The sequence below is a fragment of the Parambassis ranga genome, chromosome 5, assembly GCF_900634625.1.
Source record: "Parambassis ranga chromosome 5, fParRan2.1, whole genome shotgun sequence".
Lineage (NCBI taxonomy): Eukaryota > Metazoa > Chordata > Actinopteri > Ambassidae > Parambassis > Parambassis ranga.
The window spans coordinates 31,326,460-31,445,130 of NC_041026.1; the positions used below are offsets into that span (position 1 = coordinate 31,326,460).

Sequence of the window (118,671 nt, forward strand, 5' to 3'; positions counted from 1 at the left end):
ACCTGTCCTGTCGTCTGTTTGCCATGCTCACACATTCTGTGTGTGTCTATTTATAGCGGTAGGGACCATCAGTCCACAACATCTACACCCCCTCCTTCCTAGCTAGTAGGGGGTGTGGTATTTCTGTGTTACTGAACCCATATATCAGTTTGTATTCTTCTTCTTCTTCTTCTTATTATTATTATTATTATTATTATTAATAATAATAATAATAATAGTTTAAGACATTAACATACAAAGAAAAGGAAATAAAACCTTTTATTTCTACAATTTATTTTTACATTATTAAGTAAAAATGTGCATACGTTTTCACTCTGTAAAACCTGTAAAACCTTACAACCAATGACAGAATGACCTTATGTATTTGTGCTTTAACAGATTTTGAACTGTTGTCTAAGTTTTAATTTAAAGGAATGTAGTATGTCAAACCACAATCATAAACGATAGGCGAGAATTTAATCTAACCTTAACTGATGGTATGAAAGACAAAAAAAAGCAGGACAGGTTTGTTTTGTTGATCAGGTTCTCAGGAAAGCAGCGGAGGAGGAAGAGGAGGGCAGGAGGTGTGGCCTCTTCCATGTGGAATTCCCCTCAATTCACCTGAACCCATCCCACAGTCCTTCTCATAAGTATAAAGCTCCACAGGTGGCTAAACACAGCAGCAGGTGCATATTTTCCTCAAGACAGACATTACACAGAGAACAGAGCAGGCGTGGGATTATACCACATACATCCATTCCAGTTGATTGTCTTGGAGCATCTTTTATTTACATCATACCGTGGCTTGACTAATCAGGTAAAATACATTGATGTCTGTGCACAATGTTATATACACCTTGACTGTATTACTAATGCAAAACAAACTATTTCATTTGATACATTTTAAAAAAGATATGTTATGTTTCTAGGTCTCCATGTCATCAACGTGCCTCAGCAGTGTCCTGACTCGTGCCAACCTCACCATGTATCAGACTGGCCTGCCGGATGTTCTGCCATCGCAGCCCAATGTGCTGCCCAGCATCAACACCATGCAGCTCAGCAACCCTGCATACAGCTCCGGTCTAACAGGTCAGAGGAATATCATCTGCTGCCGTGGCATCTCTGACTACTGTAAAATTCTGCTATATGTGTAATCTGTGTTACACAAACAAATGAACAATGTTTAATGCCTGGCCTGGTAACCATTATAGACCAGTTTTGATTATCTGGTAGTTTCAGCTAAATATTAATCCCACAGTAAATATGATCCTTTATTTTGAAACTTAAGACTGCCCAACTTTACTTTGACCTCATTTAGACACTTTTAGCTCAATGATTTACCAGGCAGCCAATCTTTAACTCACAATGAATGCTGTGATCTCATAGCTGAAACTGCTTTGTTTGCTCATTTTGTTTGACCCTAGAGTAGATCCCTAGAGTGGAACAGTCCACAACACCGAAAGTGAACTGTGAATTTAACAAGTGAAATGTTAAGTGTTTTTTCAGTGTGGTTTGAACTTAATTAGATGGATGGTTCAAAAGGGTTTTTATATTAAATAAACTACATTAGTCTAACTCTCTGAGAGCCAGTGTTTGATTTGTTTGTTTGTTTGTTTGTATCCTCTTCAGCAACCACAGGGGCTACCAGTGTTTCGACAGTCCACAGTAGGCAAATGTACAGGCAGCTTAACCCTCACTGCTGGGCAGCCCACCATGTTCTGGAGTGGATCAGTGACCATGTGGAGAGCACCAAGTTTGATGCAACTACCCTGAATTTGGACTTGTGTGTCATGGATGGCCCCACACTCTGTCAGATAAACCGTGACCAGATGATAGAGGTCTTTGGCCCACAGCTTGGCCCACACCTCCACCAGAGCCTACAAGACCACAAGACCAAATATGGTAAGATCCTTGTGTACAAGCTCATGAATAGGGTTACAATAATGTGTAAATAAAAGTTCTTGTGGTAAATGTCTAACACATTGCTGTCTTTTTTTCCAAACAGAGCTGCAGACCCTTTCAGGACCAGAACTAGATGAAACCTGTCAGCTTCTGGACCACTTCTGGAGCAACCTAAATTTTCCCTTGCTCAGCACCATTGTAATTGGTCAAGGTAAATATTTTATCTGAACACAATGTTTATTTATTGTTGATGTTTCATGCTAATTATTAAGTCTTATTGTGTGGAAACCATTTGGCTAATGCTGCTCCTTGCTATCTAAAGGTGATGAAGTCAGTAAGAGAGAGTTAGACTACCAGGATGATTATGATCTGACTAGTCTGACCATGGATGCCATGACACCTATGGGAGACCCTGGGTACCTGTCTGACAATCAGTCTGAGTACAGCTCCTCCTCCAACAGTGAGTATTTCATCCCCATGTCTCTGATGTTCTCAATTCTTTGTTTCTGTGTATCTAAAACACACCTCTACTGTGTTCATCAGGTGGGATGTTTAGTTTTGCAAATGTCAGCTCTCCAGAGTCTGGCAGCAGCGAATCAGAGCCTGAGTTTTCCTACCCTGTGATCTCAAGTGAGTAAGCAGTCAATGTGTGTGATGTCCCTTGCATTCCAGTTTCAGCTGGGTCAGCTGGTTTAAGTAAAGCCCTGACAGTTATTTGTTGTGTTGACAGAGATGAATGTTAAAACAGAGAACGGAGAGTCTCGACTGAAACGACCACGAGGGCGACCTCCTAAAGTCAGCAGAGACCACAACAGCAGCTTTTATGACAATCCAAAGAAAAACAAACACGGTAAGGCCATTTTTGAATATTCTTCAGACTGTATTATTTATTATTTAAAGCACCTATGCACCTGGACATTGCTGAGCTGTTGTATGTACTTTGCATCCCTTTTGCATCTTTATCAGCCACAGGTGCATTTACTTCACACGATCCACATGCAAGTACACACTTAGCCTATTGTGTCCCTCTGTCTGCAGCACCTCGTGGGACTCACCTGTGGGAGTTCATTAGAGACATCCTGATCCACCCTGAGAAGAATCAGGGCCTGATGAAATGGGAGGACCGGCGCGAGGGCATCTTTAAGTTCCTTAAATCTGAGGCTGTGGCTCAGATGTGGGGCCAGAAAAAGAAGAACAGCAGCATGACGTATGAGAAACTCAGCCGTGCCATGAGGTGAGTTTATGTAGCAGTGTGCAGCAGCTTTTTTTTTTTCCTCTAAATCTCAGTTCAGAGCCCGAAATGTCAGATATGTACTTCTGTGGTCTCTCCAAACCTTCTCATGGATGGACATGTTTTGCCAGGCTCTGTAACAGTTTTCATCATGTCAAATTGGGAATGCATTCTTTTATTGCTTGTCAGTTTACCTTTAAAGAATATTCTAAATGAATAGAACACCATTTGAAATACTTACTAAGATGTGCAGCTTGTGATAGTGACGAATTGTATAAGCTGCCTGTCAAACTGGATGACCCCTCTCCATTTGCAGGTATTACTATAAGAGGGAGATCCTGGAGCGAGTTGACGGTCGGAGGCTTGTGTACAAATTTGGGAAGAATTCCAGTGGCTGGAAGACAGAGGAGATTGGGATGGCCATGTGAGGCGTCCATCAGGAAGCAGCCATTTCCAAAACTAGAAATACACGTGCGGCCTGTTAAAAAAGTTTATGACACAAACTTCCTCTAAGAAGGAAGGTGTTGCAGAAAATGTAAGCCAGTTATTTTTGGCTCTAGTAGGTTTTATGAACCAATATTTATGTACTTGTTTTACAGAAACTATAAATGTGCAGTTACTTAAATGTTTTGAATGCTTGTGTACGTCTGCAAGCACTGACAGTAAAAGCAAACTTTATGGAGTTATACAGAATTCCTCTGGTGTTTGTCACTACGTTTCTTATGATGTGGGACTCACTCATGTGTTTTGGTATATTCAGTACTAGCAGCACATAGATAATGTTGGCTCTTTGTTTTAATTCACCACCTTCTTTCTATGTAAATGTAAAATCAGAGGTGGATCTGGAGTTAGAAGCAAGTTTGGAAAACAGTGTGAAATCCAAACAGAGAAATGTAGGTGATGTTTCATCACACTTATATGGTAACAATGTGCACTACATGTCTTTTGGGTTGAATATGTTTTAAATACTATCACATAATAATATGATGATAATGATAATATCACACACATGATCTGTAACAAATGTTTTGTATGACTCAGTTCGGTTTTTGTGACTAATCATCCGTATGTCCTGTGATTATTGCGTTTTTATACAAATAAATTTTGATATTATTAACCTTCTGTTTTGACATAGTTTTTTCATACCTGCTTTGATTTGGTTGGCATACAGCAGTAGAGAACTCACCTGTGACACCTTTTTTTCATCATTTTTTAATGTTGATGAAGATTCTTAGTCATCCAGGTCATAATACGTAGAGAAGAATGAAGCAAGGTGTCTGAACTTGTAGAGTTTTCTTTTTTCTTCTAATATCACTCCACTGATACATTCTGAGCATTATAAGCAGAAGCCATATATAATACAAAAGGTGAGCAAAGGTTGATTCAGCATTCTATAATCATTTAATGTATCACACAGCAGACCACCAGAAGGTGAAAAAGGATGGTTCACAGGCCACACCACAGCAAAAGAAAAGGGCAGGCCATGAAGATGGGACATAACATTACTGATACTAAGTTATATCAAATTTACTACAAGTGGAAAGCCAATGACTCAACATTTTCTATTCTCAGCCAATTTTCCTGTGAACAACACTAAAATGAATCCCAAACAGGCTGCCACAGTCACGCTGAAAGCTATCACACATAGAGGTAATTAGGCTCCCTGTGGTACCACTGCTTTTCCAAAATCCTGAACAAACAGCCTGTGGTGGCCATAAAGGCTTGTAAGACCTGTTTACTGGAATGGCTTCATAGAATTCCCGACTGACACAATAGCACGTATGTCACCTTTTAACACCCTCAGTATCTGTATACCTTAACATCATTATGTAAGCCCATTGTTTCATTAAAGCTTTAATGGTCCATACCATGTTACTTTTACATATATGAGTCCACAATAGAAAGCATCCTCCGTCTGAGTGCAACAGTGTGGTATGGGAGATGCACTGCACAGGAAAGGACGGACGGGTTGTCGAATAGCAAAATGCATAATCAACAAATAATAACTAACCATGGCAACTAAATGCAAACCATAGTAAATTTACAGTTCAAATACAATATTATTAACAACAACAGAAAACTACATAACGCAATCAACTCTAACACAATGCGTGGCGTCTAGAACAGAGACCAAACAGAAACAGGAAGGGAAGGCTGTGGCTGTGGGGAAGAGGAGGTGGCCAGCTGTCTCCAATCTTCCAAGCAACCAACACTTAGATTTAATTGCCATGCTACTCTTTATTATTTTTTTCTATTTTAAATTTATATTTATTTGAATGTGTGCCTTTTTTACACTACCTTAAGCCAAGAGCTGCTGCACATAATTACATTATGTCTTGCATAATGACAATAAAGATTCTTGAATCTTCTTGCTTCTACACTGTGTGTATGGTGTAATAGCATTAGGACAGCTGTGTGATACTTTCAACTGTAGGCGTGCTATCTATTCTCCATTGTTCATTTCCAGCAGCAGTGAGTATGGGCTTTGTTGTTTTCATACTTTGTCTGCTTCTTTTTAGATAGGCAGATGGGTTTAGGTTTCAGCTTGGTGAACAACAGGTCAGATATGTTGCAGATGACAGTGTATGATAACATCAACATCGCTAATGTGTCTGCAGTGTGACATTAATATTACACATTGATCATTTCTCTTTAACTGGCTATAAACTGGCTTTATCAAACAGGAGGGTCTTCTAGTCTAAAAGTAGAAAGAATCAGGAGAGAAAGCACAGCAGAGGTGCTTGATTTTAGCTTGCTTGGACCTGCTTGGACATTTTGCATTCAGAGTCACTTAATTTCTGTTGTCCATATTGACATATTAGCATCACATATTTGCTGAAGAAATTCTGCGCTGCACATCCATGATGCAAATCTCCTATTCCAACACATTCCAAAGGTGCTCAGATCTGCTGACTGTGGAGGAGTATTAAAGTGGACTGAAAGTGGGTGACATTGGGAGTGCAGATAATCTGTGGACTTTTGATGGTCATCATCAAAATGGCTTGAGGAAAATTGCTGCCTGTGTGATTCTGATCCTCGCAAGTGGCCCAGTCACCACAGTCAGTATTGGATGTGAAAGTGTTGCTGTTTGTTTATACTCAAGGAGTATAATCATTGATACAGGTATTATTAAAGCCCCTATCTCTACTGTGTGTGCATTATATTCATTGTACTTTGTACGTATGTATGCTACATACATGGCAATCAGCTTTTGTTGTATAATATTTTCTTAAACTTTATAAATGTTACATGCAGGCTATAAGTAAAACATTTTCTTGATGTAGTCTTCTTTCTTCTGACTGTGCTGATTGCCCTCTTGGAACACTTAGATATACTAAGCTTTATGAGGAGGATGTGTCAGGTTTTAGGTTTTTAACTGTGGCAGATGCTGCAAAACAGCCCCATGACTGAATCTCTCCATTTTTATTGTGTTTATATGGTTCTTTTCTTACATAAAGTAGCAGTATATACACATATGTATACATAGTATATTTCAATCACCCACATTCATCTAAAGAAAATGGGCTGTGGTATTGCCCGTGTTAAATAAGTAGTAAAACTTCAACACCCCGATAGCACTGGCCTTGTTACTTCTTAGCTTAAAGCAGCTGATTAGTGGCTTTGAAATTAAATAAAACCCCAATAACACCTGTGGATAACTAGTGCAGTATATGTGCTATCCATTAATATCAATGAATTGCAGCAGAAGTTGCCTCTGTGTAACTGGGAACTTCATTAAAGGATCCAGACCTTTAAGTTCCTGGGGCCCCTAATATCTAACAACCTTTGTTGGTCAAACAACTCCACAGCAACTGTCAGGAGGGCACAATAATGTTGATTATGTAATTGGGCATAAAAAAATGTATGTAATTACTAAAGCATGAAAATAACATTGTTTTAGTAAGTAAGCTATAGCTTCCCTGTTCTTCTTTAAGCAATTCCTCCTTAAAAAGTAACCTATGATTGATGGTCAATCCTGGTGAGCTCTGTGCAACAGATAAAAGGCAGGTAAAATGTTGCATATGATGTCAGTCACTGGATAGTCTCTTGTCTGTAACTGTAACTGGCAGCCCATAAAAATTACAGATTGTGGGTTTGTAATAATAGATTACAAAGACCAAAATGAAAACCCACGACCTGTCAAATAATCATCTTGGGATTCCTTCATTTCTCTCTTTTAGCGTACAAAGGCCTGGATGACCTTACTACATGCTGTTGTCAAACCACATAATGTCTCTGCAATCCCAGCACGCAGACAAACTCTACCTACAGTTAAGTAAGAGTGACATTGCGCTCCTCCTACTGGGTCAACATACCTGTCAAGCAGGTACATTTGGCCGCTAGCCAAAATGTGAGTGTAGCACGTAGCTTACTGGAAACCTGAGTATCGGTGCCAAAAAAAAAAAAAAAAATACAGGAAAGGGAGGGGTTGATTTTTAGTGCTGTGATCACACACATTGTCACTGGATAAACAGGCTGATATTCATTATGCCCTTCCCCAGTTACTGATTAAACTTACCTCTCAACTTTCGTTTTGAGAACCACACAGTCATCCATCTTACTGTGACATAAGTCACACACATCCCCATTCTCCCCCCACATGATTAAACACACCCCCAGAAATAGATCTACACAGTATTTGGGCGATTCACTCTTTGTAACTACTATAGAACATTTATTTGTAGTCAAAACAACAGACATACGCTGCAAATATGTACTAACACCTAATCCCGTGGAGTGTAGACATACACAGAAAAAAAGGTTCCTAGAGTGTGTTACTTTACAATCTGTCGTGTAATGTTTTGTCATCTGATAAGCTTTAAACACATTAAATTGTTTTACCAAAACTCCATCTGATGAAATGTCACAGGAAGAGAGAGGCAATAAGACAAAATAATGTAATAAAGTAACCTAATGTACAGAGAGCCTGGTTCTGATTTGTGATAACACAAAACTTGTGTGTGTCATTACCTTTTAATGTGAGTTTCACTAAAGCAAAATATTTTACCCCTTAATGTGTGTGGACAGTGAAAATATGTGTCTCATACACTAGCACTATGCTGCATCAGGAACTGGCTGCAGGAGTTTTCTTCCAATTCCCCCACCAGGAAACAAGTTTTTCCTTTTTTTTTTATATAGGATCCGACTCAGAGACAGTGGACAATGCCAGACTTGATAGACTATCAGAGTGTAGACACTATTAAATTGAAATTATTGCACCCATTGTCAGTGAGCGCTGCTTTTTTACTGCACCATCATGTCACCAGAATTGATTAGTCCAAACCTTGCCGCCAATCAGAAATAAATTCACCCATGCATTAAATATCCTTTCGATAATCTAAACAACAGTCCTTGCAGAAGCTGGCAAAAGTTTTAATTACATTTTGTTGTAGATAGCTTATTTTATATTTTTTTTCATTTTTAAAGGCAAATTATTAATTAGGCAGCAGAAACTCAGCCAAACTTTGCTTTTGTTCTAGCACTTGGTTTATGCCCTGTTAAAATTTTATCAGATATGCTCTGTGACCATATTAGAAACCCGCTCCAAATATACATATATATGTGTGTGTGTGTGTGTGTGTGTGTGAGTATGTGAAGTACTCCCTGAAAGTCTGCTACAGGATGTGAATGCAGCACTACAAACAATCCCTACTGTGACCATCATTGAGACCAACCAGCTGATGTACACCACAGCAACAATGATCCTTGACATGCTTGGACACCAAGGCTGGAGACTGGCAGCTCAAATGAACCAGCTGCTAATGGATGGGACTCATCCAGAGTGGCTAACTGAAGGCAGGACAGTCCTGATCCTGAAGGACCCCCAAAAGGGAGCAGTCCCATCCAACTACCTGCCAATAACCTGCCTCTGCACAACATGGAAGCTCCTGTCAGGCAATATAGCCACTAAGATGAGATATAGAAGCTCTTCACAATGCATGGAGGACTTCACCCCAAATCCAGCATCCTGAGGCTGTACACTAAGAGGAAGGAAGGAGGCTGGGGACTGGTAAGCATCAGAGCCACCATCCAAGATGAAACAGCAAAAATCCACACGTACATTAGGAAGATGGCCCCAAGCGATGGAATACTTAGTGAATACCTCAGGCAACAGAAGCCCAATGCAGAGGAAGAGGAGAACCACCATGGTAGGACAAGCCCCTCCACGGAATGTACCACTGACAGATACAGGAAGTGGTTGACATCGAGCTGAACTGAAAGACAGCACAGAGGCACTAAGCGTAGCAGCAATGGAACAGGCCCTGAGCACAAGATCGATAGAGGCTGGGGTCTACCACACCAGACAGGACCCCAGGTGCAGACTGTGCAAAGATGCCCCTGAGACAATCCAGCACATAACAGCAGAGTGTAAGATGCTAGCAGGTAGGGCGTACATGGAACGGCATAACCAAGTGGCAGGCATAGTGTACAGGAACATCTTTGCCAAGTATGGCCTGGAGGTCCCAAGGTCAAAATGGGACACACCTCCAAAGGTGATTGAGAATGACCAAGCAAAGATCCTGTGGGACTTCCAGATACAGACTGACAAAATGGTGATGGCTAATCAACCGGACATAGTAGTAGTGGACAAACAGCAGAGGAAAGCCGTAGTGGTAGATGTAGCAATCCCAAGTGATGGCAACATACGGAAAAAGGAACATGAGAAACTGGAGAAATACCAAGGGCTTAAAAAAGAGCTAGAAGATGTGGAAGGTGAAGGTAACAGTGGTCCCCGTGGTAATTGGAACCCTCGGGGCTGTGACCCCCAAACTCGGAGAGTATCTCCAACAGATCCCAGGAACAACATCAGAACTCTCAGTCCAGAAGAGCGCAGTGCTAGGAACAGCTAAGATACTGCGAAGAACCCTCAAACTCCAAGGCCTCTGGTAGAGGACCCGAGATTGAGGAAGACACACCACCCAGGAAGGATATATATATTTATTTATTTTACAATCAGAATATATACACTGCTAAAAAAAAAAGCTCGTCCTCCCATTCTACTTTTATGAATTGTAGTTCCTAGGAAGTACAAGTAGGCCTGCACTCAGAGATCTGAGCGTCCTATTAGGAACATATGGTACTATCAGGTCCTGCAAGCCCATGAAGAGCCTTGTAGGTAAGAAGAAGGATCTTGAAGTTTATTCTTGAGCCCACTGGGAGCCAGTGAAGAGACGCTAGAACATGAGAGATATGATCCCTTTGGCTGATTCCTGTCTTCCTTCTGGATGAGCTGCAGACTGTTGATGGAGTAATGTGGACATCCAGACAATAAAGAGTTGCAGTAGTCCAGTCTTGAAGTGACAAAAGCATGGATGAGCTTTTCAGCATCACTCTGTGAGAGAAAGCGGTCTTGGAGACCTGTTTAATATAAGAGACAAACGACATGTCTTGATCAAAGATAACTCAGAGGTTCCTCACAGTCGTACTGGAGGCCAAAGTAATTCCATCCAGAGAGAAAGTGTTATCTGATAATCTAGTTCTAAAATGTTTAGGTCCAAAAACAATGACATCAGTCTTGTCCAAGTTTAATAGTAAAAAGTTGGAGGTCATTCAGTCCTTTATGTCCTTTAGACACATTAGACAGCCTGTAGTCTGACTAGTGGCTCAGTTTCTTCAGGCTTCATGGACAAATACAGCTAGGTATCATCAGCATAACAATGAAAGTTTATGCCGTGCTTCTGGATGATGTTTCCTAGAGGGAGCATGTAGAGGGTGAACAAAATCGGTCTGAGCACGGAACGCTGTGGAACACCGTGATTAACCCTTGTAGGCGAGGAGGAAACATCATTAACATGAACAAAGTGAAATCTGTCAGATAAATATGAGTTAAACCAGCGCAGTGCTGTTCCTGTATATGATGATCTACTGTGTCAAAGGCAGCACTGAGATCCAGTAGAACGAGTACAGAGACAAGTCCACGGTCCGATGCCATGAGGAGGTCATTAGTGACTTTAAGCAGTGCTGTTTCTGTGCTGTGATGGGCTCTGAATCCAGACTGGAAAGCATCAAGCAGACTGTTCCTATGCAGGTGGTCATTTAGCTGACTTACAACCCAATATCAAGTATTTTAGAAATAAAGGTGAGGTTGGAGTTCGGTCTGTAATTTTTCTAAGATGCCCGGGTCCAGTGAAGGTTTTTTAAGTGTTGGAATGATCACAGCAGTTTTAAAAGCCTGTGGTACACATCCTGTTTCCAGAGACAGGTTGATCTGTCCTAATATAGAGTCTCCGATCAGAGGAATAGCATCCTTGAGGAGCCGTGATGGGATCGGATCAAAAAGACAAGTAGTAGGTTTAGACTTACTGATGCTGGTGGTCAGCTCAGGGAGGCCGATGGGCACGAAGCAGTCCAGAGTTAGATCAGGATCTGTTTCCAGAAGTAGCGGTTTATCCTCAGCAGTCACAGAGAGGTCGTGGTTGATTTGTCCTCTAATAGTAGCGATTTTATCGGTGAAGAAGTTCATGAAGTCTTCACTAATGAAGCTCTTAGCGCAAGTTCAATCAGGAAGACTATCTTCACTCTTTCATCACTTCTTCCAACCACCTCTCCCTTATCATCCTCCTCACACTTATCTCACCTTCTCCCTCGCCCCTTTTTCTCTCTCTGCCTCCCACTTAATCAGCTGGTTAATATAGAGCAACTTCCCCACCAATCAGCGGCCGAGCCATCCCTCTCCTGCCCAATTACCGCTCAGCAATTCATTTAAAATTTCTCCGTCTTCTCTCCAGCTGTCTTTAAGATCGATTTCGGCAACCCTCCTCCACCCCAAGCACCACCAGTTCCTCATCAGGGCAAGGTCTCTTATCCCCTGCTCTTCTGCTCCTTCACCACCACCAGGTCTAGACCCGGGGGGATTCCTGCCTAAGCGGCCTCATCTCCTGTCCTATCCCCCTTCGGATGTCGGTCATTGCATCGGGGTCTAGAACGCCAAAGCACAATTCATTCATTCATTGTACTTCAATAAATACTTTCTCATCTAAACATTTAGTCTCTCCTGATTGAACTAAGAGCTGCAGGAATGCGAGGCTCCACAGAACTGTGGCTTTTTGTCAGCCTGGCTACAGCGTTAAAGCGTTCTTGTTTTCTTCTATTAGTGATGAATAGTAAGCTGTCCTAGCTTTACGAAGGGCCTTCTTATGTGTCAGCAAACTGTCTCTCCAGGCCCTCTGGGATTCATCTGATTTAGAGGACTGCCACTTCCTCTCCATCCTTCGTGTAGTCAGTTTCAGTGATTGGATATTTGAGTTATACTGAGCCAGCCTCTTCTGATTTGTAGTTTTCTTCTTCAGTGGAGCAATGCTGTTCAAGACTGAGTGTAATGTGTCTGCAGTGTTGTTGACAAAGCAGTCCATTTCTGCACGAGTAATATTTAAGTTGGTACCCCCATCAGTACTTATACATGGGAGTACTGGTAGGATTGCTGTCCTAAACTGCGATACGGCATCTTCAGACAGACATCTGCTGTAGTAGACCTTTTCCTCAGATGCTGATAGGTCTGGAAGAGTGAAGGGATCGTATGTTAAACAATCCACACCTGAGTGTTCTGTTACCTTGTTCTGTTTGTGTGTGTTAGTGTGTATTTTTACAAGGTTATTATGATTAATAACTTGTGTGCTTGATGAACTGTGGGAGGACGTGCGACTGACACCACTTCAATAACATTATTAAGCTTAGTGTGTCTATGTGTATATGTATTCACTATGTTTTTAACAGAGGGCGACAGTCCTCCAGAAGCAGCAGAGGTGTGTAGGACAGCGACTCTGCCTCCTGGCCTCATCCCTGGGTTGTCAGGTTGGTCTTACACAATGTAACAATGTCAGTCACACTTCTGTGAAATCAGCCTGTCCAGTTAGAAAGCAACACTGATTGTGAATCAATTTCAGCTCCTGTTGTGCAAATGGAACAGACAACAGGTGGAAATGAGAGGCAATTTGTTATGGACCCCTAGTCCATCTGAAAGAGAGTGACGTTGTGAGTCCGCGTGGAGGTGTGTCTGAGTCTAATGAATGAGAGCGTGTGAATGTAGGCGGATCCTATGCAAATAGGATGCAAATACGTCGAGGGAGCTCCTACATGAGTGGCTGACTACGGGAGTCCTCCACCAATGATCGTTCTGCAACAGTGGGAGAGCACTACTAAGCCTGTGAATGACTGCATCCCAGCGGAGACTGCTAGAGATACAGGTCGTGTGTTTGCAGTTTTTCCCAGCGCTACAAAGTTTGTTTGTCATGCTGTCGAACCAAGGTTCTGATTGTGAATAACCCTGTGTGTAAACTGTGGTTGTGTGTCGCTACAATGTGTATTTTGTTAAGTGTCTTCTTTTGTGGGGAGACTTCCGGTATGAGGTGTGCGGAGTAGACGCCCCCCGAGCTCGATCGTGCCCATCGGAGCCTCGCACCCAAGCCCGCTACGGGGCAAAAGCCGCGTCCTGTCATCATACGTTTTCATTGCTTCCAAACCAAGGACCTGCTCATCCATGAGGCTCGCAGACGAGGTGACTTGTTCTACAATGAGCACAAGATCCGACTCTACGAAGATTACAGCCCTGACGTCCTGAAGCAACGAGCAGAGTACAAACAATGTATGGCGGAACTTTACAAGCGCGGATACAAACTGGCTCTCCTGTATCCAGCCAGACTCCGGGTCACCCTCCCCAGCGGCGGGAGGACATGGTTCCAGTCTGCTCCAGAGGCTGATAAGTTTATTCAGAACCTGAACCAAGACACGTAAGCCCCTGAGCCTATATAACACTATGCAAACTGAACGTTAAATAGTTTTAACATGTGTTCGAAAAGAGGTGTGCACTCTCCAGTTATACAAGCCAAATGTGATGCTGCTAACCTGGATTAGACAGTTTTTTAGAGTTTTCTACACACACTCATGTTCCACTGTTTAAGTATATTTTCAATAACTTTGTGTTCATAACATTGTCTGCAAATGCCTATTGATCTAGTTGAGGTTTCTCCTGAGGCTTTAAAGATGCAATGTTTTTTTTTTTTAAGTTTAAGTCGTGGGATCAGAGCGATAGATTTGAGGAAGTAGTAAAGAATGTTGAGTCAACTTTATAATTCCTCATTTTCAAGCAAGGCTCGTGGGGTGGCAATTCTTATTCATAAATCAATCCCCTTCTCAGTGTCCACTGTCGTTTCAGACCCTAATGGACCTTTTTTGATTGTTACAGGCAGAATTGGAGCCAATAATCTGGTACTGGCAAATGTGTATGGCCCAAATTGGGATAATGAGGACTTTTTTAAGAAATTTTTCTTCTCTCTTCCTGACCTAAATGCTGTCCCGATAACTCTGATGACCGGTCCTCTAACACGCCTTCAGCTCCATCGAAATCATCTAAAATTATCCAGTTATTCATGGAACAGTATGCTGTCTTAGACACCTGGCGCTTTTTTAATCCTAGCACCAAGCAGTTCTCATTCTTTTCTCCAGTACATGGCACATTCTCACGAATAGATTTCTTTCTCATCGATAACAAGCTCCTTTCCTCGGTCATGTTGTGTTCTTACAATCCCATTGTAATTTCAGATCATGCTACTGTCATCTTGGACATCTCCTTTCCATTCAGATCTTTCTCCCGTTCTCCCTGGTGCTTTAATTCACTGTTACTTTCTGATACTAACTTTATTAGTACAATTAACAGTCGTATTGATCTATTTATATCTACCAATGTCAATCCAGATGTATCTGCAGCAACTATATGGGAGTCATGTAAAGCTTATTTGAGAGGTGAAATAATATCTTATTCTGCCTATCGCAATAAGATCGATAAGGAAAAAAAAGTTTCTCTCTCCAAGGATATTGCAGAGCTGCAGTCAAAGTGTGTGGACGCACCCGATGCTGATGTTTTTAAAGAATTGCTTACGAAGTAGGCAGAATATGACATTTTGGTCTCTAACGAAACGGCAGAATCCCTTTTAAAAACACGCCATAATTACTATGAGTTTGGAGATAAACCAAGTAAATTACTTGCTCATCAGATTCGGCAGTCTTCCTCATCAATGCATATCACTCAGATTAACACAGATATTGGAACGATCATTAACCCACAATCCATTAACAATCAGTTCAGGGGCTTTTACGCTTCATTATACTCCTCCGAGAGCCCACATAGTGAAATACAGTACGACAAGTTTTTTTAATTCTTAAAGTTCAGACGGCACTTTGGGCTACAGGTAATGCCTATTTTGACCCCAGTATATTCTAACCCTCTGTTTTCTCCATCAGTTATTGACAAAGCTTTTTTTATTTGGAAAGACCTAGGGATTGTGTCAATAAAGCAGCTTTACATTAGTGGCACATTTGCCTCTTTCGACCAATTAACCCAGGCTTTCGACTTGCCAGCCACTCATTTCTTTAGATATTTACAAGTCAGAGATTTTGTGCATAATTATTTTCCTGGCTTCCCTGCCCTACCTCCCCCCACTCTCATGGATACTATACTTGCTGTCAACCCAGGTCTCAAAGGTTCTATCTCAATACCATACAATACTCTTAATGAAGGTCAGACAACCTCCTCTGATGCTTTGCGCAACACTTGGTCTACAGAGCTTGGTGAGGATATCACTCCAGCGGCCTGGCAACACGCCCTGAGATGGGTCCACTCATCGTCTGTGCTCGCCATGGGGTTATACAGTGCAAAGTTATTCACAGAGTTCACTGGTCTAAAAGTAAACTTGCTCGAATCTACCCTGACATTGATCCAAACTGTGATAAATGCAATCAAGGACCAGCCAATCTTAGTCATATGTTTTGGACTTGCCCCACCCTCTCTCCTTTCTGGACAGGAGTTTTTGTTTCCCTCTCAGCCATCACGTCTACTCACATTCAACCCACACCATTACTTGTCCTGTTCGGGGTTCTACCCATTGGCCTCTCTCTGCCGTCATATTTTGCCGAGCTTGTTGCCTTTCTCACGTTGTTAGCAAGGCGTGCTATTCTGTTGCGGTGGAAAAGCTCTTGCCCACCCTCTCACTCTCAATGGATAAAGGATGCACTTCATTCGTGCGAGAGCCCTATTGAAATGCAAGCGTTTCTTGTTATTATACTTGACAATTCTTCCGGCTCCGGTATCGCCATTTTGACCCCCTGAACGTGCTCAAAAACTCATCAAACTTGGCACAAAATTGTCCCCTGACGAAAATCGCAACTTGACACTGTCGGTATTGGCGGGCGTGGCCTCATGGCTCTGCAGCGCCCCCTGTAGCAAGTGCTACAGACCTGAAACTCGGTACACTGATGTATCGCCTCATGACAAGAAAAAAAGCCTCTTGGATGAAAATTCCACGACGTACAGGAAGTCCGCCATTTTGAAAAGAACACGCCCTGTTCCAATTTACTCACCCCGCACTTTTGCGAACTCCTCCTTGCTTGATATGGCTGAAAATTGGTGCACTTGCCCTTAGGGGATTCGGGATCAAAAGTTTTCAAAAACGCAGCACTTCGTCATACGGTTTGGCTGTGGTGCCACCACGAAGTTGACCCTTCCCATATGCACAGGAAATGGATGTTTTTGTGGCTGTATCTCCCACATACTTCATCCTATGTGGATGAAAACAAACAGGCATGCTGAGCCTGTCATTCTGAACAGATTGATATGCCAATGAGCTCATACTCTCATAGCGCCACCTACTGGCAGTATGAATTGTGTTCAGGCTGATTATCCATGTTCCACACCTTGTATTTTAATTAACTCCTCCTAGGGAAATACTCTGACAGACCTGAGATTTTGTCACATGGTTCTGAAGACATGGCTAAGCAAAAGTTATCAAAACCGCAGCTCGATGTTACACCGTGTGGGCGGGGCATCGCCACAAAAGTGACCCTTCGCCACCATAGAAAAAGCTGCTGTGTTTCTTGATTTGTTCATCCTACCTGCCTCTTACTCTATCATGACATCAGCCCCTGTGCACCTTTTCATATCACCTCATCGTCATATGTGGGCGTGGCCACATGGCTCAGAAGCGCCCCCTGGAATGAGATCTGCTTCCCCGTTTGACCTACAGACATGAAAATTGGTACGCATATGTATCAGCTCTAGACAAGAAAAAAGTCTCTTTTAGGTATCCTCTAAAACGCACAGGAAGTCCACCATTTCGAAAAAAACTGCGCCATTTTGCATTTTTCACTCCCCGCACTTTTACGAACTCCTCCTAGAGTATTTAGTATCAAAAACGCAGCACTTCATCACACGGTCTGGCTGTGGCGCCGCCACAAATGCAAAATGTGTGGATGAAACTTTACAGTCATGCTGAACATCTGACTCTGCACACACTGACATGCTTATATGTTACAGTCACTGTGCCACCTACTGGCCGGAGGACCTGTCTTTTCTATGTGTGTGTTTTGGTGTACTCTTCTGGCATGCAGACCACAGCTCCTGAGAGGATGAGGGACGATAGGGGAGGCGGCGGCTGCTGGTCCCCCGGACTGCAAGGAGTGCGAGGGCCTGTCATCGCTGCTTGCAGCTTTAATTTCACTTGTGTTTGTCACTCTTTTAAAAGTTGGTTTTGATTTAAGGATAAACAATCTATAGGGTTTATGTTGACATTGTTTGTTTTGGTCTTGTTGTGCTAACGCTCAGCTAATGAGTAGATTTGTGTTTTTTTTTAAGATAATTGGCTAAATTCAGAGCGGGGTTTCTTCCCTAGTTTTGAACTCCAATTGTACTTGTTTTGTTTCGTGATTGTGCCTTTTGTTTCCTACTCAATGTTTTGTATTTTAGTTTGATCGACCAAGTAAAGAAATATTCTGCATACATCATCCTTTTGGTTTATTGTCTGCATCCTCCAAACCCCTAGACATATTGGGGATGTGACACAATTATCAAGACAACCCCTATAAAGGAGAGGTTCTGCAGGTGCTGACCACAGACCATTTCTTTGTTGTCATCCTTTCTGCCTGATGTTTTGCTCACATTTGCACTTTATCAGTGCTCTCACCCCATTAGGTACCGGGATGAGATCCTCCAACCCATTGTGAGACCATATGCTGGTGCAGTGGGCCCTGGGTTCCTTCTGATGCATGACAATGCTAGACCTCATGTGGCTGAAGTGTGTCTGCAGTTCCTGCATGATGAAGGCATTGATGCTATGGACTGGCCTGCCCATTCCACAGACCTGAATCCAATCAAGCACATCTGGGACATTATGTCTCCCTCCATCCACCAATGCTACGTTGCACCACAAACTGTCTAGGAGTTGACTGATGCTTTAATCCAGGTCTGGGAGGAGATCCCTCAGGAGAGCATCTGCCGCCTCATCAGGAACATGTCCAGGTGTTGTATGGAGGTCATACAGGCACGTGGGGGCCACACACTGCTGAGCCTCATTTTGACTTGTCTTGAGGAACTTCCAATCAGCCTGGATCAGCCTGTAATGTGATATTCCACTTTCATTTTGAGTATGGTTTCAAATCCAGACCTCCATGGGTTAATAATTTTAATTTACATTGATCATTTTTATGTTATTTTGTCCTCAACGTATTCCACTATGTAATGAATGAAGATTTTTAACTGGGATATTTCATTCAATGAGATCTAGGAGGTGTTATTTTAGTGTTCCCTTTAGTTTTTTGTGCAGTGTATATATATAATATATATATTCTGATTGTAAAATAAAATTGAATCGAAGTGAAGTGAAGTGAAGTGATTGTAACAGCTTCTAGCTGAGATGAATCAGAAACTCATAAACCAGGAATGTTTACTGTTGGCAGTAAAGGTTATAAAAAACAGTCAGTAAACATTTCCTGGCAGTCTGAGATAGTGAGGCTGATAATCAAGGTGTTGACACAGTAATAACTCTGTAACTGGAAACAGTGCTGGAAGGAGTAATGGTTCCAGTTGCATAGTTTTCAAGAAAATCTGCAAAATAGTTACATATGTGCAAAACCTATAAACCTATATATATATATATATATATATATATATATATATATATATATATATATATATATATATATATATATATATATATATATATATATATTTCTTTTTTTGCCACCAGCCACATAACAACTGTGGAACGTAAGCGGCATGTAGCACATAGCTATCTTATCCTCTTATCCCTGACACCCTTAGAAGGCTCTCTGGTCTTGGCCATAGTGAAGAGTTTGTTTGGATTGATTGACACTTATTTCATTCATGAACATTTAGAACTTTTTTGAAATGCATTTTTCTGGATTTGTTTGTTATTGTTCTGTTTGTTCAAATAAGAAGAAGTCACTATTGAGAAAGCTTCAGCCCACAATTGTTCTGTTACTGCATACAGCACACATTGTGGTGAATAAAATACCCAAACACCCAAAACCACTGTAGGCTAAGACTCCTCCTGTCACCCGCCTCCTGCACTGAGTCCAGAGAACAGCCCAGGACATAGCTGGACTTCCTGATGACTTTGTCCAGCCTCTTCCTTTCAGTGATGCTGCTGCTCCAGCAAACCACACCATACAGGATGACTGATGCCACCACAGAGTCATAGAAGGTCTTCAGAGGTGCCCTTTTCACTCCAAATAACTGCAGGTTCAACCCTCTCCTAGCAGGTAGAACCTGTTCTGGCCCTTTTTGTACAGTGTGTCTGTGAGTCCAGTCTTGTTTGTTGTTGAGGTGAACACCCAGGGGTTAAAGGTTATCTAAAGAAGAACCATAATTGGCTTTGAAATACATATACAGATTTACCAGTTCAATTTACAAAATACTACTAATGACAGACATGTGTTGATTTACAGTTCACTTAAACGTCATCCTTTGAGGAAGTCTTAAACAAGCTCAAAATCTAGTCATGCTCTGCAAGGGAAAAAATTCCTTTCTAAAAATGGAAATGTCTGACAATTACATCATGTCACAAACAAGCTTCTACACCTCCCCCAAGCAGGGGAACCAGTTGAGTTATCACAATGGAAACTATTATGGAAAGACAAAACGGAGGTGTCAGTTTACCAACAGTGAACAATAGTAAACTTGGCCCACTAGCTGACTGACTAATGCCCCAACAAATACCACTTTGACACTCGCAACTCAGTAAAAGCAGACACTGATAGAACACTACACATCTGTTCACATCAGATTTATATTAGAATACACAGTTATCGCTCTGTGAACACACAAATTCTACAACTTAGGGAATTAAACCCCTGAGGTATGGGGTGCTACACACACGCGCACACAGACACACACACATTACGTTTGTTTTCCTCATATCTCAGCGTATTATATAACAAATTCCCAGAACTAGAAACTATGGCTGACTGCTCAATTGTGGAAAGAGCCAGACAATTGCTGGTAACACTATTGTTGTGTTTTCAGTGAGGGCAGGTTTAGATTCTGGCCCAGCATTTCAGGAGGTGTCACCTTTCCAGTCTTTGGTTTTTGCTTAGACTACTCGGGGGAGGTACGATTACAAGAAAGGGTTTTTGAAGGCTGAAGGATCATGTTAATACCAGAAACATCTAAAAAGAGGTGGTACCGTAGACTGAGAGTGAATGCTTGGCAAGATATTTTTGGCAGACTGTAGTTTCATGTAAGACATTTTTAAAGAGTTCCCTATGTGGTCAGGATCGTCAAGTTCAGTGTGAAATAAAACTTTCATGCCTAAACAATGCTGACAAGAAGTCTAGACAATAGTATTTAGTAACAGTGAGAAACACAGAGAGAAAGAGAACAAACAAAGAGGAAAGTCAGTAAACAGGCAACCAACATAAAGTATCTTTAAAATGAAAAAAGTTTTATTTGTAAAGTCATTTGTATATAATTCAGAGACAGAACATTGTATTGTCAGTGGAGCACAAAAACATGAATGTTTGTGAAAATTATTTGTTTATTTAAAGCTGATTCCATTGCACAAGCATTATATTTACAATAGTGTAAGAGGACTGCAGGTCATCATAAGAGTTTGCATAATGGCATGGTCCCAAACATCCTGACTGAGGTACACCACATTCAAATACACTTCCATAAACTACTGTATTTAAAGATCTTCTGTTTTTAGGAAAGTTGTGTTTTACCATCAAATGAATGAATGTGGTGATAATCTGATCTATTCAGGTGGGTGGGCCTAATATTTGCATTTGTTCCAACTGTAAACTATAAAAAGTGGTACGTTGATGAAGATTCTCAGTCATCCAGGTCATATTTGTTAAAAAGATTGAAGCAAGAGAGATAAGATAAGATAAGATAAAACTTTATTAATCCTGAATAGAAATTCTTGTGCCAGAGGTATCAAGTACGTTAAATGCAGTTAAGTACAGAGTATAAGAGTATAAGTGTCACTATAATCCAAATAAGAGTACAGTACGCAGTATGAGCACAATATATGATACATGGATACAAATATGGAGATATAAGGTGCTAAGTAAACATAAATATAGACCAATGGAGGGAATGACAGTGATGCCTGACATGATTATCTAGCTCTTCTCCCTACAGAAAGGGGAGGAGTTATACAGTCTGATGGCCACTGGCAGGAAGGACCTCCTGTGGCGTTCTGTGCTGCTCCTCGGTAGTCTCAGTCTACCGCTGAATGTGCTCCTGTAGGACAGCAGTGTGTCACGCAGGGGGTGAGAGGTGTTGTTACGAATACTGAGGAGTTTCCTCAGTATCCTCCTCTCCGTCACCTCCACCACAGACTCCAGCTCCACTCCCAGTACCGAGCCAGCCTTCCTAATGAGCTTGTTGAGTCTGTTGGTGTCGGCCGTCTTCATCCTGCTGCCCCAGCACACTACAGCGTAGAAGATGACGCTGGAGACCACCGAGTGGTAGAACATCTGCAGCATGGTCTGGCAGACGTTAAAGGATTTGAGTCTCCTTAGGAGATACAGGCGACTCTGTACCTTCCTGTATATTGCCTCTGCGTTTGTGGACCAGTCCAGTTTGTGGTCAATGTGGACACCCAGGTATTTGTAGCTGTCCACAATGTCCACGTTGGTACCTTTGATGCAGACCGGGTTTGGGAGTGTCTGGTGCTTCCTGAAGTCCACCACCAGCTCTTTTGTCTTAGTGACATTCAGCTGCAGGTGGTTTTGTCCGCACCACTCCACGAAGCTGTCCACCACACTCATATACTCCGCCTCCCGACCTCTGCTGGTACAGCCCACAATGGCAGAGTCATCCGAGAACTTCTGCAGGTGGCAGGACTGTGAGCAGTGTCTGAAGTCCGATGTATAGAGTGTGAACAGGAATGGAGACAGTACTGTGCCCTGGGGTGCCCCCGTGCTGCTCACTATCGTGTCCGAGACGGTGTTCCTCAGCCTCACAAATTGTGGTCGACCTGTAAGTGGGGTCTCTACCTGCATGTCCAGGAGCTTCCTCTTCAAAAGGGCAGGCTGCACGGTGTTAAACGCACTGGAAAAATCAAAGAACATGATTCTAACAGTGTTGCCTGCCTCCTCCAAGTAGGTGTGGGCTATGTGCAGCAGGTAGATGATGGCGTCCTCCACAAACTGCAGGGGGTCCAGCGATGGTTCCACAACAGCACGCAGGTGTTTCAGGACCAGCATCTCCAGAGACTTCATCACATGTGAAGTCAGAGCAACTGGTCTGTAGTCGCTGTGTGTGCTTGGATGTTTGGTCTTGGGCACAGGAACAAGGCATGTTGTCTTCCACAGGGCAGGGATGGTCATCAGGCTCAGACTCAGGGAGAAGATGTGCTGGAAGACCCCACACAGCTGTGTGGCGCAGTCCCTGAGTACTCTGGAGTCCATCCGCTTGTCCATCAAAACATCCCTGCAGGGTCTCCAGGGCTTCCGGTGTCCACCTCCGTACCGTTTTGGTGGTCACCGGCTGCCGCTCTACTGCTGGTATATACTGCTAGCAAACAGTTTATGACATAAATCACTAGTATGAACCAGACTAATGATAATAGAGGAGAGGTACTGTGTGAGGGTGAGAGGGGGATTTGAGGGGGCAGGGAACTGCTTAGTGGATCATGTGTGTGTACCCTGACAGCAAGTGACTGTATCTATACCTATCAGCCCTACACACTATGTTTAAGGCTAACTATATATACCCAGATTGGTAACTGGTTCCATAGTAGAGGTGCCTGATAGCTAAAAGCTCGTCCTCCCATTCTACTTTTATGAATCCTAGGAACTACAAGTAAACCTGCACTCTGAGAGAGTGTTCTATTAGGAACATATGGTACTATAAGGTCCTGCAGATATAATGGAGCTAGTCCATGTAGAGCCTTGTAGGTAAGGAGAAGGATCTTGAAGTGTATTCTTGACCCCACTAGGAGCCAGTAAAGCTAGAACAGCAGAGATATGACCCCATTTGCTGATTCCTGTCAGAACTCTAGCTGCAGGCTGTTGATGGAGTAATGTGAACATCCTCATAATAGTGAGTTGCAGTAGTCCAGTCTTGAAGTAACAAAAGCATGCACGAGTTTTACAGCATCACTCTGAGAGAGGATGCTCCTGATCTTAGCAATATTATGGAGGTCAAAGAAGGCGGTCTTAGAGACCTGTTTAATATGAGGAATAAACATGTTTTGATCAAACTTGGACCCAAGAGTCATGGGTCCAAGTTTGGATACAATATGTCAAAGCACTGCAGAAATATGAGCTCATTTCCTGTCATCAAATTTGATTGACCAAAGTGGGCGAACGCTTTAAAACCCAAAGTCAAAAAGTGATAACTTTTGTGAGGCTTAGTCTAAAGATGAAGTGTACCTGCTTTCGTGACAATCGGACAAACTATGCGACCACTGAAAATTTAGTTTCACTTTAAAAAAAAAAAAAAATGGCGGAAAATCTTACTAAAATGACATCATACGATGCATTGGAATCGACGGTACCAGTTGTTTAAAAATTGGTCTCACAGATTAGTTACAAAAGAGTTACAGAAAAGTTACAGACATTAATGCACCTCCAACTTTGACCAGTCAGGTAGCGCTAGAGCATGGGTGGTGCTGACATGAAACTTTGTGAAGAATAATCATGGTACTGATCTGAATCAGTGTACCAAATTTCACAACTTTTCCCACAGACTGTTCTATGGGCTATAGGCATCCCATGAAAATAACTGCTGCTAGACAATGCCTCTGGTTGAGGGAAGTGACAATATCATTTTGCCGGAGCTAGAGCTACAGACTGTTTGTCTTATTTTTAACACTTTATCTGTGAAAAAACATTCAAAGTCATTGCATGACTTTTCATTTTCATATGATTCTTTCTGATCACCTCTCCTACTTTGTTGGGATTAGCAGGGGCAGTCAATTTAAACACAACACAATAATGATCAGAAAGAGCAACATCAGGTTATGGGAAAAATTACAGAGCACCGACATGACTGAGACCCACTCTATAGTTTTCTTGGCGTGCCTGTGACAACAGTCTCTGTTTATCTCAGCAAGTATGTGTTTGAGTACTTCCTGGGAATGACCAGGGAAAATCCCTTTATGTGAATCTATGCAAATCAGCAACTAGTAACTTATCGGCTGTTTGCTCAGGAGCAGAAAGTTAACTCACCTAACAGGTGCAATGTAATGTTGCATTATTGCAAGGTTAGATACTGTTTCTCTTAGACTGTGACAGGGGTCGGTATTGTATTTTAGTGTCCTCGGAGAAATTCTCATCTCACTGATTTTGCTGATGTTTAGTAGACAGATCATGTTCTTGTAGACCGATGGAAGAGTTGAATACGTGTAGACAGCAAGCTGAAATTATACAGGCAACTGTGAAGACCAATCCAGGGTCAGCTGGAGAGCTGAGAACATTTGAGGTTTGGAGAATAAAAAGAAGACTAAGGGATAGCAGTTGTAGCCACTGTATTGGCATGCCAGCAGCAAACTAGAGGACAGCCAGAGACAGTTGTGGAGCACACCCTGCCATGGTAATTTGGTACTACACACAACACAAAGAGAAAAACACAGATCACAGGTCAGATCTGGATCTGCAATCTGTAGGGGGGTCTGTGGGGTCTACTCAAAAGTGGAATACTAGTTTTGTGCTTAAACATCATGTTATGTCACATACTGTCTGGGAAAACCAAAGCACACTGTCAACTGAGGTGAGGACAAATTTCCCATTTTTCACATATGAAAGTAAAAAATACTAATACTATAACTAAATATTTTTTGTAACTGTCTGCTTAAACCTGTCACAGTACTTGAGTATATGCAATATTAGACACATAGAATCTGTTGATTAATGGTTGTTCAATTTGTGATTGTTTTTTGAAAGAACAAAGAAAAAACTCAAAGGAGAAGAAATTGTCAGGAAAAACAAGAAAAACAAGAAATGGCAGCACACCACCTGACGATTGAGGGAGGTGAAGTTGGCCAATTTATATATATATATATATATATATATGCGGGACACCGACTGACATAGATGTGTAAGTAGTAGTAAAGAAGAAGTTAAGCGCATCACTCCAACTGAACCTCTGTATGCTGTCCCTAACTGTTGACCAACACTTGTCAATCTACCAGACGCCAGCTGGAAGAAGATTCAGAGCTCTGATGAACTAAGACGACACACGTAAACTAACAGTTTCCATTGCAATTCTGTTTTCAATTTTGTTTCTGTCGATTACAACAGAGGATTCTCCCTCACAAAAACATATGCCTTAACACTTTCCACGGTATTGTTTTCACACACTTTATAAGTTGTGACCTGTTTTTATGGGAACATTGCTACTGATGCACTGTGTGTTGTTTTGTTGGTACTCTCATTATCATACTCTATTTTTTGTAGTTTTTACATCGCTTATGTTAGGTTTAGCCCCTCTTTGTATCCATTGCTGTCCATGTATAACCCTGTTTCTGCTGATGTGACTGACAAATGTGTATGTGACAGATAAAGAGAAACTGCACTTTCATCGCACTCATAGAATGTCACAGACTGCAGCCAAAAGTTGAAGGTTTGATTGAGAACAGCATCTGAAGATGAGACTGAGTGCAAGGCAAAATTCCTCTTCTGTGATGTTTTTAAAGGATGTAACCGCCTCCTGCTCAGTGGGGAACCATATTGAACTTGTTCTTCAGCTTGATAAATAAGGAAAGTTGATAGTAAGCCCTCCAGGTGAACATCCAGGGAATGGACATTGAGCAGGTGGACTCTTACAAATACCTGGGTGTTCACCTCAACAACAAACTGGACTGGACTCACAACACAGACGCACTGTACAGGAAGGGCCAGAGCAGGCTCTACCTGCTGAGGAGACTGCGGTCTTTTGGAGTGAAAGGGGCACTCCTGAAGACCTTTTATGACTCTGTGGTGGCATCAGTCATCATGTATGGTGTGGTCTGCTGGAACAGCAGCATCACTGAGAGGGAGAGGAAGAAGCTGGACAGAGTCATCAGGAAGTCCAGCTCTGTCCTGGGCTGCTCTCTGGACTCAGTGCAGGAGGTGGGTGACAGGAGGGTCCTGGCAAAACTAACATCCATGCTGGACAATGAGTCCCACCCCCTGCAGGACACCCTGTCAGCCCTGCAGAGCAGCTTCAGTGGCAGACTGCTCCACCCTCGGTGTGTGAAGGAGAGATACAGAAGGTCTTTCCTTCCTGCTGCTGTCAGACTCTATAATAAACACTTCTGATAGGAGCAATACTTACACACCACAGTGTGCTTTTATTTTACTGTTATTTATTTAGTTGCACTATGTACAGTTTATATACCATTTCTACCTCCACTCACCTGTGCAATAACTGTTAAATATGTAAACTGTTTATAATGTATATATCTTTTATTGGTAGCCTATTTTATATTGTATATATCTTTTTCCTAACTTATCCCTTGCTGTCTGTATGCCGTTGCAAAAATGCAATTTCCCCATTGTGGGACTAATAAAGGTTTCTTAATCTTAATCTTAATCTTAATTGTTCATTGGGAAGTATAAGGAAATGTGTGGAATGTAACATCATTGTGATTTAGAATGTTATTTTGTCATGATAGTTTGTCTTTTGTATTTAACGGATGAATAATGCATCTGTATGGTCTGTACTGTATATAGTTCATTTATATATCTAGCCTTATTAAGTACAGATTTAGCAAATAAATTATTATATCACAGATCAACTTTAGAGCAATGCCCAACTTTAACCACAAGAGGGCAGTCCATACCTTCTGACTGTGATATTTTTATTCACCGATCAACCACAACATTATGACCACTGACAAGCGAACTAAATAATACTGATTGTTGTGGTGCTGATCCATGGCCTTGATCTTACAGCTGATATGATAATAATATTTTATATATATTTATATATATTTTGTATAACATTTATTCTCCATTGTTGAATTTTTGTGTTCACTTTGTAATTTAATTTCGACATTTTCCGTTATGCAGTGTTAAATAAATAAAATTAAGAAAAAAATCTAATAAAACTGGAGCTCTGTGAATAAGCTGCTTCAAATTTTACTTGAATTTTACTTAAATGAATTCATAGTGGTAAGTATACCAGCGATGTGTCTCGTAAGTCACGATTGCCAAAATACGTGTAGAGATGATACACCGTCCCTCTGCCAGACCCATAGGGCAGACCTTTCTCTCTCCTCAATCCTCTGTCGTCCAGATGAGTTTTTAGATGGCGCGCTGGGATTGATTTCCTGGTCAGAGGGAGGAGAGCCGAACTGCAGACTCGTGTACAGGTTGTGGACAGGACAGAGGCGGTCCTTATTGGTCGAGTCAATTGTCAATCGAAAGGTTAACGTACCCATTTTGGAAATATTATTGTTCTGTTCTTTACATAAAAACGGGAGACTTTTTGAGAAATGCGTGATATAAATCGCAAAAAAATCTGCTAATTCGATTAATGCAACAGCAAGAAATTGATATTTAAGGATTAACAAATATGTTTTTTGGAATGCAATGTAAAAAGACCGTTTTTTGAGGATGTTATGTATTGTTGGATTTCTGAGACGCTGCTAAGGTGAGTGGCATACAGCGTTTTGTATACAGCTGGTTGTCTGCATTGTTTGTCTGCTGTGATTAAACTAAAAGACTGTGGTCAAGCCCATCACCGCTCCTCGCATTTGCGTGGTCAAATCAGACGCTTGTTTGTTTTGAGTGCGCACTCCATCTAACATTTACGTTAGATATCCTTGCTTTATTATAGTAAAGCAAGGATTGCTTTCGGGTTTCAAATGAAGAGAACAGTAAATATTGGTGTGAATATGCAATTAAACAAACAAACAAAAACAACAAAAAATACAAAATAATAATAATAAATGAATCTATTAAAACTAAGTATAACAGCCAAATAAGTGCCCCACCAGGCTAATATTTTTTTGGAATCACCCATTCTTAGATTACTATGCTATGAAATACATCCACTGCCATATTTGTGTTCTGTACTCTACAATCCTGATATTATCCTGATATAACATCACTAGTAGGCCTACTACAACTATTAAGTATGTCTGCCGTGATTTCCAGTAATCTTCGCATCTAAGTCTCTTTGTTCAGGTTTGTGGTGGGATGAAAAACTAAAAAGTATTTTATGATCCTCATATTTTAGCAAACTACTTTCTAAGAAAGACGGACACCTACAAAAGTAGTGCTTTAACTGGAGTTCCTGGTTCTGCTCTCTACTAAAACACAATACAGATCATTCTTATAGTCTTCCCTGTTCATATGTGTTATGTGACAAAATATTAAGCAATGCACCAAGCTATATCAGACTCCTTGGGTACTGAATTACTGCCAAATTGATTACTCAAACCACTGTTTTCTCCACAACAACCTCAAAGGCTTTATAGGTGTGTGTGTGTTGGACACAGAGAAGAAAAGTAAAAAAAGAGGTATTTAGTCAAAAATGTTGCCATCAGTGTGGCTGGGACATTGAAATTCACTTCACCTGCACTGTGCATTTGGGGAGATGCTCAGTTACACAGAACATTGTGTCTGAGAGGGAAAACGAGGGGACACAGAGAGAGAGCAATAAATGAGAATACAGACATACATAAACTAATATCAACCAAATGCATGTAAGTGTTGCCTATGTATGTCATCGAAGGCTGCAGAATTGTGAATTACCCATGCGGGGGACTAATAAAGGATTATCTTATCTTATCTTATTTCACAAAAATGTTTTTGTATGCATCACTGAATAACAATGGCAGTAACATAAAGATGTGCAATTGAATTGTAACTTAAATGAGAATTGTTATAGTAAAGGTATTTTCTTGGTCTTAGCTCAGCTCAAAGTAAAAATGAATTGCTTCAGTTTGTTTTAATAGGATCTCTGCTTCTCTCTGAGCATCTCTTTTGTTTCTCCTTCTCCATCTTTGTATTACTTGCTTTTCTGCTTAGGGAGGGATTCACTCCATAATCCTTGTGTTCAATTGGCTCATGCCTCATGCTTGTGTCTTTGTCTGTGAAAAGGAGGAGCAATTCTGAGACATCACACCCTTCCACCCATTCACTGCCTCTTTCTCTCCTTGCCTTTATCTCCTCTGCATGCTCTGCGACTGACAGTCGATGGGTGGTCATGTGATGTTATAATACCCAGGGATTTTCTACCACGCATGCTCTTTACATTCCTTTCCTTCCATCATCATCACTGCTGAGAAGAGGTTGCTTATTTTTGTCCTGCAGAGTCCCTGGTTCTGCTGTTGTGGATCTTTTGTTTGCCAACGGTGATGTGACACCAAAGAGTGTGTGAGGGCTCAGTGGTTCCATCAGACACATTGGAATACATCTTCAGTGGTAACAGACAGCAAAGACATGGATGGTAAGCAACATGGTTGGTGTGTTTATTAGAGTTGCTGTTGAACTTATGTAACCATCTGTTGTTATTAGTGGCGCTCATGGTTTTTGTGAATGAACACTGACAGCATGCTAAAATAAACACAGAGTAGCTGCTAAATGCATAAGAGCAAATGTGAATGCATGCCAGGAATTAAAAAAATTAAAATTAAAATTATGGTTTTGAGCATTTGTTTGTATTTTTTGTATTATTGTATTTATCAGTTTTGCTACAGTCATTTTATTTCCTGCAATTCTGCTCAACTGGATGTAGACTGTAATCTTGTCATATGAAACATTATTATTATTATTATTATTATTAGTTTATCTGGACACACAGTATGTATAACAGTATGTGACCCACAGGTCAAAACATGCAAAAGTTTTTTTTAAAAAATATCATACTGAGAAGCTAAAGTCTCGCTTTTCTCTGCATCGGTTCTTTGTGGAATAGATTCCAAAAGTTGTTCAAAGTGCTCCAACTAGACTACATTTTACATTTAGATACTTTATGAATCCCTGAGGAGAATTCAAAATTTGTGCCATAAGTATACAATAAAAATGTTATTTTAGTGCTAAGGTCATAAATCCAAGCCATTTTTGAGTTTTTGAGTTGTACAGCCTGATTAATAGGGGTACAAAACAGCTCAAATGAAAACAAACAAAATATACCTCAAGTGACAAGTGTCAGAGGAAACAAACCTGGAATTAGAAATGGAACATTTGGAACATGCTACAAAACAAGGCAGTAAGAAAACAGACATGTAACTTGTGGGCGTGTCTGCATGCCATTTGGCAGGGCTCTGTTGAATGCCACATGTCAGCGTACACTAATCCTGGTCAATTCCTTTCCAATCCTCCTAGCAGAGCTGGTCAGAGGCAAAGCAGGATGAGAAGGCTTTGATTCAAGCCCTCAGTCCCATTCTGTGATCACTGTCTATCAAGATATATATTGTGAATTGGTCTTATGATCTGTGCACTGATGTTGACATATTGTGTAGTTTTAAGTTGAATTTGCTAAACTTGTGAATTTGAAGTGAACTATCCAATTGTTTGACAGCCAATAATCTGTGACCAGACGTGATCCTAACAGTATTTAACTTTGTGGAGGAGAGAAAAGAGGAAGCTGTAGGTGGTTTACAATGAACCACCTGTGCAGCTGCTCTGTGTTAGCTCTGGGATAGGTGTACTCTGCCTCTTACCCAGTGGCAGGTTTCCTACAACCCTGTGTAGGGCAAGTCATAGGGTGAATAGATGAATATGTTTACTTTCAAAGTAGCATATCAAATCAAATCCAGTTAAACTTTATTTATATAGCACCTTTCATACAGTATACTGTAACACAAAGTGCTTTAAAAAAATAAAATAAGACCCCCAGACACACACCCAAAAAACATACCATGCACACACACACCCGCACCCATACACACTTTTACTTAAATTAAAAACAAAATAAAAACAGGATAAAAGGATAAAAAGATACGGACCAAGAAAACGCCATCATAACTTGTAAGGTTTGCAATGTGAAGAAAAATGGATATGTGTGTGGAAATACACACCAATGAAATCCATAAAATCAAAACAGTCTAACAAACAATAAAACAATACAACTTAAAATGAGCTAAAAGTACTAACAGACCTGTGCATAAAATAAATAAATAAAAGCATTCATAAAATCTAATGAGTTAAAACCACATAATAAAATAATAAAAACATAAATAGGTTAGAGCTAAATAGGAATGTAACATAATTAAGTAAAAGCCAAGGTAAAAAGGTAGGTCTTAAGTTTACTTATAAAATGTCCACACTAGCTGCTGCCCTCAGGGCCTCAGGCAGGCTGTTCCACAGACGAAGGCCATGGAAAGAAAACAATGACTCGCCGTGCGTTTTTGTCTGTCCTTTTGGAATTGTTAAAAGGCCAGTGCCAGAGGTCCTGAGGGGTCTAGAGGGTTCATATGTTAAAAACACATCAGATAAAAAGAGCATGAAGAGATTTATAAACTAGTAAAATGATCTTAAAATCAATTCTGAAGCTGACAGGAAGCCGATGCAGAGACTTTAATATTGGTGTGATGTGTTCTCTCTTCCTGGTCTTAGTTAGCAGGCATGCAGCCAAGTTTTGCAGTAACTGTAGATGGCTTAGATTCTTTTTTGGGAGACCAGAAAGAAGAGCATTGCAATAATCTATTCTAGATGTAATAAAAGCAGTGTCTCTGCATTGGCTTAAAAAAGGAACAGTCTACAAGATATTTTACAGATCAAACTATCAAAACTAAGATCTGCATCGATGATACCTCCGAGGTTTTTCACTTGATGAAGAGGATTAAGCACTGCTGCTCTCAGTTTTGCCATTTTCTCTCTCTCAGCCTCAGATCCAATAATTAAAACTTCTGTTTTGTTCTGATTGAGCTGCAAAAAGTTTTCTGCCATCCCCCCCTTGATATCTAAAATGCAGTTAAAAAGTACCTCAATGGGCCTGGGGTCATCAGGAGACACGGCAACGTAGAGCTGTGTGTCATCAGCATAGCTGTGAAAATTTATCCTGTGCCTCCTGCTGACATCACCAAGGGGGTAACATATTAAGATTAAAAGGGTGGGGCCTAAAACTGAGCCTTGGGATACTCCACAGGTCAGTCTATAGCTTTTGGATGAGGATTCCTTTATGGTGATAAAAAATTCTCTATCTGTGAGATAGGATTTAAACCAGTTAAAAACAGTTCAATCATGAGAGACTCAGCGAACTGAATGAGAAAGATTTATTAAGTACAAATTTTGGATGTGCATTGGCGTCCTAGACCCCATCGTGAAGACCACATCCGGAAAGGGGGGAAAACGCAAGAGGAGAGGCTGCTGGATCATAAGATCCCCCCGGGGTCTAGACCTGGTGGTGGTGGAGAGCTGGAGGGCAGGAAATAGGAGGCCTTACTGGCGTGGATCTGGTGGTGCTTGGGGTGGAGGAGGGTTGCCGGGTTCGATCAGAAGACAGCTGGAGAAGAGACGAAGACTTTTAAATTTCGTGCTAAGCTGTGATTGGTCAGGAGAGGGATGGAAAGCGACAGCTGATTGGTGAGGGAGGTGCTTTCTATTAAGCACCTGACTAAGAGAGCGGAAGAGAGGGGGAGCAGAGGAGTGAGGGATAGAGGGAGAAAGATTAGGAAGCGGATAGGGATAAATGGTGAATGATGGGAAATAGAGTCTTCCTGATTGAACTTACGCATTACCAGTAAGGCCAACCATATCATGAAGTCTGTTTAAAAGAATTTCGTGGTCTACTGTGTCAAAGGCTGCACTTAGGTCGAGTAACACAAGGACGGAGAGGTTTCTTATGTCAGCATTTACCCTAAGATCATTTACAACCTTGACCAGTGCCGTCTCAGTGCTATGATTAGTCCTAAACCTGACTGAAATTTCTCAGATATATTGTGTGAAGTTTGTAAAGGTTGCCTCATAATCACCTTTTTACATGGCTGTTTTAGAAATGGGAGAAAAGAGGTTATTATTTCTCATCACATATAAATGTCATACATGTATATTTGTCACCTGCCAATCTACGCTGCGGAGGTGTGGGATCCCTGTGCGGAACATTTAAATGTCTCCACGAAGGGCACACGGGAGGACACAGGAGACACATGGAAGACACGGGTGGACGAGTGGACTTTTTCCTGAAAGACGCCGGCATGTGGAGCAGCATTTGGGCCGTTTCCCTGGCTGGATTTACCGTGATTTAATTTGGAATCTACAGACATTGCGGATTTACCAAAGACAGTGGATTACCCCAGGACTTGGTGAGATCGCGTTTTATTCTTTTTTAATGGAGCGACGTCTCATCGAGGAACTGCTGATCTAGTCCTCACGGAGGGATACGGGTTCATTTGGACCGTTCTCTCGAACTCCCAACTACAAATATTCTGTATATATTATTTGGGGACTGATCGGGTTGCACTAAACTGTGGGGGTTACAGGGGAGAAACTTTGTGGAAAAAGACCGGTTGTGTCACGCGAGCTGATCACCTGTGCTCTGCCTGCAATACAGCGTGAACTCTAAACAATCGATTTCTGGCTCCTCTGTGTTTTTGTAAATATTATTAGGATTTTGGTGTGGTATGTGTGGCTTAGCCTGGCGGTTTTTATTAACAGATAAACCAGCAGCAGCAAAATAAGACCCGCCCTTGAGAATAGTGCGTTGTGGCGTTTTCCTGATTTAAAAAAAACAGGTGAATTGTTACAAGTTGTTTAATTGATTAAAAACAAGTTTCTCTAAGATCTTACTTAAAAATGACAGGTTGGATACTGGTCTGTAGTTGTTAAGAACTGAAGCATCTAGATTAGAATTTTTCTGAGGGACCTTCCCGAAGGGATTAATAAAGTATGTTCTTGGAGCATCAACCAGGACAAAAGTCCCCAGTGTTTCCTCAAAAGCAGACAAGGCTTCAGGCAGTTTAAAATCCATGACATGATGGTGACATGGGTTTGATTTGATTTTATCTATTTTGTCTCTGTCTCATATTGTAATGTCAGGGTCCAAACAGCGTAAACAACAAAAGTCACTACCACTCTGATTGCCCAAAAACACAAGAAAATAAACAATAAATAAATATAGGCACTTCCAAAAAGTGAAAAAAAACATCACTCAACAGTGCTGCATTGATGACAGTTTTGTGGACCAACGAAGACGTTACTCATTTTACATTTTAAAAGCTGAGAGCAGAAAAATCTTGTTCAAAAAGCCCACTAACTTCAGGATGAGGGGACAGAAAGTGTCAACGTGAAAAAAATATTTTTTTAAAAAAGGGTTTTCTTATATTCGGCTACACTCTTTGCAGCAAAATAAAAGGTGGCTTAGTGAGGACAACATGCATAATACGTAAGCAGTAGCCATGTGTCTAGCAGGTAAATCAAATGTATATTGGTCAAAAAGACCAAAGTAACAAAACTGGCAAGAGAAACTTTGTCGTTAAGAGGATTTCTGAGTATTGTTTTTTTTTTGAGCTGGCTTTTTAAATCTGTATTTCAGACTGAATAAAAGTCTGTACCGTAATTTGGCTATGGGGAAATATGTTTTTTTTCCCTCTCTTTCTACACCCCACCCATTCTCAACTAGGCTGCTTGACAGCAGAACAAAATGAAACCATAAAGAGAAAAGAGCAAGACAGAGATGGGAATTTGACAAACAACAAAATAGAGTTAAGGAGTGAAAGAATGGGATTAAGTTGTCAGGAAAAAGACTAAAACAAAGCTGCTAGAAGGGGTAAATGTTTGCATATTTGCTCTTGCATGCTAAATAAATGAGAGAGACGATGCTGAGAAAAAGGACAGAAATAGTCAGGTAGACAGAGGTAGACGGCAGTAACTGTAGGTGAAGGGGAGGGGGTGATTGCTCTAGTGCTTTGGAGGTTTCAAATTTCTCTTCTTTCTTTTCTGTGCTCACATGATTGAATCTTTTTCTTTCTTTTGCTCTCTCCTTATTTTCTCCAGACCAGTGGGACTTTCTACAGACCGTTTCAGCAAGTTCCAGCATGTTGTAGGCAGCTGTTACCAACAAGCAGACTGAAGTAGCAAAGACTGAGGAAACAAATTGGAGAAGAAGCCAGAAATTATGATAGAAGGTACATTTTTCTCCATATGTTCCTTATTTAACACACTGAAAGAAGAGAAATAGGGGGTATTACAAAGATTGATCAGAAGTTAAGTTGAGCCGTCTAAGACACAACTGTGTAGTCTAAAGTCTGCACAGTTCTGTCCATTTTCTGTCTGGGATAAAGTTAAGTGCATAGTGTGTGGATCATGTAGCTGAGGCCAGCCTTGCTACTGAAGGACTGTTTTTCTGTAAATGTTTATAATATGCATGTTTTTTCCTAATAGATCCCACGTAGAACAACAACTGTTTTGTTTTGAAAAAAAAAAAAGCAACAAACTCTTTTTATTTTACACCACATCTCAGTTATGTTGTGGTTAATGTATTTTCATTCATTTTGACATGCTTGTTGGTAGTGTACGACATATTGCATATCTAGCAGATGACTATGTTGACTATTGTCAACAGTAGTCAGTGTTGGGAAAAAATGTAATTGGTTAGAATTACAAGTTACCCTGTTATAAATGTAATAATGGTGTAACTATTTCAATTACTTTATGAAAGTAATGTAACTGATTACATTTGATTACATTTTAATTACTTTTCTTAATTTTGAATGAATGCTCTCAACTGTTCCATATTCATATTTTAAAACCTTGCAGCAGCAGCCTTAACTTAGCCAACATTAACACAATAATAAAATAAATCACTAAACTGAATTTCAGTATCTCTTTTTACTGGCAGACAGGCTAGACCATACACACACACACACACACACACACAAAAGGGTCTATTGTGGTGTATCTTGATCCATAAACCAACTTAAACCTAAAACACCAGGTGAAGTGTTAACAAGGAAACATCATTTTAACATATCTGAATGTAAACTTTCACAGCAGTCAATGTACTTTGGGCAAATGCAACCAGATCAGTGTTTATACTCTTGAAGGTTCAAAGTTAAAAAGGACATAGTGTGCAGACAGGACAGCATCCTGTGATACGCTGAGTCCTGCTGCTATCTTGTTTCAGAGCAGGTTCAGGTTCACTTGGGAAGTGCTGGCTGATTCATCTTCCCTCTCATCAGGCGGACTGGATGTGCTCAACAGGACCCTTGTGTGTTTCCTCAAAAAAAGTGGATTGAAATGATGATTAGATCATTAGAATTATTATACTTTTTCTTCTACAAAAAACAAACAAACAGATAAAACAATGGAATACAAATAATTAAAATGTGTGGCATCAAGTGTGTGTAATGTAATAGAAAGTATGATACTATGTTGACCTAATGACAAAAGTGCACTAACTCAGCCAGTAGCCTACTGCTTAATAAAGTAACCCAGCTAACTGATGTCGATAAAACACACCTTCAATAGTCATCTCAATTAACTAAGATTACACCACTAGGTGGTGCTAGTGATTAACATTTAACATATAATGGTTAGGCTAAATCTTAATAACACTCTCACAATGCAAACTTTATGATACTAAAGCTGATTTTATCACATACTCTGTTTCTGAAACTCACAGAGCAGCTGGACCGCTACGTAAACAAAGTGGGTTGACTCAGTAAAGGCACAGACGAGGCTGTGGTTAGCAAGCTAGCTACTAGCTAGCTATACCCCCTCCCCTCCCGTATACAAAACCCTATGACTTTGAATCATGTTATGTATTCAACACAACGCAGGAGAAGACACACGGAATGCTGGCTCTGCTCACATTTTATTTAGCCTAATGTGAGAACCTTCAGTTACTATGCTGTATTACAGCTGTATAGACGTCGATGTGGACGGATACATACCCGTAGATGCATCTTCAAGACTGCTTAGATGTCGACAGCATCTTAACTGCAAACACTCCTTGCACTGCACAGTAATGTGGCCTTTATCTGCGGTTTGGGTCAAATGTCTTCTGAATCTCCAACACATGAACGCGTTCTTCTTTGCCATTGCTCCTGTCTGACAAATCGTGCTAGCAGCATCAAGGCAACAGGTGATGACAGATGAGATGAGAACCAATCAGAAGGCTGCCGGTATGCAGTTTAGACAGATGATGCGCCATGAAAAAATAGGGATGTCCCAATCAGGTTTTTTTGCTTTTGAGTCCGAGTCTGAGTCATTTGATTTTGAGTATCTGCCGATACCGAGTCCCGATCCGATACTTTCAAGATTCTCTATAAAGGCGGTAAATAGGATTTCAGACATGCAGCAGCTCATTGAGACCTCGCACCAAAAGCAACTGTCATACCTAGGCCTGTCATGATAACAGATTTTGCTGGGTGATTAATTGCCAAGAGAAATTATTGCGATAATCGATAATATTGTCGTTTTGAGATCATGTTCAACTAATGATAACGACATATAATGCAAGTACACCCTTTCAAAGATCAATAAACTTTATTTCTAAAGAACATTTAACACTGGAAAGGCCCCCAATCATCAACATTATTATTATTGTTATTATTAATGATATTAATATTAATGTTGATATTATTATTATGAGTAGTGGTAGGCCTATTACCATAGCTTATCTGAGCATAGTCAATGGAGTTAAGTCAAACCAACTACGTCATGAGCAACAGAGCCAAACAACACCCACTCTCTGGGAGTGGGCTCACCTGTATGCACATGTGCTTGTGTGCGGCGCTGTGACGCACCGTGGCGACGCAGACAGCGAGCTGACCGTGTTCTGCTCAGAACATCCCGTAAACGTTACACAATGAGTTAAGAAAATAAGAACTACCTGTTGATTTGACACATTTTAAGACAGAAGCGCGGGACATATAAAGTCCGACGGCCTTTATACGCTACGACGCACCGGAGTGACGCCTTTTGTCATCCCGTCTCTTTGGCAGCGAGAGGAAGAGAGAGAGAAAGAGAGGAAAACAAACTAGCATGCAAATGTAATTTATCGCGGCCGAAAAACTTATCGACCCCATTTAATTTATCGTGCAATTAATTGATTTAGTGTTTATCACGACAGGCCTAGTCATACCCCTACACTACAGGACACAGAGCCACCCTGCACAGAAGGCGTTAACTTTGAGAGCCCTAATAAATATATATCCGAGTCCTGATCGGGAGGTAACATCCGATTCCGATCGAGTCTGAAATCACATAATCGGGCCGATTTCCGATCACGTGATTGGATCGGGACATCCCTATGAAAAAATATTCATTAATTCAAGCTTTTCTGAAAGTTGTTCAAATGTAATTAAAATTGTAACCGTTGAAATTTTCAAAAGAAAGAAAAGTAATTTAATTACATACTTTTCTCTAGTATTGTAACTAATTACAAATACGTTCATTTTGTAAATAAATTTTGTAACGGCGTTACATGTAATTCATTACTCCCCAACACTGACAATAGTAAATGATTATGAAATTATTAAACAATGATATTTCTAACAGAAATTAATAAGTCCCAGGCTCCACTCATTTGACAGTGAATTTTCCTTTGAAGTTGATATTTTACTGTTTTTATGAGACAAAGTTTGGTTATTTGTCAATGACTTTGTCTCATAAAAACAGTAAATTATTAACTTGGAATGAAAATTCACTGTCAGCAGTATATAGCAAAGGATGCCAACAGTCACCCTCTCGCAATATTAACACCACATTAACAGTTTGAGTGTTTATGTTGTTTAATGTGGCACATGAATGAATGCTGCTAGGTTTCAGAACTCCAGTGTATAATACTTCAAACTTTGTTAATTGTGCAATTCAATGCAATTTATTTCTATTGTTTTTGTAAAGTGACGTTCAAAATTTAAATTATGTCTAGGTACTCTAGAAAACCAGAGCCTGACTCAGCTGACAGTGACAGGGAAACCCACGCTTTAATGTAAAGAAACCTTGACTGGGCTCATATGGGGGGACTGTCCTGCTCCAGGACGATAGAGGAGATGATTATGTTAATGATTAGGAAGATTTTAAGTAATACTAGAAAAGCATTTCCTGAAGAAAATGCAAGTTTGATTGCTTTGAACACTGACATGAAGGATTGCTCTGAATTGCTGGAGAATCTGCTATCTGAATTGAATTTGCTGAAACACAGTTAAGAATTTAAAAAAATGAAGCTCTTATTTTGAAAAGCAGAAAATGTTTTAATATTAGACAGATATGAAAGAGAAACTGCTGAAAACAAGAACAGTATGAAGTCATTGATCTTAAAGAATAGCCTGGAAATATGAAAGGTCTGAGGCTGGAATAATACCATAACATTATAAGAAGCACATGCTGTGTGATTGTAATGTGGAAAAGTAGTATACAGCTGAATCGTGATCAAAATAACAGATATAATGCTTAAAGTGTGATAAAGACTACAAATATGGCTGCTACGCATGAGTCTGTGTGTCTGCCTGTCACCATGGTAACAACTCTGCCTGCCTATATAAGCCCAATTAATGTTGGAGAGACACCTGTGTGAATCTCCTTTTACGCCTCTTGGGGCATATCCCATTTATTTTGATGTGTGTGGCACCCAACAACTGCAACAACTACATCGTGTGTCCAAACCAAAGCTGAACAGAATGATGCTTGAACGGTTTCTGTAGCTGAAAGCATGTGGAACATGTTACATGTCAAAGATGAAGGTGGTTTTGGAGGCTTCTCTATAGACTCCCATGAAAAGGGCATATATTGCCTAATATTTGAAAAATGTAAATTTTTTTTAAAACAACTTTAAGTTGACCTAGAATGTCCTCGATGAGATTAACATTTTGATAGTTGAATGGCTAACATCGGTCAATGTATGCTGATACGCTGCGCCAAAAAACATACGGAAGAATAAAAAAGAAGAAAGAAAGTAATCGAAGAACAAGAATTGCCTAGTAGCAATCAAACTAAATAGCTGAAGTTACTATGACCTGTTCTGCTATCTGACGTATCACTGGGTTATGTGAGACTACAGAGGCAAACCACCGGTCACACTCAGAACATAAATGCCAGATAAATTTAGCCAGAAAACAGCTAAAAAAGCCTGCCCAGTTGGTCCAGATAGAGCCTTGATTAAGATTCTTTACATGCAAGTCAAGTAAATTTTTATTTGACCTCATTACGTGTGTTTAAGTGTTTAAGAGTTTAAGATTAAGAAACCTTTATTAGTCCCACAATGGGGGTTTCTTAATCTTAAAAAGCTCTTACAGTCAGAACGGTGCTTTACAGAAACCCAGAGCCTGAACACCCTTAAGAGCAAAAGTGGCAAGAAAACTCCCTTTAAGGGTCCAGCCTTACTTTATCTAGCCAGGTAGAGTAGGAGAAGTAGAGATAGACAGGACAGAGAGGATGAAAGAGAGAGAGAGAAGAACAAACATACACAAACATCATACTGAAAGTATTTAGACCCCCTTAAAATTTTCACTCTTTGTTATATTGCAGCCATATGCCATTTAAGTGCATTTTTCCCTCATTAATGTACACACAGCACCCCAATATTGACAGAAAAACACATTTTTTGCAGATTTATTCAAAAAGAAAAAGTGAATATCACATGGTCCTAAGTATTCAGAGCCTTTGCTGTGACACTTATACATTGAACTCAGGTGCTGTCCATTTCTTCTGATCATCCTTGAGATGGTTCTACATCTTCATTTGAGTCAAGCTGTGTTCGATGATACTGATTGGATTTGATTAGGAAAGACACACACTTAAGAACTGTGGCAAGACACAGATCTGGCCATGGTTACAAAAAAAAATTCTGATGCACTAAAGGTTCCTAAGAGCACAGTGGCCCCCATAATCTTGTAGACATAATATTGTAGACCTTGAAATTAATTTTTGGTGTTTGTTCACAGTATAGGCATCTGTAAAAACTTTTATTATAATGGTTTGGTATTCTTGTTCGTTTGGCTTTATTAGCTACCTGGGAATTCCTTTTAAAGCAATTAAAGCAAGAGGCTTGACTTTACTCACAATTGGGTATTTCAAATTAAATGTGGTGGTTAAACTGGCCATAGTGTTAATAAAACTAACTTTAACTCTGAAACGCTCTCTAAAATTTGAACTTTTCATCAGAGGATTTATGAATTATATTGTGTCACTCAGGAATGTGGAGTTAGTACCAGCACAAAAAGCCATCGCAACGCAATGCAAAAAGCAATACAGGACTGAGGTTGCCAAATTATGCAGTGAAATGAGTGTTTAATATTCTTTAAATGGAACAAAGTGCACAGGGTGAAGCAGACAAAATAGGGTTGTACAGTTGGAGATTTGACTTGTCCAAATTAGGTCTTAAGAGTAATGCATGGTTCTACATGGTGACCTCTGGAAAATCTGCTGTGTGTGCATGCATGCACATTGTATAGAGAGGGAGAGAGACCGAGAGAGGAGGGGGATGAATTGCACGAGGAGCAGGGAGTGAGAATGATTAGGAAACAGGCAGAGAGAGAAGTGCAGGCTGTTGGAGAGCTGGCATTGTTGTGTATCCCCTGCTTTTCTCCTTCTGTCCAGCTGTTCTCGCCCCCTGTTCATCTTTGTATCTCTGCTCCATCTGTCTGTTTGTCCATCCCATCTCCTGCGCTGCTGGTACATGACTGATCTAGGGGAGGATGTTGAAGTTCCGTGTGGACAGGCGAGTCAGGTACGTAGAGAGGAGGAAGTGACATGCGGAGCTCTGAAGGGAGGAGGAGGGGAGGCTGATAGAGGAATGCATGGCCAGAAGATTGGAGGTCAGAGATGACTGCAATGCAGTGCCAGCAGGAAGCTGTAAGCCCTGCTGTAGTTGATGTGCTTTGTGTTCAGTGCTGGATAATGTTGAGTGTGTCAATAGGTTAGTGCATGTGCATTACTTGTATTTACATTGCGTTTGCGTGTGAGGTTAGGGTAATGTTGTTTTTAGGCTAGGAGTTTATGTGAGTGGTCTGGCAAGTCTCAATTAAAAGAATCTAAGTATTCTGTCTTCTGTACTCTGAACTATCCTGTGAAGTGTCTAGAACACAAGTTGGTTTGTTTGTGAACCAGGAAAGTGTAGTGTAATAAATATGAATTCCAAATATGAATCCTTTAATTGTCTTTGTTTTTATTATTCAGCACATCTCTTTTGCATCATTATGTTGATACAGCTAATAAGTCTGAGGTTGCACTCAAGGGTGGGGGTACAAATTTGAGAATATAGTGAAAAATGGAGTGAATTTCAATTCAGCCTTACAATTTATGTCTGGCAAATAGTTATATATTTAAACTTTTATTTGAAAAGAAATTGTTTGGTCATAAATCGTAGGCTAACAGGTTATCCTAGGAAAAATGGTCTAAAAATCTATGACACTTTCTTTTAATTCACAATAAATCATAATAATCAAACCTAGTTAAACAATGTTGTTATGTTGCAAGAATCAGTGGGAGTCAGAGAGGCTTTGTTGTAGCAGCGCTCTTTTACTCCTGCCTGTATGAGAGTAGGTCAGCAGAGGCTGCTGCCAGAAGCATCACAAAACAGCATGTATGACAATAAAGTTTGTGGAAGTTTTTTTGCTTACTACTGTCACAAGGTGGTGCTGTGCTTTCATATCACTACATAACTGCCATGAAAGTTTTTTTTTTTGTTTTTCTTCTACACTCCAGTAGAAAGGGTTTCAACTTTTGTTTTTACATAACACCACATTATGTTATGAGGTGGGAGATCCATTTGACAGCAATAGCAGAGGAACAATTGATCCAGCTGATAATATGATAAGGTAACAATATATCAAAATCAGGTGTGGAAGGATGTGGCCACATCAGTAGGCTTGTCAAGTGAGTGTCTTTTTTGACATGAACAATCGTCCTCTAGTTGCTGTGGTTTTTTATGTTAATGCTACTGGGGTCCTTCACATTATGATGATCCTTCTTCTGTTTGTTTTCAGTCAGTATGATCAGAGTGGGCCAGCTGGAACAGCAGTGACCCTGATCCAGCTGGAGAAGCATTCCCCACACCTCTGTCAGCAGTAAGTAACCGCTAATCGGAACCTACCACCAAGTTTTCAGCCACATTTCTTTACACTTAAATATAGTAATAAGGGCAGCAAATCCTGTTCTTATGAAGAAAACAAGCAGTTCTGTAACCTAAAAATATTTACTAGCATAAAAACCCAACAAAGCTAAGATATTTCTTTCTCCCTCTCTATCTCAATTCTCTTAGACCTAATGTGGCTAGCACTAGGTCAGCTGATGGATTCAGTGTACTGATGGGTAACTTTTAAGGAATCTAAAGAGAAATGTGTCAAACTAGAATTTTTGTGTGTTTGGTGTTGCTCTTACATAGAGCCTCTGCTATTACTTACATATATATAGCTTTTAGTGTTCAGCACCTGTGCAAAAGGCTGGTCACTGGAAGAATAAATTTAATGTCGACAGCCACAGAAAAAAGGATATGGAAATATATAGATTATTATTGATTTGATGATTTATTGTATTTTATTTTGCTCTAGCATGTGTTGAAACGTGTAGAAAGAAATTCAATATGACTGATGCAGTCATGACACAACAAATGACCAATCAGAGCCAGTGTTACTAACAACTGATTCAAGCAAGCCTTACTAACAACCAAAGTATATTCTATTCTAATCAGAGCAGGTGTTACTAAAAAGCGATCAGTGCAGACCTTCGCAACAACTAATCAGAGCAGCACTTACTAATAACCAATCAGAGAAGGCCTTACTAACAACCCATCAGAGCAGACCTTACTAATAGGGCCAAGAATATGTTTTATGTCTTCTAACAATGATAGCCTTACTTGTCTTTGGACTTTATCTGTGTAACACTGAGTAAGATTCCCCCCTTTAATGTTAAAATTATCCTTTTTTTGTATAATTTCACAACATTTCTGATTCAATGAGTACACACTGGATTGACACCTTGTCACTATACTGTGAAAGAACATCTCTGCAGTCCAGACACTAAATTGACAATGGTAATACTATCTGCATACAGAAGTTTTACATGCCATCTCAGTTTCAACACCTGTCCTTCAGCACCAAAGTGTTTTACGTGTCCTAACACCTAACATTTTCACAAAAAAATAACTTGATAAACTATCAGTGGTAATCTCAGAGTTCATCTGAGAGTTTTTTCATTTGGGATTTGTCTGACTCTGCAGGAAGGTAGGAACAACAAAGTATAAAAGTTCACTGAATACATGGCACATAAAAGCTTGTCCTTGGAAATAAACTTCAGGAGGCCAACACAGTCTACATAGACTAGACTAGACTAGACTAGACTAGAATAGAATAGAATGCCTTTTATTGTCAGTATACACATATGCAATGAGAATAAAGCCATCACCCATTACAGTGCAAAAAAGCAATATATAAAAAGAGATACGCTACCGTTCACAAGTTTGGGGTCACCAGGCCATTTTTCTATACATAATTTCACAGGAGTTTCCTAATCATGCAATTTATGCAATTTCCCCATTGTGGGACTAATAAAGGTTTTCTTAATCTTAATCTTAATCTTAATCTTAATCATCAATTAGCCTTTTTAACACAATTAGCTAACACAATGTATCATTAGAACATAGAAATGATGGTTGCTGAAAAAGGGCCTCTGTATACCTTTGTATATATTCCATTAAAAATCAGCCTTTTCCAACTAGAATAGTCACCACATTAACAATGTCTAGACTGTATGTCTGATTACTTTATTGTAGTCTTCATTGAAAGAAAATATTAAAAAAAAAAAAAGACATTTCCAAGTGACCCCAAACTTTTGAACTGTAGTGTATATAAAAAAAATATTTACAACATTTACATAAAATACAACTGAATTGCACTTTGTTTCTTCCAATTAAAGATGGGTTTTACTTGCCAGCACCTTAACTGTTTTATCTGGAGATTCAGGCTCTGGAGTTTTCAATTTTGATTGAACAAAAATATACACACTAGGGATGTCCCGATCAGGTTTTTTTGCCCTCGAGTCCGAGTCTGAGTCATTTGATTTTGAGTATCTGCTGATACCGAGTCCCGATCCGATACTTTCTATAAAGGCACTCATTGCAGCAAAACCCGTGTGTGTGTGTGTGTAGGCCTGTCACGATAACAGATTTTGCTGGGCGATTAATTGCCAAGAGAAATTATTGCGATAAGCGATAATATTGTCAAATCAATGTTCAACTAACATAATGATAATGACATATAATGCAAGTACACCCTTTCAAAGATCAATAAACTTTAATTTCTAAAGAACATTTAACATTGGAAAGGCCCCCAATTATCAACACTATTATTATTATTGTTATTATTAATGATATTAATATTATTATTATGAGTAGTGGTAGGCCTATTACCACAGCTTATCTGAGCATAGTCAATGGAGTTAAGTCAAACCAACTAGCACGTCATGAGCAACAGAGAGCCAAACAACACGCACTCTACCTGCTGCTGGGAGTGGGCTCACCTGTGCGCACATGTGTTTGTGTGCGCACGCGTTTGCGTGTGTGTATGCGCATCAGCGAATTTTAAAAACGCCACCATGTAGACAGAAACACATAAAATAGCAGAGATGGCACAAGTGGACTGGGCAAGAGGACTAGACTGGGTGGCGCTGCCGCGAGTGCCGCCAGTAAGAAGGCAGAGAACTTCACTCGTACAACGCGGACTTGATTCATAAGCATGTTTTGTCTTGTGGTGAATTGTGTGGAAGTGTTGAACCAGTGTTGTGCAGCTTCAGAGCTCTCTGTGTTGCTGTAACCAGCGTCCAAGCCCTGCAGCGCTGTGACGCACCGTGTTGACGCAGACAGCGAGCTGACCGTGGTCTGCTCAGAACATCCTGTAAACGTCACACAATGAGTTAAAAAAATAAGAACTACCTGTTGGTTTGACACATTTTAAGACAGAAGCCGCGGGCCATATTAAATCTGACGGCCGGACTTTGCACACTTTATACGCTACAACGCACCAAGTGACGCCTTTTGTCATCCAGCCTCTTTGTGTCCTGTACACTACAGGACACAGAGCCACCCTGCACAGAAGGCGTTAACTTTGACAGCCCTAAAAAGTATATATCCGAGTCCTGATCGGGAGGTAATGTCTGATTCCGATCAAGTCTGAAATCACGTAATCGGGCCCGATTTCCGATCATGTGATCGGATCGGGACATCCCTAATACACACTATGATCTAATGAATCAGTATTATTTACCATTGTGTACAGTGTGCACCATTTCTTATTTCTGATAATATTTAGGAAGTGCAACTGCACAGATACGCTAATAGGAGCTCATTCCTTTGCTGTTCTCTCTAGGCAATGCAATTTGGATATGAATGGGAAGGTGACTGGTACTGCTGAGAGGATCATTCACATCAAAAATGCTAGTATGGTGTCAGATCTGTCTCCGGAAGTCAAATCTTACATTCGGGTGAGGACACACACACACAAACAAATTTACAAATGCAATGCTGCAAGACACTGCGAGACAAATGAAACTTCTCACACTTTTACAGATCCTTGTTCCCAACAAAGGAAATGTTTTGTTCTGGGATACCAACTCAGCTACACTTATTAGACCCGTTAGAATCAGAAAAATGTGTATTCCCAGCAGGGAAGGTGCTTTGTAACAGTTACACAATACCGAAGATGTGAATTTATAAAAGGATTTATGAATTATACATTGAGAAGGGAAGTCACATTGACATTCCTAGAGGTTTTAATGAAGCAACAGTACTGGGTTCTAGTGTACACAACAACTAAAATGGCATGTCAAAACTCCTAGCGTATGCAAAAACAAATAAGTGTCTGGACTTGTATTATCCACGACTCACAATGTAGATAATGATAGAAGAGAGATGTATCTTATACTCCTCTTCTTTGATGTCTGCATCTAGCTCTTTTCACTCATTGTATCTTTTCTTCTACATGGAATTGCAGTTGGACAGTATCATAATTTACTGTAAGATGCAACAATATGGTGAACAGGCAAAAAAAAGAAGAGACGTGTGTTTTCTTACATATCTGTGTTAGGGTTCAGTTAAAACTATGCATGCTTTATATTAGTTGAGCCGATAAGCATTATTCCATGTTTGCTGTTCTGCAGATGTCACGCAATCCCAGAAAGGTGGCTATGTTTGGGAAGCGCTCCAATTCTATGCGCAGAAATCCCAAGGCAGAGGTCACCAAACAGGGCTGGCTATACAAGCAGGTAAAACTTTGCTCTCTACCTCTTCCTAAACCTCATGATTCCTTTATTTATCCCATATACTGTATATCTTATTGTATGTACAACATAATGTATTCATGCATTCATATAAATTCTAAATAATGATTTGTTTCTAAAACCACTGTTCTGGCAGGAGAAATTGGTGAATGTGGTTATAGCAATACATTTTTTTTCTGACTAAATGTGAGGTGGGCCTAGTTAACATGTCTATGTGTTTACAAAAAAGGGTTTATGGAAGTTGCTAATAAAAGTAAGTTGATGAATGATGATGTGGCAAATGATAAGGATGACCAATGATGATGTTTTGTGTCTCTACAGGCCAGCAGTGGTGTAAAGCAGTGGAACAAGAGGTGGTTTGTGCTCACTGACAGATGTCTCTTCTACTACAAAGGTTTTTGGTTCATTCTGTTCTCCAGCATGGCAGCTTCCTAATTTCTCTATGGGAATTAATAAAGTAAATGTTAATCTTAAATGTAGGGTAGGTGATTTTGAAAACTCCAGCCAGATTTTGAAAGTAAACACACGCCCCGTTCTCTCGGAGCTCACCCCGAAGCCACGCCTCTCAACCAGTCTGGGACTTCGGCCATCATGCACGTACCTCTCTGATGCGCGCAGAGCAGGAAGAGAGTGACAACCAGCCAACTATACGTGCAGGGGCGCCTCGCAGGATTGGGTGATGTTTTTAGCGTTTTATAGCTTCCACAGATGATTAATATTCTTCGTTTTAAAGCGAAACTGCCGAACTAATCGGTTGCTGTCGGATTGTAAAGAGAAGTTACACTAATTTACCAAAAAGTGCATCAGAATGAAATCTCCTACCCTACCTTTAATCATATCCTTCTAAAGTGCTATATGGTTTGAGTTACTACCAAATGGTTTTGTCATTTACAATCAAATTTCTGCTCTCTCTCTTCTTGCCATGTCTTGGTAAGCCTAAATGCTATTTGAACCTGAAGATCCCATAGCTACTAACTTATTGTTGTGTAATTAATAATATAATGTAAAAAAAAGGATAAAGAAATGCACAGATGTAATTACGTAGTGCAAAATATAAACCTTTAAAATATTAAAGGTGGGGTAGGAGATTTAATTCTGATAAATTTTTTGTTAAATTACTTTACCCTTTGCTTCCCTGGCTCATGGGGAACTTCAGTTCCTACTTTACATTAGTTCCAATCAAAATCATGTGCGAGAAGTTGATCACAGCTGTCATTGGGCACCTGGGGTTGTATGTTCCTACTCTGTTTGCTTTTAGGCTCTAGCCTGGGATGTGGTGTCACAGGTTGTTGTTTAGCCTGCTGAGTTGATGAAATGTCTGACGTTTGAATTTCTCACATCTTGAGCAATTTAAGTGACACACAGAACCTTTGTAGCAGCTGTACTTAGACAAAAGAGATTTTAAAGCTTTCGTTGTGAACACATGGTAACAGTAGTCAATTTGGTCCCCCTGATACCTTGAACTTGTTTCAAAGGTCCATGTTATTGTGAAGCCCCCTCAATAATGTCCTTAAATTAATTTTAGCTTTTATTTTGACAATTGTGTCCTGCAACTGTTGTTTGTCACAGGGATGTATTTTAAAGGTGCAGGTTACTGTCAAGCCTCATTATTGCCACAGCCTCAGGACAATTGGCTACCTCATCAACGACCACAGTAGTAGTGCAGGACACTAGTGAGAACCTTTTTTTTGACACCGTGGTTACATCAGCAACTTTCTACGTTGTGGTCTGCTGAAGTGGTGGACTTACAGAGAAGGACAAGATGATACTGGATAGACTGATAAAGAGTGTGAGGGCTGTCCTCATGACTCCCTAGAATCAGCGGGTGTGAGGCGGCTGTTTGCAAACCTGTCCTGCTTCCAGAATAGCTCCTCTCACCCTGTGTATGAGACAGTGGGGGCTGTGAGATCCTTCAGCAGCAGACATCCGCACCTGCAGTGCAAGAAAGAATGCTACCAGAGTACCAACACCAGTGTATCATACATCTATTTTCCAGACTATAAGTTACACTTTTTTTCATCCTTTGGCAGAGTTGTTCAGAAGTGACACAGATGATGAAGAATTCGATGGATTTAGTGATTTAGAGTGAGATAGAGAGATTGATAAACTTGTTTTGTTATGTTCTTTATGCTATAATCTGAATAACTGTTAATATGTTACATAAAGGACACCTATTGTTTGTTTTTATGCTTCATGTCATAGCTGATCAACCAGCAATGTGTTACGTTAGCCTACCGTACACCTATTCAGCCTGTTGTTCTCTGTTCTACTGTTATTATTATTATAACTTGCATTTTGTGGCTGGTGCAACTTATACTCCTCTCCTTAACTTATCTTATCTTATCTTTCGATAATCTTTTCGATAATCTTATAATCTTATTTTATCTCATCTTAATTATCAAACAGTACTTAATTTCCACATAATGGGATAAGACTGGGTTGAACTGACACTGCACAAAAATGCAGCGATGGCACAGTGAGCATCTAGTTGTGCCTATAAACCAGCATTAGAGGTAGTGACAGTGCTGACGGCAGAATGATCAGAAGAGCATACATGCTTTGTTTATTTTAAACAACATTGTGAGTCAGCAAAGGTGAGCAAAGGCAGAATAAAAAGGGGTTCAAAGTTTGGCTTTATACTACAATCTTTAAAAGCAGTTTATACACTAAATAATCAAAGTGATTATTTACAGACACTTATTCAAACACTGGCTTTTGGACATATTTTTATTTTCTTTTTTATTGACATTGATTTTTCTCTGTGCATGAGTCTTCTGTCTTTATTCTGAACACGTCGGTTTAATCCAGCCTCCTCGATTTCTGTCCGGCCCAGCTGTGTGTTGAAAAAGAAGGCTTAGAGAGAGGGAGCAACAGAGGGAGGAATGTGTGCAATTTAGCACTGTGATTGCTATGGCAGTGAAGACCAGAGGCCAAAAAATGACCACTTTTTTATCTGGATTGTTTCTTTTTTACAAGACCCCTTCTTTAATGTTTGTGCTAGAGAATACCTAGTTACCACTGGGTAAATTACACATCCTGTTTGTGTGTTAAAAGCAGAAAAAAATATATATCTCCTGCAGCAAGACACAACTGTGCTACGGGACTAAAAACAGCATTTTCTTGAAAACAGGTTACTCAAAAGATTGTTTAAAAGGCTTGCTTATAGCTCACCACTTATCAGCCTGAGCTAAAGAGCAGGACAGAGGCACCCATTGACTTATTCCCAAATGGCAACAACCTGGGCTACAAAATGTTCAGTTGAGTGTCCACAGCAAGTTAATCCTCACAGACCTCTTTTAAAAGCAATGGTTTTATAACAGTGAAGAGTGTCATTAGTTGTCTTTTAAGCCACTGTAAGACTGTGATTTAAAAGACTATGCAATCAAACATCAGCATCATAGTGTGCAAAATCTGTCAACCAGTCCCCATGTGGAAATAGACCAAAATAGACTCTACATTCTCCTGCCATGATAAACCAGTAGTCATCTCCTTGTCCTCTTTTATCCACAGCACTATTAATTCTTGGATTTCATTATCAGGAACCTCACTTTCTTCCACACAGCTACAAACTGCTTTCCTGGAGGCACAGACCAGTAAATCTGGATACAGTAGTGTCGGGCTTGGCTCATTCCTGTTGTCATATTAGCAGTCTGAGCTGTCTGACTGAAAAGAATGTTAAGAACCTTTTCAAGTAGTTGTATAAACTGTTTCTGGTCAAATATGCACAGTAGTTTTGGTTGCCTCTGTTTAAAGCATCACCTTAACGGCTATCCTCCTTGGCAGGTCTTTATAATTGGCAGTCATTAATTAAATTCAAATTGTGTCTATTTCAATTAAAGGTCCATAGGTGCTTTGCAGAAGTCCAGAGCCTAACATTAAAAAACACTTAAGGTGAACATTTTATTGTCTTTTATTGTTGTTATTGTTATTATTAACTGGTCCTTCTTTTGTCTCCCACAACATCTTCTTTGACAGTGATTACATACATTTATTAAATACTAGTTTTTGTTTCTTTTTCATTTACCACTGGTTTCCAGAATCCACTGCTTTGGGTGTGTATGGAGATGGTATTACTACTTTACTGGGATAATGAAGCTTTAATTAACCTTATTATATTTTATCAATTAGTTAAATTAGTTAAGATCAAGATATTCTTTTCTATATAAGCTGGAGTTCCCTATTCTGAAAAACAACTGGATGCTCTGCCATGTGGTTCAGCCGTGACAGTGCAGCACAGCACAGCACTGTGTTTGGCAGAGCACACCACAAAAGAAAAAAGTGTCAGTCAGTTCAGTCACAGCAACACCTATAGGAACATTGTGGGGGAAACATTATCCAAGCAACATGCAGCATCTCTTTGTGTTTTCTCTCCAGTCTAAGAAAATGTATTTTATGGTTGTATTTTATAAAACAAGACATCAGTAGATTAGTATGGGAAACACTTGCAGGCAAGTGGCAGAGTGCTCCTCTGTGCATGCATATGCTTATGTGTGGTTAACGTCTCATTGGTGCAGACAGGCAGCAGGTACAGTTGGCTGCAGGCCAAGATTCCTGCAACCATGAGTCACATGGCCAGATCATTATCGCACACAAGCACACAAGCACGCACAGACGGACAGGCAGATCAGTGATTGGCGCATTGTATGATTGTACAAGCCCTTCCCCCTCCTTCAGATCGTGCACGCTCTCTCGCGCTCTCTTTCTCTCCTTCCCTCCCTCCCTCCCTATTTTTCTTTCTCTCTCTCTCTCTCTCTCTCTCTCCCTCCCTGCCCCCTTGCCCTTTTTTGCTGTCAGTGTTTTTCTCCCATATACAAACACTACGCACATTCAGTCAGCTACAGAGCGAGTATCGTGCCACAGCTATATTCAGGATGTAAGAGGTAGGAGAAGACTGAGCTATCTCTTTTCAGATACTAAAATTTTTATGCCTTCTTCATTATCTAGCACCGGTGCTCCCCTTCTACAGCATTCCTATTTTTTATCCTAATGTGTATGTGTATGTGTGTGTGTGTGAGAGAGAGAGAGAAACACTTCGAGAGCCTGAACCTTAACTGCTTCTTATCACAGTGTCCCTTGGATATCTTCTGTAGGAAGCTGTCACCGCAGGGGCAGCGAATGAGCTGGGAGGAGAGCAGTTTTTATTCTGCTCTCATGTTTGGATTTTGAACATTTCTGCTGTCTTCTGCTGTCTTTTGCTGTCTTATGCTCCAGGTTGAATTAACTTGCTTAGGCATGTAAATTTTATTGCTTCCGCATTGTGGTTGTGGCAATGCAATTAATCATTATTTTGTATATTAAAATTTCGTGGGATGTTTTTTTCACATTCTATTTTCTTCTTCACAGACGAGAAAGAGGACGCAGTGTTAGGTAGTTTGCCCCTGCTCAGTTTTCGGATCGGAGGAGTGGAGCCTTCAGATAACATCACTCGCAAGTTTGCTTTTAAGGTCAGTGATCATCCAGATGGAGGGACACATTATGTTTGAAAGCTTATGATAGAATTTAATGCAGGGCATGCAATGGGTACTGGAAAATACTATCACAATGTGCAAGACATGAGTGTGTCACATTTTCAAAACTATTCAGAAATGAGAAATTAAGGAAATAATGAATCCTTTTAGAGTGGATCTTCCAAAGCTATACTTGCAGAGGAGTATTTGCCATAAGATTACTTTTACTTGATCTTTGGGTCCAGTGTCCTAGCTTAGGACGTAGTTTGGGTCTGACTGATAGAGGCTGAGTGGCTTCATGGCTCAGTCATATGATTTTATTTATGACCATTACAGAGGCCCATGGGGACTGGACTTTGGGCATTTCTGTTGGGCAGAAACATTGATCAGGACTGTAGATGGAACCAAATATTTAATTATTTCTATATTGAGTATGTGTTTTCAATTTTGAAACTTTATCAATAATTTTTATTACCATTTATCAGTTAATAGCAAAGTACATTCTGCCAGCTCATCCTTGTATGTCATGTTTTAGTTGCTCTGTTAAAGAGTGTAAATATACTATCATCACAGTGTAGTGTGAACATCACACTGCTTAGCTATTTAAGGGAAGACAACATGGAGAATTCCTTCACCTGAGTGGGACAACTTAAAACTCAGCATTGACAAGGTATAAGCAGTGTGCCAAAATTGTTGCCCTATTCATTCATCCTATTGTTTATCTGTGGTACATGGCCACAGTGAAGCTGTTGCTGTTTAAGCAGTAAAGGTAGTCATGATAAAAAACATCCCTGGTCCCTCACCGTCTTCCAAAACAAACATCAACATTTCATGTCCATAATGATAATAATTTTTATAAGTAGTCAAAAAGGCCTTCTACAAGTAAGCTTAGCGTCTTTACAATGTGTATAACATTGACTGGCCCACATTCCTGTTTAGAAATAAAAGAAATACTAATAAAGGAATGTTCAACAACAGCCAAAAATAGATCAAATATAAGATTTCAACAATGTATAAACAGATAAAAAGTGTTTCTTCTGATCTTGATGAATCACATCAGCAGCACTGACAAAGAGAGCACCAGAGGCAACAGGAGTACAGTCACATGACACTGCTGTTTGTCAAAGCTGAATAAATATGAGACCATCAGGATTTCATGCATGTTAACTGAGTTTGAATTTGCTGAAAAAAAGCTTTACATAATTTGGAAAGGTGCCTTGTTTCTCCTTCAGTGTCAGGATGTGCAAACATACAGTGACAACCATTTCTTTCTCCTCCCTTCCGCTCTCAGTTTGTCATCATTCATTTTCTTCACTTTTTTCAGAACATCTAGTCCTCTCTGACACTCTTTTTCTTTAAATGTACAGTGTGAACTCTGGTGCAAAGTCCAGTTCATGTACCTAGTGTTTATACACATGAACACACACACAACACAGTGTACAGCACACTGAGCAAATACACTGCCTGTTAGCCAGTCTTCTACCAGACACTTTGTACATTTTATAGTTTAGCCTTAATGCTTTTGTACCCAACCCAACAGTTAATATCAACGAAATGAAGTCTTTATTTATAGAATGAACAAATATTAGATATGGTTGTGAACACTGTCAAGTACACGTACTAAATGCATTATCAGAGCAAAGTTAATATGTTAATATGGAAAATTGAGGGATAAGGGCCAAAGTTACATACACATACAAAGAACAAATATGTATATTTTTATGGTAATATTTTATGTTAGAGGCCATTAACAACAATTCATTCAAGGTAGTTCAAGTGATTTCTTGACCTGGTCTGAGTTGTTGTTCAGATGTTGACTTTGCGTGTAAGGCTGGAAATAAATGTGCTGCCAGGCTGTAGAGATCAGACCCCTCTCATCTGATTGTTATTCAGTCTCTCTCTGATTGGGACATTTTTGAGTTACTATTCAAAATACAGTTATACACAAAAGGCAGATGGTAATAAAACATCAGAAGTAAGCTATACAGTCCACAACAGTAAGGAGCAATCTTGAAAAAAACACTTCTTTGCTGTGAAACACTGTCACCTTTTAGAAAAAAACTTGATGTTGGGCTCACCATCCCTCGGTAGTATGAAGGTATAGTAGAATATATAATTTCAGGCTTTTGGACTCTGTAATTACAATATATCAGAAATTCATTCTACTTTTTAAACATGTAGCTTCTTTTAATGATTGACTTTATGCTGTTGTTTAAGTACATAGAGCAAAGGACACAGCAGTGTCAGTGACACGAGTGGCTGAGATGCGTTGTGTACTCTGACTAGTGTGTGTTTTTCTGAGATGGGCTTGTCATGTTCTTACTTTGGACTAGCTCCTTCAGGGTGTCATGGGGGTTGGACTCTGTGGTCCTGTTTCAACATGCTATGTTCATGGCTGTCTGGTGATTCCTGTCAAACCACTTCTGTTGATGAGTAGTGTCAGAATGCCCCCCAGACAACATAGTGTAGAGAGCTTTGCCATGCACACACATATATATTTTTTCTGCATTTGTAATCCTCATTTTAAAGCTAGCTACATTTTTAGCAAGCACACAAACTTGAATATGTTTTTAATAACCCATTTGTCAACCATCTGAAATCTATAAGAGCAAACAGCAAGAAATCACAAAGCCAAGAGTGTTGATTTTACTTAGCAGCTCAGTCACAGATCTGTTGAAACCTGTTGTACCTGCAGTTTTACTGCATGACTGCAGGGGTGTGGCTTTTCATAAGGAGTGATATATCTGTCCATCTGAAGGCTTTGTTATGTGTCAATGTATAAAACAAACCATCCTTTGTACAGACCTCTGAATTTAAATTATACAAATTAAAATTTTTGTTCTGTGCATGTGCATGTTTTTCACAAAGCACAGCCTTAAATTCTATATTCTCATTACCCTGCTCATAAAGTCAATTATTAAATAGGGTATTAAGGTATTTGTTATAGAGTTATAGAGTATAGAGTTACACCCCTAGGTGTGTATTGGGTATGTGTGCTTCTCCCTTCCTGTCAGGTACCTGGATCTCTACTCTTTTGAGGCTTGTGTGTAGCATTGTTCCCATCCTTGTGCTCACAGAAATTAAACCCAGAAATGATGAGTAAATGAGGTCAAGAAGAGCTCAACCCTTATGTTGCCAGAATACAAACAAGTTACAGAAATGTATGAGAAGTAAAGGGACTGTGGTGGAAGCTTGTTCATGCTTGAGAATGGAACAGATGTACAGATTAATCCCTGACCTATGATTCTGAGGATCTTTGTTTTACATGGAGACTGATCGTAATTTACAACTTGTGTAAATGAAGGGAAAGTAAGGACCCTAATCCAAAATAACACAGAAAGGTCCGTAAAAGGATGATCTTAATGCAGAGCTAAGGTGGAAGCTTATTCCTGCTTATTATTTTACATTTTAAGTGTGAAGGAATCATTGCTCAGGAGGGCTGAGATGGTATGTATATGTATATGTATATGTATATGTTTTTCACATTAATGAGTGATTTTGAGGCTTTGGAATTTTTGGCAGCATGTGATGGAAAAAATAGTGTGGTTTAGTTGAAAATAGTAGAGGTTTGTTCTACAGAAAACATTGAATCTTACACACATATCCTATACTCTGCTGCTAAGTGCTGGACTGTCTTGCAGGTGTCATACAGTACCTGACACGTTGTTAGTGTGTTCAATATGTTCAATGTGCATAAAATTGCTGCACATGCCCAGGAAAACCAAGAGCATCAATGACCCTGAAGAGAGGCTATGTCATACTGTATTTAACAACTGTTTGTGTTAACAACTGCACATGCATGATGTCTATGGCATGTATCAGCAATCAGGTTTAATGCCTTAGAGTCTTGTGTGTTGCGGTATGGATATGGTGTTTATGGCGTGTTTATGGCCTGTTTATGGGCTGCTGTCGTTAGGGTGGCTGATACATGTAGGTAATGTATCTTCTGCTTAGCTCATCTAAAGAGAAGAAGAGTTACTATGTGGCGAGAGGGGTGTTACTTATAGAATGTTTACTGTTGTAGGAGACATAGAGTTGTCGGTGGTGTTAAAATAATATATATTTTTCAAACATACTGTCCACTACTGACATCTTGATTTCTCTGTGGTATTATTTTCTGTTTTACTTTCTAAAAATGTCTTCCTGATCAGTTTACAGTGTCCCACCATGTAAACAAGACCTTTTAGCAGATACGGTGAATCCTGATGTGACAAATCTGGCAACATTTCTAGTCATTCTTCTTGAACTCATCTGTTGGTTTAGGTATTTTCTTCATTTGATAAAGATGTATTGCACTTGATCAAACTCTCCTAAACCTCTTTTTCACCATAGTATATCCTCAAATATAATTTTATTTGCTTTCCCTCTCATACCTTTAATTTGATTTCCATTTCTCCTTCTACTTCTTTGTTGATTTTTAAGTGCTTGTATCTGCCTTACTTGCACAGTTATTTTCCACTTGCTCCAAAGAAAACTAAATCAGCACTAAATCACATACAGAAAATGTCCAAATTAAATGTTACTTTTTATTTATCCTTTGTTTTGTCCTTCATTCTTCCTTTTTCTCTCTACCCTGTGAATGGATGAACAAAGGAAGGACAATCAGGGAGGCTACTTCTCTCTCTGTCTCTCTCCGTCTCTCTCTTATTCATTCCCCTCCCCCACCTCTGTTGCTAGGTTACTGCAGCCTTTGACTAAACTGCTATTTCAGCCAATTGTATCTTGTGATGTCACTGTGCAAGGCAGAGCCTCACAGTGTTCCACCGTGGAAGGAAGTGACATCTATGTATTTTATGGGTTTCCTGGGTCATCACACTGAAAGAAGTGTTCTGATTTAATATTGCACAATTAAATGACATCATCAAAGCATTTCTTTCTGTTCACTTGTGTTTATTGTGCTTTATTGTTGATATTATTTAGTAAGACGTGTGTATAGAGGTTCACATTAGCAAAGCTTTAAACATCTAAATCTCTACACCTCAGCCAACCATACCATATCAGATTTAGGCCCCAGCTGCAGGCTAATCAGCAGTGACAAGTCACCTTTGATACTACTACCCTTAATCTTTCCGTATAACTGTCTTCTCTCCCTCCCACCTTTATCCACCTCCATGAGGTCTGCTGGTCCGTGCTGTCCCTGTTGTGATTGAGAGCGCAGTAGGTACAGTGTTGAAAAATTTCCCTCTTGTAATAGCTGTCTTGTCTGCAAGGGATGCATGATTATGGTTGGTGGAACTGCATGTTTTCATGTCAATCAAGGGTGCATGTTACAAGATTCCTGTTAGCTCTGTTGTTCAAACAAAGCTAACACCCTGCATTGGTGAGGACATTTCTGAATTTCTGAATACTATTTGAAGGAGTGTGCCTTCAACATAAATAAATGCCATAATAATCATGGATTATCAGTATTATATCTTTTGGGTGTTGCAGAAAGGAACAGTCCACTACTTGCATGCTATCCTTCATGTTCTGTTGGTTAGGTTCTTTATTATGGTCTCTATTTTATGTGTCTTACATGTATGCATAAAAAAATGCTATGATAATTATCTAACTGGTCTCTGTTTTGTCTCACATTGCAGGTGTGGTTGGAGGAGGAACGTGAGGATGGGGAGTTAAAAATTCCTGCTGTTTTTTGCATGCAGGCGGAGCACACTGGGACCAGAACATACTACTTCAGCTCAGACAGCCATGAAGAACAAGAGGAGTGGATCAGAGCCATGAGCGAGGCTGCTGAGGTCAATGATCATCTTATAGAAAGGTGCTGTTTACTCTGTTTTCAGTGTCCATCAAAGGCAATGTTATATGATCATATTGTGTCTTTGGTGCCATGCAGTGGTGCAGTCTAGAATTGCACTGTGTGCTGTGTTGTCCTAATTTGTACACAGTAGATATATCCATATCAGAAAATAACATCAAAGAAAATTAATTATTACCAGATAAAACCATTTAATCCTTTGACATTGTAGTTGTTCTTTTTAATTTTGTTAATCAAAATATCATTCTGTTGAAGCTTGAAACCCCCTAGAGCAAGGACAGATGTTTTTCTCTCTGCAACTTTATAGAACAAACCTGGATACCACAGCTGATCTCAGTGGTATGGTGACCAAGGCTGACCCACAAACACAACAGCAACCACAAACGCAAAATGTAATAGACAATGAACTACCTACACATCATATTACTTATGATGCGGACAGCCTTGAAACCCCAGGCATGGATCTATCACATGACCCCAAGGAACAGCAGGAGAACGTGGTAATGAGGAGGGGCTTTGTGCCGAGAACAGTACCTGAGAGGGTGGCACAGAGGAAGAGCTCCATGGCCCAGCTGCAGCAGTGGGTCAATCAGCGACGGGGCATGGCCTCCCAAGAGGATATCAACAGGTATTTCTTTGCATTCAGATGAAAATTGTGGTGTCATTTTACTGTGTCTGCAGGTTACTATTATTTTTATGGCAGGTATTGGTAAATTAAAAATGTTTTGAGGTAGAGCAGTGCTTCAGCTTTAGACATTTTTATAAGACTCAATCTAACATAAAAAATTAAAACATTTGCCTTAAAGGCAAAAATGACGCTGCCTTCATAAACTGCACCTTTTTCTGACCATTTGACTTTGATACAGAAATAATCTCTATCACTTTCTGTTCTGTTAGCCCATCTCGATACTACCCTGTGAACAGAGGTGTCCTGGCTGATTACTATGCTTATTCTGGTCCACACCATTATGTGGATGAATACCCTCTGTACCCACCAGGGGTCCGACCAGACAGCATCTGCTCTGTGTCTGCTGGATACGACCGACACTGGACTAATAAGGAAAAGCGACTTTCTCTGAGGGATGGACCTCATCAACTGTATGGGCCGCAGATGTCCCGGGACCCCTGGGGGTCACATTTCTACGGTGGAATTGAAACATCCATGAGGCGCTTGTCCATTCAGCCTCGCTCCAGGTCTGTGCCCAGGTCACCATCTTCATCCTCAGGTGGGCCCTACTCACCGGTGCCACACAATTTTGCTTCACCAGCAAGATCGCCATCTGCCCACTTTGACCGGTTTCAAGGGAGGATGAGAGAAGAGCCTATCTATGCTGATCCATCTGTTTACAGCCTGAGAAGATCCCTCAGTTCACCAAAGGTAAAACGATGTGTGTTTGTGTTTGCTTTTAGAAGATAGAGTAGTACTTTAGCACAGACTGAATATGCTGAAACAATATTCATCTCACTTTACTCACAACTTTTCCACCATTTTTACTTCCATTTGTCCTTTCCTTCTTTCCTTATAACCACCCCTTCTCCCTTTAGTATGACTACCCTCGTGATAGGAGGTCCTTAAGCCAAGGATTATACCACCACCACTATCCTGTATCCCCTTCTGTCCACAATAAAATGGTATGTGCTGCTAATGTGCTGTCATACACATCATCACAAATGCAGTCCTGTGATAACAGGTACATGCTATTGAAAATAAGGCGGTGGTGCTTTGCAGCTGTTACTTTTATTTCCTTTGTCTACTTCTCCTAACCTTTAAACATTCACCTGAAATTTCTGTAGCTGTGTTTGTGTCACTAACACACAAAATGTGACTGCTATTATGAGTATACATGCACCAGTATATGTGTGTGGGTTACAAAGAATAAAGACGCTGATTTTATTTTTGTGCAAGCAATTCCAGAAAGCAGGATCCAGGACTCTTCTGCAAAATAGTTTATAGAGATGTATGACATGTCTTCATGTATGGTGGAATTTGGGGGAACTGTATGTCTAAAAAAACAGACAGATCTATACAATAGACGGAAGATAAAGAAAGCCTCATGAAAGTTAGCAACAACAGCAGGGCTGTGATGCAAGTAGCATTTCGTTGGAACTGTTCCAGATATGAACCTAGACATGAACTGTAGACATCCAGTATGACTGGAAGATTGGGTGTGGTGCTTTGCTTTTATCTAAAAGTCTCTGTTTGTGCACTGTGTGTCTGTGTACTTTCCGTGCGTGTCACCACTGCTGCTGCTTGGCTTAGGAGGATTTATTAGACCTTCAGCTCCAACGTAACCTGGATTACCTAGACCACCAGGTAGGAGGACACACACACAAGTGTCTTCTGGTCACACACTGTGCTTCTCAGTCAGTTTTTAGTCAGTCTTTTATATGTTGCTTTGCTCCTTTATTTGAAAAAAAGCCTCTAGTTTTGTTACATCATGTTGCACTGATTTGTTATCAGATATCTGTAACCTGAGCACCATCTTCAGGTGCTCAATGGAAGCCATTTAACTGGCAAGGGTGCCCGAATGCCAGAGCGCTCATCCTCTTTAGCAAAACTCTGTGTACAAGTAAGAGAGGAGGGAGCACTATGGGGAACAAGCTTCTGTTAGCAAAACTACACCCATATACCTATCTTAAGGGTTAAAGCATAACCAGAAATATGTCTTTTATTTGTGGCTTCGGAATAATAACTTTTTGAGCCCTTACTAGTTCATTCTACTTCACAATATGAATGGTATATACATACACAAGCCTGCCTCTACATGTCCTTTCTGTCTGTCTGGTCTGCACGCTGCTTTTTTAATGTCTCCACCACCATTCTTTATCATGCTCTCCATCATACTTGAAATTTCTGTCTAGCAGGTTTGGGTGGTATCCAAATTTTGACACTGTCAAACGGCCTCCACATTTTACCGTGAATACCGTGCCGTGCGCCTTTTTTTTAATTTCATACTGGCAGCACACCGCGGTATTAAACTGGTATGAACCCGTCCCGATGTGTTTTTATTTTTTGTTTGTTTTTGTAATTTTACCTTGTTAAGAGCGCAGCATTGCGCAGTATTTATGTCAGAAGTTACGCATGGTAAAAAAAAACACTTGTCCGGTAAACTAAAAACCTGCCGGTCACGTTTTCCGCTGCCAAGTATTTTTAATAGAAACAATTAAAATTCTAATTGTTGGCTCAGACAGCGGCACCAAACTGTTGGCTCGTGCCTACACCGTTCAGAAACTAAATACCATCTCAGCTCTGGCTCGTCCTCTAAAGCGCAGCAGTGTTCTTCTAAGGTCTAAGGTCACAGGTGCGACTGTAGCTCTCTCTTTCTCTCTCTCTCTCTCTCTCTCCTCCGCGCTGTCACGTCATGTTCATAAACTTTATCAAAGGTCTCCAAAAGTAAAATATATTATACTACTGAAGTAAAACTGAAGATTCAACCACACAAGGCATCAAATAAAATATGTTTAATAAATTTGATCCTTATCTTCTATATAAGTACATTGCATTTTTTTATTGACGGTATTAAAAATGATACCGTCGCTACCTGTGTGCCCCGCCGATATACCTTAATACCGCCCAACTCTACTGTCTAGCTTCAAAAGTCTATGCAGGTCCATTTGTGATATGGACCTGGTCTCATGTGTGCAGTGGTGCATGGGGGCATTGTTGTAATTATATTTTAAGCATGATAAGATAAGAAAAACAAGAAGTGACACATGCTGTGAAGTTCATTATTTGACCTGATGAACATAGCATGTTAGCAGACCCAGGAGATTGCAGAGATGAGGCAGTTATCTACCACTTCCAACAAGAGACGAAAGGACATTTGAGTACAGTAGAAACACTCAGCAGAAATATAATTTTTTAATATAAATATGGCACCAATCAAAATTGGTGCTTTAGAGAAACCCAGAGTTTCCAGTCATATTTTGCCATCTTACTTTTAATGATTTGGATTAATTTGGTTGTGAATGTGTCACAGCCTCTTACAACTGCAGTGTATATAGTAATGGCATGTTCTCTTTTAACCCCATGCACTTTCTTTTATCCAACAAGCACATATGTTAGCAGAAGGATGGTCAAGAAGCACTAGAGAATTTTTTTTAATCTCTTTATAGCCACACTCCATTCCTTTTGTGACATTTGCAAATAAACCAACATGCAGGTGTGCATTGTCGGTATGCCCACATGTTGTTTACATGAGGATGAAGAATAGCTCCATGCATTCACCTCTGATGGCTGGCAGATGGGACATTCTTCACTTTTGTGTAACCCAGTCATCTGCCAGAATATGAGACCCAATCACTTTTACCCTCTACTGCAAAACAAAATGTTAAGATAACTTTTTCATTTTTTAACAGGTTCCTCCTTTCCATGATGTCTACAGCAGTGAATTACATCCCACATTGAAACTTAATGAGATTGAAACCAGTGTATGAAACTTTTTATTACATAAACAAATAAAGTGCATGGCCAAAAGTATGTATTAACCCTCTTAGTCTGCATTAAGCAGTAGTCTAGATGTGTAATGCCTAAGTTGAACATCACAATATGCAGCAATCACAGCACAGTTTTCTGCAGCCAGTGTGAGAAATTATTTTCCCAGTACAGGATAGAAAGATTTAACTGGGTTGGTGACCATTGTGGGATGGACTCTGATAAGACCTGGCTAAAGTCCACAGCAGCTGCTTTAGGGAACATGTTGTTAAGGGCACTAGCTGGTGATGTGTTTGTGTTCTCTGTTTTCAATCACTTGCAGTGGAATACAACTATCTGAAGAGCTCTTGGGAACTCACAGCTCCTTTGGAGGAGCGTGGTCCATGAGAGGAGCTGAGAGTGACGAGCAGTTGTGCGGTCACGTCTTTTTATTTTATTAATTAAAAGTAATATAAGTAAAGCATGTAAGTCTGGGAGGAGTGACTCAAAGTTTAAATAAAACCGCGATACATGTGTGGGAACAGCATACTTTTGGTCCTGTACTGACAACATAAATTTACACATATATGTGTTGTTTATATTCCTTCTCTGGTTTCCACAAAGGACTTTATATACCCATGTGTTCTTTGTCACATAGAAACTCTTGGGTCGACTGTGTGAGCAGAACCGGATTATGAAGGACCAGGAGGCTGTTGTCCACAGACTGAGAATGGAGAAGGTCCGTTGTTTTACTGAAGAAAAATAAAATAAGAGAAAAGAAAAGCTAAGAAAATCTTTGTGTGATAAAACTTGCAAAGGTGGTGCTGTGTATTTAAAATTATGCAGCCCTCCTAGCACAACAATGATGACCTCATGGGCATATTGTGATAAATGAATCCAGCCTTACACAGATTTACCAAGACAAAAATACACAGAGTATGAGTTTCCTGTTTAAGAGAAATCATTGGTTGCTGACTGTAAAAAAAAAAAATTAATCATTACTACATCCAGTGGCAATACAAGCATGACCTCTGTAGCTCATTAGCCATTGTCAAAGCTGTCAGTGCTGTGGTTTTTACCCATCAACAAACTTTACTAAAACAAGATGGCACTATACATGTTGGGAAAATAGTATTTTATCCTTGCTTTACTGATGGAGTTAAACCTATTTTAGATGGATAAACCATCTTTAAAATGATCCTAACTACAGTCAGTGTTTTATTTCCTCTCTTAGTTCTTGAGACAGAGAGTGCAGCTGACTGCATAAAGGCTCTGAAACAGCAGACAATCTGACAAAGGGGAGCAAGGTGGAGGGGAAGGGGAGGACTTAAGTATCCTCTCACCTCATAGTTACCTTTGGCCAGTATATAGAGTAGCATATTGTTTTTGATACTCACATACTGTCACTGTTCATTTTTTTTATGTAAACAACATAATTTGACAGCCAAACATAAATCTTCTTTCCTGCCTGCTATGCATTATGTCTCCAGGACAGGCTAGAGGAAGGACTGGTGGCAACTCATCAGGAGATGGAGCTGTACCTCAACCAGCCTTTAATCATGGAAAAGCTGCAATTCAAAAAGGAAACTCAGCAGAATCAGCTCATCAACATCAGAGGGGAGCTCTCCCAGGCCTCAAGTGTAGGACATTGCTTCAACACAACTATATACAGTATTTACATTTTGGGGGAATATATTATCTGTTTGAAATGACACCACTTAATTTGACTTAGTACAACATATTTCACTTGAGAAACTTGCACAGAATGTACAGAAAACCAAGTCATATACTTAACTATGAATTTTGATACTTACAACAGCCCTTTTGTCCCTAGCTTATCTTACTGCACATTAAGCAATGGTTAGGACTACTCTCTTAGTATGGCTGCAATTATTTTTGCTTTAGGCTTTAACCACCAGTCATATGGAGTTTGAAGCATTAGAGGATGAGGCCAGTGCCATCCATGGAGATCTATGGGAGCAGCTTAATGCAGGAGGACAGGTAAGAGGTCACAAAATACATAAACATAAAAAAACAAAAACAGCCGATGGCACATTTCCCAGATAAATTATATAATGCTACCCAGAGAGTTTTTTTCTTCATACAAAACAATGCCTACAAATTCTTTTCTCCAGCAGTCGGATATAGAGCAGGCAAACAATGTTCACTGTGTCATTGGAAATAATTACAACATACTTCAGATACAGTTTACAAGTTAGACAATTTAAACTGAGTAGAGTTCATCTGGGAGGGCTCTCTGGGGGTTAGGAGGGCTGATTGGCAAATTCTGTGCCAGATGTCACCTTAACTAGCTGGGGGCTAGCAAACAGAATGATGTCTAACCCTAGGGCAGGCTTTCATTTAAGTTAGAGCTCCATTTAGGTCTGCTTAAACGATATAAACCTGCCTAGGTGAACTGAGAGCTAGGCCAGGAGGAGCAGGCCGCAAGGATTTGTTTTTAGACAACTTTAAGAAGTGAAGTGTTTTTGTAATCAAAATTGTCTGTGTTGTCAAAGTGCCATCGTGTTCAGGGATGATGTACATAGTGGCACGCAGCTCACTCAGCAGTCACAAAAAAATTATTTAGTGAATACAAACAGCAGTTCATGTATGGATTAGACATTATTTCCAACAGACTTGAAATGGTCAAGATTCAAGATGCAAGAAATTTATTGTCAAATGCACAGCACTTTACAGTTACACTGAGCAATGAAATTCTTACTTTGCGAGTTCCCTTCACATGACTTTATACACAACAAAACTAAGATAAAAAACAGTAGACTTATTTTAGGCATAAGAATAAATAAAATACGAATAAGCAATAAGTATATATAAGAATATAAAATAAGCAAAATGTGCAGTTCTATGTACAGAGGGTAAAGTGTTATCAGTGTTTAAGCATTATTGTTTATGCATTATTGTCAGCAGTAGGACATTTAGAATGTGCAAATATGTTTACAGATTGTACATGCAAAAACAAATATGTGCAATTTTTGCATCGTGGCAATGATGTTTACATGATAAATGTTCAGTCAGTGGTTCAGCAGCCTGATGGCCTGCGGATAGAAACTGTTTTTTAGTCTGGTTGTCCTTGCTTTCACACTCCTGAAGCGCCTGCCTGATGGCAGGAGTGTGTACAGTGTGTGCTGTGGGTGAGTGCGGTCTTTGATAATGTTGTGGGCCCTCTTTGTGACCCGGTCATTGTAGATGTCCTGTAGAGGTGGAAAAGCTGCTCCACAGATGAATTGTGCCGTTTTAATGACACGCTGGAGAGCCTTCCTGTCCTAAACGGTGCAGGTCCCATACCAGACTGTGATGGAGTTTGTCAGGACGCTCTCCACTGTGCATCTGTAGAAATTGCTGAGGAGTTTGGAGGATAATCCAAATTTCCTCAGCTTCCTGAGAAAGAAGAGTCTCTGTTGAGCCTTCTTGATGATCTGCTGTGTGTTGTGAGCCCAGGTGAGATCCTCACTGATGTGGGTACCGAGGAGTTTGAAGGTTTTTACCCTCTCTACCTGGGCCTTGTTGATGAAGAGTGGGGCAAGCTGGTCTCTCCTCTTCCTTGGGTCAATAATCATCTCCTTAGTCTTCTCAGTGTTTAAGGAGAGATTATTTTCCTGGCACCAGGTGTCTTTGATGTGGGACATGACTGTCCTCTCAAAACACTTTATTACAATAGAAGTGAGGGCAATGGGCGAGGGGCACTATGGTGCTGGTCTTGAAGCATGTGGGCACAGATAACTGCGAGAGGGACAAATTGAAAATGTCTGTGAAAACCTCAGCCAGCTCTAAAGAGCAGGCCCTCAAAGCACGGCCAGGGATGTTGTCAGGGCCGGCTGCTTTTCGGGGGTTTGTCCTCAGAGGCCTGCTGACCTCAGTTGAAGTCACAGTGAGTGAAGAGCTCTGTGCTGCCTCTGCTAGTAGAATCCCTCTGTGGAGTCTGAGTAGTTGTAGTATCCCTCCAGCTTCAGTTTGTTTGAGGAGCTGTCTGTAGGCTGGGTAGAGGAACACGGAGATATGGTCAGATTGTCCAAAGTGGGGGCGGGGCGCGGCCTTGTATGTGCCCTTCACGTTGCTGTAGACCTGGTCCAGAGTGTTGTTGTTCCTTGTAGGAAAAGTCACATATTGGTGAAACTTTGGGAGCACAGACCTGAGGTTGCAGTGGTTAAAATCCCCGGCAACAAACACCGCATCCGGGTGTGAAGTCTAGTATTTGCCAATGATGTCATGCAGTAGTCCTAATGCTGTGGTTGGATGTAAACAACCAGCAGAAACACAGCACCGAACTAACCCTTGGCAAATAAAAAGGTCTGCACTTCACCATCAACACTTCGATGTCTGCACAGCAGTGTTTCTCCACCACCTGAGCGTCTGTACACCATCTTTTGTTAATGTAGACACACACACCGCCACCTTTGTTTTTACCTGCTGCTGATGTGCGGTCTCCGCGGTGCACTGTGTGGGTCTGAAGCTGAATGGAGTCCGGCGTACTTGCAGTAGTCCATGTTTCCATGAAGATAAGAGCACAGCACTCTCTGATCTCATGTTGAGATGTTGTTCTGTTCGTAGCTCATCCATTTTATTTTCCAGAGAGCGGACTTTAGCTAACAGAAGGTTGGGTAGTGGTGGTCGTGTACCTCTAGCCTTAACCCTAGCATGTACCCCTCCTCTCTTGCCCCGTTTCCGTCTCGCTGTTCGCTCTCTGTGGCTCAGCAGTGTAATCAAACAGAGCTTTAAACTAGCTCCAAATGTTTACATCGAACCCAAAAAACGCTGTCAGCCCACGGTTTGTGTCCTCGGTGGCCATGTCTGTGTGTTTTTACATCACCTGAGTTTGCTGTGAGAGACGATCGTTTGTTTTTGAGGATACAGAAGTCTGCCCATGTTAAGTTGTGACTGTCACTAGTTGACATGGGTGCGTTAACCTCACCACTTAAATGTGAGCGACTGACAGAATCAAGAGCATATATTGAGGTAAAGCTGCATTTAGCTCCTTTATAGGGCACCATGGAATATGATAACTGGACTCTTGTCACGTCATGGTTGTTGTCTTTGAATGTTCTTCACAATACCAGTGTCGCTGTGACACACAGCGCTGCTTATGTTTTGAATGGTGGCTTTAGTTCGGTGGTCCGATCAAAAAGGCCTGAGTTACATATTTCACATGGTTCACATCAAATCCATTCAACGTGACGGTGTCCGTGCTTGTGTATTCTTCACTATTGCTGAGTTTTGCTGTGAAAAACGCTGCTTTGTGTTCGTTTATTTCGCTTTTAAAGAGGGTCATCTGCCCATGTTAAGTTGTGACTGTCACTGGTTAACATGGGTGTGTTCACCGCATCATTCACATGTGTTGAACGGCCAACACCGTGAAGGAGATAGGTGCAGGTAAAGCAACATGAGACAGCAGCTTGTCTGTGGCGCAGAGAATAGGACGCTGGTTGGTAATCATATTGCTGTTGTGCAGAGTTTCGAATCCCACTTGGGGCTTTATTTATACATGTGGCTGTTTTGTTTTATAAGCACGTTCTCATTACTTTCTGTGCATGGTATCGACAGGACGGCTGTTTTTTATTCAACGCGGATATCTATATCTTGCAACATTGCCACGTGGAATGCTATTGTTAAGAAAGAATTTGTGCAGAATGTTAGGGCCCAAGCCCTTTACTGCCAATTCCACATTTCATGACAATATACTACTTTTAGATAATTTACCACTTTAATTAATTGATTAATATCTTCTAATATAAAGTAGTTTACCTTCACATTACTTTGTCTTTTCAGAGTGAACTAATTCATAGACATATCCAAAAGAGTTCTGGAGAGTCCAGGATGTGTTGGAGGGACTGCATAAAAAAAACTTCTCTAGAGGCACTGACTCAGCCAAGCACAGAGGTAACACACAGGCTTGGGAAAATAATCACATTCTTAATAACTATCTGTATCTGTATTATGAATATTGACTCTGTCCTTGCCCTACATCTCTCTGTTTCACTTCGATAGTGGCCAGCGGTGCATCAGGCTCCTTTAGCACCAATAGTCCAGCCAGTCCCTTGAGCTCAGTAAGCCTTACCAGCCCGCTCAGCCCTTTCTCCCCAGTGCCTGGCTGCCAGCCCTCCCCCACCAAACAGCTAGGCACGGAGGTAAGCACCAGACACACCCAACTGGGAACCTTACCCACCCCAAAACCTGGCACAGGTCCATGTTTAGAATCTAGACCCAGCCCTGATGTACGTAGAAAGTCCAGCTCTGGACCTCATCCAAAGTCATGCCTTTTACCTAATTTTAAACCTGATCCTAGGCCTAGATGTAGACCTAGAAGTTACAGGGAATCTGATACAACTCAGCAAGCTGAACATATAAATTACTATAGTTATGAAACCTATGATTCTACCTTCCCTCAGCCCATCCTCGCTTTCCAGAATCTTAAGGAGTCATTGGGGAGATTAGACACTGTTGTAGAGGAAATTGACCAAAACATCAGTTGCAAAACCAGCTCAAAGTCTGACCAATCTATAAATGCAGACAAAACCACAGCAGGGGAAAGGATTATTTCATTCAACGTACAAAGCCAGTACCCTACATACACTGATCAGCATTTAGATTCAGTCCTAACTCACTCTGACATGAATAAAGTTAGTTGGCTAACTAATGGCTATGGTAAAGAAGTTAGTATAGGCCTCAGAAAAGATGTCTATCCAGATTCTCACCCAGCTCGCTTTTCAGGCTTCTATGACTGCTACAGAAAAGAAACCTCCAACAGGCGTTTTTCAGTGCCCGAATCCCAGATCCTTTTTCATCAGGACTCCTATCAAACGGACGTTTTATCACTACGCTGCAGCACAGATATTTATACACTCTCTGTTCCTTGTGTTAAGAGTCCTGAAACCCAACATCCACATCAGCTTGCATCTCAGTCAGTATGTTATGCTGGAACAGAAGCTGGGGTGCTTACTTCCTCTAGCAATCAAAGAGAATATGGCATTGATTTAGTGATTCCAATCACAAAACAGTCTGACTCAATCAGTAACCATTCAGGCAAAGTGTTACTGCAGACACATCTTTGAAGAAAACTATCACTTCAATCCTTCAGATCTTTTGTTTTTTGATATGTGTTTTATATTCTAAAAGTAGGGAGAATCATTTCAGAAACATTTTGTATAGTAATTATTGAAAATGGTTTTAAAGCCACAAGCTTTATTAATTGCTGGTGTATATAACAAAGTATTGCTCTGGAAGCAGAGCTTTTTGAGTGCTCTGGGATCCCATTGAGAAGTGACAATTTAAAGCGTACTTGATCTACGGTTTTATTTACTTTTTTGGCTGCAGTATACAGGCTGATGATGGGGAGCTGTTTTACAGGATAATATTTAATGTTAAATGTGGTTTTCTTAAGGAGTCTGTATGGATAAAGAATTTAGAGAAGCACTGTTTCCATAACCATCAAGCATTTTCATCCAACTTTAATATGGAACCAAGACTCGTTCCACAGAGTTCTTGCCGCTTTTTGCTCTGCACTTTGCCTGGCTTAAAGTCTCTTCTCCTGATGCTTAGAACTCTTTGCCTCCCCCCCCCTCTCCTTCCTTCCCCATCCATGCTGCCCTTATGGTGTTAAAGGAAGTTATTCCCCCACGGCCACCCCTTCCCAAGTCTTATTACCCATTGGAGCCCTCCCCTACCTTTCCTCCCTCCACCTCTCCCCTGGCCTTTGACAGCACCACCTGGCTGCGCAGCTTGGGCATCGATGATGGTTTCCTTGATGGTGAAGAATCGCACATCAGAAAGGTATTTAGGTATCCAGTCCCGCCCTATGCCTCACCATGTCGTAACAGTCCCATGTCATCATTTGAAACCGAGAATCAACCAAAAACCATTCATCCTTAAAGATTTCACCTTTGGGTTTCTCACTTACACACAGTGTTTGACCTTTCAGTGCAATCTTAGCTCCACAGTTGATTGTTTAAACTGAAGTGAACAATCAACACTTTAGACTGTTTTGGTCTTTTCTTGTCAAGGATAAGCAGCACTTAGCTCCCAATATAAATCACCTGTCAAATCCCCATATACCCATATGTGTAGTGTGTTGTGTTGTAGTACTCATACTAGTCAGTACATGAAGGACACTTGACTGTGAGAGTCATTTATCCATTCTCAGGAATACTGTGGCACTGGATCTTTCACCACCATAACTTTATAAATGATGTGTTGCATCTGTTATTACAACTACACCAGATGTTTTAAATCATTATTATTTAATGCATACTGAACTGACATTCTTCACCACCTTGAGGTTTAATGGTGGCTACAACACAAATAATATCTCTGTATTGCAACCCCAGTTTAAAGACGAGAACAATATCGCTGGCTCACAAGACCAGGTCCAGGACAGACAATTCACCATGAACAAAGGTACTACAAAAATGTTGTACTACGAACAAAATTTCATCTAATGATCAAAAAATATATTTAAATTTACCTACTAAGCTTTTACATAACCTCAGTGAGCATTTACATAATTAAATTCAGATTATGTAACATCTGAATATTTTAGTTTAGTTTTTTTATGAATTTCTTCTCAGGAATAAAAAAAAGAATTCTGATTCTGATCCTGATTGTATCATTAAATCACACGAGGCATACAGGTACACTATTGCCTCATAGTGTCTGAGAATTCAAGTCTTTCTTTTGTCCTATGCTTATGGTCTTATTTCTTTTGTCTCTTTCCAGTTGGCATTGTACCTCCTAGGACCAAGTCCATAACTGAGGACTCACAAAGGAGTTCTACTGGAGGTTACCAACATAATGGCAAAGTGCAGAATGGAATCTCTAGGGTATGTCACACTAAATTATATAATACTATTAAAAAAATATCTATGACAACCTAATATACAGCTATGCAGGTTTCAAAATATTAGAGAGAACTCACAATGTTAATGATGAGGCAGTACTGAGTTATACAGCTTAAATGAGTGGACAGTATGAATAATACACCACAAGTTCCAGTGGGATAAGGAACGAGTGCGTTTCTACATTTTTTCACAGGAGCGCCCAAAGAGCGCCGTGTTTCCTGCTGAGGTTAAGTTGAAGATGAGTGTGGAGGAGCAGATTGAGCGTATCCGTCGCAACCAGAGCAGTTCTGTGAGGGACAAGAGGCGGAGTCTAAACTTCTCAAGCGGCCACTCTCCAGCCAACTACAAAGTTGTATGTTCAAGTACAGAATGACCCTAGTGTTTGTGCAGAGAATCTGTTTTTAATTGTTCCTAATAAACATAAAATGGATAGTACCTTTCTTAATGTATGTAGCATACATTGTCTAGACTTTTGCAGGCATGAATCAAATAGCAGATGACCCCTGGAGTTACTGACCTTGCATCTAATAGTGTATATGATGGTGGCAAGGTGACAGATGATTTGAGTGTATGTTTTTTTTTTTTTTATGGAAAGGTTCGCAGGCGGCTTACAGCTCATGAGATTGACATTAAAGACTTGGAAACAGCAGTTCGAGGCCAAGGACAGGAGACGCCACAGGAAGAAATTGCCCGTCTGAGACAATTACAGGCTGAACCAGAAAACTACGATATCACCAAAGAGGTGAGATTAACACACCATTAGTAATAAATACCGGTATGACAAAAAGTAACTAACTTAAGTTTATAGTTCAGGTAGAAGGGACAAACAAAAAGCCAAAGTGTCCAATAAAGTGTACCTTTAATTAGAGTTAAAGCCAAAAGAAATCCCAAAAAACAAAATCAAAAAACTGCTAACAAAAACTCAAAGGATCAAAAAAAGCTCTGAAAACAGAACTGAAAGCACCTAGGAATGAGGAACACAGGGAATGCAGGATAGCAACACATGGAGCAGACACAGACACACTGAAAAGGCTGTGTTCGAAATCAATCACTTACTCCCTACTCCCCACTCCCCATATGGGAAGTTCAATGTAGGGCACTACCTCATTTTCTGTCACTGTATCGTCGTCATTGCTGTCGATTTCTGCCGGCTAAACAAACTACATTGTTAGCAATTATAATTTGTGCCGTTATAGCCCAATAAATGTTTTATGGCAAAACATTAATATGTCAAGGGGGGTTGTGAGATGGAGGACACAAATGCAGACTTAGCGGAAGTATCAGGCAAATCTCAGTGTTTTAATTCAGGCAAGGTTCGGTACACAGGAGTTCAGTCCACGTGGCAGAGGTATCCAAAAAGGCAAAGGCAAAAAGCAGTAGTCAAATCCAAAAACAAGTCACACACAAGAGAATCCAAACTTACTCGAAACCACGTAGGGAAAAATCACAAGAGTGCAAAACTTACTTGAAAACACGTAGGGGAAAAATCACAAGAGCGGAAGGCTGCTTGGATGGCTGTGTCGCAGGATAACTCACAAAACAAACTGGCCCCAAGGGGCAGGAAACACACAGGCTTTATACACAGGAGGGCGGGAAGACACAGGTGAAGCACATTAGGGCGGAGCAGGTAATCACAGGAGGGGGAAGGGAGCACACATGAGGAAGGGGAAGTAAACAGAACTGAAACACAAGGGGAAGATCGAGTTTCAAAATAAAACAGGAAGTGACTAGTAAAACTAAAACTAATATAAACAGAAAATGAACTACAAAATAAAAGACCTGGCTGAAACCATGACAGTACCCCCCCCTCAAGGAACGGCTCCCAGATGTTCCACTAGAAACCACCAGTCTGAACAAAAATACAGGGAGCAAAAAATCAGTCTAATAAGGGTCCAGAAAACAAAAACTCAGAAAACTGGGTAGAGCCCCAGCATGACAAAGTCTGGGGGGGCTCAGAGAGCAAGGCCAGAGACTGAGAAGGCCGAGATTTCCCAGGGTCGAGAGAAACGGCAGGGGAACGCCAGAGACGAGGTTGCAGACCCTCCAGGGTCTGGGTGGAAGAACAACAGAGATAGAGACGCGGACCCTCCAGGGTCCGGGCGGAAGACCACCAGCGATGGAGACGTGGACCCTCCAGGGTCCGGGCAGAAGACCACCAGCGATGGAGACGCGGACCCTCCAGGGTCCGGACAGAAGACCAGCGAGGAAGGCGAGACGGACCCTCCTGGGTCCGTGCAGAAGACCAGCGAGGAAGGCGAGGCGGACCCTCCTGGGTCCGGGCAGAAGACCAGTAAGGACGAGATGACGGACCCTCCTGGGTCCGGGCAGAAGACCAGCAGAGACGTTGGGGCTGACCCACCAGGTTCAGGGCAGAAGGTCGGCGGAGATGAGGAGGCTGACCCACCAGACGAGGAGGCTGACCCTCCAGGGTCAGGGCAGAAGGTCGGCGGAGACGAGGCAGAAGACCCTCCGAGGTCCGGACAGGAAGCAGGAGGGAGGACCACCGGCGTCGGGACTGAAGACCAGAGGCGAAGGACCATCGGCGTCGGGACTGGGGCTCGGGAGCGATGGACCACCGGGGTCGGAACAGGTGCTCGGGAGCGGTGGACCACCGGGGTCGGAACAGGGGCTCGGGAGCGGTGGACCACCGGGGTCGGAATAGGGGTTCGGGAGCGGTGGACCACCGGGGTCAGGACAGGAAGCCGGGGACGGAACCCCACCAGGCTGAGGGCTGGAACTTGGGGACGGAACCCATCCAGGACTTGGACAGGAAACTGGGGACAGAACCCCACCAGGATGAGGACTAGAAACTGGAGTTGGGGGTTCCCCATTGACAGAATCAGTCGCTGGGGCTGAGGGTCCCTCTGGGTCAGGGCGTGGACCCAGAACAGATGGCCCTCCAAGGTCAAGGCTGGATGCACCCCCTGCATATAAACAGAAAATGAACTACAAAATAAAAGACCTGGCTGAAACCATGACATAAATAAATGCTACATTCTTTAAATGATCATTGTATTCATAAGACAGGTAAATTAACTTCTGTTGGTGACCATGGTGGTGACCATAGCATAGAAAATACTTTTCATAATGCATTGTGGCATACATTGAGGGCCCTGTATGGGGTCTATAATTTATCACTAAGAATTAGGACAGCACTACAAAATGGCAGAGACACTCTATAGGACCATATATAGTGATTAGGGAGTGATTTCGGACACAGCCAAAGAGTAAGGAGAAGCACACACTTTAACAGGGACAGAGGTGCAAACAGTTAGGGTGTGGCATGCAATCATTGTTCAAGGAAAACATGGAGTGACACATGAAATTCCAAAATAAAACAGGAATTTGAAGGGGGACACAGACATCAATAAAAACTGAAATGAAACTAAACATGATGATGCCAACTAAACCAACAAGAAGACAGATATCAAAATGCAAGAAACTAAACTAATACAAATATCCAAATATTAAAACTATAAAAACTGAGACTGAGAGAAATAAAAAAGAATGCTCAACTTTGTGAAATTTAAGCCCTAAAGTAATTCTACTTTGTCTCTGTGATTTTTGCTCATAAAAACGGATGTATTAGTGTGTGCATTCATTTATGTGCATTATGTTTGTTCTAGCTCATGGCCCCTGACAAGGTTCTGATCCCAGAGCGCTACCTGGATGAGGAGGATAACACACCTTTGAGCCCTGAGGAGCAGAAGGAGAAGCAGAAAAAACTGGAGCGGATCAAGACCCTCATTGCCAAATCAAAGTACAGTTTTGACCCTGACTCTAGACTAATTAATTGGTTTTGATTTGCTTTTATTAAATTACCTTCATGATGTATTGCTGATGTATTGCAGACTCCATGAATTCCAGCATATCTGTGTTTATGTCAGTATAAACATTTTAGAAACAACCTCTGAAGGATTCATTTAAACAGCGGAACACAAAAACGCCATACCGATATGAGACTTTTTATTGTCAGTTTGCAGAATGTGGTTCCTGTCCTGGATGGCCCAGTGGAGGGTGCAGCTGCAGTCAGTTCGCATCAGCAGTTACAGGAGCAGGAGAAGCGTATTGAGATCACCTGTGCTCTAGCTGCTGAGGCCTCTCGTCGAAGCCGCATCCTTTCTGGTGAGGACTATACTCACCTACTATATTCTTTCAATGCAACCAGTTGATTCACATCCAAATTTTCAAGTCCTCAAGGTGTCCAAAAGGTGTAATCACCCAAGATGCCTACCTTACTGGAAGAGGAATATAACATCGGTTTCTCTCAGAGGACCTTGAAGCTGTAATTTGTATGCTTGTTTTTAGCTTTTAGCTGAACATAGACAACCCTGTTCCAAATGGGCTTCCTTGTAAACTGCCCCATCAGCCTTGCAACATCAGGCTTCGTAAAGGAGTAAAGCCTGGTCCCTGCAGCAAACAGAGGTATCTGTGGCTGCTCTCTTGGTTGACTGAGGGCACTGCATTTCACTGTTCTCAGTTTGGCATTCAGTCTTTAGTAGATAATCCTACACCTAGTGGTCTGAGGTCTATTTCATTTAAATAACATCTAACATTTGCCTTCAAAACCTGCAAAACTATTGACATTGTTTATTTGCAAATAATACTTCCTCCAACGTTTTCATAAATTTGAGGTGAAGGCAACACAGCAAACCATTACTGAGTGATACTGAAATAAACCCCTGTCACTTTATCCCTTTCCATCCACAGTTATCTATCCAATTGATTACCAGTTAATCTGTGTTGCTTCTGAAAGAAAGACCAGTTGTTTTATTCTTTCTGTGCGCTTACATTTATTAAGTCAGCCAATAGTTGAGGAGTTCTGAAATCACGTGTTCAGTTTGACATGTGTTTATGATCCAAAATGGAAAGTTGTCCATTTGAATACACAGGACTTCTTCCTCTTTACCTATTTATTTCACTGTACTCCCTTTCACTTTTTGTTTTGTTTTCCATTTTCCCTCTGTTCACCTTACCATCGCCCCTCACCCCACCACATTCCAGCCCAGTGCGCCTCTAGCCCCCCCCTCTCCCCAACCAGCCTGGTTCCTACCCCTTCCTCTGTTGACTTTCCCAACTCTGCTCACATCATGAAAGTGTGAGTCTTACAAGGTGAGTCCCCTTCTTACCCCTTATTTGAATATGATGTGTGTGATTGGCTTGCACAGCTTTCTCCTTCTTCCTAAACTGCCATCCACAGGCTTGGCATAGTTATGATGGCTTATGGGAGCGTATTTATGCGGGTTAATGTAAACAGAAACTTTTTTTAAAATGATGATGTGTGCACAATGTTATTTTGGAAAACGGAAGGAAATATTTGTTTTTCAAAATATGTGTAAACAGGGTCTGAAACCAGGGGGAGGTTAGTAGTTTCAAATAAAACAGGGAATAACGAAAATGTCATAACAAAATATGCCCTGGCTCAAAGGTGGAAACCTGACAGTGTGACTCGCATTTTGTGTGTAGGTTTAAGTTAGGCAGGAAAATAGCCTGGACATCCATACTTCTTCACTTCTGTGTGTGAAATGGGTCTGTAATCTCTCACCTTCACAGCCAATTCTACTCAGCAGAAACCCTACTGCCCTGATCATAACTGTTTATCTAAAATGGGATACACATGAGCATCCAACATCTTGCTGCTTGATTCCTTCAATATTTACAGAATTGTCTTGGATTTTCCAGCTTTTATCACAAAACTAACAATTTCTTTATTGGTGTGCGTACTTTACTGCACACCATTTTGGATGTGTTTTTTTTTGTTTTTTTCAGTGCTAGTGTGGTTGTCACTCTGCCTACCTTACATGCTTTGTTTCTCTGATTGGTTGTATGTCTGTCCAAATGCATCCAGAGGGAATTTATTTCACATCTATTGATACTGCCCACTGGAAATCTAACTCAAATCCACAGACACCAGTAATTGTTTTTTGTGAAAAAAAAAAAAAAAATATGGATGGCAAGGCTAACAGGGATCTGAAACTAAAATGTGCTTTTGCTGTATTAAAACAGCAAAAATATTTTTATTGAAGTTAATAATGTTGGTTTATGTAGAAATTCCACTGTTTTCTTGTAATAGTGAAGTACTACTTCCAGTGGTAATGATTGATGTTTAATTGTCTTTGTCTTTGCCCCTCTTTGCTTTTTTTAGTTCAAGCCTTGGCTGCTGTAAAGTTTGATGGAGCTTCATTCTAAAGAGTCACTGGGAAAACTGAACAGTGAAGATGGACTCAGACATATTTTCAGCAGGTGAACTAATCCAACAAAAGCATTCAAAGCTGCCTGAGGAAGTTCGGGAAGGCAAGAGCAGGTGTGAAACAAAAACAAACATCAGGACCTGTGAGCTCCTTGTCCCAAACAACAGTTCATTTACCAGCTTCAAGCTGTCATATTTCTTCATAATTTAGCTCAGGACATGTTCTACAAAGTAGAGATTACTAACGAAATATGCTCAGATGTTTTACATTCAAAGTGGCAAAGTGTCAGTGAATTAATGGGAATGGTAAGCAGTTGACAAGGAGACACAGCATGTGACAGATCCATGTGGAAAATGAACTGCTGTGGATGATGTCATCTCAATCTCATTGTCGTTGAAAATGCTTCTGAATACTAAAAGCCAAAGGTGAGACCAAACCACCAATGGCTGGTAGGCCCAGGCTGAGCACACTTACCCACAATGACACATTATGACTCCCATATTTTGTAATATTCTGAGGACTGCTGAACTCACTGTGAGGGTGATTTACCCAGAATGCAATCCTTTACACTTATGATTACAGTTTTCACAGCCTTTGCCAGCCACCAGGACAGCAGTGTCATTGAAGAGTGGTTAGAAATCCATTTTATGCCAGACAATACAGTGAGCGAGTCCACTTAATTCCAACATGGTCACATGGTCTTAGATACTGACAAAGTACTAGCTTAAAATTCTTGCATACATTGCCTGTGTGCCTGTTGTAAAACCAAAGCTGCCACATATCAACATCTTGTGTCCCATTGCTGTGGATCACAATATTGTAGGAAAGAGTGGACCTATAATTAGATATACAATGTGTAATTAAGCTTTTAGAGTAGGTGAAAGAAGCAGCAGGCAGCCCTATCCTAGAAGTCAAGCAGCATTTGTTTGAGTATGAACTGAAGGAGATGGAGTGGGGAAGTTCTTTTTGCTGGTAGAAACATTTCAGTTTAATGTTTGTGTTCAGGATGGTTACAGTAAGCAGACACTCTCACCATTGGACAATGATGGTAGTTAAAACGGCACAACAGGAGCATGGGACTCTGCATTTGAAGCAAATATTTATTATAGAAGCATCGACCACACTGGTCTCTGCACTATCACTGTACACTGCTTTTAATGAAGCTCACATTCCTAAAATGTTTTGGCACAGAATGTTGACATTAATTATAAAAAGAAATTTAATTTATTGGGTCTGATTCATATGAGTTGCAGTGTCTTGCAGCGGGATGGTTGCCCAGCACCAGTAACCTCACTTCCCTTTGTATTCAGCATCAGAGTGGAATTCATCATGAATGATTTCCATACATATGTATATGTAATATGTTGAGTATGTGTTTATAAAAGGTATACTGTATGTGGACACTGAAAAATATAAAGTGATCATAAAGTGACCTTAGAGGAGGAACTAGTTATTGATGCAGTCATACTGGAAAATACTGTCATGTAACATAATTTTGTTGGATGAAACATTTCATCTAGCCATGCAGTGCCATAAAATATGTGCTATGTTTGGATGAATGGATACACTGTGCAGTTATAGTAAGGTGCATCCCAGGACAGACAAACATTTGATTCTCTTTGATACGATTCCTACAGATAAAGGTGATTTTAGGTCAAAGGTCATTTTACACAATTGTGCTGTAAGATGTGCCGCCGATGCTCACTGTGGCCAAAAGATTTAGCAGTTTTGTTTAACTTGGTCTTTTTAAACCACTGCAGGACCTGTAGGCAACCACAGCCTCTTCACTCAACAAAGATCACCTGTTACCTTTATGACAACACACTGTTTCATAGAGAATCAAGTGTTATTTTAGATACAGTATACTACAATCCATGGGATGGATGGGATGTATTTGTTTTTCACATGACTGTACTTAAGTATCGTAGGTATCGTAGGTTATAAGTATAAGGCTAAAAGAAAGGGCAATGCTTGATTATATTAATTTTTTTTACATCTGTATATATGTTTTAATTGGAACTTCAAAATTTGCAATTTGAAATCAATTTGAATATATTTATAGTTGTAAGCATTGTTTTCATGTCAATAAATAAAATAATACAGTTTGAATACACCAAAATACAGTAGTTGTGAAAATGGAGCTCTTTCATATGGGTTAGTAAACTAAATGGGCACTTAAATGATGGGACGCTGTTCATAAATCTGCTGGACTTTAAAAACACAGTTTCATATGGAGATTAAAACACTTTGAAATATTCGCACAGGAAGGAAATTAACTTTTGAGCTTTTGCATACAACTGTACAAACATGCAGTTACAAATGTACACGTTTCTGTTAAGATGATATTCAATTGACTCATTCTTTTCCTGTAAACTGACCCTAACACTTACTCATAACCACTAACTTAATTCCTAACATTAAACCTAGAATTCATTCTTGAATTTAAGAACTTACACTGTGGGTTTGGATTGTTGTCCCCACACTGTGGCTGTGTAAACAGAATTGTGTAACACCTCAATGCTCAAAGACAACAGCTGGTTTCATATTATGGGTTGGTAGGTATAGAGATAGATATTTTTGAATAAACTGGAATCTGATGCGTTACCAATGACAGGTCAAAAAATGTTGTGTCCAATATTTGATATCACTGTAGATGTAGCATTTGTGAATGTTTAAAATAAAGAATATACATTTTTAAAAGTATACATTATTTTGGATTTCAGTGAAAGTATTTACTGCTATTAACATGTAACTATTGCTACTTTCGAAAAAATAGACAAACTGCTTGATCTATGCAAATGATAAAAATGAGACACATTTGCTTGCTTTGAGAAACCTTTGCAATAAAGTGAATGTATACACTTAATGTGTTTGTCTAGATGCTTATGAATTCATCACAGTATTTTGTGACAATGCCACTGTCTGAATTGGTGATATATTATTGTTAAATTAATGTATTATTTTTTAAGCACTTGATGAAGTTCACTGCCACAAAACTACTGAGGCTAACTGTTCAGTTTGCTCGTTACCTTGTTGATATTTTTCAGTCTTTGTTTTCAACTGTATGACTGATTGAATAAATTTGTCAAGTGTTTGACAGTACCACACAGAAGGTGGTTAACCCTCATGCACTGTTCGGGACATTTTTGTCCTCTGAGAGAAATTTTTCTGTTTATTTTGGCCATAACTTTGTCAATATGTGAACAAATTGAATCATTTTTGCTCAACAAGCTTAATTTTACATAAATTTTGTTAATATGATTTTAAAATTTTTCATAGGTCAACAGTACATTGTGGGCCTTATGTGTTGTTCGGGACAAAAACGTCCCCTAACTTTAACGGTTTTAAAAATATATCAGATAAATATTTTTTTGAAATTTTTTTGCATAGACCTTTTAATTAACTTCAGTTCTAATCAACAGTAGTGAAAAAATCATTTCCCCCAGGATTTTAACCCTTTAATCACCAATTTTATAAGGGGTGGTGCTGAAAATTGGAAAAAAACACACAAAATGGCTCATTTTTAATAGAAAATGTGGACTGGATTTTTTTTTAACCTTTATTACAGTCTTTGTCATGTCAAACATCAGTAAAAAAAATTGACTTTATTGCATTATTAGTTTTTGCACAGCACTGGATTTTCATTTTTTCTCCCATTTTGCTGAGATTCATGCTGAGAGGTTCAGACAAAACAAAAACACTAGTGGACTTGCATGCATCCTCCTGGTCATTTGATGGTGACAAGAGCAGCAAGCAGCATGAAGAGAGGATTCACTTGTGAACGAATGAAGGATTCACTTGTGAACGAATGAAGGATTCGCTTGTGAACAAGTGACGGATCTACTTGTGCAGCCTTCACAGCTTCACAGCCTGGCCCTTCATAGAGCCAGGCTGCACAATCATTTCCAAAGATTGTGCACAAGTGAATCCTCTCTTCATGTTGCTTTCTGCTCTTCTCACCATCAAATGACCACAAGGTCACATGTAAGACCACTTGCCTTTTTGTTTTGTTTAGTCTGCACCTGTAGACATCAAAGGGCCACACATGCATAGTAACACTTTGTTTTTGTTTACTATGAAGACTCTGTGGTTGTGTGTACTCACAGACAACAAGATCAGTGTGCAAATGGCTCTCTTCCTCTCTAACATACACACACAGCGTGTAGACACACAATTATGTGCTAAAATACTCCCTATAACTCCATATACAAGCCAGAAACTACAGTACATGAGCACAGGCCTGCAGGTAAAGGGTTAATATGGTCATTAAGTTGTTAACTGTAAAAATCACAAATTTTACCTCCTACCAACAGGGTAAACCACCAACAATCAAGAATGCATGATTATGTAGTGCCATGGCTGTGCAGTCAAAAACAAGTGTGGTTATAATGTAAATCTATGGGACAAAATGGGAGAAAAAAATGAAAATCCAGTGCTGTGCAAAAACTAATAATGCAATAAAGTCAATTTTTTTACTGATGTTTGACATGACCAAGACTGTAATAAAGGTTAAAAAAATCCAGTCCACATTCACCTTTTCTATTAAAAATGAGCCATTTTGTGTTTTGTTTTTGCACAGCACTGGATTTTCATTTTTTCTCCCTAATGTGTTGTTCGGGACAAAAACGTCCCCTAACTTTAACGGTTTTAAAAATATATCAGATAAATATTTTTTTGAAATTGTTTTGCATAGACCTTTTAATTAACTTCAGTTCTAATCAACAGTAGTGAAAAAATCATTTAAAGTCAAAGTTAGGGGACGTTTTTGTCCCGAACAACACATAAGGGTAGTGTTTGCGAACAGTCCATGAGGGTTAAGATCCTACTTCTGCTTCCATTTAGCTGTTGCTACAAACATTGCCACAATAATCCACAGTACTGTACACGTACATTACAGTAGGGCATTGACATAACTACAACAGGCTATGCCTGAGCTCACTCATTGTATTTGGACCATGGTGGTAGCCAATTAATCCTGTCAAGATTCAAAAAGAGATTCAAGATTCAAGAAGTTTATTGTCAAATGCACAGCAGAGCAATGAAATTCATACGTTGCGAGTTTCACCCTCTCTACCTGGGCCTCTTGATGAAAAGTGGAGCATGCTGGTCTCTCCTCTTCCTTGGGTCAATAATCATTTTCTTGGTCTTTTCAGCATTTAAGGAGAGATTATTTTCCTGGCACCAGGACACAAGCTGAGCCACCTCTTGCCTGTAGGCTGCCTTATCTCCTCCATTCATCAGCCCGATGACGGTTGTCTCATCAGTAAACTTGATGATGGATGTGTTACTCTGGGAGGGGACGCTGTCGTAGGTGAAGAGGGTGTACAGTAGTAGACTGAGCACGCAGACTTGGGGGGTTCATATGCTCACAATCTTTGTGGCTGATGTCATGGCACCAACTCTGACAGTCTGGGGTCTGTCTGTGAGAAAGTCCAGGACCCAGAGGCATAGTGGGGTGAAGAGCATTTCAGCCAGTGTGCTGGGAATGACAGTGTTAAATGCTGAGCTGTAATCTATAAACAGCATTCTAACATAGGTGTCTTTGTGTTCAAGGTGTGACAGAGCTGTGTGGATGGCTGCATTAACAGCATCATCAGTGGAGCGTTTCTGACAATATGCAAATTGCAGGAGGTCTAAGGTGTCCGGGATAGTCTCTTTGATGTGGGACATGACTATCCTCTCAAAACACTTCATTAGAAGTCAGGGCAATGGAGCGATAGTTATTTTGTTTTTCTTGGGGAGGGGCACTATGGTGGTGGTCTTGAAGCATGTGGGCACAGATGACTGAGAGAGAGACAAATGTATGTAAAAATCTCAGCCAGTTCTGAAGAGCAGGCCCTCAAAGCATGGCCAGGGATGTTGTCAGGGCCAGCTGCTTTACGGGGGTTTGTCCTCCTCAGAGCCTTGCGGACCTCAGTTGAAGTCACAGTGAGTGAACAGCTCTGTCCTGCTTTTGCTGGTAAAATCCCTCTGTGTTGTTTGGTGTTGTCATTCAGCTCATCTGGTAGTGTTTTGTGGCTGTCTGTGACCATACTGCTCCTCTGCTGGAAGTATGTGATGTTGTTGTGTTGTAGGCCCTGCCACATGCTCCAGGAGTCTAAGTAAGTCAAGTAAGTCCAAAGGCTTCTATACAGGGTGTAATAGCTGCTATTGGATGCTATTAGATCACAATGGAAACCAGTACCTGCCAGCTGACTAGAATTGACATGAATGTTATATGGAAAAAAATGCTGATTAATGAACGTGCATATTTCAACAATGATCTACTAAAGAAGAGGATACTGAGCTGTTTCATGGTGAATTATTTTGTCAACAGATGGCAGTATATATTAAGTATTATGCTCTTTTATTGCCACATGGGGTATTAAATATTTTGTCCTGGTTTATTTTTGCCAGATAGTATTTGATTTGGTATTTTATCATTTAAATAAATTAGCAGTCTCTAAGTGTTTCTTGACCTCTGATTATAGAGTGAGTTATGCTAGGATTTTTAGTTCAGTCATTCAATCCCCCCTTTAGCCTGGATAGAATGCCACACAGAAACATAGAGGATGTAATGAGTATTTTTTTATTGAGCCTTATTTTATGAACATTCATGTTTATTATGTTTCTAAACTATAAATATGCAAATAAAATTGATGAAATTATATATTACAGGATAAGAACAACCATCAGGATTAGTGTCATTTTCCATAACGTAGACCAAAGGAGTTAAGGTTGTATGTGGACACATCTTGGCGTTTCTTTATATTCTGGTGGATGGGCACCTTTGCTATCCACCATCCTGCCCTGTGAAAATTCAGCCCATCAGCTGAATGGAACTTAACAGCAGGCACACCAGAACTCTTTGCTGATGGCAGTGTTGATGCATGGTTTAAGTCTCTCAGGGCTTTGAGAATTATCTGATCTACAGAACAAACAAGATGAGGATTTACATGTTTGCGACATCATTAACACATTCATAAAAGCTTCTATATGACTACTAGTATAGAATGCCACATAGCTTCTTTAAATGTTTTAAAGTAGTCAGTGAAAACTCAACAGCAATCAATGTACTAAAGATCTAGCATCTCCTGCATATCGTGACTTTGTTATGAACTACAGGAATATTATAATAGTGTTATTAAGCATAAATAATAGTAACTAGTATTGTATGGTAACAATGACTCAGACAGTTGTAATCACAACAGAAAGATAACAAAATACTGCATCAAACAATGCGCATTTAAAATTTTAGTCTGCAATCTTATCTTAAAGTCTGCAATCTTATCTTATTATACCTATCCAGCCTGTGTGTTAAAAAAAACTCTGTCCCCTTAATATAATCCAGACTGTCTATTTACTTTTTTATTATTTTATCATTTTAGGTGAATTAAAATTTCATGTTAGAATGACATGATTTACCACAAATTAATATTTCATTATGTAAACATACAGTTTTGTATAGGAGAAGAGGGACCTGACACTGTTTTTCTAAGACATCAGGAGGCTGACCTTCTTTGTTGAAGATGGATTTGGAACAGGTGATGTGGACCTCTGCTGACAAAACAGCTGTCAGCAAAGCAACAATGAACCTGGACATCATGACTGCCAGTATGATGGAGCTGCTGAAATAAGACAGACATGTTCATTTATATTAACTTGTAACATGCTGGTCAGTGATGAAGACTACATGAAGCCGTACTGTCTGTCACTTAAGCAATGATTGTTAACTCAATCTGTTATTCAGGCAGAGGTCACAGGTCATTTCCTATGCAAGGACAGTAAAACTTAAATGTTACAAGTTGAAGGACAAAGCAGTGCAGGCTCAAAAAATATCATTACATTCATTTGATTGCTTTATTTTCTGGTCTTTTACCCAAAAGCATTTAGCATAGATAGATAGATAGATATAGATCCAATAACCAACTGATGGTCCTGTAACCTCAAACAAAGCTGTCTGTAATTACAGCAGTGAATATCACAGTCAAAACCTAGAATTAAAGCAGAAACTCTTGACTTGCTCATGTCTTAAGTGTGTTATATTCAGTTTATAACTATATTTTTAAACCTGTAGAAGAGAGCACATCATTTTAATACAAACATATAGTATGGTAACTTTTTGCAACAGCAAGTCAGCACCATGCTGATTAATCTGAAACATGAAAAAAGTGGCACATTTCCTCCAGAACCATTCCAACAAAATAAAGCAATGGCCTTCAGTATTTGAACAACTCCTCCAGTACATACAGAGGAATCTTTATTTCTCTTTAATGTTAACTCCTACTCCCATTTCAGTTTTACACAGGCAGCTGTGGCTGAAAAAGTTGTGAAAATATATACAAAATATATATGTATATATAAAATATATAAAACTTGCTATTTTATTTTTTTATTTTGGAAACATGAACTGTATAGACTCAATCCATACCAGCAACAATAAGAAATTAGCACATTTGTGGGAAGTTTCAATTTACAAGTACTAATTACTGTTCATAAGCCATTATTTTGTTGCTGTTGGGTGACAATTTAATTTATTTATGTGCTGATACATCTCTAGGATCCATGCCTGTTTTTTAACAGGGGACTCACAGGTTTTATTGGTGACTGGGTGCAGCTGGAAACTCGTTGCTGGGGAACATGTTACTGTGACCTCATCACCGACACCCTGAGGAGATGAAGAGCTTACTGTTTTTTGTTTCATATTTTATCACTGCCTGTTGTTTGTGTATGTATGTATGTATGTTTGAAATATGCTGTTTAACTGTGGTGACCTTTAGGAAAGCCTCACCCAACTGCTTCCTGCTGTATAATTCAATCATTTAATTCATTTTCAAGAAAAAAATGGACCTCACCTTTCTGCTCTTCTTCCTGGCTGTGCTAGCTGTGATGATTTTAAACAGTTTCTGCAATAATGTCTGCAATTTTATAATAAAGACTTACTAATTAAGACTTACTGCAAAGCAGGCAGTTCAGCTTGCAATAGTGTCAATAGGACACAGTCAAGGTCACAACAATGACACACTACCTTTAGAGCAAATAACAAATATAAATACAAACAGGTTATCAAACTCGTGATTGAACAGAATGTGTTCCAATCTGTATGAAAGTTGTTTGTTGGTTTCACTCCTGTTGACTTTAGTTTACACTGGAATTGCATTAGATGCAGTTCAGTGAGCCACGATCATTGTAAACATGTGTGAGCCTTAAATGTGTTGGAGTAAAAGCCTACAAACAATAGTATATAGTATAATTTTCTAAACACTACAGCTGTGCAGTACATTGTGTATTTTTCTGGCTCCTGCTTTTCTGTCAGTCACAGAACACAGTTGACCACCACACCACAACCACAATGGACACATCTCCCTGCTTTATTCCGCTGTTTCCATTCAGTCGTCCATGCTGCTTGCTCCTCCTTACAATGCAAAAATACACTGTTCTGTTTTAAATGTCTATCAGACCACTAAACTCTTACTCTTTCGTGGCAGTAACCACAGTCACAAAGACTTGACATGCAAGAATAAAAATATTAATTTCAAACAAGAACATCCTTCTATCAACTCTCAAAGCTCTCATTCATTTCAATTCAATTTTATTTTACATTTTAAATACTTCTGATGCCCATGGTAGAGATGACAGAGAGGATGAAAGAAAGAGAGAAAGAAATAGAGAGAGAGGGAGAGAGAGAGAGAAGCATGCAGAAAACATCATACATTACAGAGAACAAATATGACAAACTGATATTGTATCTCATGGACATACAAACATAATTTAAATACATATATTTGATGCTTTGGTCTTACCTGTGTGATGAAGGCAAGGGCAGACTGAGACAAAAAACCTGTCCCCTCCCACACAAAAAGTGTCTTTTATAGGCAGACACCTCCTGCGTCATCATCAGTGAGTGGTGGTGTGTGATGGCACATATACTCCAGAATTAGCCCTCCATCTCCTTCCTGTTGATCCACCTCTCCTTTGAGATTTGGTCACACAAAGATTCATGAAATTCCAAATGTTTATTCCCATGTCCTGGTTTTGTTATTGCTTTGTTCTTTCTATAATAGACGTGAAATAAGATTTGCGGTCAAGGCAAAGGCTTGGAGGTCAAGACCATGAACGCACTGTGAGCTGAATAATAGAAACTAAAAATATATACTGAAGGAAGATGCACCTCTGTAAGTGAATAAAAACAACCTTAGCCTTTTTTGTGTAAAGGTTATAATATGAGGCATATTCATAGTTTCAATAGGTACACAGTCTCATGTAGGGGTCTAATTGTCACGACCTGGTGTTTAGTTCTGGTTTTGTTTCCTTGTTTTGGGCTTTCTGTTTATCCTGTGCCCTGTTATCTTTGTTAGGTTGTTGTTCTGTTCCCAGGGTTTCTGTTTTTGTGATGTTGTCTTGTTTTGTGCTTCCTGTTTTATTTTGATAGCTTTGTCCTCCTTGTGCATTGTCTTGTGTTTTACTTCCTGTGTTTTCCCGCCTTGTGTGCTCACCTGCCCTGCCCTAATGTGTGCCACCTGTGTCTCGTTGTCTTCCCTGGTCCCTTTGTATATAGTCTGTGTCTTCCCCTTTGTCATTGCTAGTTCGTCTCGTCTTACGTAGGGTTTGTACCTGTCCATGTCCTTAGTCCATGCCATGCTTTTTGCTGCTGCTTTTTTCTTTGCCTTGTGCCTGTTTATTTTGATCTAGTTTTGCCACACCAAGGGTGATTTTTAGTTGCTACTTTTATACTTAATCTTTTGACCACATCGAGTGTGATTTTTAGTTTTGTATTGTTTTGCCCTCCTGGCTCTTTGCTTTAGAACCACTCTGTGCCTCTGCATTTGTGTCCTCCTCTTGACGAACCCTGACAGTACGAACTAGCCCATTATGGACACAACAGACACAGAGGCTGTCAGATCGGCTGCTTTTAGCCGTAGCCGTAGCTCCATATGAGTTTGTAATCCTCTGGAGCCAGGCCAACTGGCTGAGGAGGACGCTCCAGTACGAGCTTGATGGTGGATCACCTGCCGTCACCTCTCATGGACAGGAAGGAGGCGAGACGGTTGGTTGGCAAAAGGATTTCCCTTCTCCATCAGCTGGGGGAATTATGGAACATCAAAGAACAACTTAGAGCCCAGATGGACCTGGCATTGAGTGCTAACCCTTTGCTCCACCTCCACTATGCACAGGCGTTCCGGGATGTTCCCAGCACCCGTGGCCCCCATGCTGCCCACCTGGTATCCCCGACCAGCGCACGACTCTGCTGGGGGTCTTCAGGGAGTCCTGAAACTGGTGGCGTCGGCTCCTTCTCCAGCCACTGTCCTGGAGACCTCCCAGCTGCTGACGAAGACAACGCCGTGCCTCCCGGTGCCGCCCAGGGGGGGGCTCCAGACGATGTCATCCCTTCCGGTGCCGCCCGGGGGCAGGCTCCAGACGAAGTCATTGCGACATCGCCAACGGCCCCGGAGACCTCCAGTGTTCCCCGCAGAGGACTCCCTGTCAAGACAGGGGTGGCAGAGACTGAAACACTGGAGGCCACCTGTCTGTATGCTGGGGGAGCATCCAGCCTTGACCCTCGAGGGTCCTCAGCTCTGGGTCCTTGGCCTGACCCAGAAGGACCTTCAGCCCCAGTGACTGGTTCAGTCACTGGGGAACCCCCAACCTTCCAGCCGTGATCCTGAGGGGCCTCCAACCTTGGGCTCCTGTCTGGACCCTGGAGGGTCCCCGGTTCTGGTTTCCTGCCCGGACCCCAGAGGGTCCACTGCCTCATCTTCAGTTCTGGTGTTTTTCCCGGATCCCGGGGGGTCCTCAGCCATGTCCATGCTGTGCTTTCACCCGGACCCCGGGGGTCCCTGTCCCCAATTATTTCTGACTCTGCCCCCAAAGCACCCGACTCTTGTTTCACTGGGCCAATGTCTCTATTCTGTCCTCGCAGTGAGTACCAGTTCAGAGCTAGACAGATAGTTTAGTCCTCCAATAAAAACAAGGCGTGACTTTTCTTGTTTTATTGTTGGTGATGTGGATATGCTCACATTACTTGTAAAACTGTAAACAGAAAATACAACAATTCAAATTAGTATGCTAAAACACTGTCTTAACCATGTTAGCATAACTTAAACATCAAATGAACATTTAAAAAGAGAGAAGAAAAATGCTAAGTCATCCATCAATGAAACGGATATTCCACAGAAGCATGACCGTTTGTCGCTGTCTGCTCTACCAATGAGAAGTGCACCTTGCCTGCTGTGGAAATCCCCTACTACTGCATGTCATTACCACGAAAGGTCAATAGGTGTCTCTATATTACCTTAAATTACTTTAAAATAAAGCCTCTTAGTGAGGCAGAACAGTCTCCATTGCCCCTGTTGGCTCTCGGATGTTTGAATCCTTTGCTGTATGGACGCTTTGAACTTTGGCTCCCTGTATTTTTGTTTTAGTTTGTTGTTTTGTGTTTTAGGAACATCTGGGAGCCGTTCCTTGAAGGGGGGGGGGGTCACGACCTGGTGTTTAGTTCTGGTTTTGTTTCCTTGTTTTGGGTTTTCTGTTTATCCTGTGTCCTGTTATCTTTGTTAGGTTGTTGTTCTGTTCCCTGGGTTTCTGTTTTTGTGATGTTGTTTGGTCTTGTGCTTCCTGTTTTATTTTGATAGCCTTGTCCTCCTTGTGCATTGTCTTGTGTTTTCCCGCCTTGTGTGATCACTTGCCCTGCCCTAATGTGTGCCACCTGTGTCTCGTTGTCTTCCCTGGTCCCTTTGTATATAGTACAAAAGCTTTTATTCATGCAGGCACTTTTCCTGACAAACTCTAAATCAAATAAGGGCAAAATTTTGTCTAAATCGATAATCGGGAAAAAATCCTTTATTCTATGACTACTCTTGCTCTCAGGCAATGTTGAACCAAATCCAGGCCCCCAGCTAAATCATAATCATATTGATTCCCCTGATGAATTCAGAACCAGATCAGGACTTGGGATAATACATATAAATGCTCGTAGTATGTTACCCAAATTAGATATGATCAAAATCTGGCTCAAAACCACTGATACCGACATTCTGGTGCTCTCTGAAACATGGTTGAATAAATCAGTCTCAGACAAGGATATTTTCATATCAGGATATAATGTTTTTCGCTGTGACAGTCCAAAAAAAGGTGGTGGAGTAGCTATTTATTTAAAAAGTAAATTCCATGCCACTGTTCTTGCTTCTCTGTCAATCCAGAAACAATTTGAATTTTTAGCCCTAAAACTTGAATTCTTGAAGGGACAGTCTCTCACAATCATGGGCTGTTACAGACCTCCTGGAGCCTGCAATGAAGCCCTTGCAACTCTATTAAACAAAGTCTCAGAGTTAAACTCTTCTGAATTTGTGCTGGTAGGAGACCTAAACCTTGATTGGCTGACTTCATCCTCAGACAGTTTAAAATCTCTCTCACAATTAATAGATAGTCCTACGCGACCAAACATAAAGCACCCATCTAGATCAACCTTGATTGACATAATTCTGACAAACGCCCCACACAAATGCACCGAAATAGGCATTTTTGCTAATGATCTTAGTGATCATTGTGCAATTGCTACTGTCAGAAATACCAAACTACCCAAAACTAAGCCGTGTATCCTTGTCAAAAGAGATCTTAAGCACTTTAATGAACAAGCTTTTATTCATGATTTTGCCCACTTTGAGTGGGGCAGTGTCACTTTTTGATGATGTGGACTTAGCCTGGCAGTACTTTTATGATGAGTTTTTAAGACTTATTAACAAACATGCACCTTTTAGAAAATTCAGAGTAAAAAGGCATAAAACTCCCTGGTTTTCACCTGAAATTGGAAGTCTTCTTAAAGATAGAGATGCTGCTTGGTCCAGAGCTAGGAAAAGTAAATCCGAAGCTGACTGGCTCAGGTTTCGTCAGCTAAGAAATAAATGTACCTCTTTCATCAAAAGAGCAAAATCCAACTTCTATCTTTCTGAGACAACTAAAAGCTTAAATGACCCAAAGAAGTTCTGGAAAATCATTAAATCCACTTCGGATTTTGCTCATGAAAATGAATTCCCTAACTTCTTGGTCAAAGATGGTAAAGCGGTGACTGAAAAATCTGCCATGCTAAATCATTTTAATGAACATTTTATATCAGAATCAGAATCAGAAATACTTTATTGATCCCCGGGGGGAAATTGTTTTCGTTCCAGGTGCTCCATGTATACTCAAAAAGACAGAAATACTAATAAGGTAAAGTAGTGAGCGTAAAAAATAAAAATAAAAATATAAGATAAAAACCTAATAAATTCTAAACATTAATGTACATTCAAGTCAATCCTGGCAAGTGGAGACTAAAGTCATATATAATACAACTTGTACCATGTGCAGTAAAATCTTGTCTGAATAAATCCAATATGGATAAGATTACAAGACAGTGTGTTCTGATCTCAGAGGGAGGTGTTGTACAGTTTGATGGCCACAGGAAGGAAGGACCTCCTGTGGCGCTCAGTGCTGCATTTGGGAGGGATCAGTCTGGCACTGAACGTACTCCTGCACTTCAGCAGCACGTGGTGTAGAGGATGGAAGCTGTTCTCCAGGATCCCCTGCAGCTTAGACAGCATCCTTCTGTCTGACACTGCTGTCAGGGAGTCCAGCTCCACCCCCACCACATCCCCGGCCCTTCTGATCAGTTTGTTGAATCTGTTTGTGTCCGCTGCTTTCAGTCTGCTGCCCCAGCACACAACAGCAAACAAAATGGCACTGGCAACCACAGACTCATAAAAAATCCTCAGCATAGTCCGACAGATGTTAAAGGACCGGAGCCTCCTCAGAAAATAGAGGCGGCTCTGGCCCTTCTTGTAGAGGGCTTCAGTATTTTTAGTCCAGTCCAGTTTATTGTCCAACACCACTCCCAGGTATTTGTAATCCTCCACAATGTCCACACTCTGCCCACCGATGGAAACTGGAGCCGCGAGTGTCTTGGTCCTCCTCAGGTCCACAACCAGCTCCCTTGTCTTTGCCACATTGAGCAGCAGATGGTTCCGCTCGCACCATGTAACAAAGTTGTCAACCACAGTCCTGTACTCAGACTCTCCACCTTTGCTGATACATCCCACTATGGCAGAGTCATCAGAAAACTTCTGAAGGTGACATGACTCTGTCTGGTAGCTGAAGTCAGAGGTGTAGAGCGTGAAGAGGAAGGGAGAGAGGACTGTCCCTTGTGGAGCTCCGGTGCTGCTGACCACTGTATCAGACAAACACCGCTGCATCCGCACATACTGTGGTCTACCAGTTAGATAATCCACAATCCATGACACAAGGGGGAGCTCTACCTGCATCGCTGTCAGTTTCTCACCCAGGAGAGCCGGCTTGATGGTGTTGAAGGCACTGGAGAAGTCAAAAAACATGACTCTCACAGTGCTCGCTGGCTTGTCCAGGTGGGTGTAGACCCGGTTCAGCAGGTAGATGATGGCATCCTCAACTCCCAGCTGGGGCTGGTAGGCGAACTGGAGAGGGTCCAGGTGAGGCCTAACAGTAGGCCGGAGCTGTTCCAGAATGAGTCTCTCCATATCTCCATATCTGTCGGTTCTTGTTTTAACTTTTTAGACTCCAATTTTAAGAACCCCACTACAACTGCAGAAACGTTAAATATGGACAAAAGTCCTACTGATTACACTTTCAGTTTTTCCCCCATGTCTGCTCTGGACGTTCTCAAAGGCCTAAAGGATCTGGATACCAAGAAGATAAGATAAGATAAGATAAGATAAAACTTGATTAATCCCGAAGGAAATTCTTGTGCCAGAGGTATCAAGTTACATTAAATGCAGTTAAGTACAGAGTATAAGAGTATAAGTGTCACTATAATCCAAAATTAGAGTACAGTACGCAGTATGAGCACAATATATGATACATGGATACAAATATGGAGATGTAAGGTGCTAAGTATACATAAATATAGACCAGTGGAGGGAATGACAGTGATGCCTGACATGATTATCTAGCGCTTCTCCCTACAGAAAGGGGAGGAGTTATACAGTCTGATGGCCACTGGCAGGAAGTCTGCCAGACCAGATAAGCTTGACTCCCAATTCTTAAAGCTAGCTTCAGATTACATAGCCGAGCCTCTGTCACACATATTTAATTTAAGTTTGAGCTCTAACAAAATTCCAGATGTATGGAAATCTGCTTTTATACTTCCTCTTTTAAAAGGAGGTGACCCTGCGAAACTAAACAACGATAGGCCAATTTCAAAACTATGCATTTTAGCAAAAATCTTTGAGAATCTTGTCAGTGTTCAACTGAAGGCATTTTTAGACTCTAACAGTATTTTAACCGACTTCCAGTCTGGTTTTAGAAAACCGCACAGCACTGTCACAGCCACCTTAAAAGTTTTAAATGATTTTATCCATGCTCTGGACCACAAGCAACACTGTGTAGCCCTGTTTATTGACCTGTCAAAGGCATTTGACATGGTAGACCACCCTCTCCTGATTAAAACCTTGTCAAATATAGGCTTCTAGCTGCTGCTTGGTTTGCTAACTACCTCTCAAATAGATCCCAGTGTGTACAAATGGCGGGTTCTGTTTCATCTTCTCTTGGGATCGCAAGGGGAGTGCCACAGGGCTCAGTTTTAGGACCTATTTTATTTTCTATTTATATTAATAATATGTGTTTTAATCTGTCAAATGCCACTTATCACTTTTATGCTGATGACACAGTCATTTACTGCTGCTCTGCTTCACTTGCCTTGAGGTTTGTGACTGGCTGTACCTGCCTCACCCACCACTGTGAACTGTATGCCAAAGCTGAGTGGCCTTCCCTGAGCACAAGGAGGCACACCCACTGGATGGCATTGGTCTATAAGACTTAGTCTGGCTCACAATGGTCTCAAGACCTGCATGCTGACCTGCAGTCCGGCCTGTGAAGTCTCTCTTGCCCTATGTTGTAGGGGTGGGTGAATCGATCTAAATATCGATAGTATCGATACCAAAGTTAGGATCAGTAATTACTCGATACTAGCATGATGAGATCGATATTTCTGTGGAAGTTTCTCTTCTATACCTTCAGCAACTTTACTCTTATTTACTCGCGGCGCAAACAGCGCTCCTCTCTCACTCTGCTCAGTACGCAGGCACACTCCGCCCCTCCCCCTCATTCTCCACTCTGCTGGAGCAGACGGAGCTCCTGATTGGCTGTAAAGTACAGCTAGCATCATGGAGACAGCAGAGAGGAAGAGGAGCACTGTTTGGAGTTATTTCACAGTAGGGGTGGGCGATACTGAAGATTTCAGTATCGATCCGATACCAAGTAAATACAGGGTCAGTATCGCCGATACCAATACCGATACCGATACTTTTACTTTGAAATTTCATGATCATAAATAATCATTTTTTTGCCTTCTTTTTTGCCTTTAAATAGATTATCGTGATTAGCAGAATAATAATACACAAGAAACATTTGTTAAGTAAATCAAGCTGCAAACAAAAGTGCAGAACTGTATAAGTTTGAAATTTTAACTTCACAATCATGCCAGCAATGCTCCTTGTGACAGAGAGAGGATGAAGGAGAGAGAGAGAGAGAGAGGAAAGAGAGAGAGAGAGAGGATGAAGGAGAGAGAGAGAGAGAGAGAGGAGCAAACATGATACAAACATGATACAGTACAGAGCAAACATGACAACAAGATGAAACAGTGATTATATTGTAATAGATATCTATATATATCGTTAGTCCATAAGTAGGAATAGTAATTTGATAGCAAGGATGAGCAGCAGGGGCTAGTGAAGTCGATGAGCACAGGAGAGATCAGGGGCCGGACTGCAGGTCAAGAGAGAGAGCGAGGCACAGAACTACGAGGAAGACAGTAAACACAGATTATGAGACGATATTACCCAGTATGATCCAGACTAAGGAGAGTAGAGGAGAGGTCAGAGGGTGAGGGGGAAACTGCTCAGAGGATGGTGTTTGTGCCACCCGACAACATAGAGCAAGAGAGACTTCACGGGCCGGACTGCAGGTCAGCATGCAGGTCTTGAGACCAGTGTGAGCCAGACTAAGGAGAGAAAAGGAGAGGTTAGAGGGTGAGAGGGAAACTGCTCAGTGGATCATGTTTGTGCCCCCGACAACGTAGGCCTAGAGCAGCATAGCTGTGCTACACACTAGGTCTAAGGCTAACTGTACGCCTTACTAAACAGAAAAGTTTTAAGTCTAGTCTTAAAGGTGGAGGCAGTGTCTGCCTCTCGGACCCAGATTGGTAACTGGTTCCATAATAGCGGTGCCTGATAGCTGAAAGCTCGTCCTCCCATTCTACTTTTATGAATCCTAGGAACTACAAGTAAACCTGCACTCAGAGATCTGAGTGTCCTATTAGGAACATATGGTACAATCAGGTCCTGCAGATACAATGGAGCAAGTCCATGAAGAGCCTTGTAGGTTAGAAGAAGGATCTTGAAGTGTATTCTTGAGTCCACTGGGAGCCAGTGAAGAGACGCTAGAACAGGAGAGATATGATCCCTTTGGCTGCTTCCTGTCAGAACTCTAGCTGCTGCGTTCTGGATCAGCTGCAGACTGTTGATGGAGTAATGTGGACATCCTGACAATAAAGAGTTGCAGTAGTCCAGTCTTGAAGTGACAAAAGCATGGATGAGCTTTTCAGCATCTCTCTGAGAGAGGATGCTCCTGATCTTAGTAATATTACACAGGTGAAAGAAAGCGGTCTTGGAGACCTTCTTAATATGAGAGACAAACGACATGTCTTGATCAAAGATAACTCCAAGGTTCCTCACAGTCGTACTGGAGGCCAGAGTAATTCCAATGACCTCAGTCTTGTCCGAGTTTAATAGTAAAAAGTTGGAGGACATCCAGTCCCTTATGTCCTTTAGACACGCCTGTAGTCTGACTAGCGGCTCTGTTTCTTCAGGCTTCATGGATAAATACAGCTGGGTTTCATCAGCATAACAATGAAAGTTTATGCCGTGCTTCTGGATGATGTTTCCTAGAGGGAGCATGTAGAGGGTGAACAGGATCGGTCCGAGCACAGAACCCTGTGGAACACCGTGATTAACCCTTGTACCTGTGGAAGACACATCGTTAGCATGAACAAAGTGAAATCTGTCAGATAAATATGATTTAAACCAGCGCAGTGCTGTTCCTGTAATCCTGATCTCGTGTTCTAATCTGTGTAGGATGCGATGATCTACGGTGTCGAAGGCAGCACTGAGATCCAGTAGAACGAGTACAGAGATGAGTCCCCGGTCCGATGCCATGAGGAGGTCATTGGTGACTTTAAGCAGTGCTGTTTCTGTGCTGTGATGGGCTCTGAATCCAGACTGGAAAGCATCGAGCAGACCTGTATGCAGGTGGTCATTTAGCTGACTTACAACAGCTCTTTCGAGTAGTTTGGAGATAAAGGTGAGGTTGGAGATCGGTCTGTAGTTTCCTAAGACGTCCGGGTCCAGTGAAGGTTTTTTAAGTATCGGAATGATCACAGCAGTTTTAAAAGCCTGCAGTGCATATCCTGTTTCCAGAGACAAGTTGATCTGTCCTAATATAGACTCTCCGATCAGAGGAATAGCATCTTTGAGGAGCCATGAAGGGATCGGATCCAAAAGACAGGTAGTAGGTTTAGACTTGCAGATGCTGGTGGTCAGCTCAGGGAGGCCGATGGGCACGAAGCAGTCCAGAGTTAGATCAGGATCCGTTTCCAGAAGTGGCGGTGTATCCTCAGCGGTCACAGAGAGATTGTGGTTGATTTGTCCTCTAATAGTGGTGATTTTATCGGTGAAGAAGCTCATGAAGTCTTCACTACTAAGAGCTGCAGGAATGCGAGTCTCCACAGAGCTGTGGCTCTTTGTCAGCCTGGCTACAGCGTTAAAGAGAAAGCGCGGGTTGTTCTTGTTTTCTTCTATTAGTGATGAATAGTAGGCTGTCCTAGCTTTGCGAAGGGCCTTCTTATACGTCAGCAGACTGTCTCTCTAGGCCCTCTGGGAGTCATCTGATTTAGAGGACTGCCACATCCTCTCCATCCTTCGTGTAATCCGTTTCAGTGATCGGATATTTGAGTTGTACCATGGAGCTAGCCTCTTCTGGTTTGTAGTTTTCTTCTTCTTCAGTGGAGCAATCCTGTGTAAGACTGAGTGTAGTGTGTCTGCAGTGTTGTTGACAAAGCGGTCCAGTTCTGCAGGAGTGATATTTAAGTTGGTACCCCATCAGTACTTGGGACTGTGGGGAGTACTGATAGGATTGCTGTCCTAAACTGCTTTACGGCGTCTTCAGACAGACATCTGCTATAGTAGACCTTTTCCTTAGGTGCTGGTAGGTCTGAAAGAGAGAAGTCAAAGGTTATTAATGAGTGATCTGAAAGAACAGGATTTTGAGACCACACTAGCAGGTTCTCAGCTTCCAGGCCGTAGGTGAGAACCAGGTCGAGGGTGGCAGTGTGTGGGTTCATTTACTAACTGAGAGAACCCAACTGAATCCAAGAGTGAGTTGAAGGCTATCTTCAGACTGTCGGAGTCGACGTCCATATGAATGTTAAAGTCACCCACTATAATGACTTTATCTGTGCTAAGCACTAAACTTGATAAGAAGTCTGAAAACTCCAGCAGGAACTCTGAATAAGCAGCAGGTGGACGATACACTATGACGAGTAAAACAAATTCTGACTTCTTCCAGCTTCCGTGAGACAGGCTGAGAGTGAGACTCTCAAAAGAAGTATGAGTAGACTTAGGTTTAGGATTCATCTGAAGACTGGAGCGGTAGATTGCTGCCACTCCTCCTCCGCGACCTGTAACTCTAGGAACATGACAGTTAATATAACAAGACGGAGTTGATTCATTTAAAGCAACATATTCTTCACCCTGTAACCAAGTCTCAGTGAGACAAAATATATCAGTGTGATGATCAATAATTAACCCTCATGCGTTGTTCGGGACATTTTTGTCCTCTGAGAGAAATTTTTCTGTTTATTTTGGCCATAACTTTGTCAATATGTGGACAAATTGAATCATTTTTCCTCAATAAGCTTAATTTTACATAAATTTTGTTAATATGATTTTAAAATTTTTCATAGGTCAACGGTACACTGTGGGCAAATTTTACCCCCTAATGTGTTGTTCGGGGACAAAAACGTCCCCTAACTTTAACGGTTTTAAAATATATTAGATAAATATTTTTTTGAAATTTTTTTGCATAGCCCTTTTAATTAACTTCAGTTCTAATCAACAGTAGTGAAAAAATCATTTTCCCCCAGGATTTTAACCCTTTAATCACCAATTTTATAAGGGGTGGTGCTGAAAATTGAAAAAAAAAACACACAAAATGGCTCATTTTTAATAGAAAAGGTGAATGTGGACTGGATTCTTTTTAACCTTTATTATAGTCTTGGTCATGTCAAACATCAGTAAAAAAATTGACTTTATTGCATTATTAGTTTTTGCACAGCACTGGATTTTCTTTTTTTCTCCCATTTTGTCCCATAGACTTACATTATAAACACACTTTTTTTGACTGCACAGCCATGGCACTAAATAATCATGCATTCTTGATTGTTGGTGGTTTACCCTGTTGGTAGGAGGTAACATTTGTGATTTTTACAGTTAACAACTTAATTACCATATTAACCCTTTACCTGCAGGCCTGTGCTCATGTACTGTAGTTTCTGGCTTAAGTATATGGAGTTATAGGGAGTATTTTAGCACATAATTGTGTGTCTACACACTGTGTGTGTATGTTAGAGAGGAAGAGAGCCATTTGCACACTGTCAGGGAAGGAAAGTCAGGAAAATAAAGTTACTAAGTAAGTGAAGTGTACCTAATTCAGATGTACAACGGCAATGCATAAGCATGTAAAATGAAAACATCCAGGAGTTCTGGCGTCTGAAGTTGTGGATGGGTAAAATACCTTTTTTTTTTTAGCTTTCGGAAAACACGTCCTCCAGTAGAGTGACTTTACTTTTAGGTTAGTGTCTCAGTTGAGATCACTGAATTAGTCTAAGTGAAGTCTAAGTGCCCCTTTTCCATGGTGTGTTGCGCTCCACACGACCATACGTACATGTGCATGTTACTAAATAGACACCATAGATAGATAACTTGATAACATAATAAATAATCATTGACTAACCAAATCTAATCTACAGTTTAGTCCCCTACTAAAATTAGTATTAAAAGTAGTTTAGTAAAGTAAAGTAAAGTAAATTTGTTGCAGCCCTAAAAGTAAGTGCCGGGCCCTTTGATGCTGAGAGGTTCAGACTAAACAAAACAAAAACACTAGTGGACTTGCATGCATCCTCCTGGTCATTTAATGGTGACAAGAGCAGCAAGCAGCATGAAGAGAGGATTCACCTGTGCATGAGTGAAGGATTCACTTGTGAACGAATGAAGGATTCGCTTGTGAACAAGTGACGGATCTACTTGTGCAGCCTTCACAGCTTCACAGCCTGGCCCTTCATAGAGCCAGGCTGCACAATCATTTCCAGAGATTGTGCACAAGTGAATCCTCTCTTCATGTTGCTTTCTGCTCTTCTCACCATCAAATGACCACCGCCTTTTTGTTTTGTTTAGTCTACACCTGTAGACATCAAAGGGCCACACGTGCATAGCAACACTTTCTTTGTTTTTGTTTACTATGAAGACTCTGTGGTTGTGTGTACTCACAGACAACAAGATCAGTGTGCAAATGGCTCTCTTCCTCTCTAACATACACACACAGTGTGTAGACACACAATTATGTGCTAAAATACTCCCTATAACTCCATATACAAGCCAGAAACTACACTACATGAGCACAGGCCTGCAGGTAAAGGGTTAATATGGTAATTAAGTTGTTAACTGTAAAAATCACAAATGTTACCTCCTACCAACAGGGTAAACCACCAACAATCAAGAATGCATGATTATGTAGTGCCATGGCTGTGCAGTCAAAAAAAGTATGTTTATAATGTAAGTCTATGGGACAAAATGGGAGAAAAAAAGAAAATCCAGTGCTGTGCAAAAACTAATAATGCAATAAAGTCAATTTTTTTACTGATGTTTGACATGACCAAGACTGTAATAAAGGTTCAAAAGAATCCAGTCCACATTCACCTTTTCTATTAAAAATGAGCCATTTTGTGTGTTTTTTTTTTCAATTTTCAGCACCACCCCTTATAAAATTGGTGATTAAAGGGTTAAAATCCTGGGGGAAAATGATTTTTTCACTACTGTTGATTAGAACTGAAGTTAATTAAAAGGTCTATGCAAAAAAATTTCAAAAAAATATTTATCTAATATATTTTTAAAACCGTTAAAGTTAGGGGACGTTTTTGTCCCCGAACAACACATTAGGGAGAAAAAAAGAAAATCCAGTGCTGTGCAAAAACTAATAATGCAATCAAGTCAATTTTTTTACTGATGTTTGACATGACCAAGACTGTAATAAAGGTTGAAAAGAATCCAGTCCACATTCACCTTTTCTATTAAAAATGAGCCATTTTGTGTGTTTTTTTTTTCAATCTTCAGCACCACCCCTTATAAAATTGGTGATTAAAGGGTTAAAATCCTGGGGGAAAATGATTTTTTCACTACTGTTGATTAGAACTGAAGTTAATGAAAAGGTCTATGCAAAAAAAATTCAAAAATATATTTATCTAATATATTTTTAAAACCGTTAAAGTTAGGGGACGTTTTTGTCCCCGAACAACACATTAGGGAGGAAAAAAGAAAATCCAGTGCTGTGCAAAAACTAATAATGCAATCAAGTCAATTTTTTTACTGATGTTTGACATGACCAAGACTGTAATAAAGGTTCAAAAGAATCCAGTCCACATTCACCTTTTCTATTAAAAATGAGCCATTTTGTGTGTTTTTTTTTCAATCTTCAGCACCACCCCTTATAAAATTGGTGATTAAAGGGTTAAAATCCTGGGGGAAAATGATTTTTTCACTACTGTTGATTAGAACTGAAGTTAATGAAAAGGTCTATGCAAAAAAAATTCAAAAATATATTTATCTAATATATTTTTAAAACCGTTAAAGTTAGGGGACGTTTTTGTCCCCGAACAACACATTAGGGAGGAAAAAAGAAAATCCAGTGCTGTGCAAAAACTAATAATGCAATCAAGTCAATTTTTTTACTGATGTTTGACATGACCAAGACTGTAATAAAGGTTCAAAAGAATCCAGTCCACATTCACCTTTTCTATTAAAAATGAGCCATTTTGTGTTTTTTTTTTTCAATTTTCAGCACCACCCCTCATAAAATTGGTGATTAAAGGGTTAAAATCCTGGGGGAAAATGATTTTTTCACTACTGTTGATTAGAACTGAAGTTAATTAAAAGGTCTATGCAAAAAAATTTCAAAAAAATATTGATCTAATATATTTTTAAAACCGTTAAAGTTAGGGGACGTTTTTGTCCCCGAACAACACATTAGGGTAGTGTTTGCGAACAATGCATGAGGGTTAAATCATTAACTAAGAGCGACTTAGAGTGGAGGGATCGTATGTTAAACAATCCACACCTGACTGTTCTGTTACCTTGTTCTATGTGTTTGTGTGTGTTAGTGTGTATTTTTATGAGGTTATTATGATTAATATATCTTAACTTGTGTGCTTGAGGAACTGTGGGAGGACGTGTGACCGTCACCACTTCAATAGCATTATTAAGCTTAGTGTTTCTATGTGTAGTTGTATTTAATGTGTTTCTAACTGAGGGCGGCAGTCCTCCAGAAGCAGCAGAGAGGTGTTTAGGACAGCGACTCCTCCGTCCTGGCCTCGACCCGGAGGGTTGTCAGGTTTGGTCTAATAAACAACAAACAACAAACAATAAACAACCTGGGTTGTCAGGTTGGTCTAATACACTTGGCTATGTTGCTAGAAATCAGAGCTGCACCACCCTGGGTGGGATGGATGCTGTCTCTCCTAATAAGACCAGGTTTCCCCCAGAAAGTTTCCCAGTTATCTATAAAGGCCACGTTATTTTCTGGACACCACCATGACAGCCAGCGACGGAGCGAGGACATGCGGCTAAACATGTCATCACTGGTCAGATTTGGGAGGGGACCAGAGAACGCTAGGGAGTCCGACATGGTTTTAGCTAAATTACACACCGACTCAATATTAACTTTAGTGACCTCTGACTGGCGAAGCCGGGTGTCATTAACACCTACGTGAATTATAATCCTACTGTATTTATGCTTATCTCTCGCCAGCAGCTTCAGGCTACCCTCTATGTCGCCCGCTCTGGCCCCCGGGATGCACTTAACTATAGCCGCTGGTGTCGGCTTTACATGCCGTAAAACAGAGTCGCCAATAACCAGGGTCGGCTTCTCAGCGGGTGTGTCACCGAGTGGGGAAAAACGGTTCGATATATCAAGCGGCTGGTGGTGAACCACGGGCCTTTGTTTCGGGCTATGCTTCCTTCGAACCGCCACCCAGCCTCTCTGACTTCCCGGCTGCTCAGGGGCTGCCGGGGGGCGGCTAACATCAGCTAAGGCAGGCTGGTCCGCACAGGCTAACTGCTGCTGGCTAGCTGCTGCGGCTACAGGTCTATTATCTAACATGCGGAGCCGACCCTCTAACTCGCTTAGCCTCGCCTCCAAAACTGTGAATAAGCTACACTTTGTGCACACCTCACGCTCACTAAAGGAGGCAGAGGAATAGCTGAACATGTCACACACCGTGCAGTGGGCAGGAGAGGGAGATGCAGAGCGAGTGGAAGAAGCCATGCTAATCGCTAATGCTAACCGCTAAGTTACGGTAATCTTTGCTACAGTGGTAAACGAGAAAGGAACCCAGAGACTGGTGCACTTAACTCTAACACTAAGGTGCTTGTGTATTACCACAATAAAAGCAAACACAATATGTCTAATGCAGAAAGTCCGTAGCACCAACAGCGCACACCAAGTGAACAAACAGGACAGTGTCGAAACAGGAAGTGACGCAATACGTTACCCACTGACGCGATACGTTACCCTCCACTGTTACCCGTTGTCGGCGGGCACAAACATGATCCTCTGAGCAGTTTCCCCCTCACCCTCTGACCTCTCCTCTACTCTCCTTAGTCTGGCTCATACTGGGTAATATCGTCTCATAATCTGTGTTTACTGTCTTCCTCATAGTTTTGTGCCTCACTCTCGCTCTCTCTCTGTCTCTCTACAGGTCTCAACACCCATGCTGACCTGCAGTCCGGCCCCTGAACTCTCCCTAGGCCTACGTTGTCGGGGGTGACAAACATGACCCACTGAGCAGTTTCCAACTCACCCTCTGACCTCTCCTCTACTCTCCTTAGTCTGGCTCATACTGGTAATATCGTCTCATAATCTGTGTTTACTGTCTTCCTCGTAGTTTTGTGCCTCGCTCTCGCTCTCTCTCTTTGCAGGTCTCAAGACCTGCATGCTGACCTGCAGTCTGGTCCCTGATCTCTCCTGTGCTCATCGACTTCACAGTTTCTGTGAAGCACTTTGAGACAATTTCTGATTGTAAAATGCGCTATATAAATAAAACTTAATTGAATTGAATTGAATTATCTCATTTAAAACTTTTAATTCTTTATTACACATTTGGCAGAAAGCATCCATTCATCAGTGCCTGTGTTTTTAAGATATCTTTCTACTTGTTTACCAACTTTAAAGTGTTGTTCTAATGTTCTTGACATGTGCTGCTGACCACTTGGCCAGGTCACCCTTGGGGGGTCCGAGCACCGAATGGTGCAAGAGCCCTATTGAAACCCTTAGGATTATTATTAGGGCCCGAGCACCGAATGGTGCAAGAGCCCTATTGAAACCCTTAGGATTATTAGGGCCCGAGCACCGAATGGTGCAAGAGCACCGTTTGTCCGCCATTTGAACGTTTGTGGCCATTTTTGGCGATGTGTGACCCTGCTGCAAAATTTTTCACGCCTCGCATACTTCATCGGATTGAGCTGAAAGTCACCGTGTCCACTCAGGACACCATAGGGAATAGACTCATTCCAAAACTCTTACAAAAGTCTGACGGTGTGGTGGGGGCGTGGCCTTAAAGTTGACCATTCGCCATTACAAAGGAACTCCCTGTATTTTTTGCCCTAACGCGTAGCCCCGCTGGCCAGTTTGACACAGGATCATGAAAATTAACACACATGTGCATCACCCCAAGACGCACAAAAAAGTCTCTTGGACCCCCATCCAAACCCAACAGGAAGTCCGCCATTTTGACTTTTGTGGCCATTTTTTGCCTATTTGTGACCCTGCTTCAAAACTTTTCATGCCTCACATACTTCATTCAATTGAGCTGAAATTCACTGTGTCCACTCAGGACACCATAGGGAATAGACACATTCCAAAACTCTTTCAAAAGTATTACCGTGTGGCGGGGGAGTGGTCTCAAAGTTGACCATTCGCCATTACAAAGGAACTCGCTGTGTTTTATGCAGTACAGATCCTGTTCACCCTCTACATGCTCCCTCTAGGAAACATCATCCAGAAGCACGGCATAAACTTTCATTGTTATGCTGATGATACCCAGCTGTATTTATCCATGAAGCCTGAAGAAACGGAGCCGCTAGTCAGACTACAGGCGTGTCTAAAGGACATAAAGGACTGGATGTCCTCCAACTTTTTACTATTAAACTCGGACAAGACTGACGTCATTGTTTTTGGACCGAAACATCTCAGAACTAGTTTATCAGATAATACTTTCTCCCTGGATGGAATTACTCTGGCCTCCAGTACGACTGTGAGGAACCTTGGAGTTATCTTTGATCAAGACATGTCGTTTGTCTCTCATATTAAGCAGGTCTCCAGGACCACTTTCTTTCACCTGCGTAATATTACTAAGATCAGGAGCATCCTCTCTCAGAGTGATGCTGAAAAGCTCATCCATGCTTTTGTCACTTCAAGACTGGACTACTGCAACTCTTTTTTGTCAGGATGTCCACATTACTCCATCAACAGTCTGCAGCTGATCCAGAACGCAGCAGCTAGAGTTCTGACAGGAAGCAGCCAAAGGGATCACATCTCTCCTGTTCTAGCGTCTCTTCACTGGCTCCCAGTGGACTCAAGAATGCACTTCAAGATCCTTCTTCTAACCTACAAGGCTCTTCATGGACTTGCTCCATTGTATCTGCAGGACCTGATTGTACCATATGTTCCTAATAGGACACTCAGATCTCTGAGTGCAGGTTTACTAGTAGTTCCTGGGATTCATAGAAGTAGAATGGGAGGACGAGCTTTCAGCTATCAGGCACCGCTATTATGGAACCAGTTACCAATCTGGGTCCGAGAGGCAGACACTGCCTCCACCTTTAAGACTAGACTTAAAACTTTTCTGTTTAGTAAGGCGTACAGTTAGCCTTAGACCTAGTGTGTAGCACAGCTATGCTGCTCTAGGCCTACGTTGTCGGGGGGCACAAACATGATCCACTGAGCAGTTTCCCTCTCACCCTCTAACCTCTCCTTTTTTCTCCTTAGTCTGGCTCACACTGGTCTCAAGACCTGGATGATGACCTGCAGTCCGGCCCGTGAAGTCTCTCTTGCTCTACGTTGTCGGGTGGCACAAACACGATCCTCTGAACACCCTCTGACCTCTCCTCCACTCTCCTTAGTCTGGATCATACTGGGTAATATCGTCTCATAATCTGTGTTAACTGTCTTCCTTGTAGTTCTGTGCCTCGCTCTCGCTCTCTCTCTTTGCAGGTCTCAAGACCTGCATGCTGACCTGCAGTCTGGTCCCTGATCTCTCCTGTGCTCATCGACTTCACTAGCCCCTGCTGCTCATCCTTGCTATCAAATTACTATTCCTACTTATGGACCGACGATATATATAGATATCTATTGCAATATAATCACTGTTTCATCTTGCTGTCATGTTTGCTCTGTACTGTATCATGTTTGTATCATGTTTGCTCCTCTCTCTCTCTCTCTCTATCTCCTTCATCCTCTCTCTCTCCTCTCTCTCTCTCCTTCATCCTCTCTCTCTCTCTCTCTCTCTCTCTCCCTCATCCTCTCTGACTAGCAGCAGGACTGGTTCCCCCTTAAGTTGACGGGTTCTGCTCAAGGTTTCTTCCTCTTAAAGGGAGTTTTTCCTTGCCACAGTGCTCTTAGGGGGGTTCCTGTGAAGCGCTTTGAGACAATGTCTGATTGTAATATGCGCTATATAAATAAAACTGAATTGAATTGAATTGAATTGAATTGAATTAGGGCCCGAGCGCGGATGGTGCAAGAGCCCTATTGAAACCCTTAGGATTATTATTTTTTAGGACCCGAGCACCGAATGGTGCAAGAGCCCTATTGAAACCCTTAGGATTATTCCCCCCCCCCCCACCCCCGAGATCGCATTTTTGGGGGCCTTAACAATTTGCTGACGTTTGAAACGCACATAGGAAAATGACTCTATAGCGCGCCCAACGCGTAGCCCCTCTGGCCAGTTTGACAAAGGATTATGAAAATTAGTACACATATGTATCACCTCAAGACGCACAAAAAAGTCTCTTGGACCCCCCCTCCAAACCCAACAGGAAGTCCGCCATTTTGACTTTTGTGGCCATTTTTGGCGATGTGTGACCCTGGCCTCAAAGTTTGACCATTTCAGAGGAAACAGGAAGTCTCCATAACTTCTTCGTTTTCTGTCCGATCTGTACGAAATGTCACATTTATGATCAGAGTCTGACCCTAAACACATCTATACAACAATATTGAGGCTTTGACAGAGCGCCACCTACTGGCTACACAAAATGTTGTGTTTTCATAGGTTTTTCTGCCTGCCCCTGTGGCCTGTTTTGAGTAGGGTCATGAAAATTGGCACACGTGTGTATCACCCCAAGATGCACAAAAAAGTCTCTTGGACCCCCCCTCCAAACCCAACAGGAAGTCCGCCATTTTGAAATTTCTGTTAATTTTTGGCGATTTGTGACCCTGCTACAAAACTTTTCACGCCTCGCATACTTCATCCAATCAAGCTGAAAATCACTGTGTCCACTCAGGACACCATAGGGAATAGACACATTCCAAAACTCTTACAAAAGTCTTACGGTGTGGTGGGGGCGTGGCCTCAAAGTTGACCATTCGCCATTACAAATGAACTCCCTGTATTTATTGCCCTAACGCGTAGCCCCGCTGGCCAGTTTGACACAGGATCATGAAAATTAGCACACATGTGTATCATCCCCAAGACGCACAAAAAAGTCTCTTGGACCCCCCCTCCAAACCCAACAGGAAGTCCGCAATTTTGACTTTTGTGGCCATTTTGTGCCTATTTGTGACCCTGCTTCAAAACTTTTCACGCCTCACATACTTCATGCAATTGAGCTGAAATTCACTGTGTCCACTCAGGACACCATAGGGAATAGACGCATTCCAGAACTCTTTCAAAAGTATTACCGTGTGGTGGGGGAGTCGCCTCAAAGTTGACCATTCGCCATTACAAAGGAACTCGCTGTGTTTTATGCAGTACTACCCATATACTTTATGCAATGTGGACAAAATCTTACAGTACTGCTATGGACCCGAGTCTGAACAAATATATATATGCTAATAGGATTATATGGTCATAGCGCCACCTACTGGTAGCAGGAAAGTTTGGTTGTAAACATGTGTTTGTTGCATATCTGTGGAAATGAAAGGAGGAGAGCATAGGACAGGAGAGGTGGTCCAAGAGACTTTTTTGTGCGTCTGGAGGTGATACATATGTGTGCCAATTTTAATGCTGCTGTGTCAAACTTTTTTGTGCGTCTTGGGGTGATACACGTGTGCTAATTCTCATGATCCTGTGTCAAACTGGCCAGCGGGGCTACGCGTTAGGGCAAAAAATACATGGAGTTCCTTTGTAATGGCGAATGGTCAACTTTGAGGCCACGCCCCCACCACACCGTAAGACTTTTGTAAGAGTTTTGGAATGCGTCTATTCCCTATGGTGTCCTGAGTGGACCCAGTGATTTTTAGCTTGATTGGATGAAGTATGCGAGGCGTGAAAAGTTTTGCAGCAGGGTCACAAATCGCCAAAAATTAACAGAAATTTCAAAATCGTGGCCTTCCTGTTGGGTTTGGAGGGGGGGTCCAAGAGACTTTTTTGTGCGTCTTGGGGTGATACACATGTGTGCTAATTCTCATGATCCTGTGTCAAACTGGCCAGCGGGGCTACGCATTAGGGCAATAAATACAGGGAGTTCCTTTGTAATGGCGAATGGTCAACTTTGAGGCCACGCCCCCACCACACCGTCAGACTTTTGTAAGAGTTTTGGAATGCGTCTATTCCCTAAGGTGTCCTGAGTTGACACAGTGAGTTTTAGCTCAATTGGATGAAGTATGCGAGGCGTGAAAAGTTTTGTAGCAGGGTCACAAATTGCCAAAAATTAACAGCAATTTCAAAATGGCGGACTTCCTGTTGGGTTTGGAGGGGGGGTCCAAGAGACTTTTTTGTGCATCTTGGGGTGATACACATGTGTGCCAATTTTCATGACCCTACTCAAAACAGGCCAGGGGGGCAGGTAGAAAAACCTATGAAAACACAACATTTTGTGTAGCCAGTAGGTGGCGCTCTGTCAAAGCCTCAATATTGTTGTATAGATGTGTTTAGGGTCAGACTCTGATCATACATGTGACATTTCGTACAGATCGGACAGAAAACGAAGAAGTTATAGAGACTTTCTGTGTCCTCAGAAATGGTCAAACTTTGAGGCCACGCCCCGGCCACACCGTCAGACTTTTGTAAGAGTTTTGGAATGCGTCTATTCCCTATGGTGTCCTGAGTGGACACAGTGAATTTCAGCTCAATTCTATGAAGTATGCGAGGCGTGAAAAGTTTGGCAGCAGGGTCACACATCGCCAAAAATGGCCACAAACCTTCAAATGGCGGACTTCCTGTTGGGTTTGGAGGGGGGGTCCAAGAGACTTTTTTGTGCGTCTTGAGGTGATACATATGTGTACCAATTTTCATAATCCTGTGTCAAACTGGCCAGAGGGGCTACACGTTGGGGGCGCTATAGTGTCATTTTCCTATGTGCGTTTCAAACGTCAGCAAATTTCAAAATTTTTCGGGCGAATGAATTTTTCTACCAAGTTTGGTGAGTTTTTGGGCATGTTAAGGCCCCCAAAAATGCGATCTAAGGGGGGGAAAGAAAAATTAAAGCTGCAAGCAGCATTGCGGGCCCTCGCGCACCTTGCGATCCATGGGGCTATTGCTGTCTTCTCTCCTATGCTCTTGTCTCCTATACTCTCCTGTCCGATGCTCTGTTTTCCTCCCATTTGCAGAGATGTACAACAAACACATGTTTACAACCAAACTTTCCTGCTACCAGTAGGTGGCGCTATGACCGTATCATCCTATTAGCATATATATCTGTTCAGACTCGGGTCCATAGCAGTAGTGTAAGATTTTGTCCACATTGCATGAAGTATATGGGTAGTACTGCATAAAACACAGCGAGTTCCTTTGTAATGGCGAATGGTCAATTTTGAGGCCACGCCCCCACCGCACGGTAATACTTTTGAAAGAGTTTTGGAATGCGTCTATTCCCTATGGTGTCTTGAGTGGACACAGTGAATTTCAGCTCAATTGCATGAAGTATGTGAGGCATGAAAAGTTTTGAAGCAGGGTCAAAAATAGGCAAAAAATGGCCACAAAAGTCAAAATGGCGGACTTCCTGTTGGGTTTGGAGGGGGGGTCCAAGAGACTTTTTTGTGCGTCTTGGGGTGATACACATGTGTGCCAATTTTCATGATCCTGTGTCAAACTGGCCAGAGGGGCTACGCGTTAGGGCAAAAAATACAGGGAGTTCTTTTGTAATGGCGAATGGTCAACTTTGAGGCCACGCCCCCACCACACCGTAAGACTTTTGTAAGAGTTTTGGAATGCGTCTATTCCCTATGGTGTCCTGAGTGGACACAGTGATTTTCAGCTTGATTGGATGAAGTATGCGAGGTGTGAAAAGTTTTGTAGCAGGGTCACAAATCGCCAAAAATTAACAGAAATTTCAAAATGGCGGACTTCCTGTTGGGTTTGGAGGGGGGGTCCAAGAGACTTTTTTGTGCATCTTGGGGTGATACACATGTGTGCCAATTTTCATGACCCTACTCAAAACAGGCCAGGGGGGCAGGCAGAAAAACCTATGAAAACACCACATTTTGTGTAGCCAGTAGGAGGCGCTCTGTCAAAGCCTCAATATTGTTGTACAGATGTGTTTAGGGTCAGACTCTGATCATACATGTGACATTTCGTACAGATCGGACAGAAAACGAAGAAGTTATAGAGACTTTCTGTGTCCTCAGAAATGGTCAAACTTTGAGGCCACGCCCCGGCCACACCGTCAGACTTTTGTAAGAGTTTTGGAATGCGTCTATTACCTATGGTGTCCTGAGTGGACACGGCGAATTTCAGCTCAATCCGTTGAAGTATGCGAGGCGTGAAAAGTTTGGCAGCAGGGTCACACATCACCAAAAATGGCCACAAACCTTCAAATGGCGGACTTCCTGTTGGGTTTGGAGGGGGGGTCCAAGAGACTTTTTTGTGCGTCTTGAGGTGATACATATGTGTGCCAATTTTCATAATCCTGTGTCAAACCGGCCAGAGGGGCTACGCGTTGGGGGCGCTATAGAGCCATTTTTATATGTGCATTTCAAAAGTCAGCAAATTTCAAAATTTTTCGGGCGAATGAATTTTTCTACCAAGTTTGGTGAGTTTTTGGGCATGTTAAGGCCTCCAAAAATGCGATCTCGGAGGGGGAAAAAAAAAAAAAAATAAAAAAAAAAAAAAAAAAAAATAATTAAAGCTGCAAGCAGCATTGCGGGCCCTCGCGCACCTTGCGATCCGCGGGGTCATCGCAGTCTCCTCTCCTATGCTCTCGTCTCCTATACTCTCCTGTCCTAAGCTCTCCTCCTCTCATTTCCACAGATATATAACAAACACATGTTTACAACCAAACTTTCCTGCTACCAGTAGGTGGCGCTATGACCGTATCATCCTAGTAGCATATATATTTGTTCAGACTCGGGTCCATAGCAGTACTGTAAGATTTTGTCCACATTGCATAAAGTACATGGGTAGTACTGCATAAAACACGAGTTCCTTTGTAATGGCGAATGGTCAACTTTGAGGCCACTCCCCCGCCACATGGTAATACTTTTGAAAGAGTTTTGGAATGCGTCTATTCCCTATGGTGTCCTGAGTGGACACAGTGAATTTCAGCTCAATTGCATGAAGTATGTGAGGCGTGAAAAGTTTTGAAGCAGGGTCACAAATAGGCAAAAAATGGCCACAAAAGTCAAAATGGTGGACTTCCTGTTGGGTTTGGAGGGGGGGTCCAAGAGACTTTTTTGTGCGACTTGGGATGATACACATGTGTGCTAATTCTTGTGATCCTGTGTCAAACTGGCCAGCGGGGCTACGCATTAGGGCAATAAATACAGTGACTTCCTTTGTAATGGCGAATGGTCAACTTTGAGGCCACGCCCCCGCCACACCGTCAGACTTTTGTAAGAGTTTTGGAATGCGTCTATTCCCTATGGTGTCCTGAGTGGACACAGTGAGTTTTAGCTCATTTGGATGAAGTATGCGAGGCGTGAAAAGTTTTGCAGCAGGGTCACAAATCGCCAAAAATTAACAGAAATTTCAAAATTGCGGACTTCCTGTTGGGTTTGGAGGGGGGGTCCAAGAGACTTTTTTGTGCATCTTGGGGTGATACACATGTGTACCAATTTTCATGACCCTACTCAAAACAGGCCAGGGGGGCAGGCAGAAAAACCTATGAAAACACAACATTTTGTGTAGCCAGTAGGTGGCGCTCTGTCAAAGCCTCAATATTGTTGTATAGATGTGTTTAGGGTCAGACTCTGATCATACATGTGACATTTCGTACAGATCGGACAGAAAACGAAGAAGTTATAGAGACTTTCTGTGTCCTCAGAAATGGTCAAACTTTGAGGCCACGCCCCGGCCACACCGTCAGACTTTTGTAAGAGTTTTGGAATGCGTCTATTCCCTATGGTGTCCTGAGTGGACACGGCGAATTTCAGCTCAATCCGTTGAAGTATGCGAGGCGTGAAAAGTTTGGCAGCAGGGTCACACATCGCCAAAAATGGCCACAAACCTTCAAATGGCGGACTTCCTGTTGGGTTTGGAGGGGGGGTCCAAGAGACTTTTTTGTGCGTCTTGAGGTGATACATATGTGTGCCAATTTTCATAATCCTGTGTCAAACCGGCCAGAGGGGCTACGCGTTGGGGGCGCTATAGAGCCATTTTTATATGTGCATTTCAAAAGTCAGCAAATTTCAAAATTTTTCGGGCGAATGAATTTTTCTACCAAGTTTGGTGAGTTTTTGGGCATGTTAAGGCCTCCAAAAATGCGATCTCGGAGGGGGAAAAAAAAAAAAAAAAAAAAAAAAAAAAAAATTAAAGCTGCAAGCAGCATTGCGGGCCCTCGCGCACCTTGCGATCCGCGGGGTCATCGCAGTCTTCTCTCCTATGCTCTCGTCTCCTATACTCTCCTGTGCTATGCTCTCCTCCTCTCATTTCCACAGATATACAACAAACACATGTTTACAACCAAACTTTCCTGCTACCAGTAGGTGGCGCTATGACCGTATCATCCTATTAGCATATATATCTGTTTAGACTCGGCTCCATGGCAGTACTGTAAGACTTTGTCCACATTGCATAAAGTATATGGGTAGTACTGCATAAAACACAGCGAGTTCCTTTGTAATGGCGAATGGTCAACTTTGAGGCCACTCCCCCACCACACGGTAATACTTTTGAAAGAGTTTTGGAATGCGTCTATTCCCTATGGTGTCCTGAGTGGACACAGTGAATTTCAGCTCAATTGCATGAAGTATGTGAGGCGTGAAAAGTGTTGAAGCAGGGGCAAAAATAGGCAAACAATTGCCACAAAAGTCAAAATGGCGGACTTCCTGTTGGGTTTGGAGGCGGGGTCCAAGAGACTTTTTTGTGCGTCTTGGGGTGATACACATGTGTGCTAATTTTCATGAACCTGTGTCAAACTGGCCAGCGGGGCTACACATAAGGGCAAAAAATACAGGGAGTTCCTTTGTAATGGCGAATGGTCAACTTTGAGGCCACGCCCCCACCACACCGTAAGACTTTTGTAAGAGTTTTGGAATGCGTCTATTCCCTGTGGTGTCCTGAGTGGACACAGTGAATTTCAGCTCAATTGCATGAAGTATGTGAGGCGTGAAAAGTTTTGAAGCAGGGTCACAAATAGGCAAAAAATGGCCACAAAAGTCAAAATGGTGGACTTCCTGTTGGGTTTGGAGGGGGGGTCCAAGAGACTTTTTTGTGCGTCTTGGGGTGATACACATGTGTGCTAATTCTCATGATCCTGTGTCAAACTGGCCAGCGGGGCTACGCATTAGGGCAATAAATACAGTGAGTTCCTTTGTAATGGCGAATGGTCAACTTTGAGGCCACGCCCCCGCCACACCGTCAGACTTTTGTAAGAGTTTTTGAATGCGTCTATTCCCTATGGTGTCCTGAGTGGACACAGTGAGTTTTAGCTCATTTGGATGAAGTATGCGAGGCGTGAAAAGTTTTGTAGGAGGGTCACAAATCGCCAAAAATTAACAGAAATTTCAAAATTGCGGACTTCCTGTTGGGTTTGGAGGGGGGGTCCAAGAGACTTTTTTGTGCATCTTGGGGTGATACACATGTGTGCCAATTTTCATGACCCTACTCAAAACAGGCCAGGGGGGCAGGCAGAAAAACCTATGAAAACACAACATTTTGTGTAGCCAGTAGGTGGCGCTCTGTCAAAGCCTCAATATTGTTGTATAGATGTGTTTAGGGTCAGACTCTGATCATACATGTGACATTTCGTACAGATCGGACAGAAAACGAAGAAGTTATAGAGACTTTCTGTGTCCTCAGAAATGGTCAAACTTTGAGGCCACGCCCCGGCCACACCGTCAGACTTTTGTAAGAGTTTTGGAATGTGTCTATTCCCTATGGTGTCCTGAGTGGACACGGCGAATTTCAGCTCAATCCGTTGAAGTATGCGAGGCGTGAAAAGTTTGGCAGCAGGGTCACACATCGCCAAAAATGGCCACAAACCTTCAAATGGCGGACTTCCTGTTGGGTTTGGAGGGGGGGTCCAAGAGACTTTTTTGTGCGTCTTGAGGTGATACATATGTGTGCCAATTTTCATAATCCTGTGTCAAACCGGCCAGAGGGGCTACGCGTTGGGGGCGCTATAGAGCCATTTTTATATGTGCATTTCAAAAGTCAGCAAATTTCAAAATTTTTCGGGCGAATGAATTTTTCTACCAAGTTTGGTGAGTTTTTGGGCATGTTAAGGCCTCCAAAAATGCGATCTCGGAGGGGGGAAAAAAAAAAAAAAAAAAAAAAAAAAAAATTAAAGCTGCAAGCAGCATTGCGGGCCCTCGCGCACCTTGCGATCCGCGGGGTCATCGCAGTCTTCTCTCTTATGCTCTTGTCTCCTATACTCTCCTGTGCTATGCTCTCCTCCTCTCATTTCCACAGATATACAACAAACACATGTTTACAACCAAACTTTCCTGCTACCAGTAGGTGGCGCTATGACCGTATCATCCTATTAGCATATATATCTGTTTAGACTCGGCTCCATGGCAGTACTGTAAGATTTTGTCCACGTTGCATAAAGTATATGGGTAGTACTGCATAAAACACAGCGAGTTCCTTTGTAATGGCGAATGGTCAACTTTGAGGCCACTCCCCCACCACACGGTAATACTTTTGAAAGAGTTTTGGAATGCGTCTATTCCCTATGGTGTCCTGAGTGGACACAGTGAATTTCAGCTCATTTGGATGAAGTATGCGAGGCGTGAAAAGTTTTGTAGGAGGGTCAGAAAACGGTAAAAATTAACAGAAATTTCAAAATTGCGGACTTCCTGTTGGGTTTGGAGGGGGGGTCCAAGAGACTTTTTTGTGCATCTTGGGGTGATACACATGTGTATCAATTTTCATGACCCTACTCAAAACAGGCCAGGGGGGCAGGCAGAAAAACCTATGAAAACACAACATTTTGTGTAGCCAGTAGGTGGCGCTCTGTCAAAGCCTCAATATTGTTGTATAGATGTGTTTAGGGTCAGACTCTGATCATACATGTGACATTTCGTACAGATCGGACAGAAAACGAAGAAGTTATAGAGACTTTCTGTGTCCTCAGAAATGGTCAAACTTTGAGGCCACGCCCCGGCCACACCGTCAGACTTTTGTAAGAGTTTTGGAATGCGTCTATTCCCTATGGTGTCCTGAGTGGACACGGCGAATTTCAGCTCAATCCGTTGAAGTATGCGAGGCGTGAAAAGTTTGGCAGCAGGGTCACACATCGCCAAAAATGGCCACAAAAGGTAAAATGGCGGACTTCCTGTTGGGTTTGGAGGGGGGGTCCAAGAGACTTTTTTGTGCGTCTTGAGGTGATACATATGTGTGCCAATTTTCATAATCCTGTGTCAAACTGGCCAGAGGGGCTACGCGTTGGGGGCGCTATAGAGTCATTTTCCTATGTGCCTTTCAAACGTCAGCAAATTTCAAAATTTTTAGGGCGAATGAATTTTTCTACCAAGTTTGGTGAGTTTTTGGGCATGTTAAGGCCCCCAAAAATGCGATCTAAGGGGGGGAAAGAAAAAAAAAATTAAAGCTGCAAGCAGCATTGCGGGCCCTCGCAGACCTTGCGATCCACGGGGCTATTGCTGTCTTCTCTCCTATGCTCTTGTCTCCTATACTCTCCTGTCCTATGCTCTGTTTTCCTCCCATTTGCAGAGATGTACAACAAACACATGTTTACAACCAAACTTTCCTGCTACCAGTAGGTGGCGCTATGACCGTATCATCCTATTAGCATATATATCTGTTCAAACTCGGGTCCATAGCAGTAGTGTAAGATTTTGTCCACATTGCATGAAGTATATGGGTAGTACTACATAGAAAAGAGCAAGTTCCTTTGTAATGGCGAACGGTCAACTTTGAGGCCACTCCCCCGCCACACGGTAATACTTTTGAAAGAGTTTTGGAATGCATCTATTCCCTATGGTGTCCTGAGTAGACACAGTGAATTTCAGCTCAATTGCATGAAGTATGTGAGGCGTGAAAAGTTTTGAAGCAGGGTCACAAATAGGCAAAAAATGGCCACAAAAGTCAAAATGGCGGACTTCCTGTTGGGTTTGGAGGGGGGGTCCAAGAGACTTTTTTGTGCGTCTTGGGGTGATACACATGTGTGCTAATTCTCATGATCCTGTGTCAAACTGGCCAGCGGGGCTACACATTAGGGCAATAAATACAGTGAGTTCCTTTGTAATGGCGAATGGTCAACTTTGAGGCCACGCCCCCGCCACACCGTCAGACTTTTGTAAGAGTTTTTGAATGCGTCTATTCCCTATGGTGTCCTGAGTGGACACAGTGAGTTTTAGCTCATTTGGATGAAGTATGCGAGGCGTGAAAAGTTTTGTAGGAGGGTCACAAATCGCCAAAAATTAACAGAAATTTCAAAATTGCGGACTTCCTGTTGGGTTTGGAGGGGGGGGTCCAAGAGACTTTTTTGTGCATCTTGGGGTGATACACATGTGTACCAATTTTCATGACCCTACTCAAAACAGGCCAGGGGGGCAGGCAGAAAAACCTATGAAAACACAACATTTTGTGTAGCCAGTAGGTGGCGCTCTGTCAAAGCCTCAATATTGTTTTATAGATGTGTTTAGGGTCAGACTCTGATCATACATGTGACATTTCGTACAGATCGGGCAGAAAACGAAGAAGTTATAGAGACTTTCTGTGTCCTCAGAAATGGTCAAACTTTGAGGCCACGCCCCGGCCACACCGTCAGACTTTTGTAAGAGTTTTGGAATGCGTCTATTCCCTATGGTGTCCTGAGTGGACACGGCGAATTTCAGCTCAATCCGATGACGTATGCGAGGCGTGAAAAGTTTGGCAGCAGGGTCACACATCGCCAAAAATGGCCACAAACCTTCAAATGGCGGACTTCCTGTTGGGTTTGGAGGGGGGGTCCAAGAGACTTTTTTGTGCGTCTTGAGGTGATACATATGTGTGCCAATTTTCATAATCCTGTGTCAAACTGGCCAGAGGGGCTACGCGTTGGGGGCGCTATAGAGCCATTTTTATATGTGCATTTCAAAAGTCAGCAAATTTCAAAATTTTTCGGGCGAATGAATTTTTCTACCAAGTTTGGTGAGTTTTTTGGGCATGTTAAGGCCCCCAAAAATGCGATCTTAGGGGGGGAAGGAAAAAAAAATGAAAAATTAAAGCTGCAAGCAGCATTGCGGGCCCTCGCGCACCTTGCGATCCGCGGGGTCATCGCAGTCTTCTCTCCTATGCTCTTGTCTCCTATACTCTCCTGTCCTATGCTCTCCTCTTATTTCCACAGAGATACAACGAACACATGTTTACAACCAAACTTTCCTGCTACCAGTAGGTGGCGCTATGACCGTATCATCCTATTAGCATATATATCTGTTCAGACTCGGGTCCATAGCAGTACTGTAAGATTTTGTCCACATTGCATAAAGTATATGGGTAGTACGGCATAAAACACAGCGAGTTCCTTTGTAATGGCGAACGGTCAACTTTGAGGCCACTCCCCCACCACACGGTAATACTTTTGAAAGAGTTTTGGAATGCATCTATTCCCT

At 41.3% G+C, this 118,671-nt stretch overlaps 2 protein-coding genes and 2 long non-coding RNA genes across 5 annotated transcripts; all 4 read left to right on the top strand.

Annotated features, from left to right (window-relative positions):
- The first annotated feature begins 635 nt into the window (after positions 1 to 635).
- Positions 636 to 4,234, top strand: elf3 (E74-like factor 3 (ets domain transcription factor, epithelial-specific)). 2 transcript variants are annotated; one of them, XM_028407245.1, is made up of 9 exons: positions 636 to 796; positions 909 to 1,068; positions 1,609 to 1,881; positions 1,985 to 2,092; positions 2,204 to 2,341; positions 2,425 to 2,511; positions 2,612 to 2,731; positions 2,920 to 3,115; positions 3,429 to 4,234. In XM_028407245.1, exons 2-9 carry the CDS (start codon positions 915 to 917, stop codon positions 3,538 to 3,540), a joined length of 1,188 nt encoding a protein of 395 aa, XP_028263046.1. In that variant the 5' UTR covers positions 636 to 796; positions 909 to 914; the 3' UTR covers positions 3,541 to 4,234. The 2 variants fall into 2 exon arrangements, with proteins under 2 accessions (XP_028263046.1, XP_028263047.1); XM_028407246.1 differs by having other exon boundaries at positions 1,618 to 1,881.
- A 20,383-nt stretch (positions 4,235 to 24,617) lies between these two features.
- LOC114436556 (uncharacterized) lies at positions 24,618 to 25,458 on the top strand. The gene is made up of 2 exons (XR_003670692.1): positions 24,618 to 25,121; positions 25,295 to 25,458. It is a non-coding gene; the product is annotated as an uncharacterized LOC114436556 (long non-coding RNA).
- Positions 25,459 to 33,407: 7,949 nt separating this feature from the next.
- On the top strand, positions 33,408 to 46,660 carry LOC114436448 (uncharacterized). The gene is made up of 4 exons (XR_003670684.1): positions 33,408 to 33,588; positions 35,279 to 35,409; positions 43,213 to 43,293; positions 46,588 to 46,660. It is a non-coding gene; the product is annotated as an uncharacterized LOC114436448 (long non-coding RNA).
- Positions 46,661 to 52,262: 5,602 nt separating this feature from the next.
- plekha6 (pleckstrin homology domain containing, family A member 6) lies at positions 52,263 to 81,019 on the top strand (the record flags this gene model as incomplete). The annotated part of the gene is given in 23 exon segments (XM_028405937.1): positions 52,263 to 52,377; positions 52,841 to 52,941; positions 58,524 to 58,702; positions 59,007 to 59,327; positions 59,597 to 60,077; positions 60,245 to 60,331; positions 60,960 to 61,013; positions 63,059 to 63,130; positions 63,772 to 63,852; positions 64,604 to 64,753; positions 65,019 to 65,114; positions 68,898 to 68,919; positions 68,922 to 69,008; positions 69,117 to 69,256; positions 70,731 to 70,898; positions 71,453 to 71,522; positions 71,841 to 71,944; positions 72,156 to 72,314; positions 72,558 to 72,704; positions 75,589 to 75,722; positions 75,939 to 76,087; positions 76,967 to 77,074; positions 78,108 to 81,019. Coding segments are annotated over 22 exon segments (3,015 nt in total), but the record flags the coding sequence as incomplete, so codon positions are not given.
- Positions 81,020 to 118,671: the final 37,652 nt, after the last annotated feature.

Coding starts and splice junctions, on each gene's coding strand:
- elf3 (XM_028407245.1), top strand. CDS start 915: ATGTCATCAACGTGCCTCAGCAGTGTCCTGACTCGTGCCAACCTCACC. Junction 1,069..1,608: donor ATACAGCTCCGGTCTAACAG/GTCAGAGGAATA, acceptor TATCCTCTTCAG/CAACCACAGGGGCTACCAGT. Junction 2,512..2,611: donor TTCCTACCCTGTGATCTCAA/GTGAGTAAGCAG, acceptor TTGTGTTGACAG/AGATGAATGTTAAAACAGAG.